At 40.6% G+C, this 127,322-nt stretch overlaps 1 protein-coding gene across 3 annotated transcripts; it reads left to right on the top strand.

Annotated features, from left to right (window-relative positions):
* Positions 1 to 24,621: 24,621 nt before the first annotated feature.
* EPSTI1 (epithelial stromal interaction 1) lies at positions 24,622 to 123,931 on the top strand. 3 transcript variants are annotated; one of them, XM_025924354.2, is made up of 12 exons: positions 24,632 to 24,952; positions 41,651 to 41,709; positions 43,727 to 43,810; positions 46,516 to 46,589; positions 47,232 to 47,315; positions 57,880 to 57,953; positions 77,355 to 77,448; positions 85,744 to 85,776; positions 88,271 to 88,354; positions 110,575 to 110,648; positions 116,968 to 117,067; positions 123,389 to 123,931. In XM_025924354.2, the coding sequence occupies exons 1-12, from the start codon at positions 24,774 to 24,776 to the stop codon at positions 123,395 to 123,397; spliced, it is 948 nt and encodes a 315-aa protein (XP_025780139.2). In that variant the 5' UTR covers positions 24,632 to 24,773; the 3' UTR covers positions 123,398 to 123,931. The 3 variants fall into 3 exon arrangements, with proteins under 3 accessions (XP_086567670.1, XP_086567663.1, XP_025780139.2); XM_086711537.1 differs by lacking the exon at positions 85,744 to 85,776 and having other exon boundaries at positions 24,628 to 24,952; XM_086711544.1 differs by lacking the exons at positions 85,744 to 85,776; positions 88,271 to 88,354 and having other exon boundaries at positions 24,622 to 24,952.
* The last annotated feature ends 3,391 nt before the right edge of the window (positions 123,932 to 127,322 follow it).

Genomic DNA, 127,322 nt, shown 5'->3' with positions numbered 1-127,322 from the left:
AATGCTGTTGGTATTTATGGGAGGGCATAGTCACTTTTAACAGGGATCTTCAGAGAAGGGTCTGATGACTCCAATTTTAAAGAAAAAGCTTCCACAGAGACTATCAGTTCTCAGCTTTTGGTTCGTTGCTAAGGTCACCCTCACCCCCAAGGAAAGGGTGGAAATGAACAATTAAGTCCCCTCTCGCCTCACACAGATGTCTTGAGCTAAATTCACTAATCTGGTTTCCCTGAGAACGAAAAGGAATGCTTTCTGTGAAACCCGAAAAGGAAGGCACGTTACATTTTCATCAGCCCGTTTTTATTAGTTACACCATTTCAAAGACAGGTTACATTATGTTCAATAGACTTTGTAAAAGAAAGGCAGGTGCTGGTAATATATCTTAGAAACATTTTGGTAAAAGATGTCTTAAACATTTGTTGCTTAAGAATACTTTTAGCAAAAAAAAAAAAAAAAAGACCTCTGTGTGCCTCAGTCTCCTCATCAGGAAAATGGGAGATGATAATGGAACTTCCGTGGTGAGGATTATATGGGTTTTGTAAAGCTCTTATTTTTTTTTAAATGTTTTATTTGTTTTTGACAGAGCACAAGTGGGGAAGGAGCAGAGAGAGGGAGACAGAGGATCTGAAGTGGGCTCTCTGCTGAGAGCAGTGAGCCCAACAAGGGGCTTGAACTCACTAACTGAGAGATCATGACCTGAGCTCAAGTCAGACGCTCATCCCTCTGAGGCACCCAGGTGCCCCGGCTTTTGTAAAGCTCTTAAAACAGTTCTGGATGCCTTGTAAATTCTATGAAAGTGTTAGTTACTATTTTCTGTTTATTACTTCTTTCACCTATTTGTTTCCTATGTATTTTCTCATTGATGCCCCCTGCCCCTGCCAGCGATTGTGTCTGATCTCCAAGTGATTGTCCTGTCTTTGAAATGATAAAATGTGATTAAACATTATATATAGTGAGAAAGTGTAAGTGTGGGGAGAGAAAAATCTATTTTTATGAAAATGAAATTAAATGCATTAGAAATACTTCATAAAAAGCAACTTATGCATATATATTTTTCTTAAAAAACAACTCAGGGGTGCCTGGGTGGCTCTGTCAGTTAAGCCTCCAACTCTTTTTTTTTTTTAACGTTTTATTTATTTTTGAGACAGAGAGAGACAGAGCATGAACGGGGGAGGGGCAGAGAGAGAGGGGAGGGGCAGAGAGAGAGGGAGACACAGAATCGGAAGCAGGCTCCAGGCTCTGAGCCACCAGCCCAGAGCCTGATGCTGGGCTCGAACTCATGGACCGCGAGATTGTGACCTGAGCTGAAGTCGGACACTTAACCGACTGAGCCACCCAGGTGCCCCAAGCCTCCAACTCTTAATTTCAGCTCAGGTCATGATGTGGTTTGTGGGATCCAGCCAGATGTTGGGCTCTGTGCTGACAACAGGGAGTCTGCTTCGGATTCTCTCTCTGCCCCTCCCCCACCAAAATAAATAAATGAACATTAAAAAAATAAAAATAAAATAATAGGGCTGCCTAGGTGGCTCAATCAATTAAGTGTCTGACTTCTGCTTAGGTCATGATCTCACAGTTTGTGAGTTCAAGCCCTGTGTCTGGTTCTGTGCTGACAGCTCAGAGCCTGGAGCCTGTTTAGGATTCTGTGTCTCCCTCGCTCTCTGCTCCTACCCCGCTAGTGCTCTCTCTCAAAAATAATAAATAAACACTTAAAGTAAAATAAAATGCTGTTAAATGGTAGGCATGGGGTGAGAATCGTAACAATGGAGCATGATTCTACATTCAGTTTGTTTTCAAATGTTTTGTTCCCCCTCTATTTTAAAGGAACCCAAATTGGGAATCATATCGGAAGATTATCTATGCGGAAGAAATCTGAGGCAGAGGACCCACATCCATATAAAAGGCCTTAACCCTGAAGATAGACACGGAGCACATGAATAGATACAGCGTGTGTCTGTTGTGTTATCAAAATTTCATAGGCAATGGGAGGAAGGATGCTTTTAGGATAAAAATAAAAGTCTGAAAAAGCTCTTTAGTGAGGTGTGCCTGGCTGGCTCAGTTGGTAGAGCATGAGACCCTTGATCTCAGGGTGGTGAGTTCAAGCTTCACGATGTGCATAGAGGTTACTTAGGAAAGAAGAAGAAGAAGAAGAAGAAGAAGAAGAAGAAGAAGAAGAAGAAAGCTCCTTAGTGAGAAATAGTGATTTATAAGGGATCTTTAAAAAATAATGTTTAGGAGCACCTGGGTGGCTCAGTCAGTTAAGCAGCCAACTCTTGATTTAGGCTTAGGTCACGATCCCAGGGTCATAGGATCAAGCCCTGTGTTGGGCTCCACACTCAGCAGGGAGATTCTCTCTCTCTCTCTCTCTCTCTCTCTCTCTCTCTCTCTCTCTCCCTCTGCCGCTCACCCCAGCTTGCACTCTCTCCTTGTCTCTCTAAAAATAAAATAAAATAAAATAAAATAAAATAAAATAAAATAAAATAAAATAAAATAAAATAAAATAAAACAAAATATTAATAATAATGTTTAAAGCATATGTCATTATCGTTATGATCCCTGATTTATTTAGTTTTTCAATTAACCCATCAACCACTATCCTGGTCTGGTCAGAAAAGAGGGCTCTCCTGTGTGACAAGTGCAGCGAGCATAAAGGAGGATGGGTCTAAAAAAAGAGGAAAGGATTTACAGAAGACAGCGTTCAAGCTGACTATGGGAAAATGAATACAGATTTGCTGGATTGATAAGACTGAGACAGGCTTGGGGGAACAAGGTATGAGAAAGCAATGTGTATGAATGGTACTACAAGTAATTCAGTTCTGCTAAAGCTTAAAGTATAGACAAGAGAATATAGATAGATGAGAGTGGACCGATAACCAGAGGAGGGCCAGATATTAAACAGCTTTACTTAATAAGAAAAGGCATTTGGAATTGACCTTATAGGTAAAGCCAAGACATCAAAACATGTAGACTGTGGCAGTGACACGATCAGATCTACATGCTAAGAAGATCATTCTGGTAGTGGTGTGGGATTGATGGGTCAAAACAAAAGGAGGGAAATCTGCAAGAAAGTTATTTCAAAAGTCTCAGTAAGAAATGTCGGGTGCTGAACTAGGAACGTAGGCAGACATGGCAAGGAGGGATACGGTGACCTTTATTAGTTTCCTCCCCACTTCAATCCCTCTTGGCCCCACCCAAAGGGACCCAAGAATTGACTCTGCCCCCAACTGTCAGGGTCGGTCCTGAGTAACCTAAGCCAACCAAGGTATCACATCATTCTAAGCATATGTTTGTTTCATGGATGGCACATATCTCTTCTAGGACATTGGGGTTATAGAAAATATTTGCTGGGTGCTTCTGGGAGAGCAGCTTTTTCTCTCTTCTGCTAGACCTGAACAGAGAAGTGTAAAGACCTAATTGTGGTTGGCAATCGTGGGACAACCATGAGCTATGGTGACCATTTTACTTCCCATCTCAAACTAGGTTACAGGTGAGTGAAAGTCAATGCTATAAATAATTACATTAGGACTTTAGGATGAAGCAAACACCGTTGAAAGCCACAAGGAGATTAAAAAGAAACTGAGGCCCTCATGATATTAACTACTCTTTCAAGTTTCAATTAAAGTCTACCTCATCTCTGAACTTCTTTTTTTTTTAATTTTTTTTTTTTCAACGTTTATTTATTTTTGGGACAGAGAGAGACAGAGCATGAACGGGGGAGGGGCAGAGAGAGAGGGAGACACAGAATCGGAAACAGGCTCCAGGCTCTGAGCCATCAGCCCAGAGCCTGACGCGGGGCTCGAACTCACGGACCGTGAGATCGTGACCTGGCTGAAGTCGGACGCTTAACCGACTGCGCCACCCAGGCGCCCCTCTGATGAAGTATTTTAAAGAAAATCAAGGTATCATGTCATTTCTGATTATTTCTGATTATTTCAGTAGGCGTTTCAGTGTGGACATGTTCTAATGTCACGTCATTGTGAACCTAACAAAAATTGTTGATAGCCTTTTGTGTTGTCGGGGAGGAAGACTGTCCTCTGCCTTTCACAGTTCTTCTAGCTGGACTTGGCATCAAATTGACATGAGACGGATTAAGAGGAGAAAATCAAATTTAACAGGTGTACATATGAGGAATCCATACAGACATCGAATTCCAAAGACAGTGAGGCAACATGAAGTTTATATGAGCTAAGGAGAGGGGTAGGGTCTGAGGAGACAAAAAGTAGGAAGGCCACTAGCAGGAAGGTGAAAGGAGATGTTTTGGAAAAAGTTTGCTGTATTATACAGGTAAGTTTCTTAGGTAAATGGGAGTTTCTGTTAATAGCTCCCTTTCTGGTACGGGCTCTTCTTTCCAAGGTATATCCAGGCAGTTGAGAATCAGGAAGAGGGCTTTTCCTCCATCTGCTGTGTTCAGATTATATTTAACTCAAAATAGTGTTCATGCCAAGGAAACCCACCTTGGGGCAGCCTGCCCTTGTACAGTACAGTGTCATCTAATATCCAGTACTTATCCAAATTTCCCTGATTGTTACAAAAAAAAACTTTAAAATAGCTGGTTTGTTCATGTTGGGATCTGAACAAAATCCAAACAAACATGCAGCAGCTGATGTTTATGTCACATTAGTCGCATTTAATCACAAAAATCCCTTTCCCCACATTTTTCATACCATTGACTTGTTGAAGTCATCCTAGTTTTAAGCCAGGTTTTAGTGGGATTTTCCATATTTGTCACCGAAGTAGTCTTACTAATCCAAGGGGAGAAATCTAAGGAGTGAAGAGATAGTGTCAAGAAGACAGGGGATTGAGCAGATAGAAGGGAAAAGGAAAAGGAAAGAGTTCGAAGTGATTCTTAGATTTCTGCCAGTGGCAACTACTGGGGTAGGAAAACACATATAGAAAAGAAAGAAAGAAAGAAGGAAAGAAAGAAAGAAAGAAAGAAAGAAAGAAAGAAAGAAAGAAAGAAAGAAAGAAAGAAAGAAAGGATTAGACTCTGTGCACACCAAGACTGAGAAAGCAGATGGGAGGAAGGGAGAGAAGAAGGAAACCACGAATAAAAAGCCAGAAAGGTAGAAGAGTAGAAGTCAGGAGAGAGTGGGGTCATGGAAGCCAAGGAAATTTCAAAAAGGATGAAACAGTGGAAAATGCCAGATACCTGTAGGTAAACCAAGTAAGATGAGGGTCTAATGTGCCCACTGAATTTGACAAGTAGGTATGACATAGGCAGGCCAGGCCCAAGGACCCAGAAGGGGTCCTATAGGACCAGCCAAGGGGGTCCGTGGCTTCACGTAGGTTAGAAATCAAACATCAGCTGGAAGGAAGTGAGAGCAGGGTTTATTGAAGATAGAGAAAGAATGCAGATACAGACAGAGCATCTGGGAAATTGGGAAAGGAAAGGAGAGTGAGTCTCTCCTTTGCTTGGGGTCTGCGGGGTTTTTTGAGGATTGTGGTCTCATGTACGTGTCCTCTCAGGCAACCAGGAACAAAGACAAAGACAAGTATCTAGGCATCCTCCATAAGTCATTTATGTCCTGGAGCCGGTGGTGGTTGTGTCAGGTATCTGGAGTCAGGGGTCTGGAAAACACACATGACAGTCTTAAAGTGACCTGGTCACTCCTCAGATGTTATCTACTGTGCTGGAAGCTTCCAAAGAAATCATGAACTCTTTGACCCTTACAAAGAGGACATACCTATTATAAGGCATGTGTGGGGGGGGGGGGGGGAGGGAGGGGGTGCAGGTCCCAGCAAAAAAAAAAAAAAAAAAAAGGCAGGAAAATAAACAAAAAAGCAATTCTTCATGGAGTCCCTTTAGTTTCCCTATCTCAGGTGCTCACTTGTGACCAGAGCAAAAATAGTTTCATCCATCACCTCCCATCACACACTCTAGAATATTCTAAAAAATATTCTTCTAAAAAAAAAGTATGAGTCGGGGCGCCTGGGTGGCGCAGTCGGTTAAGCGTCCGACTTCAGCCAGGTCACGATCTCGCGGTCCGTGAGTTCGAGCCCCGCGTCGGGCTCTGGGCTGATGGCTCAGAGCCTGGAGCCTGTTTCCGATTCTGTGTCTCCCTCTCTCTCTGCCCCTCCCCCGTTCATGCTCTGTCTCTCTCTGTCCCAAAAAAATAAATAAACGTTAAAAAAAAAAAAATTAAAAAAAAAAAAAGTATGAGTTGAGCAATGTGGAATCCTATTCCCCTGTGCACTGATATCAGATAGTTTACATAGCACAAAGAGAAGGCAAAAAACGAGTTAATTTGGATTTTATCATCCATCAGATGATTAGTTTTTTAAAATGACTATTGCTCACTCCATGATGGCTTGGATAATTGCTACAAAGTTCATCCCTTGGAACTTAAGTAGGAAGACAGCGAAATACTCTGCCTTCTTCCCCGTAATAAAATTCACTGAACTACCTAAGGCAAAGAAATACAGCTGAGGCGTGGTTTCAGGACCGTATTTCTAATCTGATAGGAGATTTTAAAAACAAAGAAATAAGCCTCCAGGAAGTCACTAGGGGATAAGCCAAACAAAAACGCATTTTCGGTTTTTCGCTTCAACACGAACCAGCTGGAAAACGGGTTCTGGCCCATGTCAAAGGCAGTGAAGTAAGTGCCCTTCACGGAGGTGTCCACTCATGGAAAATGGGAATCTACGTCATGTAGGCTCGTCTAATGGTCACCCAGAGCAGCTTCTGCTGTTCAGGTGCCAGCTAGAGATAATCCCATGAAAGAAAAGCTGGCACCCGTACACACATGTTATTTTCTGGAGCCAATTTACATTTTGTGCTTTTGTCTATCTGAGCCAGAACAGCATAAACAATGCCAAACCCGGTTTTCTGATTATTTTCAGGCTGATTGAATCTGGCACATGACATGGTTTTATCTAATTAACCCACATGTGGTACAAAACAAAACAAATTTGAAATGGAAAGCTCTTTCTGCTTTTATTGAAAGACGGAGGTGAATATATAATTATTTTGTCCTTGTCTCTCAGCCAGATTTATAGTTGAGAGAGGAGGTCTTTTTCTACCAGATAGCAAAACAAGTTCTTTGTATTACCTGACTATTATGATTAGAATTTATTATGTTTGACATGTTCCCGAATCTGGCCCTTCCTTTTTCTCTCTCTGTTCCAAAAGGAGAAGAAATGTGTGGAAGACGTGTTCCTAATTGTGGTATAATAAGAAATATAGTTGATCTTTGCCCCTGGTTCCTGTCACAGATCTCCTAAAACCCTCGGAATTGCTTCAGCAATACAGAGGAGCATCTCTTGTTATCCAAACTAAATTGCTTTGGAGCAGTCTGAGTTTATGCTAATGAGTGGCTTAGGGTGGGGTCCCTGGATAGCCTCAGGATAAGGGGGTCACAAAACCCAAGTAATTAGAAAGTTGCAAATTTCAGGCCCACCCACCAACCTCTGCGAAGGAGAAAGGGGCTGGAGGCTGCACCTTAGGCTGTTAAAAAGTGCTGAACTAGGAGATTTGATGAGCTTCCAGGTCGGTGAACTCAGGAGCATCCTGCACCCCAGTTCTAAGGCGATAGTGAAACTCCTGTGCTTGGCACTCTTCTGGACTTTATCCTATGCACCTCTTTATCTGGCTGCTCATCTGTATCCTCTATAGCATCCTTCAGAGGAAACTGGTTAACAAAAGTAAATGTTTCTCTGAGTTCTGTGACTTACTCTAGTAAATTAATCAAACCCAAGGAGGCAGTCTTAGGAACCTCCAAATTCTAGCCAGTCTATCAGAAGCACAGGTAACAACCTGGACTTGTATTTGGCATCTGAAGTGAGACTGAGGTTGCAATTTTGTGGGTCTGAGCCCTTGGCCTATGAGAGGTACAGATACGAAAAAGGGAAGATCAGAAAAACCCTGTGGTATTCAATCAGAATCAGTGTAAATTCCGTTTTATATTTATCTCATAGTCTATCTGTATAAGTTTCTATTGCTACTATAAAATTACCACAAATTCAGTGACTTAAAACAACACTCATTTATTAATTGGCTCTTAGTTCTGTAGGTCAGAAATCCAAGGGAGTTCAGTTGGGTTCTATGTTCAAGGTCTCACAAGACTAACATCAAGGTGTACGTCAGGCTAGGCTTTTATCTGGAGGCTCTGGGAAAGAATCTGTTTTGGTCAGGTTGTTGACACAATTTAGTTCCTTGTGGTTGTAGGACTGAGGTCCCTGTTTCTTTCTGGCTGTCAGGGCCATTTTCAGCCACTGGAGGCCACCTGCATTCTTCAACATATTGTCCCTTCATCTTTATCTTTAAGCCAGCAACATTATGTCAAACCTTCTTGTGCTTCACATCTTTGACTTCTCTTTTGCTTCCAGCTGAAGAAAACTCTCTACTTTTAAAGAACTCACCTGAATAGGCAAGACTTACCTACCTGAAGCATCTGATTTGGGGCTTGAATGATATCTGCAAAACCACTTAAGAGCAGTACCTACATTAATGTTTGATTGAATAAATGAGAGACAAGAATCTTAGGGAAGCTATCTTTAGAATTCTTTTTTTTCCCATATTGTTATGGGAATCATGGGAATTAATCCCAATGGATTAAAATATCTGTATGGATGGATATGGAAGAGTGTGTGTGTGTGTGTGTGTGTGTGTGTGTGTGTGTGTGTGTATTTTCTATACATGTCTTTGGAAAGAGCTTAGAAACAATGATACCGCAGTAAAAATATATATACCTTGCACTCAAATGGTTTCCAAATATCATTCCTTACTAAATGGAGAGAGGGTTTCTTGGATAATTGTATGGTTGAAGCAGGAAAAGTACAAGATAAGCCTGGAACATTTTGTAACAGAAAGTAAGGAAGTACTCAAAAAATGATGGGGACAGGTCAAAAGTATCAGGAGCCAGCATGAAGGGATTTCTCATTGGCCAAATGTGGCAATCTAAATAAATAATGATAATAATGGATTATAACCCATTGAATAAAATAGATACCCATGAGTCCTTATTTGTATAAATGGATATATAAGGGAAAAGAGAAAACTCTTCCTTAAAGCAGAATGTCACCTAATAAGTGTTGAAGAGATGATGGAGCCAGAATTAATTTTGCAATCAAAAATGACTCAGGAAAAAAATATCAGTGGATGTTAAAACCAGTGTGTAAAAGTCTGATGAGGAAAGGGATATTTACATAGTCTCAGAGTATCTTCCCACAGATGACAGACCAGTTGCTTATTAATTATTCATTAAGTATACAATGGAGAAATTGAACATGTACTATTTTCAGCAAATGATAATTGCATGACCAATATTGGAATAAACTGCCATAATACATTTCCCAATCTGGTGTACTGAGGAAAAAAGACAACCTCTGTTGTATTTCTGCCAAAATGCATAGCTTTATTGGAATCTTGAGGAACCATCAGACAAACCTTTGCAAAGAACACTGCAGAATTACTGGCCTGTACTCTTCAAAAAATGTCAAGGTCACTAGCAACAAGGAAAAATTGGGAACAGGTCTAGCTTGAAAGAGATAAGAGTCACGACAGCTAGATTGTTCTAGACTGGATCTTTGATCACGAAGAAAGGGGGAATGGGGGAAAACGTTTGCTCTTTGTTTGCTTAGTTATGAAGGATTTTTTGAGGCAAGTGGTAAAATTTAAGTGGAATATGTGGCCTAGATGGTAGTATGGTATCGATGTTAATTTCATGATTTTTATGTGTATACTATGGTTATGTCAAAGAGTGTCTCCATATTTAGGAAATGCATGCTCAAGTATTTACATGTAATGGGGCTGTGTGTTGCTGAAGGTTGAATTGCGATCCCCCAAAGAGATAATGTTGAAGATCTAACCCTATCCCTGTGAATGTGTCCTCATTTGGAAATGGGATCTTTGCAGATATAATCAAGGTAAACTTGAAGGCATACTGGTTAGGGTGGGCCCTAAATACAATGACTGGTGTCCTTATAAGGAGAGAGAGATTTAAAAATTTTTTTTTTTCAACGTTTATTTATTTTTGGGACAGAGAGAGACAGAGCATGAACGGGCGAGGGGCAGAGAGAGAGAGGGAGACACAGAATCGGAAACAGGCTCCAGGCTCTGAGCCATCAGCCCAGAGCCCGACGCGGGGCTCGAACTCACGGACCGCGAGATCGTGACCTGGCTGAAGTCGGACGCTTAACCGACTGCGCCACCCAGGCGCCCCAAGGAGAGAGAGATTTAGAGGCACATGGACACACAAGGAAGGCCATGTGATGGCAGAGGCAGAGATAGGAGTGATACAGCTATAAGTCAAGGATTTCCAACAAATACCAGAAGCTAGAAGGCAAACACAGAACACATTGTCCCTCAGAGTATCCAGAAGGAACCAACCCTGTCAACACCTTGATTCCAAGCTTCCAGCCTCCAGAAATGTAAGAGAATACATTTCTGTTGCTTCAAGCCACCCAGTTTATGGTACTTTTGTTACAACAGCCCTAGGAAACTAAGATAAATCAAATCACTTGCTTGCTATTAACAGCAGCATCGTATGTATGTGATTTTCTGAACGTGAATATTTAAGAGGAACTGAAAGAGCTATACAATAATGTATTTCTGTACATGTAAAAATATTTGTTCTTTCTCTATGCACATATCTTTTATCCACATACCAATGGAAGTCTTGCAAGTGATGTCACTGTGTCTGCTGTGGTCAGAATATGTGTGTTAGGGTTGAAATCCTAACCCCCAAAGGTGATGGCATTAGTGGGTGGGCCTTTAGAAAGGCAGTTAGGTCATGTAGGTGGAACCCTCATGAAGGGGCTTAGTGCTTTTATAACAGAGATTGACAGAGCTTTCTCCGCTCCTTTTGCTATGTGAAGATACAAAACAAGAAGTCTTACCCAGAAGGCCCTCACCTGACCATGCTGGCACTTTGATCTCGGACTTCCAGGCTCTGGAACTGTAAGCAGTACATTTCTGTCTATAAGCCACCCAGTCTGTGGTATTTTGTTCTAGTAGGCCCAAATGGACTATGACAGTATCTTTTAATTTTTATTTTCTTACTGGATAGTATCTCCTTTAAAATGCCCAATACGATGAAGCAGAGTAAGATAGTGCAGAGGGTAGTAGAGAATTAGAGGAATTCGATTTGAAGCCTACTTTGAGAACTGACATAACACAGGTAAAAATGCCTAACCATGTCTGACACACAGCAGTATGTACCCAGTAAATGTATATGTAAATATGTGCGCACACACACACACAGAGGTGTGTGTGTGTGTGTGTGTGTGTGTGTGTGTGTGTGTGTGTGTGTGTGTAAGAATTCTTATGCAATATGGGGCGCCTGGGTGGCGCAGTCGGTTAAGCGTCCGACTTCAGCCAGGTCACGATCTCGCGGTCCGTGAGTTCGAGCCCCGCGTCGGGCTCTGGGCCGATGGCTCGGAGCCTGGAGCCTGTTTCCGATTCTGTGCCTCCCTCTCTCTCTGCCCTTCCCCGTTCATGCTCTGTCTCTCTCTGTCCCAAAAAAATAAATAAATAAATAAATAAATGAATAAACGTTGAAAAGAATTCTTATGCAATAGTTCTGAATTGCTTGCTTGAAATTAAAGATCAAGAAACTAACATTCTTCACAGGTTGTGTCAGGGTAAATAATGAGATAATAAATGGAAAATTTCTTTTTAACCTTGAACCTCTCCTGCAGAGAACATTTACATTATCTGTAAAAATGCTACCATCACACTATTGCATGCTTACAATACTATTTATAGATCCAGATTATTGGGTATGCCATTGTTAACTTGTTAAGTAATAACTATAAAAAACAAAAACCTTTATGATTTCCAGTGTGGAAGGATCACATTTGGCCCTGAAGTCATGTAAAAGCAAATGGGGAAGAGTGGTTGTACACAGAGGGAAACAGCTTCAGAGAGTCGCATAATTCGCTCAAGGTCATGCCGCTTTTAAGAAGAGACAACATGGGGAACTTTTCTTGTTTAAAATTCCTAAAGTGCCCGCGTCAGTCATCTCTTTGGAACACATCCTAGCCAGAAGTAAACACCTGGTTTGAAGCACAGATTGTTGATGGTACCAGAGAACGAATCCACCTATTACTATCATAACAGAATACTTTTGTTTGCTTCATTTATTTTCCCAGCGGGTTGAACATTCCTCTTGGCATATTCTGTAACTCAGGAGCATGTTTTTTTTTTTAATTTTTTAATGTTTTTTAATTTATTTTTGAGACAGAGAGAGACAGAGCATGAGCAGGGGAAGGGCAGAGAGAGAGGGAGACACAGAATCTCAAGCAGGCTCCAGGCTCTGAGCTGTCAGCACAGAGCCCAACGCGGGGCTAGAACTCATGAACTGCGAGATCATGATCTGAGCCGAAGTCGGTCACTTAACCGACTGAGCCACCCAGGCGCCCCTTTTTAATTTTGTTTTAATGTTTTTTTTTAATCTTTTTTGAGACAGAGACAGACAGAGCATGAGCAGGGGAGGGGCAGAGAGAGAGAGGAGCATGTTTTTTTTCTTGGATAAATACACCCCCGAAAAGGGAATAACAGCATGATGATGCAAGACCATTTGCGTCTGAAAAGCATTGCTGACAAACACAACTAGGAAATACAAAACATTGATTTTTTGTTAGGGTCCCGACTTCATGTTTTGTGGCAGCCTCTGTGTGAGTATGTGAGGTTTTGAGACCAAATCTACTGGGTTGTTTTAATCTACCTTGAGCAGTAAAGAACCCCTATCTAGTACTGACAGAGTACGAACTGTGCCACTTCCCGCACATTTTTCTTGTTCTTCCTACTTTACAGCCGTGATAAGTCATTGAATGCACAAGGGAGTATGGCTGATGTGGGCTTGCTCTTCAAAATACTTTTATTTCTATAACACTGTGCCACAAAACTCATGTCATCAAGCTGACGTCCCCATATTCCAGCCACAAGAACAGTGTGAGCTTCTCAGGGTCAGCTGCACGGGGGCCAAGCAGAACCCACAGAATCTCTGACAAACAGATTTCCCAGATGTGTGTTCAGAAGGAGTTTTGAAAGCACTGTCTTTCATCGATAAACAATGTTTATAGCCTTACCTTTTCCACAGTCTCCTAAAAAGTGTCAGGTATTCCATTCACGGAACAGCCTGTGTTTTAGTACACTCCGTGTGCATATTTTGTTGTCCTTTGTTCACAGGCCAGCCGATGAGTCTGCTCTATGTGGTACAACACCTACTCTATCACAAACCTCAAAAAAAAAAAAAAAACCCGAATTGTTGTTCTGCGAGCAGCCAGCACTTAGTCTAGGCCTAATGTTCTGAGAAATGACCTACGGGAAGCAATACAAAACATAAGTTCAAGACTTCTCCCTATATATATATATATATATATATATATATATATATATATATATATTTTTTTTTTTTTTTTTTTCAGTCTTCTAAGCTGTTGTTTTGTTACAGTTTAGTAACCTCTCTGTAATGTCCTTCTGGACAAAAAGCAAGCCAAGAGCTGCTCCTAAAGGAGCTGATAAGGATGCCTTATGAACTGTAGTGTTGTTTTTCATCTACAGTGCTGATTCTCAACTGTGGCTGTACATGGGAATCCCTGGCAAGTATGTAAAACCCCCAGTGTCCATGCCGTACCCCAGAACAATGAAATTGGAAATCTGGGGTGGGACCCAAGCCTCAGTGATTCTAAAGCTCTCCAAGTGATTCCAAAGTATAGCCAACATTGAGAACCACTGAGCTAGAATATAAAGAGTTGGTTCACCAACTGCAGTGTTGGTCAACAGCTTTTCCACCTTGTCTGTGATTGTGTTCCTGATCGGACTTGAGTTTCGGAAGTTCGGGTATGTCTGTTTGTTCTTACACTCTCAGTGTTCACCCCACACCACCAAAACATTGGCCTGACTCACTAATGCCCACTCCTGGATACCTATACATTCTTACGAACTCATGGGCCTAGATCTGGAGTAAGCAGGGAGAGAATTCTAGTTCTCCTTCGATATTGATGTTTCTCTTCCATAGTGATAAAATTCCTTCTATAATTTAAAACCAGGGAAAAGGACACCCAAATTCTCTTTTCTGTTTAAACTCACTTTCTAGGTAGTCTCATCCAACCACTTGACTTTAAAAACACTTCATAAGCTAATGAGTTCCAAACTTGTATCTTCAGTCTGGACATCTTCCTTGAACCCACACTTGAACTTCAACAGCTTACTCTACTTGGATGTCTAATAGGCTCTTAAAACTCGACATGTCCAAACGTGAGCTCATGACAATACCCTTCTTCACCACCAATACCAGAAATACCCGTCTCACAACCTTCCCTAACTTCATTGATGGTAACTCTATCTTCTAAGGCTGAAACCCTACATATCATACTTGACTCTTTTTCTACAAGTCAAATCCAATCTGTTTCTGTTCATCCTACACTTAAAATCCTGTTCATTATACTTTTAAAATATATCAAGAATCTAGGCATTTCTCACCACCTCTACTGTGTGTGTGTGTGTGTGTGTGTGTGTGTGCACGTGTGCACATGTGCATGGTACAAGCCAACATCATTTCTCATCTGGATTATTGCAGCTGCCTCTCAACTTGCCTCCCTGTTTCTACTCTTGCTTTTCTTCCTATCTATTCTCAAAATATCGGTGAGAGTGACCTTGTTAAAACATGCTATATCATGTTACTCCCCTGCACCAAATCCTCCAAATGCTTCCCATTTCACGCAGAGTAAAAGCCAAAAGCTTTACTATGACTTAAAGGACCCTATATGGTCTGGCCCCATATTAGGCTTTTATCCTCATTTCCTAGTACTCTCTCCTTTTGCTCACATCAAACTTTTTGTTGTTTATCAAAGACAGACATTCTCTCACTTCAGGATATTTGACTATATTCCATTTGCTCAAGGCTGAAATTCAGCTGGGTTTCAACATGGGGCCCTAGGGAATGTTTTTGAACTGTATTAGCTTTTATTGGGTGGGACATATGCTGTGATTGGTCAGTACCTGTGTCATATTGGTTGTTCAATGTTTTGAGTATCAACACGCTCTTCCTGTACCCTTGAATCCCTGAGATCCCTATCGAGAGGTCACAAGAAGATATTCCCTGGCCACCCTATCTAAAATTTCATACAGATTTTACTTCCCATTCAATTTCCACTTTAATTTTTCTCCTTGTACTTATATTCGTTGTCCATTGCTGCATCATGTATTACCCCCAACATATAGTGGCTTAAAAAAAACATTCAGTATGTGTTTCCCCCAACAGTTTCTGGAAGGCAGAAATTCAGGAGCAGCTTGGCTGTGTGGTTCTTGTTCACGTTGCACCAAGATGTCAGCTAGAGTTAGGGTCATCTTGATAGGGGCTGGAGGTTACACCAAATGGTCGTCTTCAAAGTTGGAGGAAACTACTTAAGGGCAAGAATAGCAGAACACAAGAATCATTAGAGGCCACCTTGGAGACCAGCTACCACAATACGACCACTGGTCCCCACAGGTTCACATGCAAGTTATCCTCATCTCCTCCCAAGACCCCCTCCCCCCAAGTCTCATGCCATTACAGCATCAGCTCAAAATCTAGACTCTTGTTATCTAAAGCAAGTCTGGTGCAGGTGAGACTCCACACATGTAGTTCTTGCGTATAGCTCATCCAGTATGGTTTCTCTTGACCTGAGACCTGTGAAGTAAAGGGTCAAGTTATCTGCTTCCAACGTACCCCACATAAAGTGGTAGGATGTGCATAGGATAACCAGTATAGGTGTTTATTCAAAGGGGGAAAATGGGAGGAAGTTGGTGCCATTGGGCTATAGCGATTCTAAAATCCAGCAAGATAGGGGTTGGTACTTCCTTGATTAGGACTCAAGGCATGAGAATAATTGTTTGTGGTATTTGGCTACACACTGTGGGCTTTAAGTTCTGCCCTTTGAGTTATGTTTCCTTTTCCATGAAAAACAACCCATGTATGTGGTTGCTGGTGTTCCCCGCCTGATCTCTGTCATAACGAGACTTTTCATTTCATCATGAATCTGTCCCTTTCAGTCCAAACTGGTGGTATTTCTGAAAATACAATTGTCTTAAAAAGTCTGAGGGGTTTTTTTATAAATCTTACTTGGGCTTATCCCATTGGACAAAAACCATATCTTGTCTTCTGTCTTCTTTGGTCTTCTGCCAGACTGTTAAAGGACAACATTTTTAAGCTTCTGAAAGTTTTATTCTTTGACTGAATGGTTCCTTGAGATATTTATTTCCTTGGATCGTTCTGATGTCTTCTTAACAAAGGAATTAATAGCCACTCTCGCATTTTCCACTTTAAATCAGGCTTTCATGATGGTTCTCTGATTTGATCTCTTCCTGGAGCCAATTCTTAACCTTAGCATAGTTTGCCATTTACAGAGGTTGAGAACTACCAAAATCAGCAATTCCTAGCTCCTTTTTGGGCAATAACCTTTCATTTAGGTTATCTCTATCTTCCCACATCTTACTATAAGCAGCAAGAATGAAACAGGCAGGACCTTCCACATTCTGCCTGGCTATCTCCTTACCCAGCTCACTTAGGTCATTAGGTACCTTTGCTTCCCACGTCACCACAGATAACGGTGCTGCTATCTAACACCAAATAACAGGGACCCCTTCTATAATGTTCCTAAACTTGTGCCAGCATTGTCCTCAAAGACTTTCCAGCTTCTGCCCTCAGAGCAATTCTGAAGCCAAGCCCATGTTTTCATTTTAGACTGCACCACACTTCCAGGTGCTATAATCTATAAGTTGTTTCCTGCTGCATTACAATTTATCCCAAATTTGGGGTAGGAAGCGAGAATCACTGGAGGCTGGCTTGAAATCTGATTACCTCAGTATTTAACAGTATCTAACACATTACATATTTTACTTACTTGCTTTGTGAGTTGCCCATCTAGAATGAAAGAATGTGGCAGAGGGATTTTTCTTTAATGTTTATCTATTTTAGAGACAGAGAGAGACAGAGCATGAGCAGGGGAGGGGCAGAGAGAGAGGGAGACACAGAATCGGAAGCAGGCTCCAGGCTCTGAGCTGTCAGCACAGAGCCCGATGCGGGGCCAGAACTCACAAACTGCGAGATCATGACATGAACCAAAGTTGGACACCTAACCAACTGAGCCACGCAGGTGCCCTGAGAGATTTTTGTTGGGTTTATCCACTACTGTAGCCTCAGTGTCTGGTTCATACTAGATACTCAAGAAATGTGTGTTAGGTGACTAAAGTAAGACTACACTTCCTGGCCTTTCTTGTAACTAGGTGTAGCTGTGCAACTAAATTTGACCAGTGAAGTGTGAGCAAAAGTGATGAGTACAATCTCTGGGTTGTACACCTAGAGGTAAACTCGCCCTGCAGTTTCCCTTTCTCCCTCCTCACTGGCTGGATTATTTATGCATTTGATGTAGATAAGGGAAGCACCCTAGAGAAGACAGAGCAACACAATAGAAGCCTGGACCCTTGACACCATAGTAAGTAACACCATCACTGTGCCAGCCCTGGCCTGCGTGTGCTGAGACTAGCACCTAAGAGACAATTTCTAAACTGCTAAATCACAGTTATTTTGAGTCTCGACTATTGCGGCTGAACCTGTAGTTTAATCTAGGTGACTTGAGTGAGAGGGGCTGGATAGAAACACCATCATGCCTGAAAAGAGCTTGAGGAAGTTAGAGAAATGGCCAACTAGCCCTTTAGGACGACGACTATAGAACTTCTCATATGTAGTATTACACTGTAGGAATATACCACCGTTTATTAGTCGGTTATCTTGTCTTTGCCTTATTTCGCGTAGTTTTCTGGTTTTGTTAAGATATAATTGATATCTGTCGCTGTGTAAGTTCAAAGTATACAGCAGGATGGTTTGATTTACAATCCATCTACTATTGATAGGTATGTAAATAGTTTCTGTTTTAAACTCTGATGAATCATGCTTGTACTGGACTTGGTGAGCATGTGAACAGTGAAATGTCTAGGTATGAAAATACTCGGCCCTAGAAGGTTCTGCCAATTTTCCAAAAAGGCGCTAATTTACCAGTCCTCTAGTGGAGCACGAGAATTTCAGTTTCCCATCCTGATGCATGGTAGCTTTTTTTTTCATTTTAGTAATTCTGTTGAGTGTATAGAGGTATCTCATTGTAATTTTAGTTTGCATTTCCATATATTTAATAGCCATTTGGCTGTCTTCTTTTTTTGTTTTGTTTATTTACTTATTTTGAGGAGGGGGGAGGGGCAGAGAGAGAGAGAGAGAGAATTCCAAGTAGGCTCTGTGCTGTCAGCACGGAGCCCAACATGGGGCTTGAACCCACGAACCCAGAGATCATGTCCTGAACCAAAACCAAGAGTTGGAGGCTTAACTGACTGAGCCACCCAGGTGCTCCTACGAATTTAAATAGTATTGATCACTATATTTATTGAGGATACCATGTTGGATACATGGTACTGAGCACTTTATGCTTACCTAACATGTATGACAACTATCTTCAGTAGGTTTAGAACTCATTCCATTCTATAGTTGAAAAAACTGAAGCCCTGAGATGTTCAGTGGTTCACCCAAAGTCTCTCGTGTTACAAGTAGTGGAGACAAAATCTAAACACAGGTCGATCTGACAAAGCCTGAAGCGTGCATGCTGAACCCTTGTTGAATAACACGGGATTCACTTCCTTTCTTCAGACTGCATGAAACTTCATTATTGTAACCATTTTCATCACCCTCCCTTTGTCAGAGATTGTTTTACTGGAGCCCCAAAAGAGAAGCCATATAGTTGGGTGGCTGCTGAGGACTACTCAGGAGAGTCTTGAACTCCAGCCGCTGTGGTATGCCTGCAGGGAATTCCTACCCCACATGGCACTCTTGGAAGCCTGCAAGGCCAAGGGAATTTCTAACATGACTCCTTTCTACAAGTAAAGCAAAATAGGAGGATCCTAAGTTTTATCCATAGAAATGGAACTCTTGTTGGCTGCCAGAAGATATTAGGGATGGAATACTGCCCCAAAATGTCTACAGAGTGCTCACGGCCTTCCAGTTATGCCAACAGAATTCCAGCTTCACTGGGGACTGTACTCCTGTGACAGGCGTTTATATATTGGTAGGTAAAACTATATACTGCTTTATTTCTATTCTGAAAGGGATTTCAAGATAAAACACACTGAGGATATAGCCCTATGATGTTTTAGCAATTGAAAGCTGGGAGCTGGTAGAACCAAAGTTAAGAACTCTTTGAGGACAAATTTAAGTATTATTGGAAAACATATAAAGTGCTTGCATTGACAGCTCAAAAAAAGCCACAACACGATCTTCCATTTATATGGCATCAAGGTGCAATTTACGAACCACTTCCGCAAATGTTATCTCATTTGGCCTTCACAAACCTCTGAAGGTAGATTGGACAGCTGGTCTTACTATGATTAATATTTCATCTTACAAATGAAGCAACCAAAGCTCGGAGAGTTTCAGTGTTTGCCCGAGGTCACAGAATTCTTAAATGGCTCTGCCGGGTCTCAAGTTCAGGTCTTTCTGCCCTTTGCCCCTATGCCATACTCTCTGTTACATACCTGGCTATACTTACAAAGGATGTGAATACCCACAGGAGTTGGCTTGGAGTTAAGACGTCAGGACAGTCAGAAGTTCCTTAAGAGAGGGCATTTTTGGAAAAGGCATAGTGGTGGGGTTTAAAATGGGTAGTGCTATGGAAAGTTTCTGTTTGGTTCATTTATCATGGCTAAAGAAACTCTTCAGGGGAATTTCTCTCCCATGCCACTGACAGAGTCTTCAGAACTTTCCCCAGTGAAGGGAAATTTCTTTCATCCCTGTAGCCAGCAGAGGTCTGGTGACAGCTACCATACAGTGTGACAACTCAGAGATGGAAGCCATTACGCTTTCCTCAGATATGAATTTATAAACAAAGAAATGCAGCCACCTTCCGGAAGATCGCAAATATTATTAAAAGCACATTTCTTCTCATTTCCTCAAGTGACAGTATTCATTGTCATCAGAAAAACAGAGCGAACAAATGTACATCTTTCCGTTTCTACACTATGAAGCTCACTATTTTAACACAGTTAAAGAAGAGGAATTCTAACCCAAATTTAGCATGTTTTCTATTCACAAAAATTTGACATGTTGTACAAAGCACTGTCTATTGTAAAGATTATTTGACCACATAATTATAGGGATGAATGTTGTAGTGCAACGGTTTTTATTAATGTTGATTCTAATAGGTTTACAGACTTTGCCATAACCGTTCTGGGAAATAATACAAAGCTGCTCGTGGGGAAATTATAACAAATGAAAAGCATTCCAAATTCTGGATTTTGTCAAAAGACATATATTGTCACAATCATCTTCCAAAATGTAGAAAGCTCTATGTGGACTCAGAAGACCTAAATTCGGTTCTGCCACAAAGTTGTCACACAATACTGGAAGTCACTTGACTTCTCTAAGTCTCTGTTTCCTTCTGTCTAAAATGAGGTGATCTTAATCAAGGGGTTAGCATAAGAAGGTTCTGTCTGTTCCTCACTGTAGCTGCTGGGTCTGATGGAGTGAATGGTCTGTGCTTATTATTAATAAATATTTATTACCTGAACTTAAGGTGACTTTAATTGTAGCATTCCATGATTTATGGCATAAATTTAAAGAATTTCTAAAGAATGTGATATTGCCACAAATATGCTCTTATGCAAACACACACACACACACACACACACACACACACACACACACACACAAAATGAGGAGTGCCTGGTAAAGTAGTCACTGATTCACGTAGATCCTTTGTTGGAAGAGAGAAATCAAATCTTTAACTGCTGTCCTCACCCTACTGGATTAATCTAACATTTCACTGCAGAATCAAATTTAAGGAAGCATGACTTTTTGGAATTTTCAGAAATTAAGATTTTTCTCTTTCTTTCTCTCTTTCTTTCCCTTCCTTCCTTCCTTCCTTCCTTCCTTCCTTCCTTCCTTCCTTCCTTCCTTCCTTTCTTTCTTTCTTTCTTTCTTTCTTTCTTTCTTTCTATCTTTCAAGTAGGCTTCATGCCCAACACAGAGCCCAGTGTAGAGCTTGAACTCAGGACCTTGAAATCAAGACCTGAGCTGAGATCAAGAGTCCAATGCTTAACCAACTGAACCACCCAGGTACCCCTAGAAACTAAGATTTTCACTGAGACATTTTATGACAAGAAACAGCTGAGAATCTATGTCTGTATTTATTCACACTAATGAGAGAGTAATCGAAGGCAACTAATTTAAAAACCAGATATGTATCTTCATTTAGATCCTTGGAAGATAAAAGACATACTTGGATATGTTAGCATAAGCCCAAATTGGTGACGTTTCTTCTTGATTTCATCTTATCTTTAATCTTATCCCAGCACGCTGGGCTAAAACTGCTCATTGTAGCCTTGAATTGCCATTTCCTATCAATGTCTCATTTTACAACGTTTTCCTTTGTGTATCCTTTTGAATCGTCTTTTTCTTTCCAATTTAGCTTCCCTCTTCCCCAACCAAAATATCTTTTGCTTAGATTAAACTCCTTTACCTAAAGAATGAATAAATGATTATTTCCGGATGCAGTTACATTTTAAAAGAAAGCCATTTCCTAAGGGAATCTTTAATTGGCCAAATTTCAGGCCATTTAACAATCTCCCTAGATTTCAGGTAATCCCCCTTGTCCCTTAAAATATACAGGTAATTGTCTAGTACAATGATTCCTTGAACTTTCAAAGCCATGGAGCTCTTACTCAAACAAAATCAGGTAGCAATCCAGTAAATAGAAGAGATAAGGGCTGAGGCAGGGGTGGGGATCCAGAATCTTCTCCACTCTCCCTATTTCTCTCCACTAGCCATTGCTGCAGAGGCACACATCTCTGAGCAACCCTAGTAAAAGGCCAGCCCATATCTTCACACAACTACACAGACACATAAGGTGAAAGAATATGTGATATGCAAATAGATAACCCACTCTCAAGTATCTTAAAGGAGCCTGTAATGTCTACTGCAATAATAAACCACATTCACATTTTTTAACACTTTAGGAATGTAGCAAAATGACAAATGAACAGAATAAGCAATCTAGATTTTGCCTATTATCCTCTATTTCTTTTTTTTTTTTTTTTTTTTTAAATTTTTTTTTTTTTCAACGTTTATTTATTTTTGGGACAGAGAGAGACAGAGCATGAACGGGGGAGGGGCAGAGAGAGAGGGAGACACAGAATCGGAAACAGGCTCCAGGCTCTGAGCCATCAGCCCAGAGCCTGATGCGGGGCTTGAACTCACGGACCGCGAGATCGTGACCTGGCTGAAGTCGGACGCTTAACCGACTGCGCCACCCAGGCGCCCCTATTATCCTCTATTTCTATTTCATGTTTGCAACTTGGGTGTGCTACGCGGTCGGGTTTTAAAATAAATACGGTCAACCGACTGTATTCCTTGAAGTCAGCGTTACTCGTACTAGTTCCTTTAGAAGAACTGATTTTCCTTTATTCAAACTTTGAATTGAATCCAATCACCAAAACAACTTCTTTCTTATCCTCTGAAATAAAAGTTCCAGTGGTATTTTCCCAGCAGTTGACAATTTGAAGAAAATTGCCTCCAGGAAGATCACCCAGATCCACTTTTGGGGGGACTCTGGAACTGCTTTTCTCACCCTGCAGGCACCTACAACCCGGAAGTTCCCCAATCAAAGTCTTTCACCCTTGCCAGAAACCTGTCCCTCCTCTTGGTTACTGATGAATGGTTCCGCTTTCCTCCTATACACAAAGCTAAAACCTTATAGTTACCATCAAACAGCAACCATTAAGTTACTGGGACTCTAAGCTAGGCATATTATCTAGATCAGGATTTTCCAACCTCAGCACTATTGACTTTTTGGGCAGGATGATTCTCTGTTCTGGGAGGCTGCCCAGTCCATTACAGTATATTTAGCAGCATCCCTGGCCTCTACCCACTAGATGCCAGTAGACATACCCCTCTCCCCCTTCTAGGCTTCACAAAAAATGTCTCCAGGCATCGTCAAATGTCTGCTGGAGGCAAAATCAACTGCGTTTGAGAAGCGTTGATGTGGATTGTCTCTTTATTCCTCACAGTATCCCACAAGGTACATATTGTAACTTCATTCCACATAACGCAGATCAGGAAACTGGGCCTCTAGGGAATTGAGTGACTTGTCCTTGGTCATGGGGCCGGTATGTGGCAGAGCTGGGTTTCAGAGTACTGTACAAACTGTCTCCCCATCTGTCCCATTTGCTACCTCTGGAGCTCAGGTCCCTTCTGCATCTAGTTTTTTTTTTTTTTTTAATTAAAAAAAAAATTTTTTTTTAACCTTTATTTATTTTTGAGACAGAGAGAGACAGAGCATGAACGGGGGAGGGGCAGAGAGAGAGGGAGACACAGAATCAGAAGCAGGCTCCAGGCTCTGAGCCATCAGCCCAGAGCCAGACGCAGGGCTCAAACTCACGGACCGCGAGATTGTGACCTGAGCTGAAGTCGGACGCTTAACCGACTGAGCCACCCAGGCGCCCCTAGTTTATTTTTTTTTTAATCCAACTATGTTAACCTTTCATTTGGAACGTCACGGTTTTGTCCCCTCCTTCCTATTTCCCATGCTGTTGCCTTAGCTCAGATTTCCCACCTAGATTATAATAACTAGGCTTTTAGTTTCTCTCTCAGATTTCAGCCTCTTCGTTTTTCAATCTGTCTTTCACATTGCTGATAGAACTTTCTCAAACATATTATTACATAACTGCCCTACGGAAAAACCTTCTGTGCCTCCCACGTTGCCCACAGCAGGGTTCTCGAAAGGTGGTCCCAAACCAGCCTCATGGGTATCTCTAGGACACTTGTTAGAAATGCAAATTCTTGGGCAAGCTGAGGGCTAGGCAGCAATGATTCTCCAGGCGGCCTTGCTCAGTAATTGATCAAACATTCAAGAAGTATTAGTTTCATACCCGGTCTGTGCAAGACATTGGGCAATGATTCGACTATGGAATGGAGATTTTTTTCCTTCCAAATTTGGACTTGCAAGACTCTGTATCTGTAGGTCTGGGGGGGTGAGTCTCAGCATCCATATTTTTAGAAAGCTCCCAGACGATTCTGATGTGTAGTGGGTTGATCATGACTGTCCTAATGCTGGCTATACAAAAATGAGAGAAATCTCTTCCCTCCCATAACCTATGTGGTAGGAGACACGTAAGCAAACGCTAATGCCGCCATCATAAATAACAAGAGCTTGCTTCCCCTCTTTTGGGCTTTGGCTTTTGATTTCACTTTTGGCTTTTGATTCCACTTCACATTTCCTTTAACTTGAATGTATGTGCACAACAACGTAAGGCAAAATTTTGTTCAGATGATTTTATTTATTCACCTAATCTCTGACGTTCCAAGGTTAATCTATTGTTCAGGGTCTCAAATTTCCAGCAGGAACCTCAAATTAGGGGTTACCTATTACACAGCCCTAAAGTACCTTTGAGGGTTCTAGTCCCCTTGCGGCTACCTCCTCATCAGGCGTCCGTGGTTGATCACAGGTCTCTTCATTATCCTCTAAGGTGGCTGCGAGACCTTGAACCACCACGGGTAGGGGCGGAGCAGGCTCACTTCTCCCCGCCAGGGCGGCGCAGCGAGAGCCTTCACCCGCGCTGAGGTCAGAGGGCGCCCGAGTGGAGCACAAATGGGGAAGTCCTCCGGGGGCGGGCGCACCTGCAGCTGCTGGCGGGAAATCGAAACTCAAGCTGTTGAAACCGCTGCCCCTGCCCTTTCGAATCTCATCTCGAGACTCCCGAGGCGTCCCAGCCCGCGTCCCCGCCGCAGCGGCGGCCGGGCACCCGCGGACTCAGAGCTATGTTCACCCGCACTCCGGTGGTGGGCTCCGGGCTCGGCGCCCCCCCCGCCCCCCGCCCGGCCCGGGACCCCCCCGGGCGGCCTCGGGAGCCGGGCCAGCTGCAAGGTCCCAGACCGGGTTCGCAGGCGACCCCCCAGAGCCCTTCGCAGGAGAGCCCACGGCTCGCCGGCCAGCGGTGGTAAGGACTTAACAACCCGGCTTGGGGGCGGGAGCCCAGACCTCAGACAGACTCGCGAGCACTTCCTTGATCATCGGAGTTTGAAACCACGGGGGCCCAGTAACGGGGTTTCTGAGAGAGTGCAGGCTCGTTTGCCTACCCAAAAGCTTTCAGGAATTATTACCTTATAAATTGAGTGTGCCAGTCTGCGGTTCTTTGCTAAATAACAGCTCTCGTTCCTTTCAAGAACATTGCTTCCCCGATTCTCGTGACTGGCTACAGGATTGAAAAGACGTGTGGAGAACTCGCCTGAGCTTCCTACGAACTTTACAGGTGTCTCCAGAACTCATACTCTTTAGCATGAATTATTGTTTTCCTTCCTGGTTTAAACCATCGATGCCCTTAAGTGGTGTCTCCGCGTCAGCTGCCGGGGCAAGGGCGGAGAGGGAATGTGTTATGGGGTAGATGCTCCAAATGCTGGCTCTGGGAGCACGCTTGCATCTCAACCAAGTTCCCAGATAAATGACCTCTTAGGACCAGAGGAGTAGGAACGGGTGAGGTCGAGAGTGGCCGCAGGGTTTCCTGTCATATAGGTAACCTTGATCTTGGTCTTTGGTTCAGAGTCTACAGTTGGTACCCTGAAAACGTTTGTTATGCCGCGTCAGTGATCCTCGCTTTCCTCCCAATGGAAGGAGCTTCTTTAACAGGATAGTATGGCTACACAGGGCTCCGGAAGTGCTGCTTCTGTGCATTGGAATCCTCTGAATAGTTTCATTTTCAGTTCCCCCCTTTCCATCAACTTGTAGTCGCACAAAAGACCTGCTGGTTGCCAAGGAACAGTGTATCACCATATGACCCGTAAACAGTAACTTTTCTTTCATCCCTTAACTTTGAAAGAAGTCATGAGTACTGGGCTTTCGATATTATTCCACTTAGGGTTGCCCTTAGATGGGGTGGGTGACCCGGGTGGTTGCAGTTAGAGATTGCCGCGTTTGTCACCTTTGCGGAATGAGAGGTGTCTTGCTACGATAGAGGTTCATTAAATTCAAGTAATCTCAGTAAGCTGTAGCATTTAATGTAGCAGAGGTCATGGGCATACAGTCTCAGGTTGATGATGAACGCCCTTTACATGCCTTTTTGTTGTTAAAGAGCATCTAGTTAGATACAATCATTTATTTGCAAGCTCATATCATCTCATAAATATTAGCATTTGCATCTATCTGTTTTTTCTTTTTCTTTTTTCTTTCTTTCTTTCTTTTCTTTCTTTTTTTTTTTTTTTTTTTTTTTTGGCTGTCAACATCCCCAGAATCTTGCTGGACCAAATTGCTCGGAAAGGGGCGGTTTTCTAATTCATTGTCCAGGCCTCAATACCTGAAGACCTCACTGCATACTATTTTGTGATTTTTAAGATTTGCCGATAGACCATTAGAGAGTACATGGGAGAGTTGGCTTTCACAGAGCTCTTTTATTTTTAAAAAATGCGAACCGGTTGCAATAAGTAGAGTGTTATAAGACTCATTCCCTTTTAGGTGTTCAGTAGAGGAGATCCTGTTTGGACCACTCCGAATTCTTACATCTCCATTAGTCACTTCTATTGTTTATTCTCACTTGTATCCTTTAATGGAACTGGAAAACCAAGGAAAATGGTTGAGTGGTAAATAATATCTTAGTAAAATGCACACACAAACCCTAAAAGAGGGCTTTATTCTTCTTTTTTTTTTTTTTTTTTTTTGGAGCGGAATTATAGCATTTTCTAGTGGGAAGTAGAGAAAAAGGAAGGATGAAGTGCTTAATAAGCTTCATTTGTTCATTCTCAATATGTGCTTATTTACATGACAAAGGATTGGGATTTAACCTTGTATTGTGCACATCTTTCCATTAATTCCTTAGGGAAGTGCCAGTGAGGGCACAGGAGCATGGGCTTTGATGCCAGACTCCATGTTCTCATTCTGCCATTACTTGCTCTCTGAACTTCAGCAAGGTGCTCAAGGACTTTATGCCTCAGTTTCCTCATTACTTAAAATGAGATAATACCAACCTCTGAGGGCTTCTTTATTTGTGTGTAGGTGTATGCGTAAAACAGAACTTCATGCCTGGCAGGAAGGGAATGTCCAGTAAATGTGGGATGCTGACAACCTTAAATTCATTTAACAGATGTTAATTGATCAAGTACTGTGCCGTCACCCTGAAGCGGAGTATTTGTACATTGTAAAAACACACTGGTTTAAAACACCTACTTCCATGTGGAGATGTTAAGGCAATCTCTTAATATTTTAAATGAGTCCTGAGAACCTCCAAATAGACTCTAAGGCAAGGCTGTGTTCTTGACTATGTTTGGATTTAAATAATTATAAGTGCTAATTCATGTTGGCTTTCCCAATTATTTTTAGTTGGTGATTTTTATCTTGTCCCTAGGTATCATAAGCAATTTACACAGATTTAAAGAGAAGAAAGGCTTATATATACTTCGAATCCAAAGTAACAATTTACCTTCACTGTCCCTTTCAATATTTTGCTTTTGTAAAAAAATTTTTTTAAATGTTTGTTTATTTTTGAGAGAGAGTGAGAGAGCACTAGCAGGGGAGGGTCAGAGAGAGAGAGAGAGAGAGAGAGAGAAAGAGAGAGGGAGACACAGAATCCAAAGCAGTCTCCAGGCTCTGAGTGTCAGCCCAGAGCCTGACATGGGGCTCGAACCCCCAGGCTACAAGATCATGACCGGGGCTAAAGTTGGATGCTTAAGCAACTGAGCCACCCAGGTGCCCCAATATTTTGCTTTTTTGTAAATATCTCCCACTCACTTATATAATTTCTAGATAAGTATATGATTAAAGCATGGGTTTAATCTTATATATGAAGAAGGAGATTTTTCACCTGACTTTACCCAATTCTGGGCAATAGACTCTTGCTTGTGATAGTAACACAGGGTTCCCTCAGTTCAGGTACTTGTCTATAATCATACCCGGAAATAGTCCTTTAGCTTGATGCCATTTAAAGTAAATAAAAAGATATTCTGAAAATGAACCTATAATGTGGAATCTTGCTATACAATTTACTTTAACATCAGGTGAACTGAATTTGTATATAAATTAACATATTTGTGGCCTACTTTATGCTGAGAACTGAAGAGAGTTAAAGATAAGCAATAAAATAACATGTAACAGTTAACATGTGAAAGTGTGTTATGTATATTAACTCAGTCCTCACAACAATCCTGTAAGAAGAGAGGATCTCTAGCTCTGGATATTTAATTACGAATTCAGGGACAAATAACTACTCAACAAGAGATAAGCCCTTGTATGGCTTATAGTCTAATTGATGGGGTACACAGTTATTAGGTAATTATAGGAATAACAGTATATGCACTATAAAGGAAAGCCAGGGTCTGAGTTCGTCTTGGGAGCAGGAGAAGCGTTACCAAGAAGTGACGTTTGCGCCGCAGTCTACAGGCTGGTTAGGAGGCGTGTGGTTTTTTTTCTGACATCAAACACATTATTCCAGCACCAACCAGCTTCAGTTCAATTCAGTTCTGACACTACCCAGAGTTGGTGCAGACCCCACAGGTTAGAGCTCAGTTTCACAAAACTGCCCCTGTTTCAGACACCAGCCACAAATGGGGTCCCCAAACTACCCACACTTCTGCCTGGCTGACTACAGATGTGGGGGTTTCCGTGACCTCTCTTCCCCTAGTTTTCTAGAATGAATCAGAGAAATCATGGAAACTGTTGTGCTTACGATTACAGTTTTATTATTAAGGATACAATTCAGGAACAACCAAATGGGACAGATGCAAGGGTAGGGTAGGAGGGTGGGGCATTGCACAGAACTTCCAGGCCCTGTTTAGGTGGGCCACCCTCTCCGCACTTGGATGTGTTCACCATTCTGGGAGCTCCTCAGTCCTTATTCAAGAATTTTTATTCAGCTCCATTACACAGGCATAGTCGATTAAATCATCCTCTAATCTCATGGTTGGTTTTCCTGGCAAATCACTCCTATCCTGAAGCATTCTGGGATCCTCTCGTTAGCATATAATCAACACTCTTATCACGTGGAATCCCAAGGATTTTTGGAGATCTGTGCCGGGAACAAGGGTTAAGGTCTAAGTATTTATCTTTTATTATACCACAGGAGTTTATGTGGCCCCTATGACAGCCAGGGAAACTTTGTGTTCAGATGTCCTTCAAAAGAACTTACTGTGGGGAGCATAGTCAACTGGTAGCCCCAGCTGCCACCGTCCATTATGCCCTTTATTCTGAGAGCACTCTTATTCTGCACCCTTCCAGCCAGTGTCCGAACTTTCCAGGGTACTCATGGAAGCGTGTTCCTGGCCTATGTGGGACTTCTCTATTGGGCAGCTTTTGCCAGAAGACTCCCCACTGAACTCTCCGAGATTTTCTCAGAACTATACAGCAGTCTGAGGCTCTTCCCGCTCAATCCCCGCCTCCCCTCTCTCCTTTCATAGGTATCAGACCTGCTCGTGTTCTTGAGGCTTTCACGGCCTACCCGCGCGCATTCCACTTTGGTCCTTCCTAAGCGTTTTCCCCCAAAACATCTTGCATGTCTAACCCTGTCCTGATGTCTTCGAATTGGAGGACCCAAGCTGACACAACCTCTCAGATACACCACAGCCCTGATTACTAACTGCTTAGACTCGATGCTGTTGAAGTGCTATATAAGTATACTAGGGAAACCCACTCCTTTTTCGTATTTCCTCCCTTTGCAGTTCTAGTTCCCTCATTTCCTTACTCAAAACTTCAATACTTTTCCCAGTTTGCTGTGCTCCTGGGAAGGAAATAAACCTGGTAACTCATACCCTTTGTCCTTTTCCCTTTGTCCTCAAAGTCTCAAGGAACAGTGAAGGGAAATAAAGGATGGCTTGATAAGACCACTTATTAATGGCCACTTCCCAATTTTTCTCTCTTTTCTCCTTAAAGAGCACTGTGAAACATTAGTATTAAGCATTTTATAGATATAGGATGGGGTATAAAGTGGAACATATAGTCATTAAGTTATAGTGTTCAATTTTTATGAGCATCACTATTGGAATAATTGTTGAGTATATTCTGAATCCTGAAATATAATGTCTTATGTCTAAGACAGATCATCAAAAACTTATGTTCTTGACTCACCTCACTTGATTCTGAACTGGCTACATAAAATAGTCTTAAATTAAGTACAAGTTTTTACAAACTTATAAGAACTGCTTTCACTATTTCTTCTTCACCGCAATGCCCCAAATTTCTCTTCTGAATCCTCATATGACTCTGAGAAAGTAAGCTTTTGTTTATAGATGTTAAATGGCATGAAAGCATCAGGTTATTATTCCTCCCTGGGGATGGAGAGCTCCAAGCCGTTTTAGTGCTATGAAATAATAGTACATGGGAAGAGAAAAATCTATGATTGATTCCGATGAGTAATCTTCTTGACGGCTCAATATAGATGGCTATTCATTAGAGGACTATAACTCAATCTTCAGGCAAGGCTCATAAGCATTCAGAAAGTTTGTAAAACAACAGTGTTTAACTCTTAATGATAATTATATGGCTCAATGAGCTTGTTAGGTGTCTCAATGATTACTATATTCTAGTAGCAAACTAATCAGTAGAACTCTGCCTATCTGACTTATTTTAGAAATGAGCTGTATGGCAAAGCATTCCAATACTGTGGTAGCTTAAAGTAAATTACTTGTGACCTAGAATAGTCAAAGTGGGCACCCCGAGAGAATAAAACCAAAATAACAATCGATAGCTTGAACTCTTATGTCTTGAACTCTTAACCATGTGCTAGACCTCGTACTATGCATGTCCTATAATTGCTTTTTCTTGATACAGTAAACACTTTGCCACTTTACAGTGGAGGAAACTGAGTCTTTGGAGAGTAAATGATGTCCCGGAGTCTCATGGCTTTTTTTTTTTTAGTAAAAGAAGCAGCACTCAAACCTGAGTCTATCTACCTAGATCCCGAACATGATACAGAGCGGGAGGAAGGAGTGGGAGTGCAGCTAGCTAAGCTTCCATCAATTGTCATATTTTCACATCAAGAAGATAGAAATTCTGTAGGCTAAAGGGAGTGGCATTGTACAAACGGTAATGTGACCTTTATGTACAGCTTTAAAATTATTTGGACAAAGAAGTCGTTTGCAAGAATGAAGTTTCTGTGGGGGTTCTCTCGTCTCTGCTGCTTTTCTTAAGTGACAGCTTGGTGGGCTTGCATTAAAATAATTCTCTTACTGTTTCTGTTTATGAGCAACCTAAACAGCATCCTGCCTTCCAGTGATCTTTCAGACTTCTGACCAAAGGCTAGTGTATGCAATGCATCTGACGTTCATGATCTGGTACAGGTGTGGGTAGGTAGGAGTTTATATATAACTGAAAAAGTCTTCACAAAACAACTCTCACCTTTCTTCTATGTGAACACTGACCTTTTCTACACTCATTTGTTAAAAATAAGCCCATTAAATTGGTTTCATGACCCATTAGTGGGTTACCTGTATAGTGTGAAAAGCATGGTTCTGTGCGTGGCAGAAGAGATTGCTGGAGTGGATGGAAAGGAGAGACAGTCTGGTTTGCTTAGATCCACTTTCTCTTCCTGTTTAGACAGGAGGATCGAAATTATGGTTGTGTTTAGAAGGAATTTCCAACTTTTCTGCACTGGATTTCACCCCTCGGTATGGAATACACTTGGCAGTCCGCCAGGTCTTGGGGCGCAATCACTTTTGCTCAAATACAATATCAAAAATGAGTGGGCATTTCTCAAAAAGTCTTTGACAGCTAAAACAGTGAAACAATAAATCAACAGGATGATGAAAGCCTGAAAATACATAATACCTGCAATAATCAGGGGACGCATAGCAGAAATGAGAAAAAAGAAACTTAGTTCAATTACACAGTAAGGTTACTTAACTCAAAGTCAGTAGAATGCTGTAAGGTTATACATATTGTTAAGGTTAATTGCATCTATTCAGAATCTATTTGAATCTGAAACAAAAGCTTAACGGGGAAAAAAAAATCATCAAAGATGAAGACTGCTTTTGAAGGGTCTGTTCTGTATCAGAGAATCAGCTAATGACGATCTTCCTTTGTTCTGTAATGTTCATAATTTTCCCCCCAAATATGAAACTTAAAAGGCAGCCTGTTAAAATCCGATAGAAAACCTAAAGACGTTTATCATCATTAACACTCAAGGGCTAGTATTGCCCAGTGTATATTTTACTGGTGCACCAGAGAGTGGAAATCCTATGCGACCTAATCTTGTAAGCAAATCTGAGCCCCTGCTTGAAGTCTTAATTTTAAATATTTCCTCATTGAAAAATTCTTTTTTTTTTTGGAATGTTTCCCCTGATTGTAAAAATAAAGTTATATCTGCTTATTATAAGAACTCAAACATTACAAAAATAATATACAAAGTGAAAGTTCCCTGCAATTCTAATCCTTAGAAATAAACACTTCAAATGGTTTGATATGATGACATTTTAATTAATTAATTAATTAATTAATTTTAATGTTTATTTTATTTTTTTTTTAATTTTTTTTTCAACATTTTTTATTTTATTTTTGGGACAGAGAGAGACAGAGCATGAACGGGGGAGGGGGAGAGAGAGGGAGACACAGAATCGGAAACAGGCTCCAGGCTCTGAGCCATCAGCCCAGAGCCCGACGCGGGGCTCCAACTCACGGACCACGAGATCGTGACCTGGCTGAAGTCGGACGCTTAACCGACTGCGCCACCCAGGCGCCCCTTAATGTTTATTTTTGAGAGAGAGAGAGCGCGCATGAGTGGGGGAGGAACAGAGAGAGGAGACACAGAATCTGAAGCAGGCTCCAGGCTCCGAGCTGTCAGCACAGAGCCTGGTGCGGGGCTTGAACCCATGGACTGTGAGATCATGACCTGAGCCGAAGTCAGATGCTTAACCAATTGAGCCACCCACGTGCCCCAAGACATATTTATTTTTAAAGTGTAGGCTGTGCTTTTTGACTCTTTAGGCCCCGTAGAAAGTCTTAGAGCCATTATGCCTTCTGATTTCTATTGCCAATAGAAGGTGACAGGCAGGAGAAGATATGTTCTCTTTCTAATTGTTATTTTAAAATGTGATTGCCCGCTGACTTACAGGCAGATTCTATTCTCACATTGATTTATTATTCAGTTGTGCAAGGAAACAGCCCTCGTTCTAACACTGGAATCTTGGATAATATCTTTTATGTAGTACTCTTCCCCCACGTTTCACCTGACTATGTAATCATGAGGAAGTCATCAATGTTTCACATTCAGATTGTGAGGCATTCTGTAAATTCTATTAGACAGTTTACCTGGTGTATTAGGGTTCTCTAGAGAAACAGAACTAATAGATTACATATATGTACTATATATTATATAGATTATCCTTATAAATATATAATATGTATTATATATGTAATATGCTTATATATTGTATATGTTTGTATTAAGAGATTATTATTTCATATAAATAAAGAAATTTATTATAAGGTTATAAGGTATTGGCTCACATAATCATGAAGGTGGAGAGGTCCCACGATCTGTCATCTGCAAGTTGGAGACCCAGGAAAGCCACTGTGTAGTTGGAAGTTCTAAAACTGAGAGAGCCATGGTGTACATTCCCCTCTAAGTGTGAAGGCCTGGGAACCAGGAGTACCAAGGGCAGGAGATCAATGTCTCAGCTCAGCAGTCAGGTTGAGATTGGTTTCCACCTTCCTCTGCCTTCCTTGTTCTGTTGAGGCCCTCAAGGGACTGGATGATGCCCCCCCCCCCCCCCCCAAGAGGAAGGGCCATCTGCTTTACTCAGACCATGGATTCAGATGCTTACATTTTTCAGAAACACCCTCATGGACAACCCAGAAATAACGTTTAGCCAGACACGGGGGTATCGTGTTGCCAGGTCAAGTTGACACACAAAGTTAACCATCACACCTGGACTCTTCAGAATTGTTAGTCATGAAAGGAAGAAAAAAGTCAAGGAAACAGTCCAGGATTATAGGAGTCTATAGAGACTTGTCAAAAAACAGGCCTGTGTAATCCATGATTGGATCCAAGGTGTGGTGGGGGTAGGGAAGAATACTTAAAAAATTGGAACAGTTTAGAAATTTGTACAGAGACTACATAGTAATATTAATTTCCTTGGGTGTGATAGTTTTTAATGTGTAAGTAGGGGAATGTCTTTGTTCTTGAGAGACACGGGTTAAAGTATTCAGGGTTATGCATTAATGACTCTGCAGCTTGCTTTTATATGGTTCAGAAAAAATAAACATGAAGGGAGTGAAAGAAATATGTCCAACGTGAGCAATCAGTAAATATAGGTAAATAGTATATGGGTTCTCATTTTACTAATATTTTAATTTTGCTTATAGGCTTAAAATTTAAGATACAAAAATAATTTCAGGTGATATTCTAAAGTTTTTTATGCCTCTCTCTTTTTTCCTTTATTCTTTTGGAATCTGGATAAATTAAAAGAAAGTTTGTCATGGAGCTGTATACTTAAGATTTGTGCAGTTTGCCTAAAAATATTATATCTCAATAAATAATTTAGCAAAAAACCTGGGCTCAGAACCATGCTGTCTTCTACAGAAGACTATATACTAATCTTTAACGAGAGATTTATCAACACTACTTTGTTTCATGTAGTGGTTCTTATGACTCCTAAGACATGGATGAAAGGAAAGAATCAGGAACTAGGATATAGATGTGAGCGGCAAATGCCAGAATCAGGAGGTAAAAAGACAGAAAAACTAACTCACATACATTGTTGAAGAAGATGGGGCAAAGAAATGGAATCACAGCATATGATTCAGGACTAGGTTTTATTACATATGGTAAAGGAGGTGTCATATTACACATAGGTTATATGTAATTATTATATTACAATTATGTATAATACAATATCTCCAATTAGGTGTCTTGAGCAGAGATGGCTTTGTCTATTTGTTTCTCACCTATGAGAGAGGTCTGAAGGTAGCTAGCCTACATGTGATGTAGTACAAATAACAGGAAGCCATAATAGAACATATAGTTTCTAGCATTGTCCTAAGTACTTTATGTCTGTACTCTAAGAAGTAGGTAGTGGTTAGCCCCATCTCACAGGTGAAAAAAATAGAAAAACTTAGTAATTTGCCCAAAGTTGTAGGTAGAACGTAACGGAATTAGGGTTTCAAGCCAGGCAGTTTGGCAATAGATTACCACTAATGTGGAGGTTTTATAGTCCCAGAGCACCAGATTGCTTTTGTCTTTCTGTTCTGCCATTTTTAAAAATGTTTATCTATTTTGAGAGAAAGAGAGAGAGAGAGAGAGAGAGAGAGAGAGAGAGAGCACGCGCATGCACACGTGGGGGAAGGGCAGAAAGAGAGGGAGAGAATCTCAAACAGGTCTGCACTGTCCGTGCAGAGCCCGACACTGGGCTGGAACTCCCAAACTGTGAAATCATGACCTGAGCCAAAATCAAGAGTTGGATGCTTAATCGACTGAGCCACTCAGGTGCCCCTCAGTTCTACCATTTCTTTTCTTTTTTTTCATTTATTTTTATTTATTTTGATAGAGATAATAGAGAGCGAGTGGGGGAGGGGCAGAGAGCGAGGGAGACAGAATCCCAAACGGGCTCTGTGCTGATGTGGGGCTCAAACTCAGGAACCGTGAGCCACCCAGGCGCCCTATTTCTGCCATTTCTGATGCATATCTTCCATATTCAAGTTGCCTCGTTGACCAAGATACCTGTCTGAGCACCAGCTACCACTTCAGCCTTCCAGGTAGGAGAAAGCAACAAAAAAAGCTTTTCCTGCCTGTTTCCATTTAAAGGAGCTTTTCTAGAAACCTTTCTCAATAGCTTCCCCTTACATTTCAGGTTTCCCAAACTTAATAGCATGGTCACACCTAGCTATAAAAAAGGTTGTGGACTGTAGTCTTTTAATTGGGTACTTTGTGAAGCTGAATAATACAAAGGTGCCATTTAACAAGAAGGAGGTGAAAAATCAATGGTTGGGTAGGGCCAGCATCTCTCCTAGTTTAAGAATTGAGGAGAGTCAGGCACCAGAACAGAAATTAATCATTTGATCATACTGTTTCTGGGATTTTGGAAATGCAAATGAGATAGCTAAGGAAGAAAAATTTAAATGTCCACATTCCTGTTCAAAGTATTGATTTTTGAGGACTATTGTTTATTTATTGTTTTAGAGTTTTGTTCTGGTTAATATTCTGTGCAAAGCTGTATTTTTATGCTTCGTACATGGTGCAGTATTGTTTAAAACTGTGAACAGTTGAAACACCTGACATAGTTGAGTGGCTACATTATGATGCATCCATGTTGTGAAATACTATGTAGCCATCTAATATTAAGCTTGTTACATGAATAGTTGGGAAAGCACCTACAAGTGAAAGTAAGACATAAAATTGGACTTAAGATATGTTTGCAATGGTGTAATAATATGGACAGAATATAGATTGGACTGAACTTCACTCAAATGAAACTAATTGTGATCTCTGAGGCGTGGGATTATGAGTGCCTTTTAAATACTTAAAAATATATTTTGTGATTTTCTTCTATAAGCATATGGCTTTCAAAATCAGAAATAAAAGATGAATTTTGTTTTTAAATATTTTATGCAGAGATTTAGATAAAAATCCCTCACGCCTTGCATTTATCTCTGACCCAGGAGTCTCGTGGCTTTTGCCAGTATCTATGAAACAGTAACATGGCTAAGGTTAGCTTGTCAGGTTAAGCAAGTAGTTTGCAAGTAGGCTCAAATCAAGTCCCAGATCCAACATCTCTATGTTCTGAAAATATGAATTCAATTTCATACATTTTGCAAGTATACCTAACAGTTGGTCCCCATCTCCACTCCCATCATTAGTTTTTGGCCTCTTAAAGATGGTGAGTCTCAATAATACTATGTTTCATATATATTCTTTGTATCTTTAGAGTGAATCCTTCTTGCTTTTCTCAAAGCCCTTATCATTTATGTCTGTATATGTGTTTTAAGTGATGAAATGTGACATCTTTCAGGTCTACCCTGTATGGTTGTGCAGGTTGGTAACTACACAAACTTGTCTGGCGAAGGTAGTAATTTGGAGCTGAAATACATACCAAACCATGCACCCTAGTGTAGGGTTACCTCTACCTGAAAGAAGGAGCACTTTTTTCTCATTTGCATAAATTTACCATATCCCACTAAACCACGAGCCTACATAGGAATGCTGGGATGGAGGGTGTGTGTGTGTGTGTGTGTGTGTGTGTGTGTGTGTGTGTGTGTGTATACCTTTTCGACTTTCCATAAAGTTATTCTATGCACAAAGGTGCTGATGACCTGTGATCTCTTGCATATCTTTTCCCTCTGGGTGTCTGTTCTGCCCTCTGGGTATCTATTCAATTGTCCACCAGAAGCTGTGAGTTCAAGAACTAATTTGCTTCACATCAGCTTCTTGGATGTGTAGACAATGTTTTGGGCTCTGCAGATTTTGAGGTCAAAGAATTCATGAGCCCTTCCTCACTGGAGTTTTGGAGTGCTGGATCAGGGTTGGTGTAACAGGTGTAGTGGTTAAGTATGATTTACTCAGCCGGATCTTGTTATTTTTTGTTTTTCTTGGGAATATGGTCTGCTTATTAAACTTTTGGAAACCTGAATGCTTCAAGTTTTGACACATGTTGGCTAAAAACAGTAAGCTTCAGATGCCTATATTGAAGGTCATATAACAAAAACCAATATGGAAAGCCATAGCAAGAAAAATCCAGTGCCTTTGATTAACCAAAAATCTTTTTTTTTCAAGTTCATGCAAGGTTAAGGTTTTCTTGAACTAAGAAAACCTCAAACTAGTTTTTTGAAGAATGGTAGACTTTACATGTCTCCTATACTGCTTGAAAAGATCTGTTTGTTACTTAATCTTCTGTTTCTGAATTTTTGCTCCTATGTTTCTTTTTCAGTCAAACCAGTGTTGTTCCTAATTAGAAATTTAAATTACATCTGCTGCAGTTTGTACACACCAGGGGATATATTTATGTAATACTTTTAGCCAGCCAAGATATTTTTCATAACTTCAGCATAACATTTTCATAAGGCGTTTATTGATGAGATGTTATAAAAATTGTGCAGGAATGGACACGAGAGAAGCAATTGTGTAGCTCAGGAGAGACCTTGCAAGAAAAACATTTCTTAAATATATTTTTCTTCTCTCTATTTTTTTTTGTATGGTGCAGGAACACATTTTCTCTTTGTCTTCTGCTCTTCTTTATATGTTCTCCCTCAGTATGTCTCCTGGATGTGTGCTGTTGGAAAGTGAAAATAATCTTACAAATTGCGAGATTTCATTAAATTTCAATGAGGTAATTAAGGAAACTCATTTTCAAAGATATACATTTACTTCAGTGGCTTGAATGTTGCTTAATCGGGAAATGCCCAGAATACTAAATATAGGCAGGCTGGGCTTGTCTGGATCAGCATCTTTGAGAGTCAGGCTGTTGAGAGGGAAGACATGCAGGTTAAAACAGCAGAGGCCCTTGCTGTGGGTGGAAATTAATTGGCTGAAAACATGAATAAGTTATACTTGTTATTCATGTCAAGAAAAAGGGAGGAGAGAAGGGACGGATATTTGTATCTATCAACGCATTACTCTCTGCCACATGATAATAAAAAACCTAAAAAGCAGATCCTTAGAAGTAGGCTCCTCTTTCCATAGCAAGTCAGAGGACTAGAAGCCCAAATACTTGCCATGCTTTCTTCTGAATATTATGTTTCAGATTTGGCAATTTCAGCCGAGAAAATGGTACTAAGAAGGTTACTAAGGAATTCTCTAACATGAAACATTTATTACTGGGACCCCTCCTTGAGCCTGGGGTTATGTTAAAAGGCTTTCAAGTTAAAAGGCTTTGAATTTAGGGTTGGATAATTCTTTCCCTCTTTTCATGGCCCCACACTATGTCTGGGTACGTGTAGGCTACACAAATTGCAATAGATTGACCGCAGTTCTATTCCTAAAACTAAAGATGCTACTGTGATGTTATCAGACTTGAACATATTCAGATTAGATATTGTGGAATAAGATCTTTTACCTATAGAATGATTTTTCTTTCCAGATCTTTAACGAAATTTAAATTTTGGGCATAAGGGAGGCCCATGGGACTTGGAAAATTCTGTGAAGCTGCTCTTGGTAAAACCCTAGCAAAGAAACCCTTCTTTGGCCATTTCAGACCCTGTCTTTTAAACCTTAGCTAGCTATACTTCTCATTTCTATCCCTCTGTGACTGTCCCCCACCTTGAATTTCTACTTAATGTCCTCTTACTTTGACATTTGTTTGGATATTCTTGTGGTATGCTCCAGAGGCTTCAGAAATTGTTCCTAACTAAAATATAAGCTCCATTAAAGTGGTTGGTCTGCTTTTTCATATCTCCCTTCATTCTTCATAAACCCCTTAATGTGAGTCCATAAATAGGTGCTCAGTAAAGTAGGTTACTTTGGAAGTCTATCAAGAGGCTGGAAATGAGTGACGATCGTATCTTCTACTCTCTGTGTCAAGCTGAAGGGTTAGCTGCAAACACCCACCTAATCTAAAACAAAAGTCCTGCATTTGAGTCTGAGTACCATTGCTTAATTAACCTTGTGACCTTCGGTGTGTATCTGTATCTATATCTTTATCAATGATTTAATCCCTAAATTCCCATCAGTCTAAATGTTCAAATATAACTTGATTGATCTACAGCAGTGGTTCTCATAGTGTGGTCCCTAGATCAAGACCATCAACATTGGGGCACCTGGGTGGCTCAGTCGGTTAAGCGTCCGACTTCAGCCCAGGTCATGATCTCGCGGTCCGTGAGTTCGAGCCCCGCGTCGGGCTCTGTGCTGACAGCTCAGAGCCTGGAACCTGCTTCAGATTCTGTGTCTCCCTCTCTCTATGACCCTCCCCCGTTCGTGCTCTGTCTCTCTCTGTCTCAAAAGTAAACGGATGTTAAAAAAAAAAAAAAAAAAGAACATCAACATTACCTGGGAACTGTTAAAAATGCCAGTTCTCACCCCTCACCCCCGCCCCCAGACCTACTGAATCAGGAACTCTGCGCTTTAACTGACCCTCCAGGTGATTCCGATGCGTGCTAAAGTTTGAGAACTGCTGATCAGTGTAGAGTCAAATCCCTGGGATGGCGAGAAGCTCTGTGCCACGATGTTGAGTGGAGTCAAATCCCTGGGATGGCGAGAAGCTCTGTGCCACGATGTGGCTGGACTTGAAGGATTGTGCAATCATGTCACGGCGAGCATTTAAATCCAGTACCTTGCGTTTCACCTTTAAGGCTCTGTACAGTGGCTCACCATTGCATCATATTCAAGTGTGTAGCCATTACCCACAGAATTGCAGCTCCCAAGCTCCTGTGAATTGAGGAGTGAAAAATCTTTCTTAGGGTGAACAAAGAATATGCAATGGACAAGGGATTAATTTTCAGTAGCAGCCTCCTCATTTTGTATTCATAACGTTGTATGCATGTGAGGCTACAAATGCAATGTCTGCTGATATATGTTAGGTAATTGGGCATCTTGCAGCCCCATTTGCATGCAAAGGTGATTGTACACTTCCCATTTACAAGTCTAAAATTAAAGCCCAGTTTGAAGCAGGCTGAAGTCTCACTGCTAGGAAAATAACAAGATAAGGAAGAAATGACTTCTGTTAATCAGCACTTTTGGCCTCTACTGTTCAATCTTTGCTAATTTGTCCTTTGAAATTGTACATTCTGTGTTGAAGAGAGAGAATTCTAAGAGTAGCTGGGGTTTTTAAAAAAAACAACCTTCACTTACAAGCTGATTGTGTGTATTCATAGCATTCCCCCTAAAATTGTACCCACACATATGCTGCAGTCTGTTGCTCTGTGAGGTATTGGTGCTCTTGTGGGGCCACATCCATCATCTCAGAGAAGAGCCTCTCTCCCCCTGCCAAACAGATTTACAGACTGGGTCTGTGGCATCATTTCATTTCAGTTCAGCCCACAGTCCTCAAGCAGGTACCCTGTGCCAGGCATTGTGCCAGAGGCTGGGTGGGTACAGATCAGTCAAGTTCCAGCCCTCAAAAGCTCACAGTATTTTAACAGCCTCCTGGAATCTCAGTGCTGTGTATATTCGGTTAAATGCCATCTTCCCAGATCCGCACCCCATGAATTAAAATGCTTCAAGGATGCTTCTCTGAGCTCCCGATTATGTTCTCTCTGTGTCCCCAGGAGAAGAGGAGACCTAGTAGATCCATGCCTAGGAGAGTCAGAGCCTGGAAGCACAAGATGTGGCCACATGGCCACTCAGATGGCTCATGAAGAGAGGGTGGCTGCATTGCAAGTGGCATGGATTTCCAGTTTGTAGGGCCCAAGAATGCATGAATGTTTTCTGTACTCCCAACGTGGGTCATGATGGAAGAGAATGCCCGGCTAACGCCATCTCAAAGGGACTTGCCCCTGAGTGCCACCTGGAGGAACGGTGGATCCCTACAAAGACAGTTTACTAGAGCGAACTGTGAAGCAGTCACTTGTCGGTCTTGATCCGTTGCTTTATATTTCCATATTTGGCCATGTGTACTCGCTTTACTTGACAACTAGATTGTAACCTCCCAGAGAACAGAGCTGGGTCTTAAGAAGATTATCTTCCACAGTGCCTATTTGATGGTGATGATCACAAATACAGCATATTAGCAGCAAGAGTGTCTGGAAGTTATATGTATTAGTTTCTCATGATAATCGAGTTTTTTCCTCTTTATTCCAGCACAGGCGCATATACCTTGATAACACCAAATGAAAACCGAAGAAATCAGATACAAAGGAGTATGTATATTTATTCATTTAACATTCAGAATGCTTCTCATCTTAGAGAGTAGGATTGATTTACTTTGGTTTATAGTTTTATTTTCTGGTACGAATAGACTCACCACATCTTACAGAGTTTTTTCTTTTTTTAACTTCAGCAGCTTTAATTATAGCTTTAAAAATTATTCTATTGTTAATCCTTCTAAATTAGTTTCTCTCTGTTAATAGCAGAACTCATAGCACAATGGCAAATCTCAGATTTCTGTTGGACTTAAACAATTTCACATCTATTGCCAATAAATTATCTAGTTCCCATGAAATTGGGTTGACTGCAGATATTTTTACAGGACTATGAATACTTGCAGAGCAGATGAGTTATATATGAAACAGATCATGACATAATCTGTCCCCTTCTTGATCTGTCCTGTCCCATCCCTTCTTAATGGAATTTTTCTTTAACCTCTGTGCTCCCATAATTTTGTAAGTATCAGAGTCTGCCCTCAGCTGTTTTTATTTGAGAGCGTCCATTTCCTTGTTCTAGATTACAACCTCTTTGAGGGCAGGGACTACACTTTACGCATGTTTGCCCTCCTTGTACCTAGTGGGTGCATAGCCTATTTGAAGTTGTACCGTAAAATAAATGCTGCCATTTAAATTACAGCATTATAACTTAGAGGTAGATGGAGAACTCAAGTTCAACCAGTTCACAAAGAAGTTATGAGGCCTGTTCACTTCAAGCTGTGGGGCTAGCGCTGACATTCTGTGCTCTTGTGTATTAGATTTTTTTTTTTTAATTAAAAAAATTTTTTTTAAATGTTTATTTTTGAGAGAGAGAGAGAGAGAGAGAGAGAGAGAGAGTGTGTGTGTGTGTGTGTGTGTGTGTGTGAGTAGTGTAGGGACAGAAAGAGAAGGAGACACAGAATCTGAAGCAGGATCCAGGCTCTGAGCAGTCAGCACAAGAGGCCAACACGGGGCGCAAACCCACAGGCCGTGAGATCGTGACCTGAGCCGAAGTCAGACGCTTAACTGACTGAATCATCCAGGTGTCCCTCTCCTTTATTAGATCTTGATAGGAAATTTAATATTGTGACTAAGAATGGACATACAGGCACAACAGGGAAGCAGTTGTCTAAATTAGAGACTTGAGTCTCCACCAGACATGTTGCACCCTGGATGGTACACCTGCATCAGTGCAGAGTATGACGGTCATAGCTATGCGGCAGAGACTGTGGGTATTGCCAGCAACTGAACCAGCGACCCAACTGAGTCCCAAAGGTTCTGGCATTTTACGAGCTTGTGATTTAAATACTTTCCAGGAATTTATGCCTTAGTGTGGTCTGGATTTGGGGTATGTTTCAGAAGTTCCCCCCCCCCCCAATTAAAAATACTGCATATGGACATTTGAAACAATGGGGTCTAAGGTGGGGGAGATCTGGATACGCACTGAAGAACAGAATTAGTATCTCGGGCGCCCCCTGCTGTCATGCAGAGTGTGTTATTTGGGCAGTGAGCGCTGCTCCACCTAGAGGAGGCTGTCCTGCCTGGTGGTATGGAGTGCAAGGGGCTGGAGCCCTCACCCCTAGTTGCGGTAAGCTTGGGCGACGTTTGAAACACAGTGCTGTGGGCATCAGAATTCTCTGGGGCTTTGTTTACTGTGTGCAAAGAGTTCTTACTGACATACGAATATTCTACTTTTATACACACTCTCTATAGAAAATTAAAAAAACTAATTGGATCTAGGCTTTTAAAAATGCCAGAATGAGAGGAAAAACAAAACTCCTTTATTTTAGTAAGAGGTCAGGATTTTCCAAATTTGGACTTTCAGTTCATACTCTTGGAGAGAGAGAGAGAGAGAGAGAGAGAGCCTCAGGGGTGGGCGCAGCATTGCCCCAAAGGGTGCCTTCCTTTCCTGGCTATTTTGTGCACTCATGCTTGCATGGAGTTAATTGCCCTCTGATGCTTGTTTCTTGTGCTATCAACGGAACTGTTTTCACATTCTAATCATTGATGATTTGACATTTCTCACCTGGCTTAGTTGCTGAGAAAGAGCTGGAAAATCTTGAGAAGTGGAAAGAACAACAGCGAGCGAAGCCTGTTACCCTGGTCCCAAGGCGCTTAGGTAAGCCAGTAAACCAGGTGCCTGGATCGGGGGAGACAGGGCCACCCAGGGATCCTGTTAGCGCCTTGCCTGCATCTGTCTTTGAACGTGCGTTATTGGTTTGGGGGTCATTGTGCTGCTTGGAATACAATGCATTTAAACTTGAAACTCTTGGGGCGCCTGGGTGGCGCAGTCGGTTAAGCGTCCGACTTCAGCCAGGTCACGATCTCGCGGTCCGTGAGTTCGAGCCCCGCGTCGGGCTCTGGGCTGATGGCTCAGAGCCTGGAGCCTGTTTCCGATTCTGTGTCTCCCTCTCTCTCTGCCCCTCCCCCGTTCATGCTCTGTCTCTCTCTGTCCCAAAAATAAATAAAAAAAAAAAAAAATAAATAAACTTGAAACTCTTAGGTATGAAGGTATGCTGTTTTGGATCTTCTGCGAGAAGCAAATGTATGATGCCCCAGTTATGTGGGAGTAAAGTGATGGCTTAATTGCTGAATAATTTAGAGTCTCTTAGAGGATCACTTCTGAAGAAAGTACCTGGGACGCTGCATATGCCTTGTCATAGCACTCGACAGGACGGGACTAAAAGCTATCACAAGCATATTAATCCTGGCAGTATTGAATGCTAATGGGAAAAAAAAAAAAACCAGATGGAGATTCAATTCTAAAACGAAGATGAGAGTGAGCTGGGGACACGGTGGTGGGTATAAAGAGAACTTCACCTGTGTTTTCATTCTACAGATAGAGACCTTTGGGCCCCCAGAGCACATGCCAGTGTGATGAATTGTGTGGGCTGCCTGTGCCTGGTGTTTGAATCATTCAACAGGGATGCCACCTAATGGGAATCATTCACATCCTTTCTTCGCTTTTCCTTTCTCCAGCAGCAGCTGGGAACTGAAAAGACTGGATACACGGTTCCCACAGATTTCGTTAACAACAAATGCATTAGAGTCAGGGGTTACTTACTGTCACAATAGTTTTAGGAAAGTATTTTTTTCCAGGACAAAGGTAAAAATAAGCTAATTTGGAAATGATTTAATGGGTGAACGTAATGGTATTATCACTATCATTCCATTGTATTTCACAAGCGTCTAGGAGGTAAAAAAGAAAATCCTAGAATATATGAAACTTTGAGATGAGTTTGGAACAAAGCCTTCACATTCTTAGACATCTGACTTTCATTATTTCTTTTTTTCAATGTTTTTATTTATTTTTGAGAGAGAGACAGAGCAAGCACATGCATGAGAGCATGAGTGGGGGAGGGGCAGAGAGGTGGGGGGCAGAGGATCTGAAGCAGGCTTTGTGCTAACAGCAGCAAACCCCACGTGGGGCTTGAACTCACAAACTGTGAGATCGTGACCTGAGCTCAAGTCTGGATCTCAAGTGAGCCACCTAAGAGCCCCTTTCTTTATTTGTTTTAACTCTCCACTCCTCCCCTATTCATCTATCCTTTAAAATATTGGAATGGCTCCAGGAGATACTGACAGTGGCTGTAACATTAGATAATAGCTTCCATATTCCTCACTGTTTCTTTCCCTTTCCCCAGTTCCCCACAACAGAGACCGAAGGGCCACAACCAACTAGGCCTTATATATCTTTTGGGACTCAGAATAAATGTCTCTGTGGTGTGTTTATCAGTTCAATTACAAAAACTACAGTGAATGCAAATTGTTTTAATGCATCTTCTGTGCGAATGAATCTTTCAGAGAACTGACACTTTTAGTGACCAAAGCACCAGAGAATCATTTCAAAGGAATCTTTATAATACACATACCAAGCTTGCATAAACACCAAGAAATCCCTAAACAGCAATTCTTAGATGATTGGCAAGCTGCAAGGATTTCTGTCCCTGAATTATTTTAGGTTTAAGAGAGAATAGGCAAATAATCTCACTTCCATATTTTTCTCTTGAATACCTCAAGAAAGAAAACTAAGGGGTATGGATTGACAGTCACTAACTAAAATATTAGTAGTTTTAAAAACCTGGTTATAAAGACTATGTAATTTTCTGGTGGCAAGACCCCTGAGGATTTCCTACACTATGCTACTAAAGAATGAGGCAGTAGGGTCAGGAGAAGACAAGACAAGCAAAGCAAAGCATCATCAGCCTGAGTAGGCTAAGGAATGGCCATCCTCAAGTAGGAGGAATGTTGTAGAGTATTTAAGACCGGCACTATTTAGCATGTACCTTCAGGTGTAAATTCAGTCTAAGTGAAGACGTGACTACCCACATGACTGAAAACCTTTGTAGGATTCTCCTCTTCTTTTAGGCATATGGTACCATGCTCTGTCCAGAGCATGTTTCTCTTTTAAGAAATTCCCACTCTCTAATGTCTTGTTAAGAAAACTGTTTATGGGGCGCCTGGGTGGCGCAGTCGGTTAAGCGTCCGACTTCAGCCAGGTCACGATCTCGCGGTCCGTGAGTTCGAGCCCCGCGTCGGGCTCTGGGCTGATGGCTCGGAGCCTGGAGCCTGTTTCCGATTCTGTGTCTCCCTCTCTCTCTGCCCCTCCCCCGTTCATGCTCTGTCTCTCTCTGTCCCAAAAATAAATAAACGTTAAAAAAAAAAAAAAAAGAAGAAAATAAAACTGTTTATATCCTCATTTCCAGGGGCATGAAAATGTTAAAGAAACTCCTGGCGTAGACTTATCATGTATTAATTAGTCTCTGATGGCTGACATTTCAGCTTAATATTCATGTTTCACCTTTGTGACTTTTTTCCCCGTAGGTGGAAGCCAATCGGAAGCTGAAGTCAGGCAGAAACAACAACTCCAACTGATGCAATCGAAATACCAACAAAAGGTCAGAATCCGTCTCTTTTAGTTCAGTTTTGGCAAGGAATTTGAGTACTGGCACTTTCAGTCGCCATGAAATAATACATTTACCAAAAGCATAAAACCTTGAAACCAATTACAAAAGGAAACTCTCAAAATCAAAGAAGTCAGGAAGTAAGAAATGAAGAGACGACTCTCTAGACTTCTTATCCAAGCCGTACATCAGTCAGCAGGACCCTTCACAAAGGGATTTATTTTTTATAGTTCAATCCCTGCCACGTTTTGAAGGTTTTGCACCAAGAACATGGGTTTGCACAAAAGTAGTACAGAAAAGATTGAAGATGCCAGTGACTTTTTAAAAATAATGAGGCATATGAGTTTTATAATAAGGAAATATCATCTGCTGTCTCTCCTCCCCAACCTGGGTGGGTGGGGTGGGAGGACAGAGAGACAGAGACCAAGGAAGAACCATGAGAGAAATGTCACGGACAGGAGATGCAGCCTGACAATTCTCTGTGATCTTAGTAGTGGGAAATGCCAGCCTATCATCATGGCGAGGTAGAACACAAACAATACTGTAATTTGTCTCTCATCATAATTTCGTGTTCCAGAGGTTCAGACTGAAAGATAGTAACTGTTTTTTGTCCTCTGTAATTTCAATACAATTTAGCTAAAAAGAGAAGAATCTGTAAGAATCAAGAAGCAAGTGGAAGAGGCCAGAATACAACAGATGAAGGCAGTTCAGAGACAGAAGGTAAGATAGTGGCAAGGATGGTGAGCTACCACTGACCGAAGGCTCCCTGTGTATGCCAGGCTGTCTTCTGCACACCGCCCATATGCAAATTCGTTCAATTCTCGAAACAGCCTTACGAGTATAGATTATTCTTATTACTTGCATTTACAAATGAGGAAACCGACACAGAGAGGGTAGGTAACTTGCCCAAGGGCTCACGGCCAGTAGATAGGAGAAGTAGGATTCAAATACAGGCAGACTGGCCTCAGCACTAGGTTTTTGGTTTTTTTGTTTTTCCTGTGTTTGTTTAGTTCTTTTGAGAGAGAAGGAGAGAGGGAGACAGAGGGAGAGGGAGATGGTGAATCCCAAGCAGGCTCTGTGCTCTCGGTGCACAGCCCGACGCACAGGCACAGCTCAAACGCAGGGAACTGTGACATCGTGACTTGAGCCGAAATCACGAGTTGGATGCTTAACCGACTGAGCCGCCCAGGTGCCCCTCAGAGCTGGAGTTCTTAGTGACCACACAATCTCACCTCCCAGGCAAGTGATCAAGTAGTGGCTGTGTATTTGACCAGAAGGCAAAGCGGTTAGTAACACCAGCAATTCACGGTGCACTGCCTTTTCCAGGGTGAGTGTTAGATAGGTGAACATGCCTCTCTTACCGGTGCAAGAAAAAGTGTGCATTTGCATTTCAGTATTAGTGACGTGATAAAGCTCACAGTGATGTGTTTAGTTTTGATAACTCTTTCTGGAGCTTGGCAAAAAATCTCTCTTAAAACATGCTTTTCTGCTACAGAAGAAGGAAGAATGTAGTGTTGTTCTACCCCCACCCTTCTTCCTCCTCCCATTCCCACAAGGTCCTAAGCTGTAGTAGGTTTTAAGTATTGGAGGTATGGGGGTGAGGGGTTGGCTCATGATACTGACCACCAAGTATGGCACCTGCTCAAGTATAAGTCATGGAAACACACTTCCTATTCTTGCTGTCCTCCTGCCTGTCTGTCTGTGTAGCTCTTTCTCCCTCCCTCCTTCCCTTTCGTTTTTTCTTTTCAAGATTGAGGGTTGGTCAAAATTTAAGCCTGGTTACCAAGCAATGGATATTTTTACCAGTCACAGTTAATGAAGCCAAAAGGTGATGGCCCGTAAAACACATGAGAGTATATGAGCCTTACCTGCTGTTTACCTGGTTGGTGAGCAGACTGTCTTTCTTTATAAGGTATCTTGTTGTATGATCTCGGGCAGCTCTCTGCCATGCCTCTACACTAAGCCCCACCTCCTCTTCTTCCCTCACGGCTCCGGGAACATCTGTCAAGTGCAGAGATGTGGGCTCTAGGGTAGAGATAAGACTGGACTTCTGCATGCGGAACTGTAATGAAATGCTGGAGGTGTAAGACAAAAGAATATAGGAACTTTGCTCGCAAAATTTGATTTGGCAGTCTGTTTCCAATTGATCAGCTATTACACCTTCACTGAAAAGATTTTTGTGACACTAATTTGTTTTTAATCTTCAAAAACATGATTTCGTCTTTCTACCTCTCTGTTCCCCATTCTTTTTCATCCAACTGCCCCCTCCCAATTTTTCTTCAAAGGGAAGTTCACACTTTGGTCTTGTGATTGTAGAGGAGATGGCCCCCCCTTTTTTTTTTAATTTTTTTTTTATTTTTTTCAACGTTTTTTATTTATTTTTGGGACAGAGAGAGACAGAGCATGAACGGGGGAGGGGCAGAGAGAGAGGGAGACACAGAATCGGAAACAGGCTCCAGGCTCCGAGCCATCAGCCCAGAGCCTGACGCGGGGCTCGAACTCACGGACCGCGAGATCGTGACCTGGCTGAAGTTGGACGCTTAACCGACTGCGCCACCCAGGCGCCCCAATGGCCCCTTTACATAGTCCTTCTGCATTTCAGTTGGAACTAAGAAAATCGTCAGATCATCACCAGGAATTGAATTAAGAGTCTTGTAGATCCTGAAGAACTACTGTGTTGCAACTTCTTATTCTAAAAGCCATTTATTAGTTGTCATTTAATACCCATAATTAGCTGACTTGTGGGTTATTTATAGCTCATTTCTTCATGGGATCAAATAACGTATACTATTCAGAAATGTTAGTAGCCGAAATGGTCTTCATTTTTTTTAAGCTTGTTTATTTATTTATTTTGAGGGGGGGAGGTGGGGGAGAGAAAGGGGGCAGAGAGAGGGAGAGACAGAATCCTAAGCAGGCTCCACACTGTCAGCACAGAGCCCAACGGGAGGCCTGAACTCAGGAGCTGGGAATTCATGACCTGAGCTGAGATCAAGAGTTAGATAGATGCTTGGGTGGCTCAGTTGGTTAAGCATCAGACTTTGGCTCAGGTCATGATGAGTTCAAGCCCAGCATCAGGCTCTCTGCTGTCAGACTTATGTCCCCAACTCTCGTTCTGCCCCTCCCCTGCTGGTTCTCCCTCTCTCTCTCTCTCAATACGTAAATAAACTTAAAAAAAGAATCAGAGTCTTACCCAACTGAGCCACCCAACTGCCCCTGAAATGGTCTTATTTAACACTGAGTAAAAGCAGCATTTTCCTCTTTCCAAGATGTACTATAACACTAGGTGTATAACAATCATTAACTACAGAAATCTTAATTGGATTTGCTTTTCTAATGTGATAATTGTAATGATTATTGGTATAATTTTGCCCAAAAGTGAGAGATGGGGAGAGAAAGTTGATATGTTGATCCTTCCCATTCAAAAGATGTTCCTTGAACCAGCCCCATGGGCATCACTTGTTAGAAATGCAGAATCTTGAGATCCCCAAACCTTTGAACCAGAACCTGCATTTTAATAAGCTTCCCAGTTTATTCTTGTGCATATAAAATCGAGGAGCATTAATGTAATCTACATAACAAGATAAGGAGCAGCCTCCCCTGGTCCTTCTACGGACCTGATTTCTTTGGTTAATTGCCCTGCGCTGCCACCGTGACCTAGCTGTTCTTATTGTACATAAATCTGTGGCTTTTCGTAGTAAATGTGAGCCTATTTAGTAGCATGTGTCAGATAAAAGAAAAATGGACATTAGCCATCTAGAAATGGCATACTTCACATTGCCAGTGTGAAAATGGCCAAGGGAAGCAATAATGGCTGTGCTTATGGAGCATTTATTCTTTAAAATGCACGGCAAACACACATATGGACACCAGCCTGCAAAATACCGCCCTCCTCCCCAGGCGAATGGCTACTGTCCAGGAACTCCGAGTCAAGTAGAAGCTGAGCAGCCTGTTGCCACCCGAGAACCCCTAGCTTGGCCTCTTGTCTTAACCCTGTTGCCCTTCAGTTTTCCCCTCTCCCAAGAGGGGTCACCTCCCCCCCCAACCCTGGGCCTCTAATTGCTTACCACCTGTGTGTGAGTGAGGGTCAAGTAGACTATTCTCTGCTAGCACATGGGGGTGTTCTTTGATCTTTAATAAGCAGAAGGTTGTGAAAGGCAGCCAGCCCTTTAGTATCCGGTCTTGTCAATGGGTTCAGGAAGAGTTAGCCCTATAGGTGAGGGGGAAATTTGGAAAGGGCACGAGGATATGTTAGTCAAACTTTTATTCCCGGTCCTAGACTAGGTTGATGTTATGTATTCTTCCCCTGGTGTATGAGAGCCTCCTCAAATCCACCTGTGAGAGTGGATTGTTACGTTTTCAGGATTTTTGTAAACTAGTTGACTTCACTGTGGTAGCTTGAAACCCTCCCTGTTGGGAGTCGTTTCACCACGGAAATCAGTAAACGCTGCAAATCAACCTCCCCCTCCTCCTCTTTGCTAGAGGAGGTTGCTGAGTTTATCAGTATACCCCTGCTTGGCCCTAAGCGAGAGGGGGCCTCGCTCACCTCCCCCCACCACACACATTCCAAAGCCAAGTGCCTGGGGGCTAAGGAGGGCAACAGTTTTGTGAAGTATCTGGCATATTATATGTCTGATACTTATTGACTTAAAACTAGATTATAGCCCATATGGTAGGCAGAGTAATGACCCCTCCCCTGCCCCTCCGTTCTAATCCCTGGAACCTAGGACTATGTTACGTTACGTGGCAAAGTGGAGGGATTACATTTGGAGGTGGAATTAAGGTTGCTAATCAACTTACCTTCAGGTGGAGCTCTGCACTCTCCAGGTGGGTCCAGGGTAATCACAAGGGTCCTTAACTTGGAAGAGGGGGGCAGGAGATTGAGAGCGTGAAGAGATGTTAGCAGGGGGAGATTTGGCCTGCCGCTGCTGGCTTTGAGATAGAGGGAAGGGACCACGAGCCAAGGAATGTAGATGGCCTCAAGAAGCTAGAAGAGGCAAGGACAGAGATTCTCCCCTGGAGCCTCCAGAAGGAAAGCAGTCCCGCTGACGCCTTGATTTTAACCCAGTGAGACCACCTTGGACTTCTGACCTCCAGAGCTGTAAGATTATTAGTAAACTCATGTTTTTTTGAAGCCACTAAGTTTTGGCAAATGCAGCTTCATAATGATGTATTCATTTCTCTTTCTGGAATTCCATGAAACAGAGAGAATACCTCGAAAATTAGAACGTCAGAGTGAAAGGAAGTCGTTACATAAAAGCAGTGTACGAGTACTTTGTACATACGACTGCACATACAGGGGTACAAGTAATTTGTTTGCCACTGGATCCTGCAACATAAGTAGACAGATTTTCATAATCCTCCCAGAAAGCCTTTTACCTGCAATTCTGCACTGTGGGAGCAGACCTCCACTGCGGTTTCCCCCCATAATCCTATTGATGAATTAGGTAATACTTCGATTCCTCCTCCAACCACCCGCCCCCCCCCCCCCCCCCCCGCTTTCATAATACCCACAAACTTGCAAAATGAAAACCTTCTGGTTCCGTGTTAAAGAACCTCCCTACCTCCCGGATTACTCTGATTCTGCCTTTGTTCTACTTCTGTTTGAAATAATATTGCACAGTGGCATCTAGTTTGTAAATACTTTCACTTAATACACAGAACCTCCTGGGGTATCATCACGTCAGAAAGGGCAGAAGCCAGCCCGAGATCTGAGTGGCACCTGATGACTCTCCTTGTTTTTTTCCGCTAAACCAAAAGTCATAAAGCTGATAGTTATTTGGAGCACCGGGAGTCACTGGGTTTTATGCAGGCCCTGAGAAGCCTTGTTAGTTAATTTTCATGCTGTAAACTGAAGTGGGAACCAACGAGTAGAAAATAAGTAGATGCAGAGATGCATACTTATACGTATTTTTAAGGAATCATGTGTCACTATTTCTAGCAAGCATGTAATAGCAAGGGCTAACAGTTTAAGACAGATTGCAGGGTAAAGCCACACTGAGGAACCACTTTCAATATTGTCTTTATAAATTGGGAAAAATGTCCATTTCTGACATCTCAAGGAACACTAGTATTTCCCAGAAATATGGTTCCTATGTTTTGCATTTCATGGTGGATGAATTAGTGTGGGCAGTTAGCGCCTATTGTTAAAATCTAGTAGGATCCCGTTAATCCCCTAACGTTAGGATGTCTGTCTTTGAAATATAGAGGTAGTGCTAAGAAGGTAAGCTGTTAGCTTCTCTATGCCTCACTTCCCTTATCTGCAAAATGGGTACAGTAATAATACAGTGGACCGGAAGGCTTAGAGGATACAGTATGTGCAAAGCCCTTAGTACAACGCCTAGTATGTAGTAATCACCGACTAGGGGTTCCTTAACCTAATTCATTGTAAAGGAAAAGAAGTGCTTTAACACTATCTCATTTGAGTCTGTTGTATCAAGCTGTTTTGTGGAAGGCAAAGAATTATTCTTGTGTTACATATGAATTGGTTCCATTTTTTCATTTTTACTAAACCTACACGAACGAGGTTGCTGGCGAGAAACAAACACACATGACGCGCGCGCGCATGTGTGTGTGCGTTGTAATTTTGCCCCACCAGATTTGTGGGCTTCCTGCTCAGCTGGGTCTCTAACAATACCTACTCTGCATTCCTGGCCCACCCCTAAGTGCCAAGATCTTCCTCTCCTCATGTTCTTCTTACTGTCTTCTTTCATTTTCAGCTCACGATCTCCTCTCTCACTTGCTAGGCAAAAAAGTCCATCAGGCATAAGCACCTTTATCTTCCTGTTTCCTTTACTCTTCCTTCGCTGTTTTTACTCCTGTCCCATCTCAGGAGAAATAAGAAAGGGTTTTCTTCATTGCTATGATAGATGCTTCCACCTGTGTTTGTTTTCTCCTCTTTCATCTCCTCAGGAACCTTGCTGCCCCATCGGTTAAGCCTCCTTTTGTCCTGTTTTGTCCCTGTCCCACCCCCACTCCCTCAGTCTCTTGGTGTAAAATCCTGCTCAAATCTCTTCTTTTAAAAACAAAGGATCTCTCCCTGTTCTGGTTTCCTTTCAACTCCTCTGTGCCACACATCATCGTGGGTCAGCTGCTTGAAGGCCTTTCTACCACATTTGGTTCCCAAGTGCCAGTCTGTGGACTGACTTCTAGCAATCACCTGAACCAAAGAATCTGTTGTTTTAAAAAAAAATGTCCCTTAGGTGATGCTGAGCGCAGCCGGTCTAGGAACCTGCTGTCTTTGTGTTCTCCCCTCTAATTGTTCCTTGGTGGACTGAGTTTGACTTCTGTCTCTAGTACTCCACAGTACTGATCTAGCTAAGAACACCAGAGGTGCTCTTGATTGAAAAAACCACCACCACCAACAACAATGGAGACTCTTTAATTCCTACCTTACTTAAACTCTTTGTAATATCATAACTGTTAAGTACTCTGTCCTTCGAATTCTACCCCTCTGGATTTCCAGATCCGTTTCCCCCATGTTTTTCTGCTACTGATGTTCTATCCAGGTGCCACCTGTGGGGTCGTCTCTCATCCCTGTGCCTGTGCCACCATAGTCTTAGGTGAAAGTCCTCACTTTTCCACATTTAAGGATTAGTTATTGCTTGTGCTGGCGATTTTTGAAATCCGTATCTCTAGCCCATATTCCTGAGTCCCAGAACCATGTATTATACCGTATGCTCGATAGTTCTTTCCAGATGTTCCCCAAGTAGGGCTCAAATCCAGTAAGTTCAAAATGAAACTTCTGTTCATTCTGATGCTCTTAATGGCCACCCTGTACCATTCCCCCTTGCCTCACCCATTCTTTATGGATGTAGTCCTCCTCCTCTTATTTTCCCCCTGTCCTATTATATCTGGCCCCTGAATGTTTCTGGAATTTGCCCGTCCTTCTCTGTCCCTGTTGCTGTAATTTGGGATTCCTAATTTATGGGCCGATTACCGTGAGAACCGCTCCATTGGTTTTTATGTTTGTGGTGCTTTCTGCAGCTCACTTGTCTACACTGCTTCCAGAGTGAGCTGCTTACTGTCCTGCTTAAAATAACATAATGGCTCATCATTGCCTTTACTGAAGCCCAAACTCCTTCACTTGGCATATAAATTCTTTTGTAACTACCCCTTCCCTTTTCCTCAACCTTCTCGTCCACCGTGTCACTACAAACACCTTTTAATTTATCCATGAGCTGCTCCAGGCTTCCTTAAATTGGCTAATTCTCTCATGCCTTTGTGTATTGACAAAATTGTAAGTTATGGGAATATCCCTTCCCTCTCCGGGGCCACCACTAGCCCATCATTGCCTTTGTGCAAATTACAAGCAGATTCTTCATCCAGGTGGTCAGTTCTGTGGGTGCTCAGGTTGGTGATTGATAGTACTTTTGTGGAACATAGAAAAAGATACTTGTGCTGCGCTGAAGCACCCTGTGCTGGGATCTAGGGTTTGGTGAGCTGAATGCCAGCCGTCCTTTAGGCTCCCCAATCCCTTTGCCGGCCCCATGGGTAGTGAGCAACCTGTACAATGGGGTTAAGTAGCCCTGTTCCCATCACCTCTTCCTCCTCTTGGAAAACTTGCTTAGATTTGTCTAGAATTTCTACCTCTCGTTAGACCATGGTTCGTATCCTTTAATTTGGTCATTAACCCCTTGGTGAATCTGAACAAAGCTATGGATGAGCCCACTCTCTGTAGAAATGAGCATACTCTTAACAGAGTTCATCATGAACCCAGGGGTTAGAAACTACATTCTGAATGTCAGTCAACTTGGCTCCTGTGCCCAGGGTGGGGTCTGCCACTTAGTAGACGCTGAATGAATGTTCATGGAACTGTTGAGAGAGTACCTACTTCCGTGCTTTTTCTCTGTTCATATTATTTGCAAACCTCTAATCCCCCAACGTATTTTACAGACTGTCATCATTGGTTCCTTGTCTGTGTTCCCAGCTAGCCTCTGAAATTTTCCAGAGGAGGCACTACTCTGCTCATATGTATTCTCAGCATCTAACATAGGACCAAGCATATAATAGGCATTTGATAAATGTTTGAGCAAATGAGATTTGGTAATATTAAATGATTTGTTTAAGGTCACTCGGTGAGGATGGATCTAGAGCTGGTTACAAAATTTTTTCTTTTTTTTTTTTAAAAAAAAAATTTTTTTTTAACGTTTATTTATTTTTGAGACAGAGAGAGACAGAGCATGAAGGGGGGAGGGGCAGAGAGAGAAGGAGACACAGAATCAGAAGTAGGCTCCAGGCCCTGAGCCATCAGCCCAGAGCCCGACGCAGGGCTCGAACTCACGGACCGTGAGATCTTGACCTGAGCCGAAGTCGGCCGCCCAACCGACTGAGCCACCCATGCGCCCCACAAAATTTTTTCTTTTAGACCCCATGCTTCTAGACATTTTATACTTGTGTATATATGTATAAGTATGGTTGGATGACTTCTACTCTGTGAAAAATGAAAAGACCTAAACAGTATGGCTAAACTTAAGGATTTGGATTATTATACTAAAACAGCTCCTACGTTGTTAGGTATTGACTATAATTTTCTTTGCAGATACTCTGGTATTTTGCAGTACTTCTCCATCAACCTCTGAGAGATAAACAGACCTTTGTTGGACAGAATTTAGCTACTGAATAACTCATGAGTTAAAAGTTATCAGTTATTCATGAGTTGAATTCAATGCTAATCTATTAGTGGCAAGATTAAAACTGGGTTTCCATTTTGTGACCTTGCTAAAGGAGCCCCGGTCTGCAGATCCTTGTGTGGTTTTCTTGCCATTTTTGAAGTAGCATTTCTAACAGTAGGCTAATGAATACCTACTGCGTGCTTACTGTCTTTTACCGCCCCCCACTTTTTTCCAGAGATGTAGGGGCTCCTCGCAGTCCACCCTTTTGGTCTCATGAGTCAGGATTTTTTTCTAGGTTGAGATCCTGTTGATTTATTTTCACAATTCTCTATTTGTTTGCTTCCTAGAACTTGTTTAATTAATAATCCAATTGCTTTGTATTCTAATTGGTTCCTTTGGCAGTAAATTTCCTTTATGTTTTTTTTTTTTTTCCTGAAACTGAAATCCTCTGTTTCACCTTTCAAAATGGGACCAGTAAATGGTTCTGTGTGAATGAAGACTTTCATGGAAATGAACAATATGAACTGTTTTCCCCCCTCTTTGAAAGATGGGAGCCAAACTAATGTCAGGGTTTAGAAATGATGAGTTCCATTATTCCCTTTTCACAGGTCTTCCTGCCAGGAAAATCCAATTCCTTTTATTAAAGCAAACCCAGCTGCTTGCTGTCTCCCTTGGATTCATTTAAAACTTCAAGTCTCTCCTGTGTTGTAGAATTTGTTTCAACTCCCCATTAAGCTTGTTTTCTAAGAACTTTACTTGTTTTTCATAGGCAAGTTTTAAAAAACAAAAACACAACAGTTTATGTCATAGTGAACAAAAAGCTCCAGGATTATTTAAATTGGATTAAAATATGCCAGAGCCTTGGTGACTGTAATCTCAAATATGAAGTCCTTTGTTTCTAGATTCTCCAAACAACTAATTAAAAAAAAAGAACTCTTTTCCATTCCATTTTTTATGACATTTGCTGTTCAGTCTCTCAACAGCTTTAAGTATATGATTCTGAGTCAGAAGGGACTTGAGTTGGCTTACTGAAAATCTTTTTCCGAATGCTTTAGTGGGATGTGGGTTTATATGTATAAATTTTTTATGAACTACTTAACCATTGCTTATAATTTTCATTTAACATACTTGGTGTGGAAATTTCATGTCTCCCTTAAAACATCTTGAAAACACTTCTTAAAATATAAATGTTGCTATCATTTGAAGTAAAGAATAAAAATGTGAATACTGATTCTGCGATTATAACAATCAATTTGGGAGAGGGGAACCATGGAAGGAACTTGGGACTCCTCACTTTCAGTAAATAGTGACCGTGGGTTGAAAGAGCACATCTGGGAGCAAACCGTAAGAGACTCTTAAAAACTGAGAATAAACTGAGGGTTAATGGGGCAAGAGGAGTGGGAGGGAGGGGAAAGTGGGTGATAGGTGTGGAGGAGGGCATCTGTGGGGATGAGCACTGGGTGCTGTATGGAAACCAATTTGACAATAAATTTCATATTAAAAAAAAAGAAAAAGAAAAAGAAAAAAGGGCACATCTTGGAAGCCCTGGTAGGTACCAAATTGAATAACTGAGGCCACTTGAACCTAAGGATTTGGGACCTTGGATAACTTTAATACCACGATTCTGCCTCAAGTTTCCCTAATAGATTGCATTTTGATACTTGCAATTTCAGAGCAATAAACTAGAGGAGAAAAAAAGACTTCAAGAAAACCTCAGAAGAGAAGCATTTAGAGAGCACCAGCAGTAGTAAGTTTGTATCTTCAGAACTTTGTACCTTTAAGACATTGTTTACTCTGCTTTTGAATTCTAGGTAACTTTCCAAGACCTCTGCTTTGGATTATGGGCTGTTATATTAATTATGTCATTGAACTCTGTCATTATGTAAGGTTTGAGGTTGGATACCTCTGTACTCACCAGAGTATTCTTCATCGATTTGAAATAATACTGCTAAATTTGAGAAATCCTTGATTCTAAATAACTTGGAGGGCTGATTCTTTGGCAATCCAAGGTACTTCTGATTATGTTGACTTTCAAAACACTGATATAAGGAAGATAATATTTGAAAAGAAGCACTCTCAACAATAGCCAAATTGTGGGAAAAGCCTAAATGTCCATCAACTGATGAATGGATAAAGAAATTGTGATTTATATACACAATGGAGTACTACGTGGCAATGAGAAAGAATGAAATATGGCCCTTTGTAGCAACGTGGATGGAACTGGAGAGTGTGTTGCTAAGTGAAATAAGCCATACAGAGAAAGACAAATACCATATGTTTTCACTCTTATGTGGATCCTGAGAAACTTAACAGAAACCCATGGGGGAGGGGAAGGAAAAAAAAAAGAGGTTAGAGTGGGAGAGAGCCAAAGCGTAAGAGACTCTTAAAAACTGAGAACAAACTGAGGGTTGATGGGGGGTATGAAGGAGGGGAGGGGAGGTGATGGGCATTGAAGAGGGCATCTTTTGGGATGAGCACTGGGTGTTGTATGGAAACCAATTTGACAATAAATTTCATATATTAAAAATAAATAAATAAAAAATAAAATAAAAAATAAAAACATAGGGATGCCAGTATCTCTCCCATAGGCCATTTGTAAGGATGAAATAAAATAGTTTACATAAATGGCTTAAAAGTGCCTGAATTCTATGGAGACAGAAATGAAACTTACAGGAGTCCTTGTTGAATGGATCAGCCAACTTATATTTTGTAGAGACTGGATAGTGATTCTGGTCCCACCCAGAATTAGCAACTGGCTTCCACTTTCAGATGGATTATCATCTGACTTCCTCCTGTTCTCTCTTTTCTGTTATTTCATTTTCAGAATTTCAGATCATTCTAATGTGGAGGTGAGCATATGTGACGCCCTAATGCGTGTTGCTCTTCTAAGTACAGGGTCCTCTGGTTTTCTCCTTCCGCCACAATTATCCTGCCTCTATCCTAAGCAGCTCCTCCTTGCTTTGAGTCTCAGAGAGAGGAGTGGGAAGAAGTTTCTCAGTGCTTTACTTTGCTTCTTGGCAAATTAGGTTACTTGGCCTCTGCTACCCAGGCCACAAAATGGGAGATGGGGTGGGTTGGGTACAAGTGCCAATGAGTAACGTCATCTTTTTAAAGTTAATATAGGCATTGCCCTCATCTGAGTCATTGATTCCATAGCGTGTCTTTCCCCGCTGTTCTTCTAAGATAGGCATGGGAGTGAGGGAGCTGGTGGGAAGCTAAATACCAGGAAAGATGAACTGTCTTAGAGCTGGCAGGAGGGAGGCAATAGATTAAGGGTATATTATTGCCTTTCCCTTCATTGCTTAGAGGATGGATGAGTGTATTTCTAGGCCAACCAGAGGAGTTGAAGGAAATAAGGGTACAGTTGTAGCCTAGAGACACAATAAGAACAAATGTATTTATCCCCGTGTCATTCTAGTTTTAGGTTGGAGAAGGGAAGGCCTGCTTGCCAACGAGGGGTCTTAAGTACAGGACAAGGAAGTTGAACAAACCCATTCTCTGGAGAGTTTTAAACATGGTAAAGTGGAGAATAAGAGGTTCTCAGAGTCTGAAAGGACATGGGAGGTTGTGATACTCAGTCACCTTTCTTTCATAGTCCAGCTTGTTTTATTTTTTATTTTTGAGAGACAGAGAGGTGGAAAGAGGGAGAGGGGAAGGGGGAGAGAGAGAGAGAACCCCCCCTTCCCCCTACCTCATGTGTGCACAGGGGAGGGGCAGAGAGAGGGAGACAAAGGATCCAAAGCAGGTTCTGCTCTGGCAGCAGAGATACCCGTGCGGGGCTCAAACTCACGAACTGTGAGATCATGACCCGAGCTGAAGTCGGACGCTTAACTGATTGAGCCACCCAGACGCCCTGTCTTCCAGCTTCTTGAGGTGTGTTTTACTAAACACTGGAGATCAATCACCCTTTTTCTCTGAAGAAAAATTTTTACCCTTAGCCGCCTCCTATACCATCAGTGGAGCTGAATTCAATTACACGCACATTTCACTCTTGCTCTTTCTTCTGCTTATCATGAAAGTCCCAGTTAACCAGGAAAAAGGAGTTGAGTAAAAATGAGAAGTATCTCAAATTGATTTTTAAAGCGTATTGAGAAACATAAAAAATATATGTGAGGGGTTTTTTTTTTTAAGAGTATTTTGTTTTGATCTACTTTTGAAATTAAAAGACTAATAGCTCATGAAATGAATGATCATTATATAGCTAGAAATATGAAAGGGACTCCTTGGAAAACATGGACCCTCTGTATAACAAGCCTTTATCATACCTTCTTATAATCGATTTTTTATGGTACAAAAATTGCCTAGAAGAACTGTTAGGATTGTTTTTTAAATTTTTTTTACATTTATTATTTATTTTTGAGAAACAGAGTGAGACAGAGCGTGAGTGGGGGAGGGGCAGAGAGAGAGGGAGACACAGAATGTGAAGCAGGCTCCAGGCTCTGAGCTGTCAGCACAGAGCCTGAGGTGGGGCTCAAACCCACGAACTGTGAGATCATGACTTGAGCTGAAGTTGAACGCTCAGCCGTCTGAGCCACCCAGGCGCCCTAAACTGTTAGAATTTTAATAGCACAAAGATTTCTCCAGACCAACCAGGCTACTCTCCATTCCCCAATGCGCCCTTCCCCCACCAAAAAATTTACATTATCCTGAAGCTGTCAAACCAAGGAACGCAAAATAGAACACAGCTAAAATTCTTTGAAACCCGTCAATACCTCATGTCCTTGCTAGTTTCAGCATGCTGTGATATGTGGTTCAAATAGCAGACCAGGAATGGTGGTATGTGTGTGTGTATGTGTGTGTGTGTGTGTGTGTGTGTGTGTTGTAGAGGAGTGCATCCATGGACTTGAGCAGACTATAAATCTAAGCTGCTGGAGAAAAAGCTCACGATAGTATCCTGGGGCGCCACCATGAGAATCTTAATGTGCTCTTTCTTAACACCTTATTCCTGACTTCGTTCATTTGCTTCTGATTATTTTTAGTGTTGTCAATTATTTAGCTAACAGGCAGAAAACTAGGCTTTTATTGACATCCAAAGGGACTCTCCTGAGTGTAATAATGAAGGCAGTTTATTGAATGCCTGTGAGGTTGCTTTCTAATTGTACGCATTAATCTGCCCATGCAAGCTGGCTGGAAATACACAAGCAGATTGCGTGTGCAGATGGAGCACACAGGATGGCCTTTGTGAAAAGACCTCTGGAATGTACTTCTGCAGTACTGTCTTTTCCTTAAAAATCGAAGGACTGTGACTATTTCAATTGGCAGCTGAGAGCAGACCAGATTAATGGTGCATTAAGTCTGCTACTCTGGCTGGGGACAGATTCATTTCACAATTTAGAATTAGTTCTAGGATTCTTGAGCATGAAAAGCAAAGGGCAAAAATAGGCCTCTAACCTTGGTGTAGTTTCCCCCATTATTTTTACTCTCTGTAACTATCTATAAAAAGTCAAATGTGGCACTTTTCAGGAAGGCCTTTTCTATTAATCATTATTACTGGTGGATTTGAGGGTTTGAGGTGATAGTTAATAAACTTTTGATTGTGCTTTTTAAAACATATCAAAGGGAGGACATTGGGATATAGGTGATTTAAAAACACAGAGTAAATACATCTCCACATTTAAAAATTTGAATGGTAGCTGATTTGGGGGGTTCTAGTCGTTTTTCTAATTATGTTTTTTACATAGATATAAAGACAAGTTTGAATTTTGAGCCTATTTAACCAGTGGTGGGGGCTCACATAGGGTGGGAGCAATGGGATACATTTTGTGTGTGGGTCTTAGGAAAAAACAAGGTTCTTTTAAGGATATGCTGGAGAGCTAACAATTGGGTATCTTCCAAACATTTGAAATGTTAATTCATATCTAATAACCATTTAATGTAATAGATTATACATTTGCACAGTTTTTTTTTAAATACAAAATGCTTGGCTCTTTGAAATAAGCAAAATAATAATAAAAGCTGCTGTATTGCTGAGAGCCTCTAGAGTATCAGGAGTATTAGGTATATTATATGCATTTTTTATTTTTTATTTATTTATTTTTTAATTTTTTTTTTAACGTTTATTTATTTTTGAGACAGAGAGAGACAGAGCATGAATGGGGGAGGGTCAGAGAGAGAGGGAGACACAGAATCTGAAACAGGCTCCAGGCTCTGAGCAGTCAGCACAGAGCCCGACGCGGGGCTCGAATTCATGGACCGCGAGATCGTGACCTGAGCCGAAGTCAGACGCTTAACCGACTGAGCCACCCAGGCGCCCCTATTATATGCATTTTTTAATCTAACTTTCAGATCAGCCCTATGAGGGGTATATCCTCCTCATTTTACAGATGGAGGGTTGAGTAAATTACCTGAAGTCCCTAAGACCATAAGTGATGCAGCCAAATCTTGGTCTTGAGATTTGGGGGTCCAGGGGGGCTGGGGAAAATAGGTCATTGAGAGGCATGATATAGTTGGAAGGTCAGGAATATCTGGCTAGGGTGGGGGGTGATAAGCCCTGGAGTTAAGGGGGGGGGGTAAAGTTCAGTTCAGAGAGCAAGATTTGGCCAGTGTTGACTTCTCTTTCCTTCTACCAAGATGTACATTTTGCCTAGGGTAGGTGAAAGAAAAACTGAGGAAATAAGTTGACTTTCTCTGATTTTCATCGTAGATGAATGCTATCCTTTTCCAGTCCCAACACTGGGTTAGTACCACACTTAAACTTACTGTAGGGTATGTGGGTTTTTGTGATCTTTCCAGGCAGTGCTCTGCTCCTACGTACTGTTTCCAATATTTCTAGGGGATGGGGCGGGGGGGGGGGGGGGGGGGGAGGGGGATGCTTAGTTCTTTAAAAAACTAGTTGAAAAAGCTCTTGGAACCAAGCTCATTCCAAAACAGGACCTTCCTATTCCTCAACTGCCAAGCACTACCTTGAGCTCAGCCTGTCGATTGAAATGTTGGGAAGTTTACTTCATTTCCACCATCGGAACCGTGCATCTCTTTTATTTCCATTTGAATAATAGTGTGATTAGGTCCTAAGAGGCACATCTTCATCTATTTTAGCTTTCTAAGAATGGAGGATCTAGGCAGGTCTGCTGAATATGCACACTTAGGCCCCAAGTTTGCCTTCTAATGTGCTCACAAAACTTCTAATGCCCTTCATGGGAGCTTGCAAAAGACACTTAAGGGCTAAATCGATCCCTTATCCATATGGTAGGCTTAAATCCAACTTCACATTTTATAATCCAAGTAAGGTGAATTGAAAGTCATCCTATTCATAACTTTCTATCTTATGCTAATGAAGTGAACTTATAGATACAAAAATTCCCTATCTATTTTGTTCAGAATAAGACTGAATATTTTATGGGAAATCTGATCTGAGAGAATCCTTGCCTACTGAATGTTAAATCATGCTGATGGTTAAGACCGTATCAATATTTCTATCACTATCCGTTCTTCCTGTGGATGTCCCAGCACACATTAACTTTTTCATTCCCACTGCCACCACCTTCCAACAGGTATTCCTCACATTCCACTTGCCTTATGGCTTCTGTCTCCTTGTCATCCCCTGGCATACTCGAATGGCTTCATTGCTGTCTTCACCAACTGTCTTTTTCTTTCAGTTATCTTACATGTTTTGTTGGATTTCATTTGCTGAAGCACGGCTTTCATCATGTCACTACCCTATTCTAAAAGGGTATTATTTCCCATTGCTTATAAAATGAATTCTAAACTTCTTAGCTGCATCTTGGGGGAACTGTGGGCCACCTTGGTAAGAAGATGTCAGAACATGCTAAGATTTGGGCCTGTGTCAGGTGACTGCAGGAGACTTTGCGGAAACGGGGCTTCATCCTGGGTTGAACGTTATCAGGAGGCAGGGGTGATTGTGATTAGGTATCTTTATTTTATTTAAAAGGAGGGAAGACCTGAGTGGTTAATTGCAATTGTAATGTAATTGATAAAGAAGCACTGTCACACAAATCAGGTAGGAATTTGGGGGTGTCTGGTCACTTTGGTGGTTTAGACAGGTTCGCGTATCTTTTTTTTGCTCAGACATGTTAATGAGGGGGTCTTATTTTTGTCAATATCCATCACAGCCCCAGGGTGACTCTTTTGATGTTGATACTGTGTGAATTGCTTTCACCAGGAGAACACCAAGGCCTAGCTCTGAGTGCTAGACTAGCTCCTGGATGTCAGGGACAGCTTCTAGCTTTCGCAATATGTAATTAATAGTTAGTAAAAGGTGAGAGTTGACTAATGTCTTTTTTATAAACTAGTTTCCCTTAGTTATCTCATCACTGTGACCTGGTATACCTGGGGGGATATGTGTGCACCTCCCCTCCACCCTTCAGAAAAGCTGGCTGCAGAGCCAACTTTATCACTTCTGTGTGAGTTCTAAGATCCTTACTGGAAAAAAAAATTAACACCAAATGAACTCCAACCAAAGAATGAATCCAAGAAAAAGGAAGGGAGTAGGTATTAGAACAGTTGTGAACAAAGAATATAGTGACATGTATAGTCAGGTATGTGATAGACTTTTCTTTTTTCTAAAAATTAAGAATAAGCATGATCAAATTAATATAGAGGATTTTAGTGCTAGAAGAGGCACAAGGAAGAGGAGATAGGAAGTAACGTTGAGTGTTTTTTTCTTTGTACGAGTGAAGGCTCGTGAATTCCGCATATTGATAGAAGACTAATTTGTGTTTTATGTGTTTCATTATATGGGATATAGGAAATATAACATAAAAACAGGTGAAAAAATACAGTGAAATACAATGAATACAACGAAAGTTTGATCATTGTAACATAAGGCAGAAAAGAGGAAGAACTATGAACAAGTCAGCAATCACAGAAAAGGTATACATGCCAAATCTCCTTATTAAAAGAAATACTCTTGGGTGGCATAAAAAGATGAAATTCTAGCTATCTGCTACTTTAAGAGATGCCATAAAACAAAAGAGATGAAAATAAAGGAATGGAAAGTATAACCATAAATGCTAACAATAGAAGGCAGATTAATTAATATCACTGTTAATAGGAGACAAAATTAAATTCAAGGTGAAAAGCATTCAACAGGATGAAGAGTATTTTATAGAGATAAAATATGTCAGCCAAAAGATAATGTGAATAATAGGTCTTTATCAATTTGAAACCTATAAAACAAACTGCTAAAGTCTGTAATATAGATAATGGATTTGTCACCTTCTCCTCTTTTTTTTTAAGTTTATTTTTGAGAGTGAGCAAACATAAGCGGGGGAGGGGCAGAGAGAGAGGAGACAGAGAATCCCAAGCAGGCTCTGTGCTGAGCCCACAGAGCCCGATGCAGGGCCTGAACTCATGAACCGCAAAATCATGACCTGAGCCGAAATCAAGAGTTGGACGCTTAACTGACTGAGCCACCGAAGGGCCTCAAATTTTCCTTTTTAACTAATTCTCCATTGAAATTAGCAGATCATGTGAACCAAAAAATGATATAAGGAATAGAAGATTTGAATAATAATCAGTATGATTATATAGACAGTTATAAAGTGTTGTACCTAGTTTATGAAAATACAAAATCTTTACAAATATTGACGTAACTACAATTGGCCTTCACTAAGGTTTCAGAGTTTCTCAGAAAATCCCCCCAGTACTCCCAAATCCTAGAGAACCACCATTCCTAAGGAAAATGTAATAAAATCATAAATTAAGCAATAAGAAATGTTAATGTCAGGGGCGTCTGGCTGGCTCAGCTGGAGGAACATGTGACTCTTGATCTCGGGGTCAGGAGTTTGAGACCCATATTGGGTATAGGGATTACTCAAATAAGCAAAAAAAAGAAATTTCATGTCTATTCACATAAATGTTTTTCTAATCACTTTTCTGAATGACTGTTAGGGTACAAATTGAAACCAAAACTGAAATTACAAATTACTTGGGGATAAAAGAATACAAGTTTTAAAGTATCCTGTATTATATAAATCTATAGAATGTGGCTATAAAATTATTTAGAAAATAGTTTTAAAAGCATTTAGTAAAAACAGAAACAAACAAACTAAACATCGTATTAACATAGTAATAGAACAATAAAATAAGTACAAGTAGGTAGAAGGAAGGATAATACAGGAAAAAAAGTTTTAAAATGTTTATTTATTTTGAGAGAGAGCACATGTGCAAGTAAGGAAGGGGCAGAAAGAGAGGGAAAGGGAATCCCAAGCAGGTTCCGTGCTGTCAGCACAGAACCCTACGCGGGGCTCAGTCTCAGGAACCATGAGATCATGACCCGAGCTGAAATCAAGAGTCAGATGCTTAACTGACTGAGCCACCGAGGTACCCCCACCCCCCATATTTGTTTTAATGATGTAGAAAATGAATTTATCATCTGTAAATTAACCCCAAAACTAGTTTTTTGCTTTTTTAAAAAAATTCTTATAAAATTTCAGGCCGATTTTGAACTTGTCTGACTTAAAAATAAAAAAAGAAGATCCCCAAGGATAAGAAAGGAAGTACAACCAGAATTCTGGAAGAGCAAAATACTCCTAATTATCCTACTTCTAATTGTTAATTTTTTGTCACCCAGATTTCCTCATTTATTTCCTGGGGAAAATATACATGACTAGACTTGAAGCCTGAATAGAGTAATAACTAGAAGTGGAAGAGAAAATACAGTTTGGCTTTTACCTAAAAAAAAAGCCCAATTGGGTTTTGGTTTTGTTCTGGTTTTGTTTTTTCAGTGAGTTCTACTAAACCTTCAAGGAAGGTGTTAGATTTCATTTGAAATCCTAAGAAAGAAGCCAGCTTTTCCAGTGAAGTCTGGAACAGGGTGATGAGAATGCTTGTTATTACTGCCCTGTAACTAGAGACTGTTTCTATTTTTAACAAAGAAATAATCTAAATATTGCAAAGAAAGAGATCAGTGTCTCTGATTATCCGTCTAAACCATCCCGAAGGGATCAACCAAAAAATTACTGGACCTAATACTAACAGTTCAACTAACATGAATGAATCTAAAGCTAATATGCAAATATTTGTCTATCTTCTATACCATCAAAAGCTCATTAAAAAATATAATTAAAGAAAAAGCCCACTTAAAATAATCATCTACTGTAAAACAGGTGAGTCGAATAGATAGATCCTACATAAGATACCTAAAAGAAGATGAAAATAAATGTAGACCATTAACTCTAGAAGGAAAAAAAAAAGTCAGTATTATAAAGATAGTTCTCCTGAACAGGACCCTTTGTGGAATTTGATAAATCAAGTTTAAAGAGAAAATACTAAAAAAAAAACGATACACTTGAAAGAGAGAAATTGAATGGAGTTGGGAGAGGCTTGTTGTACCATGTATCACGTGTATTAATATAAAAGTATGGTAGTAATAAAGTGTTATTGACATTATAATAAATCTATTCAGTGAAAGAATCTAGAAGTAGGCCCATGAATATAAGGGCATTTGGTATTTAGGACTTCAGCTATTGATAAAAGTATCCTTTCAAATCAGTGTCAAAAAGACAATTTGACAAATTGTATTGAGCCAACACAATTAGAATATGATGAAGAATGTTTTTGGAAAGGAGATTCTACCCCCTAAATCATAAGTCACACACATAACTCAGAAGCCATAAGGAAAAATACAGATTTGACTGCAGGAAAAAATTGTGGTAGGTGACAATAGTCAACAGTATTACAAGTGAGTCTAGGAGAAAATATTTGCCTCAAGAGTAATGGACAAAGGCTTAATTTCACAAAGAACTCTTATAAATTAGTAGGAAAAAGACAACTCTAGAAAAATTGACAAATGGCTTGAACTAGCAGTTCAAAGACAAGAGATATAAAATCGATAAAAATATTTGGCCTCACTGATGATCAGAGAAACATAAAAAATTTTATTTTGACACTGGCCAAAATGTAAATGTATTGATAGTATCTAGCATTAGGCAATGGGCTTTCATGTATTCAACTGTGAGCACCTGGTATAGATCAAGCACTATACTAGGTTACTAGGTTCTAGACACGTATGATGAATAAAGCAAATCTAGCCCCATGACCAAGTGTGGAAATTCAGATAATAAACCAGATGACCAAAGAGTATACCAGGATAATAGACTATAATTCCTATGAGAGAACATAGGGGAAGATAATGATCTCTACCAGTGATCAAGAATACTGAAACTGGGAGGGGAGAATGTAGGGAAGACCTGCATCTCTGAGAAAATGACAGTTGAGTGGAGGGATGAGAAAGGAACGAGTCCTGCTGAGAACCAGGGAAGTGGGTCCTAGGCTGCGGGAGCAGCACCCAGTATATTCGGAAAGGAAGCTGATATATTTGGGTTGAAGTGGGGGAAGAGAGATCATGAAGTTGACAAGATTGATAGGAGCCAGAGAGATCATGCAAGCCATGGCACATAGTTTGGGTTTTATTTAAGCTACAGGAGCAAACCTTCAGAAGCTGTTTTATTGTTTTTAAAGAAGTGATTACTGCTTGCTGTGTCAAGAATAGATTTGAGGAGGCAAGAATGGAAATGGAGAAGCTAGAGACAACGTTACGGAGGTAGTCCAGGCAGGAGTTGGTGTTGGCTCTGATCAGAGTGATGTCCGTGTTCATGAATTTCATGTGAAGCCTGTCTACACCTCTGCCCCCATTCTCCTCCATGTCTACCATCCCCAAACACCTGGTAGGTTATTTTTCCCCAAGTTTGATTCACTTGCTCTGGTGCCCATGCAGAGAAAGCAGATGGTCGGCTTTATCTTAGAGAGTCAAAGACATTTGTAAAGGAAAGATTGTAAAAATGCACTGTGGGCTCTAAGCTGCACAATAAATAGAGATGGGTAGGAACTGATGGTGAGAAAAAGGGAGGAATGATGGCTTGGAAATCCCAAACCGGGGAGAAAATTGTTGTAGTGACGATGTTTGTGCCAAGAACACGGAATGATGGAAAGTTCTGTCCAAGAGTGGTGTTTGTCAGTTCTTCTGTTGGAGGGAGGATACTTGTTCATGACGGTAGAGTTTAGGGTAGGACTCTAGGAGTGTGGCTGAGGCAGACTGAAGAGGTGTTGGAGATGAGAAAATAAAAAGTGGAGCCTGGGAACTGGAAGGCAAGGAGGAGATCCGGGACATCCATGTCTCCAACAGTAGTTGAGATAGGGAGGAAGCCTGGTCGTGATGAATGAGAGATGCTTCGGACCAGAAGGTTTGGAGTGTGTAATAGCAAAGAGGGGAGAAGAACGTAGCGTATACTGATGTCAAGGGCACTAACCGGAACATACTTTTTTTTTTTTTTTTTTGCAAGTGATGGAGGGAGAAGTAATTGTCTGAAGTAACGTGAGGAGCAAAGAAGAGGCCTTTGTCCCCCCCCCCCCCCCCCCCCCGCCCTCCAGGCACTGAGGAAAATGTATGAGAAATAAGATGCCTCCATTTAGGGAACTCGGAGGCAAATGCTGTCTTTAGGTTTTGTCTTCTCTTGGTTTCAGGTAAGGAAGAGAGCTGAGGGAGATTCCTTTTTTTTTTTCTTTTGAAATAATTTTCAGCTTAGAGAAAGGTTACAAAAATAGTACAGAGTTTTGCACTGAGACTTTCTAGCTTCCCCTAATGTTAAGATCTTGTATAAACCATAGTGCATTTATCAAACTAGGCAATTAAGATTGACACAATAAACTACAGGCTTTATTAGAATTTCACCAGTTTCTCCACAATGTTCTTTTTTCTGTTTTAGGATCTGATTCAGGATCACATAATATAATTAGTGGTCATGACTATTTAGTTTCCTCTAGTCTGTGACAGTGCCTCATTTTTGCCTTATGTTTCATGACCTTGACACTTTCAGTCAGTACTGGTTAGTTACTTTGTAGAAGGTACCTCTAATTTGGGTTTATCTGATATTTTCTTATGATAAGATTGAGGTTTTAATTTTCAGAATACTAAGAGGTGATCCTGTGTCCTTGGAGCATCCTATCAAGAGGGTATATGATGTTGATGTCCTCATTACTGGTGATACTAACTTTCATTATTTGGTCAGGGTGGTCTCCACTGTAAAGTTAATTGTTTTTTTCCCTTTGTAATTGATATTTTGTAGTTGGGGGAAATACTTTAAGACTATTCTAATATCCTGTTATCCTCAAACTTTTCCCCACTGATTTTAGCTTTGAGTGCTTATAAGTATATGAATGTTTTTTGTTCACACCGACTTATATGAAACTGACTCAGTCAAAACCATCTCTGTTTAGTTTATTCGATAACCCATATTACTAAGCACAAAGCAGAGACTGAGGAAGAATTTGTTGCTGGCGCAAATGCATATGTGAATGTAAGAATGATTACTTGCTCACCTAAACCTCACAGTGGCCAAGTTCAGGTTTGTGAAGCTATTGTGAAAGACAGGAAGAATGTATTGTTAGTCCTCCTAGAGAAGGATTCCTAAGACACGCTAAGATTGTGTTTCCAAATGTGTGTGATAGCATGATTTAATCATTAAGTCAGAATCCTGTGGACCTCAGAGAATTACGCATGTTAAATACCCATCGGTACCTCTATAGTAGATCTCAAGATCACCAGGGGTGCTTTTGAGAAACACGGGTTCCCGGATCCGATACCAGACATGCTGAATTGGAAAGTTTAAGTCTTGAGTCCAGGGCTTGACAAGAAGCAGCGTAGATGATTCTTATGGTGTCAGCCACACGTGGGTCTTCCTGGTGGCATTTTGGAAATTATTGCTCTAAGGAATCCAGAATGGCATCTGCAAAACTTTTCCCCATAAGCACCACAATAGTGTGTATGCTTTTTCTCTCTTTGAGAAGCATTGCAAAATCACAGAAAATATGTGTCAATCACTAAGGTCACACTTACGATTTTGCCTACATTTGTTTCATTTTTAAAAAAGAAATTAAATGGCATAGTGATGGCTAAAGTGTTAGTTACCCTTTCACTCTCATCCCTTCCCTCCATTTTTTCTCTAACAGCAACAGTGTTCTGGTGTGTAACATTTGTCAGTGCCCTTCAGCAGAAGACCACCAGGGACATACCTGTAGTTGAACATTATGGGTTTATTACAAAAAAGGAAAACATGGGACACCTGGGTGGCTCAGTCGGTTAAGTGTCAGACTTCAGCTCAGGTCATGGTCTCATGTCTCATAGGTTCAAGCCCCACGTCTGGCTCTGTGCTGACAGCTCAGAGCCTGGAGCCTGCTTCTGATTCTGTGTCTTCCCCCTCGCCCCCTCTCTGCCTCTCTTCTACCTGTGTTCTCTCTCTCTCAAAAACAAACAACTAAAAAAGAAAAAAGGGAAAACACACACTGTAAGAAATGGAGGGATATCTCAGTAAGAGTGTTAGAAATAACTGATGAGGATTTAGGTTTCAGTTAGGTAATTTGGGGAAGGGTCTAAAGAAGCAGGAGATTGCTCTAGATTGTGTGTTGTCAGCATGTGGGGACAATTCTGTGATTGGATGTCTCACTAAATGTTACCTATAGGGAGGACAGCCTAGATGAGTATGACACTGTAATTGGTAAGGAAGTCTGCATTCATTTAGCAAGATGGGGGATATTTGGTAATTTGTGAGGTCTACTTGGGTAAAGTGGATATTCTGTGGGACCATTTATGTCCATCAGTAGAACAACATGGCTTACCTGTAAACATCGGATTAGTTTGTAATAACATTGAGATTAAGTTGTGTCAGAACAGTTCCTAAATATCTTGGGCTGCTTTTCTTTTTCTCATCATGTACATTGTTCCAATTTTATTACATATATGTGAATCCACACAAGGTACAGACTGTTGTTTTATGTCCTTCAGATACTTTGATCACTGTATCATACCTTTACAACTCCTCCCCCCCTCCCCCCCGCGCCCCGACTGGATACTGTTTTTTGAGATTTCACCATATCGATTCTTGATGTAGATCTAGTTCATTCTCTTCTTCCTTTACATTCTCATCTTCCCCTCACCCCACTCCACATCTTCTTTCTATCTCTGGGACTCTCTCTCTCTCTTTTTTTTTAATGTTTTATTTATCTTTGAGAGTGAGAGACAGAGCACTAGCAGGGAAGGGGGCAGAAAGGGAGGGAGACACAGAATCCTAAGCAGACTCCAGGCTCTGAGTTGTTAGCACAGAGCCTGATACGGGGCTGTGAGATCAGGACCTGAGCCCAAGTCAGATGCTTAACTGACTGAGCCACCCAGGTGCTGCCCCCCCCCCCCCTTTTTTATTTTATTTTTTATTTTTTTTATTTTTTTTTTTAAATTTTTTTTTTCAACGTTTATTTATTTTTGGGACAGAGAGAGACAGAGCATGAATGGGGGAGGGGCAGAGAGAGAGGGAGACACAGAATCGGAAACAGGCTCCAGGCTCTGAGCCATCAGCCCAGAGCCTGACGCGGGGCTCGAACTCCCGGACCACGAGATCATGACCTGGCTGAAGTCGGACGCTTAACCGACTGCGCCACCCAGGCGCCCCCCCCCCCCCTTTTTTAAATTCTATCTCTGGGACTCTTATAGCAGTGCTGGATTAAATTACCTTGTTCAGGTGTCTTTAAAAAAATTTTTTTTTTCAACGTTTTTTATTTTTTATTTTTGGGACAGAGAGAAACAGAGCATGAACGGGGGAGGGGCAGAGAGAGAGGGAGATACAGCATCGGAAACAGGCTCCAAGCTCCGAGCCATCAGCCCAGAGCCTGACGCGGGGCTCGAACTCACGGACCGCGAGATCGTGACCTGGCTGAAGTCGGACGCTTAACCGACTGCGCCACCCAGGCGCCCCTGTTCAGGTGTCTTTAAATACCTATGCAAGAGTTTCTCTAGAGTTGGTACCTAGGCATTATGCACATATTCATCTCTACTAAGCACTGTCAAATTACTCCCTGAAGTGGTAACATCAATTTTCCCTTCCATTAGCAATTTATAAGAGGACCAGTTTTGTAAGACACCCTCCCCAGTATTTGGAAGGTTCATGCTTTTTTATGCTCTGAGCCTGGGTAGCTCCTAGGCCTAACAGGAAGACAGCTCCAGAATGAAGCCCCTTTCCCACCTTCCCCTCCCCTGACTAAGGTTCTGAAATATCTGCTTAGCTGAATCCTTGAGAATCCTTGTTTCTCATCTTCCTCAACTCTTCTTGGCTGCCTCTTACCCTTTTGGAATTGATCACTTAATTGAGAAATGATTCTCTTGTACATATTTCTTTTCTTTCTTTTTGTTTTTAATTTACATCCAAATTAGCATATAGTGCAACAATGATTTCAGGAGTAGATTCCTTAGTGCCCCTTACCCATTTAGCCCAGCCCCCCTCCCACAACCCCTCCAAAACCCTCAGTGTGTTCTCCATATTTATGAGTCTCTTCTGTTTTGTCCCCCTCCCTGTTTTTATATTATTTTTGTTTCCCTTCCCTTATGTTCATCTGTTTTGTCTCTTAAAGTCCTCATATGAGTGAAATCATATGATATTTGTCTTTCTCTGACTGACTAATTTCACTTAGCACAATACCCTCCAGTTCCATCCACGTAGTTGAAAATGGCAAGATTTCATTCTTTTTGATTGCTGGGTAATACTCCATTGTGTATATGTGTGTATATAAGTGTGTACACACATACACACACACACACATATATACACACATATACACAATGGAGTATTACAATATATACATATTGTAATATATATATAATATGTAATATATATATATATATATACATATATACATACATATATGTATATATATATATACACACACACCACATCTTCCTTATCCATTCATCCATCAATGGACATTTGGGCTCTTTCCATACTTTGACCATTGTTGATAGTGCTGCTATAAACATTGGGATGCATGTGTCCTTCAAAACAGCATACTTGTATCCCTTGGATAAATACCTAGTAGTGCAATTTCTGGGTCATAGGGTAGTTCTATTTTAGTTTTTTAAGGAACCTCCATACTGTTTTCCAGAGTGGCTGCACCAGCTTGCATTCCCACCAACAATGCAAAAGAGATCCTTTTCCTCCGCATCCTCCCCAACATCTGTTGTTGCCTGACTTGTTAATGTGAGCCATTCTGACAGGAGTGAGGTGGTATCTCATTGTGGTTTTGACTTGTATTTCCCCGATGATGAGTGATGTGGAGCATTTTTTTCATGTGTCGGTTGGCCATCTGGATGTCTTCTTTGGAGAAGTGTCTATTCATGTCTTTTGCCCATTTCTTCACTGGATTATTTGTCTTTTGGGTGTTGAGTTTGATAAGTTATTTATAGATTTTGGATACTAACCCTTTATCTGATATGTCCTTTGCAAATATCTTCTCCCATTCTGTCGGTTGCCTTTTAGTTTTGCTGATTGTTTCCTTAGCTGTGTTGTACATACTTCTTATGTTGTGTTATTAGGGTAGTCTAGGGGTTGTGACAGACTTTAAAGTATAGAATAGTTTGAATACTATGTTGTTTTCTTCTTGCTCATTTAAGGAATGGGTGAACAAGTTTGGGTGGAGGCCCTCTCCACTCAGATATTCAGGCACCAAGCCATATGGGCTCTCCTACCTTCAATATACAACTTTTGGGTTTGTGCTGGGGGTTGTCTTTACTCCAGCCAGCCAGAAAGAGAAAAACATATGGAGGTGCATGGGTAAGAAGTTTGTAATTAGTCCTGGAAGGGGTGTGCATCACTTCCTTTCACAGTCTATTGGTCAAGACTCAACCCCGTGGCCAACCTTCACTGCAAGGGAGGCCAGGGTATGTAGTCAAGTTGTGTCACTAGAATAAGAGAACATGAATTTGATGGACATTTAGCAGTCCCTGCTGCATCTGAATTGTATTGAAGTGAGGTTAGGATAAGCTATGGGAATCACCCTAACAACAAACACAAAGTACCCTTGAAGATCTTAAGTTGGATGTGAGTGAACTAAATCTTCTAAACCAAGTCTGACTTAATGAACCAATTAAGTCTACTCCACAGAGTAGAGTAAAGGAAGGAGTCCTGTATTTATGCTTATGTCAGAATGATGAACAAAAGAGGGTCATCCCTTCTACAGGTGGCAGAGTCACAGGGATGACAAAGAGCAAGAAACTCCCAAGGGAAAGGTGACCTAGTGCTGCCGTCAGGGTTCTCAGTCTTGTTGGACTTCCCACCAGGAGATTCTCCTGGGGAGAGGGGCAGAGAGAGAGAGGGAGACACAGAATCTGAAGCAAGCTCTAGGCCCTGAGCTGTCAGCACAGAGCCCGATGCGGGGCTCGAACTCACCGACCATGAGATCATGACCTGAGCTGAAGTAGGATGCTTCACCGACTGAGCCACCCAGGCACTCTGAGATTCTCCCACTTTTGCCCTCAAGAAGGTTCTTCTGTATTTTATTTTTATTAAATGTGACCATAATTGCCTACAAGTATCCCAGTTCAGTTTAGTCAGTATATGGAAATTACATTCTATACCTAGGCCTATACTAACAGTTGAGAAATACCAGTCAGTTAGTTTAGTAACTTGGAACGTGGCTTGTCAATATGGTTCATCTTTGGGAATAATCCACATTCTCCACAGACCTGTACTTGAATTCCTGTGGCAGTCCTGTGGCCCTGTCATTATGATTTAATCCTGTGGCATAAGTGGGGCAGTGATAATTGGTAGAAGGGCCATGGCTAGTGGTTGGCTATGCAGGCAGTTTTGTCCTTGGCACCAGCAGGTAAGAAGCCACTGTCAGAACACAACGTGGGGCTGCCCGTCAACTTGGTCTGAGGTTCTTTCCTTGTTTATTGCAGTGTTTCTTTTTCGCCGCTTTTCCTAGGTCTGAACTCAGGATATTCAGAAATCTCATCCAAACTTCTGGCAACTCTCTTCTTTTAACACTTTTGACTGATGACTTCATAAAGCCCCAGACAGTGGGGCAGCTTCCAGGCTCTGAGACTTCATTAGTCTCCTTGTCTATTCTGGGCAAGATAAGCAATCCTAGACAAATGGAGAGGCTGTTTGTCTCCAGTGCCGAAGCCTTATGTTTCTCAGGGTGATGTACGTCGCTTACCTTTTTGCTCTTCCTTTCCCAGCTCAAGCTTCTGACCTTGTTCAAATGCCATGTTCTATCTAAGTAATTATTTGAAGTGATGTTGGCATCCCTGTTTAGTTTTGAATTCCTTGTTTTGATTTTCCTCCACTGGATACCATTTATTTTTACCAGGCCATTGATGCGTTTTTGGGTGTCCGTATCTTAAGTGCTTGACAAGTTGAGGACTAAAATATCAGGGGGGAAGAAGGGGGATAACTGAGGGAAGGAGGCAGGCAGTGAGAGGGCTGCAAGAGGCTGGTGCAATATGCATTAGGCCTCCATGAATGAAGTATTTGGTTGTGCATCGGAAATAAGGGGGGAAAAATCCCACAAATTACATGGGGAAAGGACAAAGAAACGGAGATCAGTGGTAGGCCAAATGGGGAAGTCACTGAAATAAGGTCTAGGGAACAATTCTAGTGTTCTCTGCTTGACATAGGTGAGAGGAGAAATTGGGGTGATGGTTTGGGGTTTTTAAGGGAAAAACAAAGACCTTCTTAAAACTGAGGCTATTTCTCGGCCAATCTTTCTGAGCTAACAAGAGATGTCGGAAATGCAGGCCAGAGCCAGCAGCATTTCTTACCTTCCATGGAAGGTACAAATCAAATGCGAAGGTGTGTCTGTGTGCATGTGTCTGTGTAAGGGGCCATAACTGCTTTCAGAATCCCATAGGGGCTCCACGATCCATATGTGGTTAAGAGTTACAGGATTGGAGGGCCTGTATCCCGAGAGCAGCCAAAGCCATGAGGGCAGCGAGAGGAGAAAGCGGGCGAAGGGCCACAGGAAACCAGCGTGGAATGCGGTCTCACAGGGGACCCAATGTGCCACGGCTCTATCGTGCGGTCTGAATGTCAGGCTTTAAATACTGAGACGAGAAGTTAGGATCCCACACTGTAGAATCTGAGGGAGCATTTATCTCCATGTCAAGGAGATAAAAATGAAATCCCAGTTTCACATGCCACAAACCTAATTTTATACTTTTCAGATGAATGTTCTTCAACAAGGTGGTCTTATGGTAGCGTTTTATTTTGGTTTTCTACGCGACCTTGTTCTCACACTAACCTTTTGTTCTACCCAGGACACTTTAAGTCATCACCCAATGAATGTCTTGGCTAGTATCCAGAGGCACGATGAGTAATGATATTTCTGTTTTTATGAAGGCCCTAACACCCGTTTGTGTCCCTGCTAGCAAAACTGCGGAGTTCCTGAGCAGACTGGACACAAAGTCGCCAGATAGAAGTACCTGTCAAAAGGCTCTTCATGACTCACAGTCTTCAACTTGGGTAAGTGGGAGGCCATGCAGGGTTGCTGTCTGGTACTTTATAAAGAGGCATTTGGTGAATGAAGGCTAAGGTCACAGAGTGAGCTGTGTATAATAGATGGCTGGAACTAAAGGCAGATGGACCTGATCTGAAACTTAACTTCAGCTGTTGCTTCCTTGAGCTATAAAACAATGCTTGCACTTGGTTATCTACACTACGGGCACCTGGACTAAACACCACCCTTTGAAAAGCCTTTGATCTCATCCAGTCATCCATCCATTTATCTATCCTCCAAATTTTATGTTTACGTAAGGTTACGTAAGGTCTACCAAGTGCATACAGTTTCTGCCTGGAAGGACTGTAATTTGGGTGGGACAGTTCATTGTATGGGCTGCCATGGGTACTGCAGGATGTGGGCACAACATGCTAGAGGTGTCCCCCAGACATCAAGACATCCAGAAATACCTCACATGGGAAGCCAGCAGAATACCACTGCAGAAATTTGTATGCTGCATTGGAGATCTTGGACCTCATTCTTTGAGTGCTGAAGGCACTAAAAATTTTCAAACAGGGAAGGTTCAAAGTCAGGTTTGTATTTTAGTGGGGTCACACTGGTAACCATGTGAAGGATGGCTCTGAGGGAATGGAGAGGCAGAGAGGCCTCTGAGAGGCTCTGCGTTAGTCCAGGTAAGGAATGATAAAGACATGAAATAGGGCGGTGGATGGGAGGATGGAGATGAGAGCACAGGTCAGAGAACCGTTTAAAAGGTGAGTGGAAAGAGCCTACATGTCCATCAACTGACGGATGGATAAAGTAGATGTGGTTTATGTATACAATGGAATACTACTTGGCAACGAGAAAGAATGAAATCTGGCCATTTGCTGCAACGTGGATGGAACTGGAGGGTATTATGCTAAGTGAAATAAGTCAGTCAGGGAAAGACAGATACCGTATGTTTTCACTCGTATGTGGATCTTGAGAAACTTAACAGAAGACCATGGGGGAGGGGAAGGGGGAAAAAAAAGTTGGAGGGAGGCAAACCATAAGAGACTCTTAAGGACTGAGAACCAACTAAGGGGAGATGGGGGCTGGGGGAGAGGGGAAAGTGGGTGATGGGCATTGAGGAGGGCACCTGTTGGGTGAGCGCTGGGTATTGTATGGAAACCAATTTGACAATAAATTATATTAAAAAAATAAAAGGTGAAGTTGGCAGGGCCTTGGTTATTGACTGGTTAACTGGGGACAACAAAGTAAGTATAATTCAGGATGCCTCTGGAAATGGTTGTAGTTGAAAGAAAGGATGGGTTTGAGTTTTTAAAAGTGTGCGCTTTAGTGACCATGATTTAAAATGTCGAGAAGCTATTATGACACTCCTTGGGATAAGTTCATTGTACTCTTACATACAAATGTTTAAATGTTCCTCCCCCCACCCTCATCCCCCACTTCTAAGGTGGTGCTCCAAAGTCTAAGATTTGCCATGGGTCCTGTCACATCTGTCCTCTGTCCTCTCACTGCAGGGCATGAAAGGACAGACTTGAAAACTGTAGGTAGAGAGCTAAATCCTGTGTAGGGACAGTCCTTGACGTCTGTCCAGATACCCTGTGGCCATGAGGGAGGGAGAGAAGACAGGAATTGGATAACTTTATCAACTGGGTGCTTGGCCGCCAGGATGGTCTTGACCCTGTTTGAAGGCTTCCCGAATCCTACGAAACACCCGGCAGAATTGTGTGTGCCTGGCCTATTGATTTTGGTTTGTTTCTTCAAGTTAACAAGATCATCCTGAATTTTAATATTGTTGTCCATAACATGAGTAATGTCTCCCAGGACTGCATTTTCTGTGGATTGATTAGTGCATTAGTCACAAGATCCTCAGAGCTATTAATAGAAAATACGGAGCAGCATTGGACCCAGGATGATTCTTTATGAACTGCATTCAATAGCTGCTCCCATTTCGACAGCAAACTATTAATAATTTGTTGGTGTTCAATATATTTAAGTGACTTTTTTTTTTTTTTACCAATATTGTACTCTTCTTCTGTCTAATCCATCTGCGCAGAATTCCTCTGAGAGTGCTTTGCAGAACCATTTCTAATGCTTTAGGAATGACACGCCTTTACAGTGCACTTTTGTAACATGGAAGGAAGACACCTGTAGTTTGCCTTAACTGTGGTCAATGTATAGAATGTCAGCGCTGTGTGACCCCCATTTCTTTTTTTTTTTTTTTTTAATTTTTTTTTCAACGTTTTTTATTTATTTCTGGGACAGAGAGAGACAGAGCATGAACGGGGGAGGGGCAGAGAGAGAGGGAGACACAGAATCGGAAACAGGCTCCAGGCTCCGAGCCATCAGCCCAGAGCCCGACGCGGGGCTCGAACTCACGGACCGCGAGATCGTGACCTGGCTGAAGTCGGACGCTCAACCGACTGCGCCACCCAGGCGCCCCATGTGTGACCCCCATTTCTATGGGGGTGTGATAAGCTACAAGCTTTCAAGTTTTTTTAAAAAAAATTTAATTCTCACATAATGTACCTTTTCAGAGAAAGTTGTTCTTATTACATTTATTTACGTGTGGCTCTTCCATGGGCAGTTGGGAATTTAATACATACTCTATAATTACATCGGTGGAAAAGACGACAAGAATATTCCTTTAAGCGATACGTAAGAGAACTTCAGACCAAAGATACTTACAGTGTTTACTTACACATGGGTTGATACAGTTCTCTGTACCGTGTGTGTGCCTGTGAGAAGTGCCAGAAAATATGCCGCCTTCCTCAATCATAATCATTGAATATTTCTGGTTGTACACTAAATGGTTTCCAGTCTGCTTTGTTGCCTCTTGCCGCCTCCTCTACAGCGAATAGTCGTTTAAAAACATCTCATCCGGTTGTTCCACTGCCCGTGGCTCCCTGTATCTTCAAGGATAAAGTCAGAATGCCTTAGCTTGAGCACAGAGCCCTTTCTGCCCTCTGCCTTCCTCCCTTCCCTCACGACTCCTTTCTGTACGTAGAATCTAGGTCTTGGCTACTCTAAGTAGGGTCCATGGACCAGTAGCGTGGGCATCACCTGGGAGCCTAGAGGGGTGTAGATGAAGCTCAGGCGCCACTCCAGTCCTGAATATGAAGCTGAATTTTAACACGGTCTGTGGCGACTTGTGCACACATTAATGTCTGCGGAGCACTGCTCTATAGCTTGTGCCTTTCCAGCCATTTCCTCTCACTCCTGCTTGGAACTCCCTGTGCGGATGATTTAATTTTTATCCATGTGCCACATGTTTTTTCAAAAAAAGCCAACACTTGAAGGCCTGTGTCCCTTGCACTCCTTTAATCTCACTCCCGCTCCCAGTATTTTAAACCCTCTGTATTAATTTCCCATTGCTTATAAAATAAGGCCTGGGGGTGCGTGGGTGGCTCAGTCGGTTAAGCGTCCAACTTCGGTTCAGGGCATGATCTCGCAGTCCGTGGGTTCGAGCCCCGCGTTGGGCTCTGTGCTGACAGCTCAGAGCCTGGAGCCTGTTTCAGATTCTGTGTCTCCCTCTTTCTCTGACCCTCCCCTGTTCATGCTCTCTCTCTGTCTCAAAAATAAATAAATGTTAAAAAAAAATTTTTTTTTTAAAATAAATAAAATAAAATAAGGCCTGGCGATGTAATGCACACAGCCTGTGGCCACAGTTAATAATACCGTACTGCGTATTTGGAAGTTGCTAAGAGAGATCTTAAAAGGTCCGTCACAAGAAAAACACTTTTGTAACTACGTGTGGTGACGGATACTAACTAGACTTATTGCCGTGATCATTTTGCAGCACACACGAACGTTGAATCATTATATTATACACCTGAAACTAATATAATGTCATGTCAGTTATGGCTCAATAAAAAAATTTTCCGTCGCTGGTGTAACAAATTGCTAAGGACTTAGTGGCTCAACACAGCACAGATGTATTGTCTTACAGATCTGGAGGTCAGAAGTCAGGAATGAGTATGAAGGGGGTAAAATCAAGGTGTCAGCAAGGCTGGCTTCTTCTGGAGACTCTAGAGAGGAACCTGTCCCTTGCCTCTCCTAGCTCTCCTTGGCTGCGGGCACTCTCGCCCCCCTGGCATGTGGCTGTGTCCAACCTCTGCCCTCCTCCTCATGCCGCCTTCTTCCTGCTCTTTGGCTTTCTTGCCTTCCTCTTACAAGGACCCTTGTGATTCCACCCGGATCATCCAGCGTCCTTTTCCATCTCAGAATCCTCAATTTCTGCAAAGTCACCTTTGCTAGATAAGGTGACATTCACAGCTTCCAGGGATTGCGAAGTGGGCATCTTTGGGGGGCCATTATTCCTCCCACCACACTCGCCTAAGCGGTTTCTTTGTTATGTGGATCCACGTACCTTTCAATGTAGGTATTGCTGTTGCTTGGCTAACCAAGTTCAGATCTTGTTAATTTATCCCTTCCCCTCCATTCCCCTCATTATTCAGTATTTCAGGCTTTCTCTTACTGTAATGACTACATGAATTTTTTTCTCACTGCCAAGCCAGTTAGTATACTTCACAGTTTCTTTCTGTTAGGACTTCTTAAAATTTTTGCTTTAACATTTGCTTGGTTTCGTCTGAACGTTTGACTGGCTTGCTTCAGATTTTGTGACCGTTCCACAAAGTGTCTCTGATGCAGATTTCCATACAGTTTTCCGTTTTGTGTCTGTCAGGTAACTTGTCAGTTTCGGATTTCTTTGCCTTCTGGAAACATCCCTCTTCTGCCTTAACCTGGCTGGTGGTTCATTTGGCCTCCTACACAGCGGTTGTTCTGGGACTTTGCTTTCACAGAATGGTTCTCAACCTCCTCTACACATCGGAATCATCTGGGGGACTTTAAAATTCACTGATGACTGGGTCGTACCCCCAGAGATCCTGCTGTATTGTGGCCTGGGCTTCAGGGCTTTTAAAGCTCCCCCGGTAATTCTAATGTGCAGCCTAGGATGAGAATCATTGTTTTAAAGTCATCTGGGGAATTGTTCTTACTGCTTTCCTGTGTTGGGTCCCCTGATTTCTAGGCCTCCTGTCTTCTATTTTCTTGTTTTATTTCGTTGTTTTGATGGAGCATATTATTTAGTAGCTTCCCAGGAGAAGATGTATGGTCAGGTCATTGCATATCTGAAGGTATCTTTATTCAGCCCACACACTTAGCTTGTAATTTGCTGGTAAGTAATCCAAATTGGGAATCCTTTTCCTTCAGAATTTTGAAGGCCTTTCTATTCTACTTTTGAGTATTTGTTCTTGAGCAATCCAAGGCCCTCTGAATTTCAGTCCTTATATATAAGGGCTTTTCCTTGCTTCCCCTGGAAATATTTTAGTATCTTCTTCTTTTTTCTGGTATTCTGTAATTTCATAATGATATGCCTTGGTATGAGGGTCATTAATATTCATTTTCAGTCTGGAAACTCATTTCTAGTTCTAGGTGATTTTCTTGTGTTATTTCTTTGATTTATTTCTCTTCATTTTCTCTAAGGAATTCTTACTGAAATCCTAGGCCTCCTGGATTTATCTTCATTTTTGTGAAAAAATTTTTTTTCTCCTTTAATTTATCTCTGACATTTTTTTCTACTTCTTGGCATATTGGGTTAGAAAAAAAAAAAACCCAGTCCTTTCCCCACTGAGTGTCTCCTTTCCTCTCACATGACTACCACATGCACACTTCTGACAACAGATGTGGGGCGACTTGCTTTACCCCGAGTAATTCTGTGACACCAGCTGGGGATCCTACAATTTAATTCAGTTCTAACACTGTCTATCTGGAGGTTCCCAAGGTAAAGGGACCCGCAACCCTGCCCTCCCCTTAAGATGCCAAATTGCACGTAGTAGGTCCCCAGGTTACCCACAACTTCTGTCTAATATGGCTACAAATTGGGGGTTCCCATGACCCCCTCCTGGGTTCCATTAATTTGCTAGAGTGACTCACAGAACTTGGGGAAACTTTTACATTTACCAGTTTACTAGAGGATATGATAAAGGATACAAATGAACAGCAAGATGAAGAGATACCTAGAGCAAGGTCTGGGAGTGTCCTGAATGCAGGCGCTTCTGTCCCTGTGAGTTGGGATATGGTGACCCTCGCAGTGTGAATGTATTCACTTACCTGGAGATTCCCCACCCTCAAGTACTTTTGGGATTTTGTGAAGGCTTCTTCACACAGGCAAGATCAATTACTGACTCCATATCCATCCCCTTTCCCCTCTCTGGAGGATTGGAGGGGATGGTTGGGTCTGAAAATTCCAAGCTTCTAATTGTGGCTTAGTCTTTCTGGTGACCAGTTTCCATTCAGGAGCCCACCCAGTGAGCCTCATTCGAACAAAAGATGCTCCTACTGCCCTGATGGCTTAGGAAATCACAAAAGTTTGAGGAGCTGTGTTCCAGGAACTGGGGTGGAGACGTGTGTGTGTGTGTGTGTGTGTGTGTGTGTGTGTACATACATGTATATTTTTTTCTGTTTTCTCACACATTTTCTTGAGTATCTCCTAAATATTTTACTGGTCACATTTTTGTGAGGGGAGGGAAGATCTTTTTATTTTCCAAGAACTTCTTTTTTCTCTGTTGCTTCGTAAAAAATAGCAACCTGTTTTTGTTTCATGGATGCAATGTCCCCTTCTAGCTCTCGGAAGGAACCGTGCGGGGAGCAGAAGACGACTTCAGAGAAGGGGGTCCAGAGGCTCACCACTTAGTATGCAGCATTTTATACAGGCCTTTCATTCTCAACCTGGGTTTAACCACTGTGACCTTCTGTGCTAGGTGTGTCCGATTTAGTTTATCCAGAGAATACACTTCTGATTTACTGTCTGGGTTGGGAGAATTAGCGCCTGAATTCTCAGGGTGGGAGCTGGCGTAGGTACTTTCCTATCATCCATCTGTCATACTTGATAGCTGTTACATGCATGTCTTGGGCCCTCATGTTGCTCTGTGGAGAATATTGGCTTCTTGTGGGTATCCTACATCCCTACCAGAACACCTTCTGTTTTGCTCTTTTCCTCTTAGTCACTTACCATTTCTTCATCTACTTTGTCTTCATAGATTTTTGTCTGAGAATACTGTCTCTTGGTTTCTGAACGTAGAGCTTGTTTCATTTTCTCTTCTGTTTAGCATAATTAAAAAATTTTTTAATGTTTATTTTTGAGAAGGGGGGCAGAGAGAGAGGGAGAAACAGAATCTGAAGTAGGTTCCAGGCTCTGAGCTGTCAGCACAGAGACCGACGCAGGGCTTGAACTCACGAACCATGAGATCATGATGACCTGAGCTGAAGTCAGATGCTTAACCGACTGAGCCACCCAGGCGCCCCAAATTTAGTGTAATTTTTGAGAGAAGGATGGTGCAGAAACATTTTTACTCCACCGTCTTGAAGTGAGGACTTAATGTTTGTCAGGGATTGAACTGTGATCTCCCAGGTCATCTCAGAATTCATATGTTGAAGTCCTAACCCTCACTACCTCAGAATGTGACCTTTCTAGGAGATTAGGTCTTTATAGAGGTAATCAACCTCTAATGAGGTCATTAGAAGGGGGCTGTAATCCAACAGGAAAGATGTCTTTATAAAAAGGGGAAATTTGGGATGGACACGCATAGAGGGAAGATGATGTGAAGACACAGGGAGAAGGTGGCCATCTACATGCCAAGGAGAGAGGCTAGACCCTTTCCTCACAGCCCTCAGCAGGAACCAACAGCACAGATACTTTGATTTTGGACTCCAAGCCTCTAGAACTGCGAGACGATAAATTTCTGTTTTTTAAGCCTCCTGGACTGTGGTACTTCACGGCAACCCTTAACAAACTACTGCAATGCTATTTTTCCTTTGTTCACACACTGCCCCTCCCCCTGCTCAGTCTGTTTCCTATTCACTCTTGAAAACACAACTCAGTGTCACCCACTTTGAGGAGGTGTTCTTGATCCCATTTAATTAAATGTCCTTTTTAGCTTCTTCTGTCATAATACCCTTCACGCTGTGTTTCAATCCTCAGTCCTCGCATCAGCCTTCCACACTAGGCTATTAGTGACTTGCTGTCTGAGAGATCGTGTCTTATGACAGTGCCTACACATAGAGGCTTAAATGTTACTTGTTGACTGGACGTATTATAAGCATAGCTTTTGGGGTAAAGCAAGTAAAAACGTGTATTTTAATTGAATAACAAAAATTTAGTATTAGTATTATACTAATACTTAGTGATAGTGAATACAATGTTTTCAGTACAGTAATACTTCGTGTAGGTGAACACAATGACAGAAATTTCTGGGATTTAGAACTGAGAAAAATAGTGATCAAAGGTTTTTTTCCTCCCTGTTATTTTTGAACAGAAACTTCCTGTCCTGCCTGGGAATCCTACCTCGGTAAGCCTTAAGATAGCAAGTAACTTTGAACTCTTCATAGTTGATGTGCCATGTGACTGCCCTTTTAAATGACATTTTGTGTCTAATCCCTCCTTTTTTTCTTCTGAGTCAAAACCTAGCACCCATATTCTGATAAAAGACCAATTAAGTGGTTAAATTTTTTGTTTTTAATTTTTTCATTCATTTCGTTTATTCATTTTTGAGAGACAGAGGGCGAGCAGGGGAGGGTCAGAGAAAGAGGGAGACACAGAATCCGAAGCAGGCTCCAGGCTCCCAGCTGTCAGCACAGAGCCTGACACAGGGCTCGAACCCGCGAACTGTGAGATCATGACCTGAGCGGAAATCAGATGCTCAACTGACTGAGCCACCCAGGGGTCCCTAAGTGGTTAAGTTTAAAAGGAAGGTATGCAAATAGAATTTAGGTTCTCCCTTAAGGCATCACATCTGCTTTCACCACGTATTTTACTACTGCTTTTAATCTCTTGAGCAGAAGTTGTGTCCCCTGGTCCATTTTCCTCTTTGAGGTCGTATATGGAGTATTTGTGGCAAAGACTAGCTCTCTCTAGTGTAAAACGAAGAGGTCACTGGAGAACCACTCTCCGCTTTCAGTGTCTTATCACAGTCCTCCTGTGCTTAGGACTTAGATGAGAGAAAATCCGAGGATATGTTTGTCTGTCCCATGAAGCAGGGTTTGAATATGTGAGGACTTTCTGAACACAGCTGGAGTTCCAACATTCCAGTTGGTAGTGCTGTAGATGATCCCGTTCCGAAAGCCTCCCCACTTTCTGGCAAGTGCCTATTATTTGATGGAATATGGGTTTTTACAGTGACATAAATGGGGGAATGAATTAAGAAGTGCTTGAGAAAAATTATAGTAAGGAAGAAGGCGGGAACCAGCCTTCATAAGCTTTATGGATTATTAGTGTGAAGAACTAGGCCTGAAATACGTGGTCTGCTGCCATGATGCCTGCTGGTAGTTTTATGACAACAGTGGAATTTCCTACGTATTAGCTTATCAGGCTGCCCGCAGAGGGTGGGCTACAAATCACTGTGAGCAGAGAAAGCATATGACAAATGAACAGACAAACTACTTGGAATCTCATAAATTCCAGAATGCATGGTCACTTTGCCAGTGTGTGAATCCCCGCCATGGTGGGTCAGTGGGGCTGAAGGACACCTTACTGCGTGTACTGGTCCTCCTAAGACCGCCCCTTGAGACTCTAATTCAGCCAGAAGTAATGACTCCTGTGTTCCTGAACAGCCTTTGTTTTTCTTCTCAGAAATAAAAATAAGCTTCAGGTACTGCTTAGGGAGGCACGGACTTGGAAAGAAATGCATCTCTGGAATTCTATGGTATCAGTCACCAGTTGACAAGCTATTTAATAGGGTACCATTAATGAGCAGTAGGCATGTCAGTGCTTCTAAAGTCACTGTCTCTATTGCTTATCTCTGATATTAACTGATCAGCTACTTGGAATATATATATATTATATATATATAATATATATATAATATATATGTGTATAATATATACATAATATATATATATATATATACATAATATAATATATACATAATATATAATATATAATATATATATATTATATAATATACACACAGACGCACACACAGACACACACATACACACACACACACACACACACACACACACACACAGAAGAATATAGCTTTGCTGGGCAAGGCCCACCTTCCAGAATCTACACGTGTGAGGCATTGTTTGAGTTCTCTGTATGTTGGATGCAACAGCATTTTAGCTGAGCAGCAAAGCAGTACGAAGGGCTGAAGGAAGGACATTCCAGGCAAGGATGAGGAACAGTGGATTTGGGGCTTCAGCGTCAGATAAACAGGAGTTTTAGATCCATCTTCGCCTCATGATCTTGTCAAGTTATTTCACGTATCCAAGTCCATTTCCTTATTCACCACATGAGGATAATATCTACTTCATAGAATTTAAAGGTTAAATAAAATAATAGAAATAAAATGCCTGGCAGTTTAATGCATTGACACTGCCGTAAGTGATGTAAAGTCTCCTCTTCCTTGGTTAGCTTATTCTGAGTCCAGTTGGATCTCTGTGCTCTCTCCTTACCAGAGTCTAGTTAGAATTGTTGCCAGTTAGCTGGAATATCCTTGAAAAACATATTTAACTTTCCTCTGTTTCAATCCTTATCACTAGAAGAATAAACCATGTTGATTATCTCTGAGGGGACATTTTTTTTAAGCTTAATTAAACAAACATTTAGATCATCCTTTAAAATGTGCTGGATGATTATGCTTATACTAGCCTTCTTTTTATATATCCCCAGGGACATCTTCAGACGATATGCATAAATCACTCAGTAAGCAAGTGTGTATGGAGAGCTTAGTGTATGCTTAGTACAGAGGTTGAGTTATTAGAACCAGTCCCATGGTAGGGAGACTAGTAAATTGTGGTGGTGATGTTTTTTCCTATGGTTTTTTTCCTATACATTCACAGGCCAGAAGCTGGGCTTACAAGGATTCTCTAAAGGAAGAAGAAAATAAGAAATTGCAAAAGATGAAGGAGGAACAACGTCAGAAGGTAGTCACAAGACCTTATTGGTCACTGCTAATTGTTTGCTTGTAGTACTAGATAATTTTTAAGGTTTTCTGAACAGAAATACTTACATATATGAAAATTGTGAAAAAAACCCATTAAATATAAAAGGTGAGATTTTGGTGTGTTTTAAGAGTATGGTGGGGTGTGGTCAAAACTTTGGGTCAAAACTCTCATGACACTTAGCCTCATGGGGTTTGCCATCTAGTATGTGTGCTGGAGGGAGCCCAGCAGTTTGCAGAGAAGATCTGATTTGCAAAATGTAATCACTGTCACTGCCATTTTTTCAAACCAAAGATGTATGAAATTACAAATCATGTCCAGAGAATAATGAATAATAGATATCCATACAAAGTTATGAAACTGGCTTAAATGTTCACCTAAAAATACACCTGTTATACAACAAAAGATACTCCACACATATATACGAATTTGTGAGGTATTCCAGATTATTTTGAGCAACAGAAATCAGGGAAATGAAGGCAGAGCTTCATAAGAAGAGCGCTTAAAGGGTAATTCTCGTTAGAATCTAAAACTTCTGGTATGTTGACTGAAAACATTCAATGTTGTGACTTGATGGTCATACCTGCCTTTCCTACATCTGCTCAGATGGGGCCAGTGGCTCCTCAGCAAGGGATCAGATGATGATCAGTGGTTAGCTCCAAGGTACCACCTCATTCCAGATCCTTTAAAGAAGCAAAATAGACTACTCAGCTAGTTGGACACCATTACCTTCCCCATCATTATTTTCCAATTTGCCATATTGGTGGCTGATAAATCCTGTCCTTTTGTCCAGAATCTCTCTCAAAGCCATTGCTTCATTTGTACAATTAACTTGACTTCTAACTCCCATTTGATTTCCTTGATTCAGTTCAAATTATTTTCCTTATGCCTTTGCTGCACAACATAATTTATTATAGCAATTGTGTGTAAAATCGTTTTATGAAATAGGCTGTATGTATCGTCACTGCTATAATTTGACCCTTCTAAGTGCTACCCTCCTTCCAACAGTGGTCCCTCCTTCCTTGTTTGTTGTTTCTGCCAGCATGCAGTCTAAATGACTGTGTCACTCAACTGCTTTGTGCATAGGAGGTAATAATTAAATTATTGAAGGAAATAATGTAAGTTGTGTATTTAGTTATTAAGTTACTATGTAAAAAAGGAAGAAACCAGAAAACGTTTTTATTCCTTGGTGTTTTTTTAATATCTTTGTTTTGACAAAGACCTCATAATGAAAGCACAATTAACTAATATTATAGTAACAGTCAGCAGTAATTAGCACATAGAAGCTAAGTCTGGTATATACTCGTGGTGTATTTTCAATAATGTCTGTCAAGGGATATGTAAATGTTAGTCTGTTTCTGTGACCTTTGAAGTCAATATCAAGTCCTGAGGTGTTTAGATACTGAGGAGAATGTTGTGAAGTCAGCGTAGGATATGATTTATATAAAAATAACTTCTAGTGAATTTTAAATAGTACTTTATAAAGTTTGGGGGCATATTTGGAACGTGAAAACCATTAAAAGTAGAACATTTCACAAAGAGAATGCTCAACAGATTAGAAAATCAGATCTGGGATTTAATTTTCAGGTTGAGCAGTTATTTTAAACAGTGAGAATTAAGCTTTTTATTTCTTAATCTTGTTTTTCTTCTAGAGTTAGACAAATATTGATACATACATATTTTCTGGTTATTGACTGAGCGTATGTTTCTTTTGCATAAATTATTTCCCTTTACTTACTGTAGCTTTCAGTAAAATGAATAACGTTGACATACACATAATTCCATCATTAGAGTTTTCAGTATCAGTAAAATATATGAGGGTATTTACCTTATTTTTATTTCTCTTCTTTTTTCCACTCTATTATTTACATGTCCACAGAAGGGCATTTCTTGATTGGTAGAGTCTCATTCCGTATCACTTCAATGATTTAGCTTAAAAAAATAAGGATCATGTTTATGGTAAGAAGATACAGGAAAAAAAAAACATGTATAACATCACATCTATTCATGTGTGTGTTCTTTTCATTCATTCAACAAATATTTAGTGAATTCCCGCTATGAAGTGAGTCATCAGCAAATAATCTAGGTTAGGTTGAGATGATAGCACATTTATTTTGTTCTGTGTCTCTTTCATATTCTTTCATTACTCTGGGAACAGTAGGTTCTTCCTTAAGGTTACCCTTTCAGTATTTTACATTTGATTCAGTTTCTTCTAGAAATTTTTTTATAATTCCCCTTTCCCCCTATACACTCAATATGTTCTTCTCTTTTCACTACTTTGTGTGTGTGTGTGTGTGTGTGTGTGTGTATGTGAACAGTTACACTTACTCTTGCCTTTCTAAAATAACCCCTTCCTTGATTCTGCTATCCTCAGAGATACTATCTTTTCTGTTTCTACCAGAAAAAAAAAAAGACAAAGACAAAGGTATGTTCCACATATTTATTAGCCATTTTGCCCTTTGTTCCTTATGTTCTGGTTTATATTTAGCAATGATCATACTGAAACTGCTCTCCAAAGGTAAATCCCTTCTGACCATTCAATTCAGTGGTCTTTTGCAATCCCTGTCTCTCTCTCTAACTCTGTAACAGTATTTAATACCACTTTAAAGCTTTCCTTTTCTGGTTTTTTTTTCACTCTATTACTCTGGTGGATCTACCTCAGAGTAATCTATCCCAGTATTCAGCCAGCCAGCCAATCAACAAACATGTATTGAGCTCCTATTATATTTGGAGTCTTTTGTAAGGTGCTAGAGCAGGATAGACCAGAACCCTAACCTCCCAAAGTTTACTTTTTAATGGAGGAGATAGACAATTAAAAGGAGACAGAGAAATAAAACACTATATTTTTAAATTTATAGTGATCAATCACTTTGTAGTAATTAATGCTGTGAAGGGATAAATTGTGTGTTGTGATAACTTCAGGGTGATGTATTGAATGCTATCGATTGCCTGCCTTTCTCTTAAAACACTGATTTTTTTTTTCCTCAGTATACATTTTACTTGGCATGGGCCATGTTTCAGAGAAGGCAGGCACTTCCCGGTTCCAAGGATCCAATCCCAAAGGGTCTAACTGCTCCTGGGAGTTCCATTCTCCTCAACGTGATTCGTTCAGTTATGGACATAGGAAATAGTTCCAACCAATGAGGCTTACAGGAAACCTGTCATTTAGTTCAGATTTTTATCAATATGAAATGGACTAGTCTTCCTTTTCGGTGATTTTCAGCTTTATTTCTTTTTCTGTCTTTTTATTTTGTCCGATTCTACTATTTTCTCTGCTAGCTTTTTTGTTAGAATTTGGCGATATCTTTTTCTATCACTTAATTTGAACCTCTCTGTGTCATTTGGTTTAAATTATATTTCTAGTGATAAAAAGTGGCTGATTTTCTTTTTACCCAGTATCATAGTCTCTTTTAATTTAGTATATTCTCATTTATTGTGATTACTAGTGCTTTTGCACATATTCTTGGTACATAATTTACTTTGTAGCTATATTTTCTTGTTTTCTGTTCTTTATTTTTTTTTTTTTTGACTCTTTGAATTTCCTCTGTTCCATTTATTTACCTTTCCTCTTTTCTCTCCTCTCCTCCTTCCTTTCCCCTGGCTCCCTTCCCCAGTAGTAAGAAATTTCAGTGTTTTTATTAATTTTTTACTTTCTATAATTTATTTATTTTTTATAATTTACATCCAAGTTAGTTAGCACATGGTGCAACAATGATTTCAGGAGTAGATTCCTTAAGCCCATTACCCATTTAGCCCACTCCCCCCCCCACACAACCCCTCCAGCAACCCTCTGTTTGTTCTCTAAGAGTCTCTTATCTTTTGTCTTCCTCCCTGTTTTTATATTATTTTTGCTTCCCTTCCCTTATGTTCATCTGTTTTGTATCTTAAAGTCCTCATATGAGTGAAGTCATATGATATTTGTCCTTTTCTGACTAATTTCTCTTAGCATAATACCTTCTAGTTCCATCCACGTAGTTGCAAATGGCAAGATTTCATTCTTTTGGATTGCCAAGTAATACTACACACACACACACACACACACACACACACACACACATAGACATACCACATCTTCTTTATCCATTCATACATTGATGGATATTTGGGCTCTTTCCATACCTTGGCTATTGTTGATATTTCTGCTATAAACATTGGGGTGTATGTGCCCCTTCGAAACAGCATACCTGTATCCCTTGGATAAATACCTTGTAGTGCAATTGCTGGGTCATAGGGTGGTTCTATTTTTAATTTTTTGAGGAAACTCCATACTGTTTTCCAGAGTGGCTGCACCAGCTTGCATTGCCACCAGCAGTGCAAAAGAGATCCTCTTTTTCCGCATCCTCCCCAACATCTGTTGTTGCCTGACTTGTTAATGTTAGCCGTTCTGACAGGTGTTAGGTGGTATCTCATTGTGGTTTTGATTTGTATTTCCCTGATGATGAGTGATGTGGAGCATTTTTTTCATGTATCGGTTGGCCATCTGGATGTCTTCTTTGGAGAAGTGTCTATTCATGTCTTTTGCCCATTTCTTCCCTGGATTGTTTGTTTTTTGGGTGTTGAGTTTCATAACTTCTCTATAGATTTTGGATACTAACCCTTTATCTGATATGTCCTTTGCAAATATCTTCTCCCATTCTGTCAGTTGCCTTTTAGTTTTGCTGATTGCTTCCTTGGCTTTGTGGAAGCTTTTTATTTTGATGAGGTCCCAGTAGTTCATTTTTGTTTTGGTTCCCCTTACCTCTGGAGACATATTGAATAAGAAGTTGCTGCAGCCAGGGTCAAAGAGGTTTTTGCCTGGTTTCTCCTCGAGGATTTTGATGGATTCCTGTCTTACATTTAGGTCTTTCATCCATTTTGAGTTTATTTTTGTGTATGGTGTAAGAAAGTGGCCCAGGTTCATTCTTCTATGTCTCTGTCCAGTTTTCCCAGCACCACTTGCTGAAGAGACTGTCTTTATTCCATTGGATATTCTTTCGTGCTTTGTCAAAGATAAGTTGGCCATACGTTTGTGGGTCCATTTCTGGGTTCTCTATTCTGTTCCATTGATCTGAGTGTCTGTTTTTGTGCCAGTACAATACTGTCTTGATGATTACAGCTTTGTAATACAGCTTGAAGTCCGGGATTGTGATGCCTCCAGCTTTGGTTTCTTTTTAAAGATTGCTTTGGCTCTTCAGAGTCTTTTCTGGTTCCGTACAAATTTTAGGATTGTTTGTTCTAGCTCTGTGAAGAATGTGGTGTTATTTTGATAGGGATTGCATTGAATATGTAGATTGCTTTGGGTAGTATTGGCATTTTAACAATATTTGTTCTTCCTATCCAGGAGCATGGAATCTTTTTCCTTTTGTGTGTGTGTGTGTGTGTGTGTGTGTGTGTGTGTGTGTGTGTGTGTGTCTTCTTCAATTTCTTTCATAAGCTTTCTATAGTTTTTAGTGTGTAGATTTTTCACTTATTTGGTTAGATTTATTCCTAGATATTTTGTGGGTTTTGGTGCAATTGTAAATGGGATCAATTCCTTGGTTTCTCTTTCTGTTGCTGCATTAATGGTGTATAGAAATGCAACAGATTTTTGTGCATTGATTTTATATCCTGAAACTTTGCTGAATTAATGGATCAGTTCTAGCAGTTTTTTGGTGACATCTTTTGGGTTTTTCATATTGAGTATCATGTCATCTGCGAAGAGTGAAAGTTTGACCTCCTCCTGGCCTATTTGGATGCCTTTTATTTCTTTGTGCTGTCTGATTGCTGAGGCTAAGGCTTCCAATACTATGTTGAGTAACAGTGGTGAGAGTGGGCATCCCTGTCTTGTTCCTGACCTTATGGAACTGAGACCTTAAGCTCTTAGTTTTTCCCCATTGAGGATGGTATTAGCAGTGGGTCTTCCATATTTGGCTTTCATGATCTCGAGGTATGGTCCTTCTATCCCTACTTTCTTGAGGATTTGTATCAAGAAAGATGCTGTACTTTGTCAAATGCTTTCTCTGCATCTATTGAGAGGATCATGTGGTTCTTGTCCTTTCTTTTATTGATGTGATGAATCACAGTAATTGTTTTGCGGATATTGAACCAGCCCTGCATCCCAGGCATAAATTCCACTTGGTCATGGTGAATAATTTTTTTAATGTATTGTTGAATGCAGTTGGCTAGTATCTTGTTGAGGGTTTTTGCATCCATGTTCATCAGGAAAATTAGTCTATAGTTCTCCTTTTTAGTGAGGTCTTTGTCTGGTTTTCGAATCAAGGTAATGCTGGCTTCATAGAAAGAGTTTGGAAGTTTTCCTTTCATTTCTAATTTTTGGAACAGCTTCAAGAGAATAGGTATTAACTCTTCTTTAAATGTTTGGTAGAATTCCCCTGGAAAGCCATCTGGCCCTGGACTCTTGTTTTTTGGCAGATTTTTGATTACTAATTTGATTTCCTTACTGGTTATGGGTCTGTTCAAATTTTCTATTTCTTCCTGTTTCAGTTTTGGTAGTGTATATGTTTCTAGGAATTTGTCTGTTTCTTCCAGATTGTCCATTTTATTGGCATATAATTGCTCATAATATTCTCTTGTTATTGTTTGTATTTCTGCTGTGTTGGCTGTGATCTCTCCTCTTTAAATCTTGCTTTTTATTTATTAGGGTCCTTTCCTTTTTCTTTCTGATCAAACTGGCCAGGGGTTTATCAATTTGGTTAATTCTTTGAAAGAACCAGCTCCTGGTTTCATTGATATGGTCTATCTTTTTTTTTTTTTTTTGGTTTTGGTAGCATTGATTTCTGCTCTAATCTTTATTATTTCCTGTCTTCTGCTGATTTTGGGTTTTATTTGCTATTCTTTTTCCACCTTTTTAAGGTGTAAGGTTAGTTGTGTATCTGTGACCTTTCTTCCTTCTGTAGCAAGGCCTGGATTGCTGTAAACTTCCCTCTTATAACTGCCCCAGAGGTTTTGGGCTGTGGTGTTATCATTTTAATTGGGTCTATGTACTTTTTAATTTCTTCTTTAACTTCTTGGTTAGACCATTCATTTCTTAGTAGGTTGGTCTTTAGTTGCCAAGTATTTGTTACCTTTCCACACTTTTTCTTGTGGTTGATTTTGAGTTTCATAGCATTGTGGTCTGAAAATATGCATGGTATGATCTCAATCTTTTTGTACTTGTTGAGGGCTGCTTTGTGTCCCAGTATGTGATCTATTCTGGAGAATGTTCCAAGGGCACTGGAGAAGAATGTGCTGCTTCCACTGCTTTAGGAAGAAGAGTTCTGAATATATCTGTTAAGTCCATCTGGCCCAGTGTGTCATTGAAAGCCATTGTTTCCTTGTTGATTTTCTGTTTAGATGATCTGTCCATTGTTGTAAGTGGGGTGTTGAAGTCCCCTACTATGATGGTATTATTATCAATGAGTTTCTTTATGTTTGTGATTAATTATATATTTGGGTGCTTTCACATTTGGAGCATAAATGTTTACAATTGTTAGGTCTTCTTGTAGGATAGACCCCTTAATTATGATATAATGCCCTTCTTCATCTCTTGTTACAGTCTTTATTTTAAAGTCCAGATTGTCTGATATAAGTCTGGCTAGTCTGGCTTTCTTTTGGTGACCATTAGCATGATAGATGGTTCTCCATCCCCTTACTTTCAATCTGAAGGTGTCTTTAGGTCTAAAGTGGGTCTCTTGTAAACAGCACATAGATGGATCTTGTTTCCTTATCCATTCTGTTACCCTGTGTCTTTTGATTGGAATATTTAGTCCATTGACATTTAGAGTGAGTACTGAAAGATATGAATTTATTGCCATTATGTTGCCTGTAGAGTTGGAGTTTCTGGTGGTGGTCTCTGGTCCTTTCTAGTCTTTGTTTCTAGTCTTTGTTTTTTGTTTGTCTGGGAAACTTTTAATCTCCCCCTCTATTTTGAATGATAGTCTTGCTGGGTAAAGAATTCTTGGCTGCGTATGTTTCTGATTCAGCACATTGAGTATATCCTGCCACTCCTTTCTGGCCTGCCAGGTTTCTGTGGATAGGCCTGCTCTGAACCCGATATGTGTCTTCCCTTGTAGGTTAAAGACTGTTTTTTCCCTTGCTGCTCTCATGATTCTTTCCTTGACTGAGTATTTTGTGAATTCGGCAGTGATATGCTTTGTTGATGTTTGGTTTTTGTTGGATCTAATGGGAGTCCTCTGTGCTTCCTGGATTTTGATGTCTGTGTCTTTCCCCAGGTTAGGAAAGTTTTCCTCTATGATTTTCCCTCATAACCCTTCTACCCCTTTTTCTCTCTCTTCATTTTCTGGGGCTCCTATGATTCTGATGTTGTTCCTTTTTAACGTCACTGATTTCTCTAATTCTGAAATCTTGCTGTTTTGCCTTAGTCTCCCTCTTTTTTCTGCTTTATTGTTCTCCATGAGTTTGTCCTCTCTATCACTGATTCGCTGTTCTGACCTATCCATCCTTGCCACTGCAGCATCCACGGAGATTGCAGCTCAGTTATAGCATGTTTTATTTCATCCTGATTAGCTTTTACTTCTTTTATCTCCACAGAAAGGGATTCTAATCTGTTTTCAACCCCAGCTAGTATTCTTATTATTGTGATTCTAAATTCTGGTTCAGACATCTTGCTTGTATCTGTGTTGATTAAGTCCTTGGCTGTCATTGCTTCTTCCTATTCTTTTTTTGGGTGAATTCCTTCACTTTGTCATTTTGAAGGAAGAAAAGGAATTAATAAGGTAAAAAAATTTAAAATTAAAAAATTAAAAACAACACAAAATAAATCAAATAAAGGATGCTTGATCTTAAGTGTGTTATGGTCTGGTTGTTGAAAGGAGCTTGATAGATTACAGAATAAAGGGAAAGATAAGAAAAGAAAAAAAAGGAAAGTGTTTGAAAATTTGAAAAAATGAATACAGTGTAATAGAATAAAATGAAATTGTGGCAGTATAAAAGTAGAATTTGAAATATTTACAAAAAAGGAAAACATTTAGTGGAAAAAAAATTAAAGAAAAATATTTTTAGTAGAAATGGGAATAAAAAATAAATTTTTTCTCTTTCTGTATTCAAGTATAAGAAAAGAAAAGAAAAAAAAATTGAATAGACGGACCAGCAAACAAACTGAAGTACAATTGAAATTACATCAATTTCCCCTAGAAGTCAAACTATGAAGCACTTTGTAGTCCATAAACTAAGCAGGGTGGAGAGACTTGTGTTGTTCCTGAAGAGCAAGGTTGGCCAAGTTGGGCAGGGCTTAGTGTAATGGCTCCATTCTCCACTAGGTGGTGCTGCTCAGCTTACTGGGGTGGATTGTTGTGGCGCCTGTAAGATGTGTATGCGCATGTGTGGGACAGGGAAAAATGGCATCACCCAGCTACCCAGTCTCTAGTATTAGAACTCTTTGCTCTCCCCAACCAGCAATCATGCTCTTTTGTCTCTGGCTTCCATCCACTCCCCGCTTCTACACTGTCTGTGACCAATCTGTTAGGCTGCCAGGCGGCACTTCCCTCCTAAGTTTTATCTCAGCTGCGGCTGAGTTTCCCAACCCCTCACCTCTGAGGGACTGTGGCTTTGACCTGCTCAGTCCCTCTATGGGAGGGTCTCACTAAGCAATAGCCGAGTACCAGCCAACCCCCAGGAACATTTGGGAGACCGCGCTGCTGATGTCCAGAGACTGTGGCTGGGTGCTAGCCCACTCAAGAAAAAGTTCCATGATCATGTAGCAGCGGCGTTTCGGGGGTTATGGAAAATCTCAACACACATCTGGTGCCAGGTTTCCCCCTTAATGTCCTTGTTCCATCTCCAGGTAATGTGGCTGTTCTCTGGGGTTCACTGGGACCTTTGCCTGTGGGGATGCTGAATAGCCTCTACCAGATACCCTCCCAGCAGGGCAACTGCCTCTGCCCGTGTTGCCTGAGGACCCCTCGGACCTGGCTCTCTGCTCCTGGAGATTTGCCCTTCCCACCAGAGCACCACCAGTATCGAGCTGCAGAGTTTCAGAGTCTGCACTCCCTGTTTATAGAGTCTTAATGGGATTTAAACTCTCTCCTTTCTCCTTTCTCCCTTTTTTTTCCCAGTCCCTTGTGTATTCTTTCTTTTCTCTCTAGCTGCTTTTGGGTGAGGGGTGGGGGGTGGCGAGGGGGGTGCTTTCCATGCTCTCCCCTCTCTCTGTCCTCTCTCTGCAAGCAAAAACAGGTCCCTGCCCTCTGCAGCTGTCTCCCTTGGTTCACCTCTCCATGCTTCTGGTACCTGTAGAGTTCTGTGGTTCAGGTTGTGCGGATTGTTGTGTTTATCCTCAAATCAGTTTTCTAGGTGTGCAGGATGGTTTAGTGTTGATCTGGCTGTATTTCAGGGATGAGAGACGCAAAAAAAACCTTCCATGCTGTTCTGCTATCTTGGCCCCTCCACCTCAGTGTTTTTATTTTTAATCTTGTATGACCTTTGACCCATTTAATTTCAAAATATATATCTCACTTTAGGGAAATTTCTCTTATGTTTATTCTACTGTATCATCTCTGTTCTTTATTATTGGGATGTGTATCAAATGGATTTTGGAAATCTGTTCTTTATATCTCTTAATTGTTTTCCTGATACTTTCTGTCCGTTTGGCCTTTTTCATTGTGTTCTGGGAGAAATCTTTGATTAGATCATCCAGCTCACTAATTTATTTCATAAGTTTCCATTCTGCTTATTTGGCACATGTATTGAATTTGTTTCTTTACCAAGATTGCTGATTTGTTCATGACCATGTTATGTTTTAACAGTGCCGTATTCTTTCTAGTCTCTTCATTGAGGGTAATTACACCAACATTAAAGTTTTCGATTTACTATTTTAGCTGCACTCTTTTCCTTTCCATTTTAAGTTTCATCTCCTGTGGTTTTCTTTCTTAAATGTACGATTCTTGGTTATCTTCTTTCTTTGGGCGTGCTGTCAAGTGGGGTATGTGGGAGCTCGGCTTCTGGGAGGAGTAGCCTCTTTTCCTCCTATAGTCAGTAGGCGTCAGGGACATCGTCCCATTTCTCTGAGCCCGGACACCCCTCCTCTATTCCCTGGTTAGCCAGTGGGCCATGTCCGTGCTGTCTCCTGTGTAGTGCAAGTGTGGGAGGAGAAAGGGCCCAGTTCCCAGCTGCTCTCACTGCACTTCTCCAACTCATCCTCTTAATGACCACCTCAGTATTCCCTCCTGGAGCTCTTTCAGAAGCACAGCTAACTCAGTCCAGTTTATCCTACACACTTGTTTCCCTGTGTAAGTTATCCTGCCTCCTTCCTACCATTCAGGAACTTAAACTTCTGATAGGCCAGTTGCACGTACCTATTTTGCATGTTTGTTGACTTCTATGTAGCCATTTGGAAAGTAAAAACAAGCCAAAAAGTAAGAAAACGCTGAAATAATTGGGTGGCAGAGAAAATTATTGTAGAATATATCAAAAAATTATGAGAGCATTTTATGGGGCGTGCTTGCAAAGTTGTGTTTTGAGATGTTGTACTCAGAAAGGAAAAATCATAACTTTTAAATCCAATCAGTACTAAAAAAGAAATGAATTAAGCACCCAATCTAAGAATTTAGAACAAGAACAATAAACGACACTGAAGGACGTAATTAAGATAAGAAACATAAATTCATAACAACTTCAAGAAACAGCTGTTATAAAAATCCAACAGTTTGTTTTTTGATAAGGTCACAAAATGAACAAATCTATGGCAAGTCCAATCAAGAAGAGATGAGTAAAAATGCAAATACGCAACATTAGAAATGAGGAGCCAGGACCGTACATTTGGAAAAGATTAAGCTTATATTACTAGAGATAATGCTATGCTAATAATTTGAATATGTGGATTAAGTAAAAGATTTTATAGGAACATATAAAACTCTAAAATGACTCAGAGTTAAAATACATAAAGACAATTGCAAATGCATGTGATTTGTAAAGTTTTATGAGAATTACTCTCCCTCAACAAGCTAAACTTGGAAAATTTTACAGGCAAGTTCATTGGAATTTTCAAGGAACAGGTTTTTTTTCCTATGCTTTACAAATGGTTTTTGAGCAAGGAAAGAGATTAATGTAGAATTAATATTGAACTTGAATCTCTATATGTCACAGCCTGATAAAGGGAGCACAAACATGGAAACTTGTAGAAATTAACATTTGAAAGCAAACTTTAGTTAATGATATTTTTTTCTCTTAGATAATTTACCAAGGCAAAGTAAGGTTTATTCTAAGAACATAAAGATGACTAGCTATATGTTATAACTTTTTATATCTTTTCCCTCCGGTAGGTTAGGTTATGAAAGAAAATCTATTGGATTTTAGCAACAACAACAAAAAAAAGCGTTGATAAATTTTAATCTTTACTACTAATTAACAACAAAAAAACAATTATCATGAACTAGATATTTAAAAGATTGTGTTAACATACGTATAGTTTTCCAAACCAATAACCAACATTAATTCAATGGTGAAATATTAGAGCACTAAACAGTATCAGGATATCTGCAACACCTACTACCAACCAGTATTGTTCTGGAAATTCTAACCTAGTGCTTCATGGGTTAAAGTTATTTGATGGAAAAAAAATTTTTTTAAAGCTGAAAACTCTTAACATAGCGTGGAACAAAGTTTGGGAATTGTTTTAGCTAACTTGATAAGGCAAAAATACAAAACGGACCTTTTCTAATTATTGGAAATAAGTTCTTATTTTTGGGTGAGAGCAATTTGCCTGTACAGCCTAAGAGAGTCTACTGAAAAATGATTAGAACAAATGAAATCAAAGAATTGGTTATAAAATAGAGGAATCAACAACTTTCTCAAATAGCAGCAAACATTAATTAGAAAATATAATAGAATAAAAAGTCCTTATCAAAAAGCAACTATGTAAAGAAATTACTCCATTCCCTCCCTTCCAAAAAAAAAGTGAATAAGCCAAGAAAAAACCCCAGGACTTTCCTACGATCATGTCAGTTTGAATAATATAGAGATGGGTGATGGTTCCGAGTGGTAAAATTCAATATTGTCATAACTATAGTTCTGTTCAAGTTAATTTGTGAGGTTCGTGCAACTCCAATAAAATTTTCAGGGGAATGAGGTGGTTTGAAAAGACTGTTTCTACATTTCAACCGTGAGAATAATCACAAGACTAAACAAGAAGCTTTACAGAATATGGATAATAATTTGTGTGTGTGCTGGGGCAAGGAGAGCTTAAGGTATTAGCTGTTTAAAAATATCTGAAACTCCCTTGTACTGCTGTGCATAAGAGGTGAACTGAAGGGCTCTTTGACAATATCAAATTATAGTTTCCTAAATGTGAAAGTATTAGGTATAAAAGGTGTAAGTTTGTTGTGTGGAAATAATCAGAGGTCAGAGATGAACACAAGGTGTACATACAGTGTTGTTTATTTTCAAAATGATATTACTGGAAAGTTTGAAACCATTTGTTCAAGAGGTAAGAGAGGATTTGAGGATTTTGACGTTCGGAATACCACGGCGCAACTGCTGTGGTTTGTTTTTTTTTTAATTTTTTTAAATAAAAAAATTTTTTTTTCAATATATGAAATTTATTGTCAAATTGGTTTCCATACAACACCCAGTGCTCATCCCAAAAGGTGCCCTCCTCAATACCCATCACCCACCCTCCCCTCCCTCCCACCCCCCATCAACCCTCAGTTTGTTCTCAGTTTTTTGGTTTTTTTTTTTTTTAATTTTTTTTAACGTTTATTTATTTTTGAGACGGAGAGAGACAGAGCATGAACGGGGGAGGGTCAGAGAGAGGGAGACACAGAACCTGAAACAGGCTCCAGGCTCTGAGCTGTCAGCACAGAGCCCGACGCGGGCTCGAACTCACAGACCGTGAGATCATGACCTGAGCCGAAGTCGGCCGCTTAACCGACTGAGCCACCCAGACGCCCCTGTTCTCAGTTTTTAAGAGTCTCTTATGCTTTGGCTCTCTCCCACTCTAACCTCTTTTTTTTTTTCCTTTCCCTCCCGCAACTGCTGTGTTTTAATGACATGGGAACATGATCACCCATATAAAAATGAAACAAATAAGTTTTATTAAAAGTAGACTCTGGGTGAATTTTGAAGGCTGCCTCTTCTTCTTGTACTTTGTGCAGATTATTTCATCCCCCTAAGCTTTATTATGTACGAGAGTTATTTGCCCCGTGATACTGTTTCTAAGGTCAGCGGAGAGAAAGCTTGTAGAAAGTTTATCTTAATGCCTGGCACGTGATAAGCACGTGATAATGCGACCTGGGGTGCTGATAGGAAGTTATAATCTGTGTGTATAAATCAAGAGATGAAGGAAATACACTGACGTGTTATCAGTAGAGAGATTTTATGAGTGATTATTATGTCTGGCTTTATCGCTTCTGTACTTTCTACGCTTTCTACAACGAACAAGTAACTTTTATGAGAAATATTTTTTTAAAAGAAGAAAGTTGACAGGCAATATTTCTGGGCTGAGAGAGAGCTGTGTGATTCAATGATTATTAGTAGCTGGAAGTCCATATGTCTTTAGATTAAAATGCTAGCACTAACAATAATTAGTAAAAGGGGAATGCACGTTATTGCTATTTTTTGACTCCCCTACTTTACCCATTAATATTTACTTCCTCTGGTTTGGTTATCTCCTCTTAATTTCTTGAAGTAGTTTCCACTTTGTTCCCCAGTGAAGGCCATCTTTGCCCTTCTGGGCAAAGGTATTCCCGTGGGGGGCCCCAAAAGCAGGTGTTCTCTGAACTGCCCCCTCCCCCTGGAGCTCTCTCTCTTCTATTAAAAAACGTTCAAAGGAAGGGGTTCTTTAACATTCATGACATCACCTCTCCTGCTTCCACTGTCCTCTTCCTCTTGAGTTGAGAGAACATCCTCTCCTGGGAAAAGTTTGTCCTGGCCAGGCGATGGCACTTCAATGTTTACATAAAGCGGTCAAGCTGAACCATGTCAGAACGCGCCTCACTGGGATTCAGACATGATTTCAAAATGACCCTATCTTCGTCTTCAGTTACTGCACGAGAGCCTTCCTCTGGAGTATCCCTGCCCTTCTGGCCTCATCAGGTTTCTCCAGCGTCCAACTTGCACACACCTAGCTGTTGTGTGGTTGACCCTTTGGTTCAATGGACCACAGAGAAGTGATTTCTACAACCTCTGGCAGGAAGTGGTGAGCCCTCTACTTATTGCTGTTAGCTTGGGCCCCGGCACTGATCCTTAGAGCTCCCCAGCCCCGTAGCCCATCCTCTGGCGAGAGCAACCCCCCCCCCCCCCCCCCGCCCAACACACACCCAGGAAGCGTGAGCAAAGGGAGAGGCATGGATGGCTGTGTTGTCTGAATTTCCTCCCACCACTTTGGCCAATGTTCACAGCAGATTCTGCTGTTAGCATCTCCAAAATGGTATTTTATTTATCCTATTTCTTTAGTGCCCTCTTAACATGGAGCTCTGTTAACGTAGGGAGTCGTGGGAAGCGTGGGGAGACGTGGTCTCTTTCCTCTGGGAGTCTTCACGACATGCTTGCATTGTTGAGCCACACCCAGCACCATTTACTCCTTGTTTCTCGGCATCCCTTCCTTTGTAGCCCCACGCCCTATTGCTTGAACTGGTGTTCAGCACTACGTTTCTTTGGGCTGTGTCTCATTGTTGCTTCTGGGTCTGTCTCCCTCACTGCACTTTGGCTTCCTTCGGGGTGGAGCTGTGTCTGTTTGCATCTGTACCTTCAGCATGAATCTGGGTGTCTGGAAAATGCTCGCTGCTTAGCAAATCGGTGTGGAGCGGGACAGGACTTGACAGTGTCTCAGATGCCGTGTGTCACATTCCTCCTGCTTAAAGCATTTTGATTTCCTTAACGTCCAAAGCTCAGCCCTTGGAACAAGAACCACTTATTTGTATCTGTCCAACTAGATATTGCACTTCTGTATGAGAAGCCAGTAAATGAACCAAGGATGTGTTTATAAGGCATGCAGATGCATCTGCAGTGGCTGTCAATTCAGCAGAACAAATGAATCAGTCGAAATTATCCTTCGTGGTACCAAAGGAGAACCAGCCTCTTCCTAGTAAATACGCTTTGCTAGATATAGAATAATAACCCTGAGTGCGGTGACGCCAGAGCCTCCCCGCTGCCATCTGGAGCAATGTTCTTGCATGGTGATGCCTCATCAGCTCTGCCCTGGTTTCCCGCCTGCTCTGGGTTTTCTCCTCTCCCTGGCCTTGCTCTGTCATAGGATGATGCACGTACTCTCTTCCCGTCCTCTTTTCTTCCTGCCTGGCAGTTCTTGGCTTCATAATGTAGTGTTTTTCCTTTTTTGCACCTTCATGTATTAAAAACTGTATGAATTGATGAGGATTCTTTTTAAAGTTCGTTTGTTTATTTTTAGGGAGAGAGCTGTGGGAAGGGCAGAGAGAGAGAGAGAGAGAGAGAGAAGAGAGAGAATGCCAAGGAGTGCACAGCCCGATGTGGGGCTCGAACCCACAAACCACGAGATCATGACCTGAGCCAAAGTTGGACTCAACTGACCGAACTGCTCAGGTGGCCCTCATTATGATTTTTAAATAGAGGAAAACCTACAGAACCGGAAATGGTCTCCCACACAGATAAACCTCTGTGGTTGGTATGAGAAAGTAATATATGCACATGGATTAAAAGTCAGAAAGCAAAAATTATATACGATGTTAAAGCTTCCTACCCTGCCCATGCACTCCACGCTTCTCTCCCCAGCGATAATCACAGTTAACATTTTGGTGTATGTTTTTTTTTTTAATAAAATTGTTTTAAATATGATACACATCTATAGATAAAAGTTGAAATGATATATGTATATCTTTTCTATTTACGCGGAACAGTCCCAAGAAAAGTGCTCTGAACCTACCTTTTTTTCTATTTATTTTATTTATTTGTCCCATAAAAAATTTTGAGTACTTGACACACAATGTTACATTAGTTTTAGGTGCACAACTTAGTAAATTGATAAGTTTATAATGTTGTACGTTATACATTACAAGTGTGGCTACCCTCTGTCCCAGTACATCACTATTAAAATATCATTGACTGGGGGCGCCTGGGTGTCTCAGTTGGTTAAGCGTCCGACTTCGGCTCAGGTCATGATCTCACGGCGTGTGAGTTCAAGTCCCGCGTCGGGCTCTGTGCTGACAACTCGGAGCCCGGAGCCTGCTTTGGATTCTGTGTCTCCCTCTCTCTCTGCCCCTCCCCTGCTCATGCTCTGTCTCTCTCTGTCTCTCAATAATAAATAAACATTAAAAAATTTTAAAAAAATATCATTGACTGTATTTTTATGTTGTACTTTTTATTCCCATGACTTGTTCATACCATAATCGGGAGCCTTCACCCATTTTGCCCAACCCCAAACCCCTCCGCTCTGGCAGCCATCAGTTTGTTCTCTGAACCTTTTATTACTTAATGTATCTTAGAGATCCCTCCATAGGTACCTCTCCTTCTCTCCCATCTACCTTATTCTTTGTATCTCCTGCATAGTATTACATTATGTAGATGGTTTAACTTTCTGGTCCAGTTCCTTATTAATGGGCAGAGACTTTCTCTTGAACTTTTACTGTTTCAGTAATACAACTGTGACTATCCCTGTACGTATATCTTTGAACAGTTCTGCAAAGGATGTGCATGTTTTCCATGTTGATTGTTGTTGCTAAATTGTCCTTCAAAAACTAAATTGGTTTTCACTAATTTAGATGTACCACCAAAGTGCTTGAGTGTGCTTGATTCCCTGTCAATCTTTTCTAGTTTTTGCCAGTATGATAGAAAAGTTTTCTCTCCTTGTTCCGATATTTCTTGGATTGTGTGTGAAGATGAGGACCATTTTGAATTTATAAGCAATCTGTACTTTATTTGTGAATATTCTCTTCCCATCCTTTGGTTCTTTTTCTGTTTGGTTGTTTTTTTGTTTTTGTTTTTGTTTTTTCTCATTAGTTTAGATGAAGTCTTATCAACCTCCTCAGACCTTTCTTGAGCCTTGATCTAAAATTGTAACTGAGTCTCACCTCAGTGTGTTTAATCCTCTGCATAGGATTACAACTGTATATATTTCCCACTTGTTTGTGGGTTTCTCTTTTTCTAGAGTAGAAACTCTTAATCATGGATCTCATCTGTCTTGTTCATTATTGTATCCCATCACATAGATCCACACCTGGCTCATGATAAGCATTCAGGTGTTGTTGAGTGAATGAAAGAATAATTGAATTAGCCTATATGGGTTATAAAAATTTTTTGTTTTCTAATTTTGTTTATGGAATTTTTCCCAGTGGCAGCTTTGAAGTGTTTATGCAACCACATTTATCAATAATTTTCCTTGATGATTTCAGAAACTTCCTTGTTCCACATTTATAAATAAATTTACCTCTGCCTCCTTTAAAGACTCCTGTGGCTCCATCTTCTAAGTTCAAGTGTTAGACCTCTATAAAATTTATTTTGATATTTTAAAAATCTAGTTTTAATTTTTCTCACAACAGTTGGCTAGTTCCTTGTCATTCGTTGAATTGGCTCTCCTGCATGCATTTAGCATACAACTTTATGGTAAACTACATTTCCACGGGTTTCTGGCCTCAGTCAGATTGTTTTAATTGCCGCAGTTTCATGATATGTTTTCATATTTGGCGAAGCTGATCTCTCTCCTTTCTTTTCTGTTTTTCATGGTATGATTGCCTATTAGCTTTTTTCCAGATGAATTTCAGAATCATTTTGCCAAGGCTGAAAAAATATTTTAAAGCAATGCATAATAGTATTCACATATACTCAGAATATATGCCTTGTATAGTTTTTGTCTCATGTTTCAAGCTGATGAGAATTTAATTTGTTCAGAATTCATGCTATTAAACTTAGGATGGGCTGGATATCAGAAGTTGCTTGTTGGAGAAATGCATGTGAGAAGAGTTGGCATCCTTTGGCAAGAGGGATTTTGATTTAGGCTGGATATGCTCTGTTAGAACTTTTTTTTTTTTTTTTTTTTTTTTTAAATTTTTTTTTTTTTTCAACGTTTATTTATTTTTGGGACAGAGAGAGACAGAGCATGAACGGGGGAGGGGCAGAGAGAGAGGGAGACACAGAATCGGAAACAGGCTCCAGGCTCTGAGCCATCAGCCCAGAGCCCGATGCGGGGCTTGAACTCACGGACCGCGAGATCGTGACCTGGCTGAAGTCGGACGCTTAACCGACTGCGCCACCCAGGCGCCCCGCTCTGTTAGAACTTTTGAGTGTCAGTGGGTGCTATATTTCTGGATGTGGCGTTTATACTTGAGTGTGATGAACTACTGACGAGTTATCCTTAATCTTAACTGCCTGTTTTGGATGCAACTTGCAAGAGACACTAGATACAAAAAAAGCCTAAACTTTAGTCTTTCTTTTGCTACTAATGAGCCATTTAGTTCTTGATAAGTTAAACGGAGTTTCTGATCTTGTTCCCTCATCTGTTCAAGGAGCATAATCTGCACTCAATTCATTCACTCATCAGATAATACCTTACTTTTCTGCCTACCTTTGGGAATTACTGTAAGGAACAAATAACAGAATTCTGGTAACATTTTTGTTTGAAAATGTTAAGTCCTGGTTAAGCATTGTTCCTTGAAAAAATTTTCATTTGCTTACCTCCAGTCCCCCCTCCCCAAATCCCATCGAAAAGATGATAAAGGAAAAAAAAAAATTAAAGCCATAAGCCAGGAAGAGCAAAAAAAAAAAAAAAAAAACAACAGGCCAGCAATTGCCGCAAAGAAAAGAAATCGGCAGAATTTCGGGAGCTGAAAAGTAGAGCAGAAAAAGCCAAAACTCATTTGCAAGATGTAGTGAGGTGCCAGTTGAAGCAGTCCCAGTGCCATTCTGGAATTGGAGGCACCTGGTGCATCCAGAGCTGGGGTTGAAAAGATGATGATGAATTGAAAGTCTAAATGAGGACCTGTAGGACCCCAGGAGCCCCTCCCTTGCCACAACGAATGTTGGAAAACGTGGTAAAGATGAGGGCTGAGGAAGGTGATGTACTTGGGAGGGGAAGTTGGGACTGGGATGGGGGTAGTAATAGAGACATAAATCTTCTCCCATAGCAGGAAGTCAAAAGATAATATGTTTTTTAAAAGTTAAGACATAGAAAACTTTGCATGCTATTAAGAAGGAGGCAATTGAGAGGTGAAACGACACACAGGAATTGAAAGTGATTCTGTGGGAGGGGCGCCGGGGTGGCTCAGTTGGTTTAGCGTCTGACTCCGGCTCAGGTCACAGTCTCATGGTCTGTGGGTTTGAGCCCCACATTGGACTCTGTGCTGACAGCTCAGAGCCTGGAGCCTGCTTCGGATTCTGTGCGCCACCTCCCTCTGCCCCTCCTGCACTCACACTCTGCCTCACTCTGTCTCTCAAAAATAAATAAATGTTTAAAAAAAAAAAAAAAGAGAAAGAAAGAAAGTGATTCTGTGGTTGATGGGGAGGACAGGAGCTTCTTCTTCTTCTTTTTTTTTTTTTAAGTTTATTTATTTATTTTAAGAGAGACAGAGACAGGGTGTGTGGGGGAGTGGCAGAGACAGCAGGGGAGAGAGAGAATCCTAAGCAGGCTCTGGGCTGCCAGTGCAGCACCCAATGCGGGGCTTGAACTCAAGAACTGTGAGATCATGACCTGAGTCAAAATTAGTGGGTCGCTTATCTGACTGAGCCACCCATGTGCCCCCTTTTATTTTTGTATAAGCCTTGGTAGTATTAAATTTTTTTTTTCAACATTTTTTAAATTTATTTTTGGGACAGAGAGAGACAGAGCATGAACGGGGGAGGGGCAGAGAGAGAGGGAGACACAGAATCGGAAACAGGCTCCAGGCTCTGAGCCATCAGCCCAGAGCCCGACGCGGGGCCCGAACTCCCGGACCGCGAGATCGTGACCTGGCTGAAGTTGGACGCTTAACCGACTGCGCCACCCAGGCGCCCCTAAGCCTTGGTAGTATTAATAACTAGCACGTTGCTTGGTAGACTTTTAAAACTAGGTACATGTATTATAGTGACAAAAAATAAAATGAAATAAATGACTTCATGCCATTGTAGAAAAGTGAGTCTCTAGCACAAGGCTTGTAGAATAGTTAAGTGGACTTCATGCCATTGTAGAAAAGTGAGTCTGTAGCACAAATGCCTGTAGAATAGTTAAGTGAATATTATTCAGTTATTTAGAAAACCCTTTTTCCCTTGTTGATGGTGCTAGATAGGAATTAGAATTAAATAGTGTGCTTTATGGATTGACAAGTAATATATGTGGAATATCACAGTATATAAAACCAGTCTCTTTATTTTGAGGACTATAGCATGTCAGAAGGCCTCTGAATAAAGTTAACAAAAATACAAAATGTCAGTCTGGACTTTGGATTTACTTTATACTTTTAATTAAGGAAGTTTTAGGGTTAAAAATACATGTGTTGGTATGTTTTTATCAAGACGTGTCAATATTTTCTCTACCAGAAAATTCTCTGACTCCGGCATTAATTTATGACACGGTCCTGATAACTCTCTTCCCTTTGCCTTTTTCTGTTTTTGAGAAGAGGTTAAAAATCAGTCTGCCTCAAGGGAGGCAGTTCAGTACTGGAGAAATCCTGGCACCTAGTTCTTTGGTTTAATATCAGAAACAGAGTAACAAAGTTTGGAAGTTGCCTCTTCTAAGAGAATAATTGGAATGTCAGAAGCAGAGATCTAGTTGTAGTAACATGATCTCCTACCTGAAGCAAAGTACCCCTCCAGGGAGTCCTGAGTTCTGCTGGTATTAGAAGTAACGAGTCAATAATCGGTAAGTTGGTTATTTTCCAGGATGAAGGATGTTTTACCAATGGAATTGTACTACAAAATTGAGTCCAACATTTGTTTGCAAGTTACTATAAATTTTGGGGGAAAGAAATGCTAGAGAAATACCCGGAAATAGTACTGTGTGGCATTTCTTCAAGAACTAATTTGATTTTTCTTTGTAAGACACAGGTGAGTTTGACTCATATTGCCTATTGCCTTTTCCTCTGTGTATGTTGCACCTATTAGTCTAATATCTTGAGCATGCACACTGGCTTTTTAATCTTACGATTTTACACTCACAGAGCTATTGTTTGACTGAGGCACAATCATTTTTGCTACCTAGTTATATAAGAAAATTCACATGGAAATGGTACTTAAGTAAGAGTTTCAAAAATGAAATATTATACCAGCTAAGGTTAAATATGTAATTGATTTGGGTATCTTCTGTACAACCATGTTACTCGAAAGCCATATTTTAAAACTTTTATTGTTCTTAGAGTGAATTACTGGAATTTAACCGGCAGCAACAGGAGGAAGAGAGAACCAGAACCCACCAGGCTGAACACAAGAGGTATAAATGGCTAATAAAATTAGCATCTTTGGTTAAAACAATTACTTATAAAGTTTCTGCAGTTGTTTTAAGACATCACTATAGTTATATTGAATGTGTTTTAGAACCTGTATTACCTTTTTAATCTTTATATTATTGGGTATTATATGTATATGAGGATGCCCACTGTTACACGCGTGGGCGCGCGTGCGCACACACACACACACACACACACACACACACACAATGCAGTTTTTCTGGATAGGTGGCATAAATTCACACTAGAAAACAGAATCATGCTCTTAAGCTATTTATTTGGGTTATACTTAATTTGCCTCCCAGGGAACAAAGCATTTAATTTGAGATGATCCTTTACTGTTTGTAGACCATTTTAGAATAATTGAACTCATCCAGATGCTGAGATACTCATACGAAAGCTCAGACAAGAACTATCTTATATTGACTAACATATTGGGGAAAATAGCTTAAAATAGAACCACTAAGCAAATTTCAAGTACTCTCTGTCTTATTCCTAACACCCAGTAAAATATCATACTGATATTGGCCTGGTATACTGACTCACATTGGTATACTGATATGATAGATACCTGTCATATCTATCCTTATTCTAGGATTCTCCTGGGGGCACTTGGGTTATCCTAGTTTATTGCAGTGTGGTTGAAGATCTCAGAAGTATTTAATGTAGAGGCTCTCGAGATCTAAAGGAGCAAATTCTTTTTCTAAAACCGAGTGCTTTCACTTACAGGTTTAACCTTCCCACTGTTGCTAATGTGTGGTTTTAAATTGTGGTGCTTTCATTTTGTAATTGAGACTTTAAAAAGTGTTCACGGAAGCTCCCGATTCTGCTGAAGCTGTGAACTATGGATGGGTACTCATATTCTTTTGACTGGATTATTATTGTGCTTCCATAATCCAGTCAAAATAGTTTTAAAATGTCAAATGTGAATTTATATGTTTTTTTCCAATTAAAAGAAAACATCAAAACTCTGAGACACTGGTTAGGCTATTTTGTTAGGTAAGGGGTAACGGTTACTGCTACCTTTGTTTTTGTTTCTATTTTAATAAAGTAGGTTATAAACTAGCTTAGTCTCTTATTGGTTTTTCTCATTTTCTGTTTAAAATTCTTTCTATTAAAAAAACTAAATAGGGGCGCCTGGGTGGCTCAGTCGGTTAAGCATCCGACTTCGGCTCAGGTCATGATCTCACAGTTTGTGAGCTTGAGCCCTGTGTCGGGCTCTGTGCTGACAGCTCAGAGCCGGGAGCCTGCTTCGGGTTCTGGGTCTCCTCCTTTCTGTGCCCCTCCCATGCTCATGCTCTGTTTCTCTCTGTCTCTCAATAATAAATAAATAAACGTTAAAAAAATTTAAAACTAAATAGTGTATTTCTTTAACACCGGTTGTTAGTGGTAGCCAGTTATTTCTCTTTATTTCTCCCCCCCCCCCTTATTTCTCTTTATTTCTGAGGACTGATTGGATTGTAAAGCTTTAAACATCTTAAAGATAGTGTGATATGTCACATTAATAGGCCCTGTTGCTAAGAAATTCATCTTCAATGGGCCTCAGATAAAAATGCAAGTCATTTGATCAGAGGTGGAAAGGATTACTTTCTTGTTATAGGAAACTTGGCCCTCATTCTTTAAGTGTATTTCCATACTGCTGCATACCTAAATATTTGGGGGGGGGGAACTATTTATTTTCTATACTTTATTTTCTCTTTTTATGGATTCTAGTTAAATATAGATACAAATTTAATAGGATATCTCTCTGGGCAATAAACTCAGTAACCAGTTTTGAGATAACTGATCAAGGTTTTACACACATATTTTATGTTCTTAATCAGTTTTTGAAGACAGTGTGTGTTTGTATTGGGCTTTAGAGTTTATAGTGAGCTTTCCCATATTATATGAAAATACTCATTTGGTAGTCTTATAACGAATAAAATGCTGTGACCATTTCTGCTGAGGGCAGCAACACTAACTGTGTGTGTGTGTGTGTGTGTGTGTGTGTGTGTGTGTGTGTGTGTGTGTGACGTAAGTTAGATTTTCTCCAGGGACATAATTTTATTGGAGTCAAAAAGACAATGTGCTTTCTACTGTTTAGAGGTGAGTTTTATAAGAGAAAGTTTATGGTATTCCTCACAAGTTTTTCAGTGTATCCAATACTGACTGAGCTTGGCTGCACCTGAACCTGACCCATCATAACTTTTTGAGTAAGAGAAGAAAGTTGAAACCTCAGAAAGAAAAGACAAAGCATGAGGGTCAAGGACTTGAAAGGATCTGGGCCATGAGCTGCAAACTGGAGTGAATTGAATCAATTTATTGAAACTTGAACCATCCTTAAGTAGATTTTATCCATATATATATATTTTTTAAATCTTTATTCACTTTTGAGAGAGAGAGTGTGAGCAGGGGAGGAGCAGAGAGAGAGGGAGAGACAGAATTCAAAGCAGGCTCCAGGCCCTGAGCTGGCAGCACAGAGCCTGACGCGGGGCTTGAACTCACGAACCGTGAGATCATGACCTGAGCCGAAGTCAGACGCTCAACCGACTGAGCCACCCAGGTGCCCCAGTTTTTATCGATATTAACCCTTAGAAGAAAATCCAGAGTACTGCAGAGTAGTGCAGAAAGGTCATGCACTTTCTAACGCTAGTAAACAAAACTATATAAACAGGTACTTTTTCTTTTGTTTGTTTTTCTTGATTCCTACTGAGAATTCAATCTCTTTAGTAAGTGATGTCCTCTTAGTAACTGGTGCTCAGAAGTGAATCATACCACTTGCTTACATGACAAGCCATCAGTCCTCCCAGTGTGTGAGCAAACTGAGAGCAGTGGACGACGGGCTGTTCTTCAGCTGGTACTCACCACCTTTGGGGGTTTCACGATGCAACTGCAGTCACAGAAGCAGACAGATGTGGGGACCACGCACCTGCATGATTCATGTATTCACCTTTTACATATCAAGGCACACTGTGTGAAGGCTTTGTTCTAGGCACTGGGAACAGGCGTAAAATAGCAGAGAACATCCCTGACTGCATGGAAATTACAATCGGGAGACGAGAAATAGAAGCCAACAGGTTGATAGCAGTGGTATTTCAGACAATGATATGTACCGTGAGGAACACATCCGGGGTGAGATTAAGGGAGAGATGGGAGGTCATAGTTCCTCCATGAAGAGGTAACATGAAAGGACGAGAGACCATCACATAGAGATTGGGGTCCAAAGTATACACTTAGATGTCCCCTGTCATCTGGTATGGGAGAAAATGCAAAGGCCCTAAAGTGGGAGTGACTTTGGAGTTTGAGTCTTTAGTGATTGGATTGTAGATGGTGAGGAAGAGAATACGGTGAAATGAGGTTGGCGGGAGCCAGGAAGCACAAGGTTTTGGAAGCCAGTGATTTTATTCTAAGACTAATGGGAAATCATAGGAGGGTTTTAAGCAAAAGGAAGGCATGATCTCTTTTATAATTTAGTCAGGTGGTTGTGTGGAGACCAAATTATAGAGGGTGGGAGTGGAAGCAAAAGCAAGGCCTGAGAGGATAATGATTTGGACTAGAATGATGGCCATGGAAAGAAATGGGTGAATTCAGGATGTGTTTAGCGGGTAGAGTCAACAAAACTTCTAGTGGTTTGGATGTGGGGTGGATGGGGGATGTGGAAGGAAAGCCCATCTTTGCTGACAAAAATACTAGATGAAAACAGTCCCAGGCACATGGGCAATCCAGAATACCCTTGGTTGTGTGGTTAAGGAGGATGAGGATCAGTTTTCTCTCTCTTTTCTTTTTCATCATGATAAGTGTACTCTTTAATCTCTATCATCTATTTTATCCATACCCCACCCACCTCCCCTGTGGTAACCATGCTTATTCGTGATAGTTAAGAGCTTGTTCCTTGGTTTTCCTCTCTCTCTCTCTCTCTCGGTCTCTCTTTTTCCCTTTGCTTGTTTTGTTTCTTAAATTCCACATATGAGTGAAATCACATGGTATTTGTCTTTCTCTGATTTATTTCTCTCGGCACTATAACTCTACCTCCATCCGTGTTGTTGCAAATGGCAAGATTTCATTCTTTTTGATGGCTGAATAATAGTCCCGTGTGTGTGTGTGTGTGTGTGTGTGTGTGTGTGTGTGTGTGTGTATACACATATGTGTGTGTATATGTGTGTGTGTATATATATATATATATATATACACATATACACATACACATATACATATACATATACATGTGTATACACACACACACACACACACACACACACACAACCTCTTTATCCATTCATCTATCAATGGACACTTGGGCTGCTTCCATAGTTTGGCTATTGTAGATAATACTTCAATAAACATAGGGGTTCATGTTTCCCTTTAAATTAGTGTTTTTGTATTCCTTGGGTGAATACCCAGTAGCACAATTACTGATCATAGGGGGTAGATCTACTTTTAAGGGTCGGATTTCTCTTAATATTCAGGTCTCTAGCTCAGTAACATACTGTTCAATCTGCATGCTGAGAAGTCTAGAAAAGGGGACATAAATATCATACTCTTCAGTGAACCAGGCTGACTAGAATATGGCACTTGGGTATACTTTATGGTGAGAGAGGAAAAAAGAAAAACCTTTCTAGCAGCTAAGATGGGACTACCACCTGATAGGTCTTGAAGTTGTTGAGAAAATAGCAACCCAGTAAGCCAGAGAGAGCATTCTGGGTCAACGTGCAGTTGGCATTTTAGCTAGCACTGAACATTTTAGCTAGGCACAAAACAAACCCAGCCTCTGGCTTTGCCACCCAGCAGTCATTATCCTCAAGGTTCCCAAATTCCCCAGTCATTGACTTATAGCCACCCACCATGACTACTTTCTGTTAATCTTCATGACTGAAAAGGAGGCTGTGAATGGGGCCTGCCTACCCTTCCTTCCATAAACATATACTGATCTGCTGCTATGCATCAGGCACTGTGTTTCTTTTCTTTTAAAATATTTTATTATTTTGGGGAGAGCACAAGTGGGGAAGGGGCAGAGAGAGGGGACAGAGGATCTGAAGCTGGGTCTGCACTGACAGGCTGACAGCAGTGAGCCGGATATGGGGCTTGAACTTACGAACTGCGAGGTCATGACTTGAGCTGAAGTCGGGTGCTCAACTGACTGAGCCGCCCAGATGCGCCAGACCTGTTTCTGCCAAGAAGCTTGTGGTCTTAATGATGCTATTCCTTAAGAATCAGTTGATATCATAGGGTACCTATTACAGCATTGTTTCTTCAGCTTCCACGTCCCTGACTCAACAATACATGGGCAACTGAGAGAGCATGGTGTTGCCTTTAATTTACTTTTTTTTTTTTTAAGTTTGTTTGTTTATTTTGAGATAGACACAGTATGAGTGGGGGAGGGAAGAGAGAGGGAGGGAGAATCCCAAGCAGGCTCCATGCGGCCAGCACAGAACCCAAAGTGGGGTCCGAACTCATGAATCATGAGATCATGAGCCAAAACCAAGAGCTGGATGCTTAACTGACTGAGCCATCCAGGCGCCCCTAATTTACATTTTTTAATTCAAAAGTTGTACTATGTAACACACAGGAAAGTCCATGGATTAATTATAGGGGGAGGCTCTAAGTAGCCAGCTCTAGAAGTAGAATACAACCATCGGTTGTATTCTGACCTTTATGATAATCATTTTCTTGCCTTTCCTTAAGGTGTCAACTCCTATGTGTTAAATTTAATTTTTGAAATCAGTTGCTGCAAGCATCACCAAACACTAGGGAAAGCTCTGCCCATTCTTTCTTTTGAAAGGTCGAGTTTCCCTCTTCTGATATTTCCCCTTTCTTATACTCTCTTCCCATTTTGCTTCTACTCTTCACTTACAGGATTTACTTTAGCGAGACTGACAGTGGGGTACAGGGCATACGGGAGGGACATCTGTGTTGCAGCAGCAATGCCACAGAGCTACTTCGGGTTCCCCTTCACGTTTTAGGTCTTGCTGAAGGTTCCGTCTTCCTTCAGCCTCCGGAGCTCACACCTGGCATGGCCCGCGAGGAGACAGTTGCTCGGGAACAAAGCTCTTGTTGAACTGGTAGAAGATGAGGGAATGAAGCTCTAAAGTTCAGAACTGTTCCCCCTCTGCCCACATCTGGCACCAGCTCCAGCCGATGGCTATTAACAGCCTGTCATATTGTCATATGGTTAATGTGAGAAGAAGTTTCTGTAGATTTCTTCTAAGCGGTGGGGGTAGGGGAAAGCAATCCCCATGGTCAGTTCATACAGCACCTTAGGTTCTCAAAAATCTCTCAGCCCTGTAGCACGCTTTCCACTTACACACATTTTTCATTGTTTTAAAGGGTAAATAATGCTTTTCTGGACCGACTCCAAGGCAAAAGTCAACCAGGTGGCTTCGAGCACTTTGGAGGCCATTGCAATATGAATAGTGGTAACAGCTGGGTGAGTTTTTTCTTGTCTCTTAAAAAAAAATCTTTGAAAAGTAAAAACAATGAGAATTTTAAAAATATGTTGGGCCTTCTCCCAAGATATTATTTTTTTGGTGTGCTGTTCAGCTGTGTGATGGGCAGTCAGCCAGGGTGATTACTGTAAATTCCACAATAGTTTCTAGAGAGAAGGAGAAAGTCCAGGTTTCAGCTCTGGCCAATCACAATAAAAAATGACACCTGCCCTTTGCTCTCAGGGTAATTGCCTGGACTGTAAGGATTTTTTTTTATCACCCCTTTCCCAGACCCTACAACAAAAACAAATGAAAAAAAAAATCTTCAAGAAGACTTTAAGTGCAATATGGTTATAAAAATAGTAAGCATTCTCTAGTAATATAGTCTTTCGGTGAAACGACCACATCAAAGAAACCAGTATTTAATTTTTCACTACAAAATGATTTTTAAAAAACCCTACAGCAAAAGGCACTTTCTGAAAATGAAATGTCTTTCTGGATTTCTGTGAAGAAATCATTGCAACTGTGTTGTAATATGTGTTTAATGTGTTTTGTGTGCACAATATATCATCGAACCCACACCAGATCTTCTGAATGTATGATTGCAGGGTTTGCAACGCGTACAGAATCAAAACTAACTATAGTGGGTTTTATAATTTAATTTAAGCCAAGTACATATGTACCTACTAAAAGAAATGGAACAGGTAGAGATCTTTAAACTGGTAAAATACAACAAAACAAGTGCTTGCTGGCCCGGAAACTCTAGAGATCACCCTTTAATAAATATTTGATGGACAAAAGATAATTTTTGAGAAGACAATCTGTTGGAAATCTTATGGATGTTTTCTTGAAAGGCATTTAGTAGTTAAAATTGATGGATAGATCTAACAGTTCTCTTCAGTGTATACACTGGGCATGTCTTTCCATAACGCGTGCCCACGTGTATCACTGTGGCATTGAGAATAGGGACAAGATGGAAGAACAAGAAAAGAATCAAAACACAGTATCTTTCCATCATGAATTACAATTTACAAATTATTGACTTCCTTATAAGAATATGTGAGTAGGAGTCATGTGGAAAATGGGGCATTGTGAGTGAGTTTGAGACGTTATCCAAATTCGTGGAATTTGTATGTCGTGAAACACGACTGGAAGTTTGATTTTGGACGGGACTTGGGAACTCTCTGCATGTTCTCTCCTCTACCTACCAACTCTCAAAATTTAGAAACTACTTAGAAAAATACCTGGGATTGAGGGGAGGATAATGGGAGAGAGTAAATGAATACCACATGGACTGCTGTTAAGGGAATGAGAATTTGGGAATCTGGTTCACCACCGACCATTGGTAGGCCTTATGGAAGTGAGCTATGACTCTCTGCTTAGATTCTTCATGGGTAAAAAGAAAGGAACACCATTTTCTCATGAGAGGAGTGAAGGCTATTAAAGTTTCCTTAGTAGGACAATCAGAACCAAGTCCAAAGTGGTTGTCGGCTCTTCCCTTACTTGAAGGAAGCTGTGACAAAGATGAGAGTTTCTTCAGGCTCCCGACTCTACCTCCCTATAGACATCCTTACCTATTTGCCTGTTTTTCCTTGGAGACCAGATTCTTACTCCTCCACCTACTGAGGGACTTTGCTCTAATGACACTCCCCTCTCTTCTGAATCATCAAATATTCATCTCAACTAGAAAATTCCCATCAGCATAAAATAGAGATACAAATTATATTGATATCCCCCTCCCTCTTGCTACTGTTCTATTTCTTTGTTCCTCTTTCAAGCAGAACTCCAAGAGGTATCTGTCCTTCAGCTTTTCTAATTTCTTTGTTCCCATTTCGCTTACACTTATTTAAATCAGAATTTAGACCTTATCCATCCAACCATAATGCTCTTGTCATGGTCACTTACAATGTCCACATTACAGAGTCCGGTGGTTATTTTTCAATTTTCGTCTTTTGATGTACCAGCATCATTTGTCATGGCGAGTCATTCCCTCCTCTCTGAAACTGTTTACTTGGCTTCTGGGGCACTAGTCTGTCCTGAGTTTCCACCAACCTCAGTGGCTACTCCTTTTCATTCTCCTTTGCTGAATCCCCTGCATCTTGTCCTCTCACCATTGGAGCACCTCAGAGATCCACCTTGGACCGCCTTCAGAATTTTATGTTCACTTAATACCTTGGTGGCCTTATTGGTTACCATTACGTTAAATACAATTTTTGTGCTTATTACTCCCGTGTTTCTTTTTTTTTTTTTTTTAATTTTTTAATGTTTATTTTTGAGAGAGAGAGCAAGCACATGAGCAGGGGAGGAGCAGAAAGAGCAGGAGACACAGAATCTGAAGCAGGCTCCAGGCTCTGAGCTGTCAGCACAGAGCCTGACCCAGGGCTTGAACTCGAGAACCACGAGATTATGACCTAGGCTGAAGTCAGACACTTAGCCGAATGAGCCACCCAGGCTCCCCTTAATACTCTCACATTTCTAATTCCAGCCTCTACCTCTTCCTTGACTCCAGATTTGCATTATTGATTTGTCCACACAACATCTCTACTTGTATGTCTAATGGACATTTCAACCTTCACATGTCTAAAACTTGGTAGGACATGATTGTCCTACTAAGGAAACCTTTGATCTGCTCTACCCAAAGGCTCCATCTGCACTCTTTGCTGTTTATATAATGGTACAACCCATCTCACATCTCATAACCGATCCATCAACAGATCTTTTTTTTTCTTTTCCTTCAAAATATATACAATCCAGTAGCTTTTCACCACTTCCACTACTATTACCCTGCTTCTAACCTCCATTATGTTTATCTAGATTCTCGAAAAAGTCTCCAAGATGGTTTCATTGCTTCCACACTTAGCCACTTAGAACCTATTCTCAATATAAGAGTGATCCCTTTGGAGCAGAAGCCAGATCCTGTCACTTTCCTGCTTAAAATCCCCCAGTGGCTCCCATGACTCTCTAAATCCAATGGAGTGAAAGCCAAAGTCCATATAGTCACCTACGGGGTGCAACCTGATCTAGACCCCACTTTACCCCGCTGGTGCTCTCCTGCCACTGCCCTTCTTTCTTATTCCACTCAGCCATGCTAGTTTTCTTGCTTCTCTTTGAAAACTTAAGGACCTGGATGCTTTCACCTTAAGGCCTTTGCACTGGCTGCTCCTTCTGTACCTTTCTCCATATGATTTATTCTCCAAGCATTTTGTAGAATTCCACCCCATTGAGGTTTCCTTGGCCATTTATTTAATGCTGCCACCTGTGCCCTCATCCCTGGCTCTAGCCATACGTTTTCCAACTTCCACTTCCTTTTCTCTGGCACTCTGCAATTTCTTACATCTTTCTAATATTGTTTGCTTATATGTATTGTTGACTGTTTACTGTCAGTCTCTCCCTGTGATAATGCATGTTCCGTATTGTGTCAATCAGGGTCCTTTGATTGTTTTGCTCACTGATCTATCCCAAGCATAAAACAGTAATTGGAACTTAGCACAGGCACAAGGAAACAGGTGGCTGTGATTGAAGGTTGGCCAAACAACAAAGATTTAGGACCAAATGATTTGATATGCCAAAATGCTTAGATACCAAATTGAAAATAGCTATGTATAAAACATTCAATGGACCAAATTTTGGATTTGAGACAATAAGGGAAAACAAGAGACAAAGACAAACAAAAAGATTTGAAAAAAGAACAAAATAGAACTTCTAGGAATAAAGAAATTTAATCTTTGGAATTAAAGCACTCAATGAACTCATCACAATAAAAGGAATTCGAATTAGGAATTAAATCAAAATACCATTTCTCATCTATTATTTTGGCAAAAGAACAAAAGTTTGGCAATATACTCTGTTGGCAAAGCTGTGGGGATAAAGGTTCATTCACACACTGTTGGTGAGAATTCAAAATGATGTAAACACTATCTAAATTAATTTGTCACTGTCTTTTCATAAAATAAAAACCAGACCTAGACATATTGCAGAAAAGTTGTACGAAATGTTGAAGGAACAGATAATTTCAAATGTCTAGAAAGTTTTCCAGATAAATGAAAAAAGAGAAAATATTCTCTCAAAGGATTAAGCAAGTGAATATAACTTGAATCAAAATTACACAAACACTATACAGAAAAAAATATATGTATGTAAGCTCACTCATAAACAGATTGAAAATATCACAAATTTTGACAGATTTATCACAAATTAAAAAACAAAACTGAGATGGTTTATCTCATAAATTATAGGAAAAATACCATATGATCATCTCAATAGATACAGGAAAAAGAAACAACTTGATAAATTTCAATACTCATTTGTGGTAAAAATTGCTAACAAAGGAGGAAGAGAAAGGACATTTCTTTAGCTAATAAACTGATTGAAATTCTATAATAAAAATACATCAAAAGCATTTCCTTTAAATCATATATAAAGGTTGAAAGGAAAAGAAACATTTATAATTAATAGATGATACAATCATTTACTCAGAAAATCTGAAGGAATTGATATTTAAGTTATTAGAATAAACGAGGAGCCAACAATGTTGGTAGATGCAGGATCAATATGTAAAAACTCACTTCATTTTTATACATTGTGAATAAACAAAAAATTTAATAAAAAGATAAAACCAAAAATGCACATAACCTTTAAAAATATATATAAATTTTTTATAGAAAGACCCTAAGGAACAAATGAATGAAGAAGTTATACCTTGTTTAATGGGTAGAAATAGGAATGAGCTCTCAAATTATCTATAGATTTCATTAAATCCTAATCAAAGCAAAGAACCAAGAATAGCCAATTCACTCCTAAAGATAAAGAAATATGTACGGGGACTTAGTTAAATATTTTATATGGTCTGGAATTGGCCCAGGTGGACCCAGCCATTTCTGGAATTCTGATGTATGACAGAAGGCAGAGCACATTATTGGGGGAAGATGAACTCTTTAACAAATTGCTGGCGGGACAAATTGAGAACCCACATGGCATTGTAACCAGTTAATTCCAGGTGGATTAAGGCTTATAAGTAGAAATGAAGACTTTTTAGATTTTAGAATAGACTACAAAATTGAGGATTTTGTAAGACCCCAGTTATAAACCAAAAACTAATGATAAATATGCATTAAAATGAAACATCTGTTCATCAAAGGACACCGTACAAAAGAAAGAAGTCATATATGAAGATTTTGTAAATAAGTGGGCAAAATGTTAGTATACAGAGGTGTTTAGACTGTGTCATTTATTTAGAAGTTGGTTGCTGACACCTGAGCTACCCTGGGAATGATCGAGAGGAGCTCACAGATAGGGCTTGGAGGAAATACTGGAATCAGTAAAAGGCTCAAAAAGAAGAAAAGGAAGAAGGCAGAAAATATGACAAAACAATAATGAAAGCCAAAGAGAGAAAAACTTGATTTTTGAAACATCATATAAGCACTTAAGTAGCAGGCATTTAATAAGTATATTTTGGGTAGACAAATGAGATTGATCTTTATCTTTAAATCTTTAACATTTAAGTCACATTCTTCTCATATTGCTTTATATATATGTATTTTTTTCTTTGACAATTTAAAATTGCTGTTACATTTAAAAAAATTTTGGTTTTCTCGACCCCTCGACTTTTCATGATGTACGTAGGGTAGGATGTTGAAAGAATCACTTCAAATTCTCTTTGATGTCAGTAGGTGAGACCCTTTGAAATGCTGTGGAACCCTAAATCCTATGTCTTCAAGGGCATTTGAGCATTTGCCATGACCTATGAGGCAACCTGAGATTTTAGTTTCCCAGAATGTTAGAACAGCAATAGTCTGAATGCCAAGTCTAACTTGGCCCCAGCATTCTGGTGGCCTGATGGAGAATTCTTGATCGTTTGCACATGGTAGGGGGCAGAAGGAACTCATTTAGTCCATCTCCCTAACTCAAGGTCGCCTTAGAAGTCAGCTTTCTGCTGTATAATATGGCGCCATTCTACTCCATACATTTCCATTTAAATTGTTCTGCTTCACACTGTGCTTGTCCTGTCCTTGCTGTAACTATGGAGGTGGGTGACAATATTTGCGAACACTATTATTGGTGACCTATGTTAGCCTATCTCTAAGAACACAGCTGATGAGCTGTCATTCAACAAGCCATTACATTGTTGACAGAGACTATTTTGTGAATCCAATGCAATGGGACTTGAAAATTAAAACATGTCACTGGGACATTAAATCATTAAAAAATAGGCATTAAACTCAATATAGTAAGAGTATTCTTTGAAGGAGCTTCAGATTGGACTTTAAAAGGTTTTGAATTTTGTTTTGCTGCTTGTACTAATTTTTGTTTTCTTTTGCTTCCAGGATGTATGAGAAATATTTACTTACATCTGTCCTTTGTCAACGGACCTTGAAGAACATCACTCAATGCTTTTCCTTCATGCTGCTTTGTTTATCCTTACTGTTTTCACCTTGACTTCAACTGCCCACTCACTCAGCTGAACACGTGGGAATGACCCGTTTTCCCCTGTCATTATTTACACGTGCTTGCAGGAGCTGATTGCTGAGCTCATACTTAATTTCTACTTCCAGTGAAATGTTGCACTGTTTTTCTCATTGGTTTCACGTCTTATTGGAAGTATAATTACAGCCATGTTAGTAAGATGAAAAAGGAGGGAATCATTTGCTGCTTTCAGGTGTATAAGAGCTATACGGGTGCTACAGGCTTATCTCTCTGAGTAGCTAACTCTTACGTAATTCTCAGATCAGGTTTGGGGAATCTTGGGCATTTTTTTGGATTTTAAGCTCTACTTAATCAAGGGTACAAACTTGAGAAAAAGATAAAAAATAAATCTTTTATATTCTTTTGAACACACTTAAATAAATTTTGAAATACTTCTGTGTAAATGGTTTGTTTTATTTTTAATGAAAGGCTCTAGAGTTTTTCTCTCTTGATGGGTCTCATTTTTATATTCTTTGTAGTTCATATAGATTAATTGTAAGACCTTAATCACTATCGGATATGCCTTTGGTCTTGATTTACTTACTAATACTGTTCCTCTGCTTTTTCATAGCGGTTCAGTTAATTCCCTGAAAGGATGTTGTTTATATGAAAATCAACTAGATACAAATGTAGATACAAAGTGTGCTTTATAGGTGTTTGGGAATCCTGTCTTTTCTCTATGCAACCTATTTATTATTTATGAGAGCTAATTCAGTAGGCTTCTCTATTCTACTTTTATGACCTTTAACCAAGTTAAAAAACCTTAGAGTGTAAGAATATTGGTTTTCCATGCTTTATGCTCCACCCCACTCCATGTTATATAGGAAAGCATTGCATTTAGTCATAGAATGAAGGTTGGAAGAGCAAATAATTTTTGCAGCTGGGCAATTAATGCTGTTTTTTTTTTTAATGACGGGTAGTTGACATACAATGTTATATTAGTTTCATGTGTATAGTTTAGTGAATTGACATTTGTATACATTGCAAACTGATCACCACTATTAGTCTAGTTACCCTCTATCATCTCGCAAAGTTAATACAATATAATTCAGTATATTCTCCATGTTGTACATTCTATCTCCATGACTTACTTATTTTATACTTGGCAGTTTGTGTTTCTTGATCCCTTTCATCCACTCCCCCATTTCTCCAAAACTCCTCTGACAACTTCTCATCTGTTCTCTGTATCTGTGTGTTTGGGTTTGTTTGTTTTGTTTATTTGTTTTGTTTTTAGGTTCCACATACAAGTGAAATAATGCAGTATTTGTCTTTCTCTGACTTATTTCACTTAGAATTATGCCTTCAAGGTCCATCCATGTTGTCACAAATGACAAGATTTCATTCTTTTTTATGGCTGAGTAGTATTCTGTTATATATATCTACCACATTGTCTTTATCCATTCATTCATTTTTTTAAAGAATTTTTTTAATGTTTATTTATTTTTGAAGGTGAGAGACACAGAGTGTGAGTGGGGGAGGGGCAGAGAGAGAGGGAGACACAGAATCTGAAGCAGGCTCCAGGTTCTGAGCTGTCAGCACAGAGCCCGACGCGGGGCTCGAGCTCACAAACCGCTAGATTGTGACCTGAGCCGAAGCCGGACACTCAACCAACTGAGCCACCCAGGTGCCCCTATCCATTCATTCGTTGATGGGCATTTAAGCATTGTTTTCATATCTTAAAAAAAATTTTTTTTAATGTTTGTTTTTGAGAGAGGGAGAGAGAGAGAGACTGTGAGCAGGGGAGGGGCAGAGATGGAGACACAGAACTCGAAGCAGGCTTCCAATCTCCGTGCTGTCAGCACAGCGCCTGACACAGGACTCAAACTCATGAACCATGAGATCATGACCTGAGCTGAAGTCAGGTCATGACTTCAAATAAGCCAAATAAGCCACCCAGGTGTCCCTGTTTTCATATCTTGGCAACTGTGAATAATGTGGCAATGAACATAGGGGTACATACATCTCCAATTAGTGTTTTTATTTTCTTCAGATAGATATCCAGTAATGGAATTGCTGGATCATATGGTGGTTTTATTTATAAATTTTTGAGGAAACTCCATACTGTTTTGCATTGTGGCTGAGCTAATTTATATCACTACCAACAATGCATGAAGTTTCCCTTTTTCTCACATCCTTGCCAACACTGAATTCTTGTCTTTTGGTAGTAGCCATCTGACAGATGTAAAATGATATCTCCTGTTGTTTTGATTAGCCTTTCCCTGATGATTAATGATGTTCAGCATCGTTTCATTTGCCTGTTGGCCATCTTTATGTCTTCATTGAAAAAATGTCTGTTCAACTCTTTTGCCCATTTCTTATTTGAGCTTTTCGTTTTGTTTTGTTACTGAGTTGTAGGAATTCTTTATATATTTTGGATATTAAACCCTTACTAAATACATGATTTGCAAATACCTTCTTCTATTCAGTAGGTTGCCTTTTCATTCTGTTGGTTTCCTTCACTATTCAGAAGCTTGATGTAGTCTCATTTGTTTATTTTTGCTTTTGTTTCCCTTGCCTTTGGAGTCAGAAAAAATATCCCTAAGACTGATGTCAAGGAGCTTACTGTAAAGAAGTTTTCCTTTAGGAGTTTTGTGGTCTCACGTCTTATATTCAAGGCTTTAATTGATTTGGGGTTAATTTTTGTTTATTGTATAAAATAATGGTCTAGTTTCATTATTATTATTATTTGCATGTAGCTCTTCAGTTTTCCTGGCGCCATTTGTTGAACAGTCATTTACCCATTGTGTATTTTTGCCTTTGTCATAAATTAATTGGTCGTATATGCACGGGCTTATTTCTGGGCTCTCTGTTCTGTTCCATTGATCTATGTGTCTGGTTTTATGCTAATACCATACTGTTTTGATTACTACAGCTTTGTATTTTTTTTATTATTTTTTATTTATTTATTTTTCAATATATGAAATTTATTGTCAAATTGGTTTCCATACAACACCCAGTGCTCATCCCAAAAGGTGCCCTCCTCAATACCCATCACCCACCCTCCCCTCCCTCCCACCGCCCATCAACCCTCAGTTTGTTCTCAGTTTTTAAGAGTCTCTTATGCTTTGGCTCTCTCCCACTCTAACCTCTTTTTTTTTTTTTTTCCTTCCCCTCCTCCATGGGTTTCTGTTAAGTTTCTCAGGATCCACATAAGAGTGAAAACATATGGTATCTGTCTTTCTCTACTACATCTTTGTATTATAGTTTGAAATCAGGGAGCCTGATAACTCTGGCTTGTTCTTTCTCAAGATTGTTTTGGATATTTGGAGTCTTTTGTGGTTCCATATAAATTTTAGAATTATTTGTTTTAGTTCTGTGAAAAATGCCATGGGAATTTTTATAGGGATTGCATTGAATCTGTAGATTGCTTTGGGTAGTGTGGACATTTTAACAATGTTAATTCTTCCTTCTAACATATGAGCACAAAATACTTTCTATTACTTGTGTTGTCTTCAGTTTCTTTCATCAGTGTCCTACATCTTTCAGTGTATGGGTCTTTCACCTCCTTGGTTAAATTTATTCCTAGCTATTTTATTTTTTGGATGTGATTGTAAATAGAATCATTTTTAAAATTTCTTATTGTTCATTATTAGTGCATAGAAATGCCACAGATTTTTATATATTAATTTTGTATCCTGCAACTTTACTGAATTCATTTATTCTAATAGTTTTTTTTTTTTTTTTGGTAGAGTCTTTAGGGTTTTCCATACATAGTATCAAATCATCTGCAAATAGTAACAGTTTTACTTGTTCCTTTACAATTTGGATGCATTTTATTTCTTTTTCTTGACTAAT

This window comes from Puma concolor, chromosome A1, assembly GCF_028749965.1.
Source record: "Puma concolor isolate L17-30 chromosome A1, mPumCon1.1.hap2, whole genome shotgun sequence".
NCBI classification, from domain to species: domain Eukaryota; kingdom Metazoa; phylum Chordata; class Mammalia; order Carnivora; family Felidae; genus Puma; species Puma concolor.
This window is presented reverse-complemented; position numbering and strand designations above follow the sequence as displayed.

Excerpts from the sequence above, each read along its gene's own strand:
- EPSTI1 (XM_025924354.2), top strand. The coding sequence starts at position 24,774 with ATGTTCACCCGCACTCCGGTGGTGGGCTCCGGGCTCGGCGCCCCCCCC. Across the intron at positions 57,954-77,354 it reads TTTAGAGAGCACCAGCAGTA|CAAAACTGCGGAGTTCCTGA; the intron begins GTAAGTTTGTAT and ends TGTCCCTGCTAG. Across the intron at positions 77,449-85,743 it reads ACTCACAGTCTTCAACTTGG|AAACTTCCTGTCCTGCCTGG; the intron begins GTAAGTGGGAGG and ends ATTTTTGAACAG.